This window comes from Anopheles maculipalpis, chromosome 2RL, assembly GCF_943734695.1.
Source record: "Anopheles maculipalpis chromosome 2RL, idAnoMacuDA_375_x, whole genome shotgun sequence".
Lineage (NCBI taxonomy): Eukaryota > Metazoa > Arthropoda > Insecta > Diptera > Culicidae > Anopheles > Anopheles maculipalpis.
In genome coordinates this window covers 92,003,909-92,146,871 of record NC_064871.1, presented here as the reverse complement: position 1 = coordinate 92,146,871, position 142,963 = coordinate 92,003,909, and the positions used below count along the sequence as shown (strand labels likewise).

The window sequence follows — 142,963 nt, the reverse complement described above, 5'->3', positions numbered from 1 at the left end:
AACCCACCGCCAAAGATGGTACGTACGAATCAGTGTACGATAAGAGTGTTACATTTCCTCGAAGCCTTCTGGACCGCAGAAGACGGTGAAGGCTGTAGTATGAAAGATTGTCCTGCACAATGCGTGAACGGACGGAACCAAAGATAGTAGAACTACTCTACCACCTCGATGTTGTCGTAGCATCCCAAACGGCCCTTAGCAAGAACTGAGCCTTCAGAAAACCGGTAAGTCTTTTTCGTCTTTATTGTGAGTGATTGTGAATAAAAATTCTGTTGTTTATTTAAAAACCATTCCGTAAACTTTGTGTGGTTCTACCATACGAGCAATTCTGTATTTCGTATGGATAAAAGACATAGAACCAAATTTAAAATACAAAACTTCATCAAGTAGTCGATTTCATAATTAAGTTGAATTCTTGTCTTTTACGCGGAATTAATATCAAAACTATTTGGTTTTGATTTATTACAACATCATTCATCAACTTAAAGCAATATCACGATACATTTTTCTTATTGTTCAAAGTACTTTGATTGAATTGCTCATCCATAAAACAATCATTTTAATCTGCTAAACAGTCACTAAACAATTGTTGCTAAATATTCTCTACACTTGACCAACCTAATTGCTGTTATAAAAATCCCTTTCCCCAATTGATTCCTTCTTATTATATCTTTTAACAACAATTGAACAATTAGAAAGCAAAACCACACAAACCGGCCGAAATGATACAGTTTTACGATCCGAGGGCCGAGTTCTTAAGTGTATTGTACTTACCCTTTACGATTTAATAAAAACCCCTTTGAACATTAAAAATTTCCAACCTATTGTCTCGTCCCACAAATTCGAAGCAAATCAAACGCACCGCCCTAGCCGATATTGTCAAACCATATGCTACCACCGTACCCGGGGTTGACATTTTCATACTACCATGCCATTGATGTCGAGTACAATTATTCCGAGTACAACATTGCGTCGCCCTCTCTGGCAAGTGGAGCTGCTATCGACTAAAATAAAACACCCGAAGCATCCAGCAGCAGCAGCAGCAGCAAGTCAAATGGCTCTGCATATACGGCTTCCGTGTAGTAAATGGAACCGAAACGATTTACCAAAGCATCACGCACAATGACATTCGAGCCATGATGGATAAGACGATAAAACCAGCCGTACACACACACATACACACCTCCAGCGCCCTATACACACCGTCTAGCGCCCAGAGGCTATCGACAAATGGATCGGCCCTTATGCCTACTTTACTCCAACCGTCAATCCACCCACCACAGTGGTAGAGATTATTTTCTGCCCGAAGCCTCGTTCTCCGAGCTTTGTTCCCGTGCCGTGCTGGAGCTTTTTGTTCGTACAATTCGCTTCACCCCGGAAAAACCTCACACTCCAAACTACTGCTGCTGCTGCTGCTCATCTCGATTTGCAAAACGAAAAGTAAACAAGGGCGATATCAACGGCTGCGTTGCTGATGGGGATGGGCCCGGCGGGGTCGAAGGCGCAATGGGTAATCAAAATAAAAAGGGCTCTGTTTTTATGTGAATTACAAATAAAATCAGTAATTTAGTACAATAGAAGTGGCAGCAGTCGTAGCTCGTAGCAGCAGCAGCAGCAGCAGCAGCAGGAACAGCAATAGAAGAAAACTTTTCCCTAGTTACGTGCTCGGTGCGGGTTACGGGATACGATGACCTTTGTGGAGTTTTGTACGGCACGGTACTAAGGACCGGATGGTCTCATTCCGTCAAGTGGTTCCCATACATTTCCCTAACACATTTCCTTCTCCCTATCACACCTCCCCATTCCCTGCTCCTACCTTCTTCATCCGGTTAGGAGGTTAAGTAGCGGTCTTGGTCCATCCTTGTCCCTTGTTCCCCGTACTACCTAAAGGATTTTATGCTCTGATCTTGCACGATTTGGTCCTTTCGACGCGGAGTATTCTTACCGGGGGAAAATTTTCACATCAACCCCACGAAACGGTACCCGAAAAACAAAAGCTACCCCACCGCACCCTTTTCCACACCGGCCGCAACCTTGCCTTCGCGTGCACCCATAATGAGACTACGGGATGTTAGATCGCGTCTGTGGAATTGCGTCATTTCGTGGTAAATCTTCAACAACAATCCACCTTCACCACCGCCCGCCCGGAGAAGTTTTTTGGCGAGTGAAAAACGTGCAAGACCAGCTCGAAAGCTGTGCGCAAACATCGCCATCCCACCGCACGAATCGTCTTCTGCGCTGTGAAGTTTCACAGCGTAGCGCGTGAAAGCCTCTCGACTTGCCGCCAGGCGCAACATCTTAGCGCTCGGTGCCACCGATTCCTTTTGGCTTGCGATTTTTGAACCAACGTTGCATAAAGCCCAGCAGCACACAGGTGAGCCAGAGGAAAGCCAAACGGCACGTACCCACCCCACCTTCTTGGGAGGAGATGGTTTGAGGTGTGAAGAACAGGAGAGAGAGCTTAATTGAGAGGCGAACATAATGAACATAATTGAAAGAGAAGGCAGCAGTAAAGCGCGGGAAGCATAAAACGTAATTGCTATTTCACCTAGACCTGCGAGCTCGTCTGTCTTTACCCTTGTGACCGCAACCAATGCCACCGTACCCATCCACCATTCCCGCCGCACCGCATTCGATCCGATATCCGGGGCCGACACCCGGACGAATCAAGGCAAACGTCGGGCAACGACAGCAAAGCCGTACGAGACGCTACGTTGGCCCGAAGAAACCAAAGAACGTCCGGGGCATGTGCACACACACACACACACAAACACAGAGGGACGAGATCACATGTGCCAGGAAGCTTTCAAACGCAACCTTCCGTTCTGTTCAGCAATGAAAAAAAAGGGCTTCAGGTAAACGAGCTCGTTTTGCATGTAACGCTATTAGCACAAGCTAGCGCTTTACATTCACCACCCATACTTTTAGGGACATTTATAAACAGAGTGTACAATTAGTTTATTAGGCAAGCAATAGAAAATGGAGAAGAATAGAAGAAAAAACACACCGGCAGCCGCACGCGTCCTAGAAGGATGTTGTAGAAAAAGGACATTCAGGCATTTTATTTCAATTAAAAATTACTCCCACCTTAACCACTTCCTAACAGCAGCACGTGTCGGTTTTTGTGATGATTTCTTTGATAGTTAACGGGACTGGAAGGTACATTTTAAGCTTTTATGATTTTTCAATAGAAAATCAAAACCAAATATCCCGTTCATTAGTATGACAAATTATTCATTGTGACATGGAAGATGATTAAATTAATCAAGCAACGTAAAATTGGGATAAACTACCAGGCGTCTCCATTAGAAAATTCACATACACTGTCAGCTTTGAATAAATCTTGTCATAACGCACCCAAATGAAGCCCATGTTTGTGATTTTTTACTAACAATACAAACTTTTAGGTACAAGCTGTCAAATATATAATACAAAGTTTTATCAGTCTGAGATTTTTCCACAACAAGCAATAATAACTTAGTCTAGTACTAATTTTACAAACAACTTGACGTCTCCATTACACGATACACCTGTGATTCGAAAAACGCTCTGATTCTTTACTTGATTCTTGAATTTTTAAGCAACAATAAAACAACAAACTGTGGCGATTTTCAAACAGCTACAAACAAACAACCATCTAAGCTACTACCTACCGTACGAATTGTCCCATTTGTCACACGAACAAGTTATCGCACAGCACACACGTAATCCCTTTTATCCGATGAATCATGTTTCTGCTCTACAGGGGATACCGCTTAGTCTTTTTTTTTTTTTTTGTAAAGCTCCACACAAATATTTCTAGAAACTTTCTCCCTTGAAATTCTCTGCGACTCGTCTAAGCGATAAACAATTACACCGAAATTTCTGCGCCTAATTGAAATACAGCCAAAATCCGCACCGTGCAGGCAGACTGTAGTGATGACAACATTTATTGTACCGCGTACCGAGCCGGAGACCTTCAAAAGCAGCAGCAAAATAGCATCCGGTGGCCGAAAATCTGAGTTTTCTGCAGTTTCATACACAAATTTACGGCACCATTCGGCGTGCCGGGTTTTTGTAGTATTTTTTTTGCGTTTTGTTCCACTTTTCACAAATGGGAGAAAAACTGTCCCGGAAATTCTCTGCACTGCTTTGGCTACACGGGGATACACTAATCCTGCTCGGTCCGAAATTGATCGGTATTGTGCACATTTATAGCTGTGTTTTTTTGCTTTTGCTTTCTTTATCGTTTTTATATCATTTCAAAACTTAACCATTGCCCAGTGCTGCACCGTGCTGTTCGTTGCAGTGGGGTAAAGTAGTGTACATCGGATCGGATCGAATCGGAAACCGAATGACCACTACAAGCGTCCAATTGAACAACGAATTTCGGAACCTGTAAGTCCGACCAAAGCCACCCTTAGGCCGTTTGGTATTCGAATTTCGTTAGACAAACCTGTTCGTTTAGACAATCCGTTCACTAGCCTTACACACACACACACCATTCATCTGCTGGAAAACAAATAGTTTTTGAATTGCTTTTCACGTTGAAATGATCCAACGGGATGGTGAATGAATGATAAAATCCTTGGTTTTGCTCTATTACATTCCATACGGTATTTTTCAATCTTCGTTCCGTATCAGTTTTGCGATTCATCAGCAACAAACCAGTACAGTTCTATGTATTCGGATGGTTTATTTATATCCATCACCAGAATCAGTTTTATACAACCCATTCAAAGATGAGTACAATGTGGTGTACAAATATTTTTATATTGAAAAAAAACGCTACAAAACATGTTTGCACAAAGACCGGTTTCGGTTAAGTGTTTGTAAAAAAAAAATCCTTGCTTTCTATGCCGCTGAATTGTATTTGCTCACCGTTCTGGATCAACTCCCCGGGGCAACGGAATAGTTGAGTTTTAATCGATAACATTTCATTCATTAAAAATTTGTACAAAATTCATATTTGTAAAAAGCCCGTTCCGCATCGTTGGAGTGCATTCAAATGCAAGCGTTATCATCACCAAAGAAACATTAACAACGTGTCGATTTACATGCAAACCCGCTCGATCGGAAACCATATTCGTACTTACTGTTTTAAGTAAAATTTTAATTCCACCTAGCCCTAGCCCTATTTGCCACTCACTATTCTCGTTGAAACTGTAGTTGCAACCGGGAAATGTAATCGCTTTTTTCGTCTTCTCACTGCGCCACTGTTTGACTCCATAAGCTCGTCCAAAGAATCACGACATTTTCCACTCCAAAGCACTTGCAAGCGGCCGAACGAAACACAAAAACACACCAACCGATTTTGAATGCTGCAGTTCGCACGACAGCAAGATGAACGGCGTGTGCAAGGTTTCCAGCCCACTGGAAGGATTTAAACGTTCGATGCCGGTACGGAGTAATGGTTATAAATAAACAGTTGAATGAAAAAAAAAACACTCACACACGATCCACACGCAAATCCATACGAAAGTGGCGTGAAAAAAATAAAAATCTTCTACCCCAAACTGAACATACGTGGGTGTGTGTGTGTGCGGGCTTAGCCGGCTCGGGGAGTTCCAAAGCACACATAAAAATATGTCACAATAGCAGCAGTTGGAGCAGCACTAACTCGACGAACATGAGAGACCGACGAAAATAAAAAAGAACGAAACACGACATAAGTCGGTAAATTTCCGGCACGTGCCACCGAAAGTGGGGACGCATCGGGCAGAAGAAAGCGCTGGGGTATGCAGCTACATTGCACTGCTACAGTGTGGTTCAAAATTATGCATAAAATCACATAGAATGGTTCATCGAGCTGGATGCCAAGAAAGCAAAACATAAAACATTTCAATACTTTCCAACAACTGGTCGAGAACCGATAGCAGACCTCATTTTTCTACAAAAATATTTGGGCTACCCGCACGAGATATCTGTAAAGAAGTAAAGCCGTCATAAATTATTGGAGTCCTTTGTCAATTACCTGATTTGTTCCTAAAAATATGTCTGTTTCCCGAACCAAACATAAGGACGAGATCGAGGACAATTTTTTCTTCTCTTGGTTATTAAAACATTTATTTTTAAACATAGATCAAAACAAGAGAATCAAATTAAAAAATAGAATCCTTTAACTTCTCAATATGGGACGGCCCGGTGGTGTAGGCGACAGCGGCGGTGGTCTTCAAATGGCAGAACCGGGATTCAAAACCCTCCCGGACCGTCTCCCCGTAGTGAGGATTGACTAACCAACTACGTAGTATCGGCAGTCTAGAAAGCCATTTTCGACGGGCGGCATGACCTTAGAGGTCGTTAAGCCAAGAAGAAGAAAAACTTCTCAATATACAGCACAAATCCTCTTCTTCTTCGTGGCTTAACGACCTCTCCAGGGTTACGCCGATCATCGAATGGCTTAATAGACTTGCCGATACCACGTAGTTGGATAGTCAGTCCTCATTACCCCCTTATGACGGTCTTGATGGGATTTGAACCCCGATCCTGCCATTTGAAGACCAGCACCGCTGTCGCCTTATCAACATGCCGACCCACACAACAAAAATTTAAAATATAAATTATGAAAAACTACTCATCAATGAACTTCATAACTAATTTTATAAATAGCCATGCGTCTCTACCCATCTGTGACGCTTAAAAAGAAAAAACCAAAATGAATATATAACATTTTCATTTTGAATACACCACGTAGGAATCATGTGATTCATTAAACGCAAATGTTTCGCAAATTTCAAAAATACAGGCCTCTATTTTGGGACACACTATACTAATCTTACGTTACTTACCAAATTTGTTAACGACGAATAAATATCATGTAGCAGCGATTCACTGCAACTGGGTGTATATTTAGATCGTTCATCTCATATCATCATCATCATCATCATCATCAACAGTGGAATGAGTATAATCATCGTCATCAACGAGCAAATGGATGGAGCACGTTAAAAATCTCCACCATCGCACCAAAAACAACCTGCTCTGTTCAATTCACTCGGTGTGATTTTATGTGCCTTTTGAGGCACTTCCCTATGCTCCACACAACCTCTCTATCGCCATAAAAATGGGTGGGTTGAAAAAATCTGAACGAACACACACACACACACACTTCACATACAAGCTCCAATCACATAAATCTGCAACTGAAACTGCATAGTTCCACAGTTATTCAAGCTTATTTGACTGTCATATTTTATACTCGCATCCCTTTCTACTCCTTTCTCTCTCCCGCGCTCTCACTCACCCTATTTGCCTCACTCCTTTGCTCCATCGAAAAACTTCGAAGGGTAGATAGAGCAACTCTAACGGTCAGTTAAAAATCCCTACAATATAACACTTTACTCCCCCCATCTCTCATCAATGAAAACCATCCCATTCAACTGCAACCGACCGGAACCGAGTGACCCCTCGGCTGAGGTTCGCCCTGAAAAGCGGAAACGCCCGGGAACCTTCTGGGTTTCTGGGACAGAGTTTAAAACAAAATTTATAATCAACCAGATTTAGACCTCCATCCCATACTTCCACTTCCACACCACCGTTCGTATCTTCATCAACGAACACTCTTGACCGACCAGTACCAGTGTACCGGTTTGCCATCTCCTTAGCCGGTGATGAATTGGTTCGGTACCGACCCCGAACGGTGATCTTCGGAATTTATTCGTCCAGGAACATTCTTCCCTTTCCGCCCGTTCCTTTGGTTCCCCTCCAAACATCTCCGCCCCAAACCGACTGTGGGTTTGGGTGACAAATTTCCTTATGGCAATGAAGGGTGAGGAAGAAAAAAACGACCCTTCACTCTGATTCTGATTTTATTTCCTTTATTAGTTTTTCTCCTACCCGTTGAAAGGGGTACCGATGGTTGGCAAAACTTTACCTCCAACGCTTGTATTTGTGTGCCGAGTAAATTAGAGGCGAAAGTGGTCATTAGTAGGTGAGTCTTTAGGCAGGTTTGTACCTGCCCATTCTGATCGATTGCTTCGAACGCCCCGGGCCATGGGCTAGTAAATGAAGAGCTTTTCAAAAGCAAATAATAGCCACCCGTCGTCAACCGGAGCAAGCACAGCATTTCAATTGGAAAAAGGCATCTTGTGTCGAATGCGGATATGGACACGGGGTAGCATTGGCGAGGTTAGCCGGAATGGTTAGTACCCAAACTCCAAAAAGTTTCTACCACCACACTATTCCCGTGCTTGTCATTTATCATTTATTGATACTCCCCACCACCACCACCATGCACACTTACACTTACACGTCCACAAACACACACACACACACACACAGAAACACGCTTTTCCGCAAACCGCAACCAAACAAAGTCCTGGGTCCTGGGATTGCTAAGCGTTCCGGCGTGAAATTATTTAGAAAATGAATAATGATTATCCGATCCATTGGAAAATTACCAATAATTATGATTTATTGATGCACGGTTTTACACACAAACAGCACGGGTTACGCAAGGTATGTGGTACACGGAACTGTGTGAATGCATTAATTTGTTATTATAAATTGGTGTTTAGCCTTAGCCGTTCTTTTTCGCGTTTTGCAAATTGCTCAAAATTGGAAGCAATTTAACAGAATTTTCCAACTGGTTTCGCACGAAATTTCAATTTTTTACGCAACAGCATGATGCAACAACATGGTATTGTATGACTTTTGATACCGTTTTGTTTGCAACGTTTGATTTGCAACGCAATCAAACAATTGGTATGGAGGTTCAATGAAAGCTTGTTGTTTGTTATAAAATAAAACCAGCTCGAATAACAGGCACAACGCTGCCGCTTACATCAAAACATTATCCAGAATTGGATGGCTTTGAAAACTGTTTATGTTTCAATGATATAAAATTCTTTTTTTCTGGAAAACTGTCCGAAACTGTTGTCATCAAATTACTGGCTCTTTCAAATTAAACCTGATGATCTATTTCCTCAGCTTAAACCTACCGAGCTTGACTAAACGTTCGCCTCTTACGGGGCAATAAATATGAACTCATTTCGAATCAGTTTTACCCTCAACCATGTATCTTGTCCCACTGTATATTTGCCATGCACAATGTTACGATTATTTCTTTTATCCCATTTTCTAATGGCCAACTAGGTAGCCATACTATACATGTGTCCGATATCAGACGGCATCTGGGTTGAAATAAAACATTCCCTGCCCTAAAAGGATAGCCCAAAACAGCCCATCCTACCATCCGGCCTGGCAAGCGGAGGAATGGGACAAGGGAAGGCGCATTTAATTTAAGCACAATCCCGATGCCACACTGTTACACCTATAAATTCTACAACGGCCCAAAGCTACTGGGAGCCGTTCGTTAAGCAATCACATGTCCCCGATTTTCCTACCCCGAAATTGTCCCCACTAGAATGACTCACTGTTTCTCCGGCAGGGCGTGGGTGCGTGCGGGGGTAGCTGGACAAGGTTTACGGTGTGGAATTTATTTATCATGCAGCTCGACTGCCACCCCTTCAAGCTGACAGCTCCCAACTGGCCTCCGCGATTGAGCCAATTCCGGCACATTCGGTCAGCTGTGGTGCTGTGTGTACGGCCGATCAGGACGCATCTAATACCGCGATTGGCTAGTTTACTTACGCCTAGACACCCGCCCAAAACTGTCACCTAGCAGAAACCATTTTCACTGTGGGACGGAACCGGTGGACAAAACACAGATTGCGTCACTTTAGCATACGGTTTATAAAACTGTTTTAGTTTTGTTTCTACTCTCAAACAAATATCATTGAATATTGGTGCTCCAAAATAAGATTTATATCTGCAAATTTTCTTTACAATCTTACTGAATAATCGAATATTCAATTTACAATCAATTTATAATTTCTCCTTCACATTTTTTAACCACACTTTGAGCCTTTTAGGCTACATTAACCTCCTCAAACATTTTTAAATGAATTTTAGAGTCGTTCGTTTGAAGAAAGTTTATCTAAAAATAATGTTTCCCTTTCTTTTCCGATGACTGTTTCATATTGTGGTCCAACAAATATAATATTTTAGAGACTTTTTACAGTGACGTATTTTACGCTTATTTTAGCAAATTTATGTAAAAAAATATCTCATGTTGATTTTTAAAATTCTATCATATTCTTTCCCCATTGTGCTTTCCGATGTCATCTATAGGGGGGGGAGGGGTTCATGTCCATGATTATAGCACTGCCTTCCCATGCTCAACCAACGCAGAACTATCCACCGATGGAATGATACATTATATGCACTATATGTTTTCCATACCCGAACATTTTATCACCTACATGGAAGGGACACGGTGTCCAGGGTGCGGGTTTGAGGTCCACTGTCCACCCGCAAGTAAAAGAGATATTTCGTGTTCGTTTGAATACTATTTGACATGTATGATTTGCTTACGGTTTTGCACATTAAATTTACATCCCAAAACATTGCGAGGTGTGCGCGCTACTGCGGTTGATTGAATGTGGTTGAAGAACCTTTCGAAATATAATTCTATACGGTGGATGTGGGAATGAGTGTAAGCGAGAAAGCGACAGACCATGGAAGTTGAGGTTAAAAAGTGCATAAATTACTAAACAAATTAGTACACAAGGGTGCCACCGAATTTCCGACTGGGAGTTTGTCGGTCGGTTCCCTACGGTCGGTCTTTTAATTGAGATTCCAATCCATCGACACACACACACACATACTCAGCTGACGGGAAAGTTAAACTGACGATGACGAATTTGCTGGTGACGTTTTGTACAATTGTGGTTAAAGGTTGCACCAACCAGGAACCGGGAACAAGGCGAGCTACGAGATAGAGAGAGAGAGAGAGAGAGGGAAAAGAGTGCGAGGTGAACCCAATTGCCAACTGATTTATGCCACCCAATTGCCCATGTACGTGGAAAACCCACGGTGGCAAAAACGCATCCACCCCCCCCCCCCCCCCCCCTTGCCCCTAGGGAGGCTCTTGGTGCGAGAATCATCCTTTCGGTTCACTCTCCGCACCCTTCCGAGCAGCCGGCTGACTTTTGGTACTAAAAACAGCCAACTATTGATACAACGTTTTTAGCGAGCGTGAAATTAATGTGCGTAAATGCCATTAATTACTTCGTCGAGATTCGCTTATAATGCTTATTAAATTTGCATACACTAGTTTTATTAAAACTATTGATACGAATTCCGAGCCGAGCGTGTGGCAGCAATGGTCGGTCGGTGGCTAATGCTGGGTCTCCGGCTCCGTGGTGGTGGTTAGGCATGATCGTTAGTTTCATTTGAGGTTGTTTCCCACCCAGCTTCCCAGCCAGACCAGGAGCGAGCGAAATTATGGGCGATGTGATTCATATTCATAGCGCTGCACTGCAACCGGCAGCGCAATTATCGGACGGTTTTTGCAATCAAAACGCTAATCAATAGAGAGTTTTGTTCAATTTGATTATGCATCGATGGTACTTGATATTGTTGTGCTCTGCAAATGAGATATTGAACGCGTTACGGAAACGGTACGGAAGCGACAGTTTGTTCATTTTTTCTCTGTTGTTTTATTGCCACGGTTTTTTTTTTGTTGCCGTTTCTGCCGGGAATCGTTAATTGCTTCGAGGCGAAATGGACATTGTTTGATTGGTGATAATAGCTTTTGATGGTGGTGGACGCCAATAAGGGAGAAAACAAAAAATCAAATCAATTCAGATTTTAGATTTAGAGTTTTTGACGCTGCCTTAAATAATGGAAATGATACAATATGTAGTAAATAAATTATTTTTATTTATTTTATGTATTATCAAGTATGACGGAATGTTACCATTTTGTCTAAAACTAAATCATCTTAAAAACTGAACTGTAAAAAGCAGCGTTCTGCGTAGCCACTTCTACTTTTTACCTTCGCACGATCCATCTCGATCCAGGGGTTTATTCCTCCTTCATTCGATCTCCGCCAGATTCTAGTTTACCTGATCCAGCCAATGAGCTGGCTTTACTCCTCTAGACTCACCAACCCATGCGTAGTCCAGAGTACACGCAGATCGATTATGGCAGTTGTGTTGACCTTCTCCGTTGTCAAGACTTCAGGACTTCTCCACTTAAAGGAACACCGGACGTATCTGTTTACGATACATTTGCATTTATGTGGTGCATGGGACGGCTCGGTGGTGTAGGCGACAGCAGCGCCGATCTTTAATTTGGCAAGATCGATGTTCAAATTGATAATGTAATGACAGAAAAATACAGATTTTATTCCATCAATCGTAACGCTTTCTGCGGCTATTTCGGTTAAAATTGTTGATTAGTGCAATCTGGAATAGTTTTTTTTTTTAAATAAAGGTTGATTTCCTTGAATAAAAAATTAGCTTTTGATCTCAGCTTTTCAATATTACTTAACAAATAGTAAATGTACTATTAAATTTTCCCTCAAATAAATACAAACATAAGATAATTTTCGCCTTTCTTACGAGTTGCCCGAAGATAAGCAGAAAGCTGAAAAAGCGTTACAGTGGTTTTAAGAAGAATGTATCTTTAAATCCCCTGTTTTCTCAGGATCTTACAAGGCTTTAAAAGTTATTAATTAATTTGCTTTATATTAGTATACATTTATTGGTTTTATATTACACAAGAAATAAAGAAAAAATATTATAATAACATCCCTTTACTCATTAAGAAGAAACATTTTTAAATATTAACAAAGATCATGCTTCCATCTATCACACATTTGCACACCGTCCCAGCCCAACAATATGGACTATGGACTTTCGTTTGCTTCACACCCAGCTTCCGAAAATTCGCCCCACGGCACGAAAAACAATACGCTTCGCACAGTACACTAATACACACCGAAACAGGCACCATGTTGTTTAAGTTTTGTGCTTCGTTGAACAAACACTAAACGTTAAGTACGCATTAATCATGCTCCAGTTCGGTTTGCCTTTTCTCAGATTTTCTCCCGAAAAACTACGAAATGGCAGCAGAGCATCCGGTCCACCCACCTCCCATTCCCTACCCCGTCCGAAACCAGGATTGGATGCAACATACGTCCAACAACGGTACGGTACACACCGTAACACACCATTATCACCATGCTCTGCGTGTGCGCTTGCAGTTGTATGCATGCATGATGTGCAATGGTGGTGTGACGATGTTTTAAAAGCAAACAACCAAACATCAACGGCACGGTGGAAGAAGATGGAAAGTAGCAAAAGCAGCAGCAACAACAACAAAAAAGCGCACACACAATAAAAATTCACCGCCATATAAACTCATCGTCCGTTCCGACCGTTACCCGTCGTGACTTACTTCACCAGAAAAGTTTTTTTTTTCCCTCTTCCCGATCCGCTACTTTATTCCCTGCCGGGAGTGGCAAAAAAACGGAGCCATGCTTTCATCGTTCCAAGAAAAGATAATACTCTTCTCACCTCTGAAGCATGTGCGAAAACTAGGACCTATTTTTATGCGCAATGAGAATGCACAAGAAACAAACAAAAAAGTCAGATGAATACGAACTTTAACTCATTTCTAGCATTTTTTTTTACGGGCCAGAGCAAAACTAATTATTAGTATGAGAACGTTGTGTTGTCTTTGTTTACAGAATTCAGCATACCGAAATGGTATGGAAAAGTAATTGTTTGAAAATAATTTAAAATCAACAGTAACTTGAGCGTCATGATTGAGGTTTAACAAACACAACTTTCAATCCATTCCATTTTCCACTTAAACAACTCCATGCACAAGCTAACAGTTTATCGGTGGTGTATATCAAACCATCAAGTTCATAAAACATACATAAGAAACAGCTCGTAACACAGCTAAAAGATTGCTGAAAAGAACAAATGTACCGACCGCTGGCTGTAGCACCCGAATGTCGTGTGAATGGTACCGTTAGCTTAACACAATAGAGGTGTAATATTCATCGATCACGGCCATATGCACGAAAAGCCAAAAGCCACTCACGGAGAGCGCCCGGAAAGGCGTCCCATGCACCATGCATACAGGGGTGGTCATAGGGTTGAAGAGAAGCATTTTTGGAACGTATGAGAGTAAGCTAGTCAACATGTAGAATGTCTACTATAGAATAAGAATATAGAATGTCGCTGAAGTTTAATTTTTTTATAAAACAGCTCAAGTACTGGGCGTCTCCATCAACGATATCCATATTTTATTCAAGAAAATAAGATGTGAAAAAAATGCAAATCGTTTTCAGAAAAAAATACATTTAAGTGCTAGTTTAAATGCAATTTTTGGCATATTTTTTGAGCAAAGTTTTTATTCATTCAACTCATATTTGTAGTCCATCGATCTGCACAAAACCACTATGCAAAAGACGTTCCAAACCGACAATGCCGAAGAAAAGTCGCAAACTAAAGTTCTCCATTTCGATGCAACGAGCTGCTCCTCGACCTGACCGGCTAACCCTTCCGTGTGGCAAGCAAGTGGCCTATTTGTTCTAGTACATTTATATTTGTCCTATTTAAAGTCTTCACTTTGGGAGCGCGCGCGCGTTAGCAAATCTACATGTACGCCACCAAAGTCTCGAATGCGTACCCATGTGTGCCGTATGTTTTTCCCCCAAAATGCACCGGAACATGCATGCATCGTTTGCAGTCTAGCTGTAGTACTTGATCACACTACTCGAATCTTGAAATGGGTGGCCGTTGAAGCACAACCGACGAACAGCGAAAACCTCTCGGTAGGAGAAGAAAGTCCCGTGTGCTGTTCTTTGTGCTGCTTCACCGGGTTTCTTTTTTTTCTTACAATACCTTCTACCGGCACTTTATATTCACAGGCACTTCATAAGTTGGTCTTCAATTGTAAAAACAATAGCGCATTTCGTACGAATTCTGTTTCTGCCGGTTTGTGAAAGGTTCGGTTTCGTCTTGTTCCTTGTGTCTTGGTTTATTATGTGCGAGTGGTGCGGAAGACTAGTCTTCCAATTCACACACACACACACACACACTCACACATGTGCCCTTTTTGGAAGTGCGCCAACGAATAAGACTTGCTCTCGGTTGTACCTCGGGCAAGTACCACAACCGACCGATCTGGTTGGTAGTAAGTCTTGGGCACTGGTGTACACGGCATCCGGTGGCTGTACCGAACTTTGCGCTTCCCAGCAGCTTCCCCGAAAACCACATACGTAGGGCTGTATGGCGAGTGAAATAAAGACACCACACATTTTTCTACCGGAACCTTCCACCCGGTGGCCAAGCTAATAGTTACGGTAACGGTGGGTGGTTGCTGTACGCTTGTATGCGTACTTTAGTCCATGGTTTACGGTGGTGCCCCATTGTTTCCCTTTATCCCTTTGTGTTGCGAGCAACTACAAAATGTTTATTGGAATAGAATAAACATTTTCTTGCCCAGCCCTGACTTTGCCACAATACACAACAAAATCCGGTCCGGTGTACACGCACGCGGTCACGAGTTTTATTTTTTTTTTTCTTCTTGCAAATGGCGCGATACTTTCTCACACACACACCCACACACGTACACAAATTTATACTGAGTTCCAAAAGTCACGCGCCATCCGTCCGCCTGTTCTACCTGGCGGTAAGCAAGACAATGATTCTGATGACAAGGGAAAGGCGTTCCGAAGGTGGTCCTGGTGGTCATCCGGACAAAATAAATGGTCACTGGGATGTGAGAATGTAACCGAAACTGCCACTGAGACATGGCCTCGGGTGGGCACCTAAGCAGGGGACGGTATTCTTTGCAAACTTTGCCCAACTTGAGACCAGTACCCTGGAGGAGGATGCTTTTTCATTGCATGGCAAGGGTGCCATTGCGGTGCGGTAAAGGGACATGCAGTAGACGTGAGATAAAACCACGACCAAGGACTCGGTGGGTGTATGGGAGGGTGTGCAGTATGTCTATTAAAGTTACGTTCAGAGAAAATCGATACACTCCCTGGCAGCAAGCATGAGCCGACGCTTAGCTAGCAGTCCGGTGCCAATATTGCCTTCATGATGATACGGTAAAACTTTCTTAACTGCGCACATTCATATATTGTGCACCATGGACAGGTAGTGGTAGTAGTTTCGATTTAGTTTTGGGATTTTATTTCCATACCCTTGGTGCAGTTAATAGTAACTTCCAGGTAGTCCAGTGTGGGCAGTGAAAGTTTTTCATCTTCAATTTAAATTTTCAATTGACTCGGTAACAGATTTGCTACTTGCTTAGCTGATTTGTTTTGAAAGAAGGTTTAATAATTTGCTAAATAAGTTACTTTGCTTGAAGTTGGTCAAACTCATGGATAATATGAAGCTTAAAACAATTTGAGCTTGGGTTCCTCCAAATAATTTGTATAGAGCTGATAGTATAGAGTATAGTATAGAGCTCGGCTTTGACTGCCGTCAGGAAATCAGCACCGCCAAACTGCTCAGCTACCTCGCATGACACCCTCCAGAGCGATTTTGAACAACAAACAGGAGAGTCCGTCCTCTTGACATCTGTTGCGTAGGACTGCAACAGTTTCGCACTGAAACTACAAGAAAAATCTTATTTTAAGATTTTTACATACTTCAGAATCATTGAGCTTTGGGTGAAAGAATCGTTGAACTAAAATTGGACAACAAATATAAAATCTGGAACGTAAGCTTTTACAATGAGAATCAGAGTTTCGATTTTTATTGGCCAGTTTTGTAATTATCAACTCATGAAATTGTGAAGAATAACTCTTCTCAGGTCTCTTGAACGTCAGACAGCTAAATTAATCAATTTGAGGCATCTTGAAAGGATCTTCTAAAAAAAATATGCTTTTTCAAGATCGAATGAAATCTACAAGAAAATGGTCAGCCCTTTGCTAGAATTGCTATTACGCCATCAAACATCACATTTCCCTACACACCAGCAGCTTGTTTTTCGGCATATATTGTTAATTATTTTGCTGTAAAATAGCTTCAACATAGTGCAATTTATCTGAGTCAACAGGCACCGGGTCGGGTAATACTCACGAGGATGGCCCTTTACGTTAAAAGCCAGCTCGAGAAGTGCTTGATACTTTGTTAAAGGTCTTACTAAATGGTTGAATTAAATTGAGACCAATTTTTAATGACGATCACGATTGACGCAAAACAAAATTCCACGAACTATTAATCCGCCAAATGGGCTCGCAAGCTTACGATAGCAATCGATAAAATTTAAGCTGCCCAATAAAAACCGACGCTCTAGGAATTATCTAAAACAGTCAATTATGATTAGTCGGTAGGACATAATGATTTGGGAAATTGCTTAAAAGGATGTGCTGAAATTTATGGAAGGCAGCACATTAAAGGTGCTTCACAGCTTTTCGAAGAATGGATTAAATATTATTTTAGGTTAATATTCTTGGCAAATTGAAAATATTTCAATTTTTAACATTTCTGATTTAATACGCAGTGTACTTCAGTAAAGCAGTTTTCAAAGCATAAATCCTTCCTAAACCAACCAACTATCAGAACTCGTGAGCAGCACATAGCACATACACACAAAGCTTATGTCCGTTGCAAAATGTTACAGAGTTTATTCAAACAATTTTCTTCGCCCCCAAACTGTATGATTGCACAGTTATCTACATTTTCGACCGAAACAGTTTGTCCTTCTCCTTTAATCGCTCTTTTTACTTCACTGTGTCGGTGGTGGTGTCGATATTTATAGAGCTTATGTAGCCATTGTGCCCAAATGATTTGCTGACCTGTGATTTATTTTTAGAATTTCTACATCAAATCATATCACAATCTAAAGCATGATAAAGTATGACAATAAAGATAAGGCTCTGACGTTCATCTCGTTTAGTGTAGGACACTTTAAATTTTCATATAAAATAGAATAACTATGAAAAACCGTCAGAAGCTCGAGGACTGCCGGGATTCAAACTAGAATAAGCGTCCCTCTTCACCGCGAGAAGATGCTATCCTAAAAAGAATAAAGTAATTGGAAAAGACCCAGATCTCGCACAGCTGGAATTTACACTCCAACACCTTCCCCCGATACACCATTTCTACGGCGAATGATTTCTTCCGGTAATTGAAATCCCGTTCGCACGGACATCGTTACTACCTGTCACAAGAATATCAGACACACAGAGCGAGCAACGAACACGGAACGAAAAAAAAAAAAACAACTATAAAGACTGTGTATGAATGAAATGCCGGGTCTGCGGACGACGAACGACAAAGCATGACAAGGGCCCGGGACTAGCGCCGGTAACACCGTAAAATATCCCCAGCGGGAGTTTCGTAATACAAGTATCAATCACAAAACGGTTAGCGAAACGTTGGCGAAACCGGTCCCGGGTACAAGCGTAACCGTTGCCGGGGATTGATCGAAATCAAACTCATTGTTGCACGCCTCGGTGTCCACTGTATCGGGCTGCGATAGCTTTGGTCCTTCGGTCACCGGACGTGCACACACACACACACGCGCACACCGGACCCAATAGAGAAGGGGCGTGATTGTGAACGATACGTGGTTGCCATTCCGAAACGGTGGTGTCTCGCGAAACGACCAAATTACAGAATGTAAATGAAGTCCCCGAATGGTCTGCCCTTGGGTTTCCCCCTTTCCAGACGGATGATGACCTATTTCGTTACGCTTTTCGCGCGCTCGTTGCTCGTTCGTGGATGGACCGGTGGACGAATCGAAGGGACCGGAAGGTTGTGGCTGAACACCGTTAATGGATGTTGAGATGGAATAGAAAACTAACACGTGTTTGAAGTGAGAGCGTAAGAGCAAAAAAAAGTTCTACAAATAGTTGCAACAAAGGATGAATAGTGACACATTTCAGGTTTATGAGAAAAGTTTACTATTTGAAAAGAAGTTTACTTGCTTTGAATATTTTTGGTTTTTTTCAGCTTAGTTTTTTTGTTAAAGCAATGCAATTAAATAAATGAAGCGAGCTTACAGCGAAAAATTGAAAAAAAGTTCTTAAAACCTTCAAGCTAGAACTAGAATAACTTTAAACATACATAAAAATCGTATCATTATGAAACACAAAATATCATTAACTGGGAAAAAATTGAGTAAATACAATTTGACTAAACATAGCAAAACATCAATTATCATACAACTTACTCGTAAAAAAACTAATTATGGACAGAGATTGTGATAAACAAATACCGAAACAATAAATATTAGTAGTATGACAATAAAATGTAAATAAAACATAAAACCTTGAATAATTCTTCTTCAAAAAATCTTTAAAGACACATAAAAAGAGTTGGAAAGATAACGAAATTAATGCAAAAATCCTTGAAACTTACGTTGACTTTAACATCTAAGGCGATAAAAAAAGAAAATGAAAAAAACTAAAACAGGTATTGAATGAAATACAATAAAACAATGTTGATAATTCGTTGAGAAAAATATTAAAACTGAAGCCTCATAACGAATTCAATACTAACAAAGTGTGCAAGATAATGGCAAATGACAAGTTCATAATGAAAAAGTGCTTCATATAAATAAAATATAAAAAAAAATAAAACTAAATGAAGGATTACACAAAATATATGTTAAAAATAAATAATTCAAGCAAATAACCTAAACGACACGAGCAGTACAGCCCACAAGCAGCACCAAACGAGCTAGTTAATTAACGGCAGAAAATGGCAATAATCCAATCACTTTTATGCCAAAACCGCGCATGTTTCGGTACCCATTGTGCCGCATCGGTAGTGAGGACGATGGAAGACCGCCCCCCCGATGTCCCCATCCAGCTCTTCACCGAGCAGCCAATATTGCAATGCATCCATGATCGATTTTGACGACCGCTGTAACGATGACGTGAAACGAGACATCGATTACAGCACCAGCAGCAGCATCATCTACTGCCAATGAGCGGCTACAACAAAGTGCTGTCTCGGCAAAACTTTGACCGGGCCAAACGATAAGGTGTGCTAAGGGAGTCTGCGGCGGGTCAGCATGATATCCCGAGTTTGCCGCTGCCAATATCTATCGCCGGCACTGCACGATATCCTTCCATTCGCTCGGATCATCGATGGCGTTGTCATGGCCCAATATAATACAAAGCATCCCTGAGAGCTTCTTAGGCATACGAATACACACACACATCGGCACGTGTACACGCTGGAACACCTTTGCGTTGTTTGGATTAGATAAAAGGATAAACGCATCTATCAATATTGAGGAATAGGAGGAAACTATCGCCTTCGCCAGTCTTGACGCTCTCCCTTCGTTCAAACACCGGAAGTGTGGTGTTCCCCGGTGGCATCCGGTTGGTCACCTTGGACACTACTACTACCGCAAAAGAATTCTCCAGGCCGTGCTGCAAAACGGTGCGGTAATTAATGTTGTTTATTGCTTCCCCTATTGAATATTCATGCCTTGGGACCTCTTGCTTCGGAGGTGACAGGGGTGTCGAAACTCCCACGAGTAAACCCACTCACACACACACACGTACACGCATGCAAATAACCACATCAACAAGCTACACGGTGTACACGGACCTTCGTTGGTTTAGGCCAGGCAATGCGACTGGAGCGCAATTAAAGAGCACATTCCTTACATTCCTCAACACCTTTAAGTGAAACAATTTTACAACCCGGGTGTAAGGTGCTGCTGGTTTCGATAGGGAAAAGGACCCTGTGGAGAAGGAAATCCGCTTCCAGCTACCAACCGCCAATCGAACATCCAAAAAACGGACGCTAGGAATCTTTTCTTCCAACAGCGCTGTTTGATTGAAGGCACGAAATGGAATGTGTTCGTCTAATGTTGTTCCCGGAAAACTGTTTCATTCACAGCCACAATGTGGGAGCTAAAATGAAGCTGACTTCTTTCGTGCTTGTCAGGGACAGAAGAATGAAATAAGGCGGCGTCAGCAAGTAATACATTTACTGAATGAAGAGCCAAGGACCGACGTCAAGCAAACACACCGGTAAAGCTTGCCTTCAAAATCATCAAACACAGGGAAATTGGCCACAAAGGTAAACACGGAGCCGGTCACACATTGGAAAAACGAATCATATCCGGCCGGGCACGATCGAGGCGCGACACTGTAAACCATCCAAACAAACGCTTCCGTCAGCCACGTCAATCGTCTCTAAGGTTTTGCTTACTTCTCGCACTTTTCATTAAAATCCAATCTACTTCAGCTTCACCGAAGCAAAAGGTGAAGGAAGTCCGATGCGCCGAAGCGCTCTCGATAGCAAACCGACCGACCATCCCAGATGATAAACCATCTGGCAGTGCAATGCTGCTGATCTCACCAGCACTTACTCGGTAGTTGCTGTTTTTGTTTGGTTAGTTCTTTTGAAGATAAATGAAGGCAAAAAGTACGTTCGTATTGGAAGAACTTAGACAAGCGCGTGTACTGAAACTGTCACCATGATCGAATTCGTTCCTCATTTTCTCGGAAAAACAGCCGAAAAAAAAGGGCCGAAGGTTGGTAAAACTTCAAAAGGCACAAACGCGGAAAAAACGAGTTGCTCTTCGAGCTTTCGGCAGATATATGCTGGTTATTTCTTCTTACGCTGTGGCTTTGGAATAGTTTTGCCGAGCGGCGGAGTAGTTTGGGCGTTGATGTTACTAGCCATGGTGAGGTGAATGCGGGATCCCGCTCCATCAAACACATCAAACGGTGCTTTTGAATTTCTGTTTGACAGTTTTGACAGTGAGTTTCGGGCTTCCGGAGATCCAGTAATCAAAGATTAATTTTTTACGATGTGTATCTGTTCCTTGAAGTTGGATTATCTTGTTGTGTATTTATTTAATGTAATTAATTCGAGAGTAAGGTTACCTTTAGCGTGTAAGCATGTTTTACGGCACAAATGGGTCTTTCAAATATAACTGATCTAAGAAATGCGCGACAAGACATAATGCCACTAAAGGAAATCGCCCATGCTAGCTCAAGACAGAAGAGGACTGACGAGAAATTCATATCCATGAAACATATGGTTGGAACATATGGAACTATGGTTGTCCGGTTGTCCAGGTCAAACAGCCTCTGAGCCTTACATTTTCTCTGGTTTAGCGATTCGAGGCCTAACAGCGCACAGCGTCCGAAGTCGTAGACTTCCAGAATCCAGAAGCTAAGAGAGAACCAGGTGAGTTTGCTCTGAATCTATGCCAACCGACAAGCACCGGACAAGCAGCAGAAGGCTACCATGAGGCGTATTGACTCACCAGCAGGTGTGAGCTAGAGTTCGTGAGCTATCTGAGCTCAACCATGTGAGATATCAACGCTTTTCTCGCATCCTATTGTCCTTTGCTTTGCTTGGAGCCTTTGGAGGGCTCCAAAGCCTCTTCTAGGGCTTTGGAGCCCTAGAAGATATTGGAGCCCCAGTTCACTATCCTTCCTACCATGTTAAGTTTATCTGATTATCTAAGCATAGTACAGCACCTGTTACAGCACTATCATGAAAGGATCTCTGTGGCCATTGTCTTCTACCTACCCGGCACGGATCTCGTGAGAATTTATCTGTTGAATCGAGGCTTTATTGAATTGTAGGTAATAAACATAAACATACTATTGTTTACCTCATAATTACAATCGAAACCCGCTTCAATGAAGCTCAACAACTCTCTAAATTTCGCAACAAAATTTTAAAATAGCAAACGCGCTAAGCTCGCTAAACAATGATTGAATGTTTACAGACACATTCGTCAATTCCGCAATAAAAAGCCCGTTCACTGAAACTCCTATTAAAGGCTAATTAAGTGACTTCTACGTGTACCCTACCTAAACAAACATTAGCATTTTCGACCATCGGAGCTGTTTGCTCGTATTATTTCGTCTTTTTTTGTTGTGTTCCTTTCGACATTATTATCATGCTCTCAAAAGTTAAATAATCACTTCCGTTCTCCACCATAATGCCATACTTAACTTATCCACAAACCACCAACCAGTGCATTTATCTGTAACACAGGTATGCTAAGCATCGGTGTTGACCCATCCCAGCACAGAATGTACACGCCAAACACACCAAATCCATCATAAATACACCCGAGCATTTCCGTCCGAGTGGGATGGACATTTTTCCGAAACTTTTCCTTCCCTCGCCCACCTTTCACAACTCCCCACACACACACACACACTCAAAGCAAACTATCTCTCGGTCACAAATTGATCGATTGCCTACTTTCAACGCATGAATGACTTCCGGGGCATTCGGCACAAGCACACGTCCACCGATCCCGCGGACCTGTAACACATTCCGAAATTCGCCCTCACGCAGCACCGTGCACAGAATTATTGCCGCGTGTGCATGGACAATTTGCACTCGCTTATTAACGCGCCGCACAGCCTATTTGCATGCAACCCGGCCATTTACACATATACATATCCGCACGGTTCACGGAATCAGGAGCGGAATCGTGAAAAGTTTATTTACAGCGCACATTATCATTCGCCGTTACGCCCGTGATTCATTGTACCGGTGGTTTGGGAAATTTCGCTCGATATAGTGTAGAGGGTCGGTAGGAAGCTTTAAAGCAGACCAGCACACCAGCAGCAGTTCCATTAATCAACGAAGACGAGCCAAATCTTAAATCATTACCTCAACTGTCAACCAGTGCGCACGTATTGCGCCCTATTGTTTACCGTCCCAATGAAAATTAAATCCCGCTCGCGGATCGATGTTATTTGCTAAGCTGCACACTACTAACAAGCAACAAGAACGAGTGCTGGGTACTAACAAAGAAGGACGTGCAACAGAAGAGAAAGAGCACAGGAAAAAAAACGGTACAAAATAAAGCACTAGCAAGATAATCTGCAGTGTCCGTCGAACGTCGTCGTTCGTTGTAACGCGCCCGATTCCGGTAAACGGTACCGGCAACGGTGAAGGATCGTCCTGCACGATCTCCTCACCGTGTCTCGGCGTGGCAGCTTTCCTTCCAGAATTCGTATTGAATTAAACTAAATTGAATTCCTTTTGATTGAGATTTATCGATTCGTCGATTTGTACCGTTTTCCTTCTGGCCGTTTTCACGCGTTGCTCCCTCCCGCAAGGCCTTCTTTAGCATTTTTCATTCTCCAGTGCGCTGCCTGACATGGACAACGCGACGATAGACGTGGCTCGAACGAACCGGCATGGCGGTGTTTTGTAGCGCTAGAGTATATAGCATAGTGACAGCGGACATGGAAAATTAAATTTTCGTTACATCGGTTTGAAAAATTTGTAACAGCTGTTTTAGACGTGCTTAGACAGAGAGACAGCGGATGAGATAGAATGTGCGGTAGGGCACCTCATCGCGAACGCGAAATTTCGACACCTTTTTGCCTTGGTCGTCGTCCAGTTAACTACGAGTTTGAGCACCTACTAATGATTTTACAGGGTTTACCTGATAAAAGGACACTTGTTCACTTGTTGGAAATGATTCTGATCATCATTGTATCGAAACTGTTCACATAACAATAAACCCTTATATTTATTTAACATTCACCATGTTAAAACAAAATGATTATCCTTACTTCTTCCAGTAACATACGTACCAAAAGAAACTGCTAACGATAACTGCCTTGATTGGCCGTTTGCAGCAGGTAAGGCGCATAAAAGATCCTGGATTTTTTTTTACGCAGTCTTCTAACGACTTCAAACGACAAGCTGTATATCTGACACAAATTGTCGCACCCAAAACCGACGTCTAGCCATGCATAATTTTTTACACAGTTTGTGGGACAACTTGTTTGTTCTACAAGTTGATGAATTCGAGTAAAATTTGAGCAAGGTATAAGCATTGAATTGAATTCTGGTGATAGTTTCTTAGAGAATTTATTTGATGGTTCGATTCGATTGAGTAGCTATAGAATTATTTAGCCATAAAGCTCTATCAATTCCTGTGGGCTTCTTAACAGCCTACGTAGAATCCTCCCCCTGAAACGCTCGTTCTGAGACAATCCTCTCAGTTCCTTCCAATTTCATGGAAGGAACTGTTAATGTTAAATAGCTTCAAAGCTGTATTTTAATCAGTTGTTTTGTTAAAAAGCGGCTAACTTCATCTATAGCTCGAACTTTTTTTTTTTGAGCTACTACTAGACATCTTCAGATCTATTTAAATTCAAATACGAAACGGTTTATCTTCATGTTTAACCTGTGTACCCCTGTTTGTCACGGCTGACTGCGAAATGTAGCGTGAAACCCCCAAACACAACGCTCTGTCTCGCTCTATTTTACCGGACACTTGTAAGCTGCTTAAGAGCTGTCACGTCCTTCTGCTACAATGATAGCAAAGGGGACCGGTTGATGGTGTGATAGTAAAAACAGCCTCGGGACACACATACAGATACTGATCCCTTCGGATCCACACCTGGCAAGCGCCCGAGCATGACGAGCTAATTACCCCACCGGTACCGAAATCGAAACATCTACAACGTTCACACTACGGTGGACAATTAGCGCGAGCAATGGCGACTCGGAATGGTGAGGTGTGCCGAGAAGCGCTAGACACGAAAGTAATTCATTTCGGATCGGTTCAAGCAGATGAAATTCAATTTCTACTCGCGCACCGGTTGTCAAAAGCGTGCCAAAAACCCCTTGGATGGTTGGTTGGTCCCCGTTTTTCTCGGTGCCAAATGTAGGTGGCTCACCTGCTGGAATGGGATTAGATTTGTGGCAGTAAAATAGCAACCAATAGTCATCCGTCCTCCGTCCAATTCTCCCAATCTCCCTCTAAAGGGATTGTTGTGGATGGGTTTGTCCAAATACTGCCAGTTGTTTAATTCCAGTCTTTCCTTGGCACAATGCATGACACCGTGTACAGTTGTCTCGAAAAAATTGAACCCGTAATACAGAAAGAGTTCTTGCCGCCACTCATCCGTATCAGACACAGACAGCTGGATCGGAGTGACCGCGGTTAATCCGGAAATAGAAGTTGCTGCTTTCCCAGCGGAACAACTAACCCAAATAGGGGTGACCCATGATACCCCGCAGGTATCATGGGTGGACAGTGCGAAAAGTGAGGTTAAGTGCAAATAACACCTCGGGAATAGTTTTTGGGGGTGTTTGAGTGTGTTTTTTCCCTTCTCTTTCAGTGTAGATTGGTGACATGACCCCGGTATCCGATATGTTGAATGGTTCCCCGTGCGTTAGTTTGACCATCTTAAGCATCGGCACACTCACACACAGCTCGAAGAGGTCACCAACATCGCGTATACACACCTTTTGACACTTGGAAACAAACTAATAAGAGAGAGAGCGTGCACGGGTCATTCCGGTTAGTGCTCAGCATTCCAAAGCCCGCCACAGCCTCACACCGTTCCGGGCACTATTTACGAGGAATGTTTCCTACGCCCAATTCCTCGGTCTTCCGACAACCCTCAGCGAGTCAATATTTATTCGTAAAACCTCCGCCTGCGCCTTTGCCGGTGTGTTGTATATTTCGTGGACATCCACCGGACGTTCATTTTCCCGGGCCCGGGTCCGCTGAGAACCATTACGAATGGGGAAAAGGCAGATAAATTAAACCGTCCGCTTGTCTCCGCTGCCTTCGCTCCTTCCCCTTCTTCCCCTCTCGCTCACACACACACACACACACATGGTTCGCCTGTAAATTGTTGGCAAGAAGCAGCATCTCCGGTACTGCCCTCCGGGTCTCCGGAGGCTTTCCTTTAATAAGCGGACGAAACTTTGCTTTATTTGAGCAACTTCGTGTATCTGTGCCATGTTTTCCGCGTTCGAGAGGTTCGAATATCGCACATGTAACGTTTCATTTTCCCAAGGACACACACACACGCACAAATGTGGAGGTGGATTCCGCTGGAGGGGGAACTATTTACCACCCTGGATGAGACGCGGGTCGCGTAAGAAACATGTGTTTCCGTGCTTTTGCGTTTTGGGGCTGTTTGTAAGTTTTTTAAGTTTTCCGGATCGTGCCAAACACATATGAAGCGGTTTTGTCCCCCTTTTTGGCCATACCGCAACGTTCGTACCGTGTGAGTCTTTCATCACGCTTGGCGATTTTGTGGAAAACCGACTAAATGTGTGTGTGCTTATCGGGTGGTGTAAACAGACAATTTTGGGTGATAAATTTAGAACCGACCCTGCCCTGCTCTGTACATCCACCACCACCGCTTTTGTTCTTCATTCGTCATGTCAGCATATTAAATTGGAATTGGAAACGAACGGGGGTTACGAGCGTGGACAGTTGTTGGATGCGCACGATTGGATATCGTCGCCGACTCGGCCCGACGATACGTTATTTAACTTATCTCTAATCCGTGACTGTTGATCCACTGGCCCTTCGGATACGATGCTTCCCCTAGCTCGCACTCAAACGGAACGGATATTTGATCACTTTGGCAGCAACCGTACCGTGTGCCATGTCCGCGTGGTGGAAAAATATTATCAACACAATGTTTACATTTCGAATGCGGTGTATTTGAGATCGAAATGCGATCGTTCCATACGATTTATTAGGCGTATCTTGACGATGGCGATAAATGTGATGAATGGGCTTAAATTAAAAATCAAACTTTAGATAAAATTCGCTATTTGTTCGTGGGTACAATCCGAATGGTCTGAGTGGTATAGAACAAGCCGTTATCTAGAATGTTTAGGCAGAGAGTTTTGCAATGACTTTTATGTAAAATAAACATCTGTTTGGTTATATTAATTTGCCGTAACGTATAGAGTATCTACCCTCATTCGATCAGTAGAAAAACAGTAATAAAACACCTCAACTTATGTCAGTCTTTTAAAAACAGTTCGATAAAATATTGAATCAGGCGTAATTATTCAAGAGCATTATTTTGATGTCCATTATACTTCTAACACTTCAAAGGTAATAGAAATTCTATTCAGAAATAAATATTGTACCACCTCCCCTGAGCCCTGTGAGTGCTCCTAAAAACGAAACTTCTTGAAAGCCGAGGTTATGGTGTTGGAAGTACTCTAGACGACGGGACACGAGAGTCGTATGGGAGTCAAAGATGTACTTTCTTCGATGCTTCGAGGTGCTACAGGACATCCTTCCACACCGGACACCCACAAAAAACAAGGTCACATCCTATAATTTGACTTTTATGATTGTCAAGGTCTTTTTTGACGCCTTGAACATTGAGTCTTTAGTAAAACTTCAGCAGGATCCTCAAGGAACAAGGATCCTTTGATGCTCAGGTATACTTTGCAGGTAATTCAGTCAGGGAAGGCCAAGGGGTTGTAAAGCCAAACAAGAGGGTTTTCTTGAACGACGGAACTCCTAGAACGCTGAGAAACGTTGGAAGATGGAACACTTTGGATGCCGAAAGGTTACCCGAACAGCTGGGTTTTTCTTAAATACCATGGTCTTATCGGATGGCATTGTTGTTTGAGATCTTTATAGACTTGGAGCCATCCAGACCTCAATCATGAGCTCTGCCCAAGAAAAAGACTTTCTAAAACTATTCACAAGATCAGCCAAACTTAGTCCTCTAATTCTGAAATCAATTTGGATATTAAACACATTCATTATCAGCGCGCATAGCCCATTTATATTGCGCACTTGTAAATTGGGCTTTTGAATGAAAATTTATTGCTAAAGACACAACACAATTTGTACAGCAAAAACCAACAATGCTTTCAACACCTACCAGCATTTCACCCTCCAATAAACCATTGTGATGAATTGGCCCCGTCCTTCCGTGGCCGTGCGGTCTCTGCAGCACGTCCAGGATGACTCTGGCCTGATTGCAAATGCTGTGTTTTCTTCTAACCACTTTCTTTTTTTTTTTTTCATTTTAATACCCTGCCTCGCCGATCATCATCACAAAACCTCAATAAAGCAAAAACTCCATCATAAACTTCCGCCAATCCTTTACATCCTTCCCGTTATTTTTTTAAACGTGATTCAAGGGTTGGCTGGCTGTGCAGTGGCCACATTGACAAACACTCAGTTAGATCACTTTGCGAGCGCCGAGAATAAACAGATAGGAATCATAAAGCGTTCATTGAATTGCTTCCTTACTGGTCGTAAACATTCGACGCCCACTCAGGGGGGGCATCACCTCCCGGGCGCCTACCCCTTAACGCGGGCCGGTGTATTTGTGGTTTCAATGCCTGGTTTCTTTTGTTCCTTTTTGCTTATCGACCAATAACGCGTAAACATAGGGCAAGTCATCCTCTTCAGACCTCGCGTGATGGCTCGCGTGATCTAGGATGGAGGTTGGGGCCACGAAAAAAAAAAAATCCACCCCACAAACCCAGTCCCGAAACGAATCAGCAAAACCGTGGCGAACACAAATGAACGAGTGGAATGTGTTTTTGCTTTTTTTTTGTTTTTGTGCTTTGTTTTTGCTTTACTTCTGCCCCGACCAAGCTCAAATTCCGCAAACGGTGGCTTCCAGTTCGTTTGCTGAGATTTGAAAACTGACAAGCCCGGGCTTAACGGGTAAACTGATGCGAAAGATAAATAATTAATTTTAAACCAGTAAAAAGTAAGTCAACCGAAACGGAAGCACATACACACTCACACATACAGACAATGCCACAGAAGATGGGATGAACGAGAGGATGAAAATTAAGTTGGAAAATGCAAAACGAGCATTTCGCGGCAGTAAGAATAAAGTGTAATTGGACGTGTAAAAATGAGAATTTGCTAATCCCAATCTTGTGCGAATGTGTGGTTTTTTAGTGGCAGTGGCTTCAAGCCAAATTGACTGTGACTGTGGAAGCACAGAGCGTGTGGTAGGAAACAATATGTCGGAACTCATTTCGATTCGGTTCTGTCCCATTTATCGATGCTCTTTTACTGTTTCGGTTGTCTAGATAATCTAATCGCTAAACTAACATATAGAGTAATGAGATATTCTATGAGTGTGTGAAAGGGAAGAATTTTTAGAGTCGTACTTACTTACTTACTTACATAATTACTGCAGAAGTCCTCATCAGAAGATTGTCATTTGTCAGCCCATTATCCCAGTTGTTTGGGAGAACGTAACATTTCCAACATCTCTAGAGGCAGTCTTTCACGAGATAGTCATCGGGACTCCATTCGCCAGTATTTACAACAACCAATTCGTTTTGGGCTTCAGCACGGGGCGCTTTACGAGCCGGCAGCCCCATGCGGCCGCTTAGTCCGCTTATAGAAAGAAACCTTCTTGTTCTTGAAAACACCTTTTGTTTAATTCCTCGAATGCCTTTAGGAGGGTTCCGTTGATTTTAAAAGTTTCCTCTGGTATGATCAATTGTCAGACGGCCAATCGCAGGTTTCTCAAAATTTATCTTGTTGTCGGTGATCCCGGATAGGTGTAGACTTTAAACGTGCGATCACCTCAGATCAGATCAGTTTGAGTCATCTATTAGAGAGCTTCAAAGCAATGATGGCTATGTCTGGGCGGAATGGTAGTATTGGGCCCTTATCACATTGAATTTGCTGACTGGACGGAGGCAGGTTGTTTGTGGATTTGGGACCCTAACCAGACCCTTTTTTCCTTTTTTTTTTTAATTTGCTATTACAAGGATTAAAAAGCTTTATTGTTCGCTCCTTAGGAAGGAAAGCTTTCATTAAAAAGCTAACAGGTAACCTTCGCACAGTGGTCGCGAAGCGTCACAGAAAAATAGATTTCCTGCGCAAATTTCCAAGGTTGCTGGACACGAATAGAGTTATTCTGGCTTTCGGGACAAATTTTGAGACTTTTTCAGTTATTTTCAGACGAAAAGCGACAAATTTAATCATTTAGTTGATTTGCTCTCAAGCTCTTTCGTTATTAAAAAGCTTCTTTTGCAACGTCTCTATGCATCATAAAAAGACCCTTTAAACCATTCTTTCTTAAAGACCCTTTTACCTTTAAACAACAACACGATGAATACACTGCTCGTAAAGGAATTCAAAACCTATTTATTGCAATTTCAAGATCACTTTCCACACGTCAATTCCTGAAAACAATCCCTCAACAGTAATAAAACGATAAAACAAAACTACCAAATCAAACCCGCCATGCTCGAAAATGTGCACGCTCGCCGGTCATGTTCGAAAAAGTCCGCACTTCGGCTGTGTTCGGCCGATGCGTTTACATCCCCGCGTCCAAGTTGATTTCTTTGCCGTAATCGTCTTCCAGCCTCATTTCATAAGCAATTTGCAGACAAAGCGGATCGTAATATTTTTTCTGTTCTGTAGTTCGGAATTTTGTTGAAACAAATGCAGTCGTTAAACAGAGTCGTTTTAATATACAGAGAATAGAGCTTCATTTCGCTAGCATAATCGATACTTTTCCTTCCAAAAAAAAGAATGACCGATGAAACGTCTAGAGAAAAAGCCAGCAGCGCAATACCTAGCATGTTGCAAATGAAATAAGGTCAAAGAAGCGAAACGACGTCAATAGCGCGCATCAGCCAAGCAAAGCGGAGACCATCGAGAGACCTATTCGACAGCGCGCGCGTGGGGTCACAATTTGGAGCGAAACCCCATAACTCGCGCCCCACAAAAAACTTTAGTGTGCAAAAAACCATCAGTCAAACGAACACGGTATATAACCTTTCTGGATAACTTTCCTTTTTACATTGCAAACAGCGAGGTATTTTTTCGTAATCATTGTACATCCTCCGGACTGTGCCCTTTGTTTCGGACAGAGAAGCAATGGTTGCCCTTAGCGTGGCGTGCGCCACGCTAAGGGCATCGTTTGGGGTGCGGTCGTATGTGAAAAATCTTGTTGAAAGGAAAACTAGCTCGAAACGATAACGCACGCACACACTCACACGCCGCGGGATGTGCAAATTTTGGTTTTTAATTTCGTTTTTCGTTGGCTTATCTCGATTGGCCTTGTGTGGGGAAAAATCCGGAATCACGCCCACGGGTGTGAGCGTGCGTGTGTTTGTGTGTGGTTATCGATTTCACCCCCATCCATCCCACACAAAACGATTGATTTCACCTGCTCGGGTGTTCCTCACGGCGCATTATAGAGAGGGATGCCATAGTCACGGATTTTTTACCGTTTTATGACCTCCACATTTGAGGCGTCCGGGTACATCCGGAGACAGGTATAGTTTTTGAGGAAAAGTATGTGGCTTCCAGGGCAGTGAGCATTAATTAGTCGCGATAAAGTAATTCGGGTATTCCAGAATAATGCGTAATTTAATAGTTTCCAACGGGATGATTGTTAACAGTAGCAAAAAACGGCCCACGATTCCCGTTTCTCAACCTCAGTGTGCTGGAGCGAGCGAGAGATACGATTCATAAGTTCAATTGGAAAGAGAGAGACAGCTGTGTCAGCATATAAAAAGTATGAAAATTGTACGATCATAGTGAGCGGGTCCCGCGGTAGCCGCCATCTTTTATTTCGAGAAGAAGGTAGTCAGAAAAGAAAACAAGACAGTCAGGAGGGGGAGGTAAAGAAAGAAGCAGGCCGGACCCAAAAGGGGCAAGAATGAATCGCACACACATACCATCTTGCGACGGTAATGAACGGTTGACCGTGTGCGTGTGTGTGCATTGAGTGATTGGAAATAACGGGGCGCGCTAACCTGAAAAGTAGCTCTCCGTACCTGCGGTAGTGTTGTTCGAATGATGATGTGTGTCGATGTTGTGTGCACGGGTAAAATGAAGCATTAAAAAAAGCATATGCGTGTTTGAATAGCAAAGTCGAAACGCTCTCGCAATCCGCAGTAGTAGTAGGCACAGAGAAGACGGCACGTCGTCGTCTGTTGTGTGTTGGCTCTGAATTAGATTGTTCTATTTTGGCCTTCTAATTGTCGCAGACAAAAAAACCGCAGTGATTCAGTATATTTATAATGTAATTACACTTGCATATTTTTCCACTCGATCCCTCTCCCTAGGTTAGGTCCACGTGCGCAGATCAATATCTCAGTGTAACAATTTTAGCTCGAAAACTATCAGACGCTATAGAAAAAGCTCCACTATATTGAGCAATTTAATAGCATTTTATCATTATTTTCGTACGCTACCATGCGAAGCTTCCAATTATTTCCATTGGTTGGAAGGGGAAGGGAGAAAAGGAAATTGGTGTGTGAAGGAGGAGGAAGGGTTTCGCTAATAACCCTACTTGGATGCTATTTTTAGAAATGAACGCTCTAGCATGAATTCACTTTCCCCTCTCTCTCTCTCGTTAACGGCATGTGTCACGCACACACACGCGCACCCGTAGGTAAACACGTCAGAATATCAAAGAACAAGAAGCCGTACAGCAATCGACAATCATAAACTCTCAACAGGCCGGTGAGTGTTTGGCCATTATTTAGGTTTCGGGTCGTGTGTTCAAAGATACCGCACCTGCACCAAAAAAGGCCAAAAGACTCTCAGTTTTCGGTAATATTGTTGCAACCCATTTATTACTACAATTTCTTGTAACTTTTAACCATTTTGTTCGACCAATTTATTTTCAGCTCATGTTTACTGTACATGTTCCCTAGAGAGGTGGGTGGGTGGGTGATGTTATTCACACATCTCTTCTCACCCGTTCTGAATGTTGTTGATGTTCCAAGGGAAACATCCGTTTCCTATGTATGACCTTGCCCCTTCCCCCTTAGTGCCCTGTGCGTACTTCTTGGGAGAAAAGAATGAAAACATGCTGCAGCAGCTGGAATGCACTGACCCTGAATGATGATAATGATGATGATATGCTAAATGTTTTTTTTTTTTTATGAAAATGTTGTTACTTATGCAGAGGTGGATCTTCCTATAAACGGACTGAGCTGAAAACCCAGAATGAATCGGTTGTTGTAAATATTGGTGGATCTGATTGCTACCTCTAGATACCTCCCTCCTACCCTCCCGGTCGGCACATTGAAACAAAATTTCAGTGCCGGCAACATGCCTTCACAGGGCATCAAAGACTCCCTCCACATTTCCCCGTTGAACGCTTGAAATTTCGATGGTGATGGGTCCGGATATACATTCCGTCAAAGGCACTTCGTTCGCCTTTGCCACCTGGTCACAGGGTTTGAATTTCAGGGTCCTTCATGAAAAGGCCCCAATCCCATTTCCGATTAGGGCCTCAGAAGAGTTAAATCCGCCTCTTGTTAAATGGCGCTGTATTTTTGTGCACACAATATGACTTTTAATATGCATCCTTTTCGTATAATTCTCGTTGTCCGCCATACACTTCTGAAGCATCTACTTCCAAAGACGATTTGTTCGATTTTTTGTTTTAACATGTTGCATTTTTACCGTTTTTTGTACCCCCATTTTCTCTAGCAGATTAGAATAGGTCACGTTAAGAAAGCGTACAGAAAACCAAAATGAGCGATCCGGAAGATCTCGAGGATGGAGAGATTGAAGATGACGAGGATGATGTGCTGCCAGCCGATCCGCCCCTGATACAACCCAAGCCGGAAGATTATCAAGAGTATGATCCACCGCTACCGCCTGGCGATCATCATCCCGGCAGCGATGGCGAAAGCAAGCCATCATCAGCTCCACCCGGCCGTGAAAACTCGAACAACTCAAAATCCCAACGATCTTCCAAAAAACCAGCCCCCGTTGTGGATGATTGGGCCACGAAGGTTGAGAATGCGATTGCAAACGCACTGAAACGGGATGGCGTACAGCCCCCGATGCCATCGTCCGTGCCACACACGAACGATCCGGATGGTGACACACCACCGGCCACTTCGAGTCGGAAATCGAAAAAGCGTAAGAAAGCGAACCGTAATACCGAGGGAGGAGGAGGAGGACACAACAACAAACAGCCACGGCTCGGCGATCAGGAGCAGAACGATGGGATGGAGATGGATTTGGAGTACGAGATGTTGAATGTACGGGGCAGTAGCCCACAGCACGCGATCGGACGCGATTCCGGACGGTCAGATTCGGAAGCGGACGATACACACTACTCGTCGGATGATTCGTCGATGCGCGACCGGGATGGACACTATCGGGGTAATGGACGGCGAGATCGGGAACAGCGCGAGCGGGATCGCGAACGTGATCGTGATCGCGAGCGGGACTATAATCGCAAGAAGCGGAAACAGTCGCGCCAGCGCAGCAATAACAACAAACCGAACCGGGACGGTGGTCGGAAGCGGAAGCGGGACGATTCGGATGTAAGTGTACACAAATCTTTCTAATGAATTATTTTGAAATACTCCTCACAAAGGGTTCGGCATTCGAATCCCAAAGAATTTAATACCTATAAGGAGTGAATAAGTTTTTTTTACTGAGACTTTTCCTTTCTTTTACTTGCGTTTTCTCTTCAGGATGAGAAGCATCGTCCGACGGGACCACGGAAGATGGAGCTGTGTAAATTCTACCTAATGGACTGCTGCGCCAAGCGGGAAAAGTGTCTGTACATGCACAAAGACTTCCCCTGCAAGTACTACTACCTTGGCATGAAGTGTAAGGAAAAGGACAAGTGTCTGTTTAGCCACGGTGAACCGTTGTCTGACGATCTACGAGCCATACTGTTGAAGCATCTAGAAACGGCTCCGCAAGAGATTCTTGGCAGTTTCCAGCGCATCAGTCGCGATAATGCGATCAACATGCTGAACGCAACGCACCGCAAACTACAGGAACGATACGGTATAAAGCACGATTCTTCATCCGGTGCGAAAATCCCATCACTGTTGGATGTGGTCACGGGACATCATCCACCAGGAAACAGCGGCATACTCAGTCCAAAGCATTCTCGCCGATCGCGATGGTGTGAGCAGCGACAGGGAGAGGGAAGCGATGGAGAACCATCCGATGGTGGGGATATAACCATGCAACTGGCCGGCGTTATTACACCCGCCCAGATAAGTGATCTGGAACAGATGGGCATTAGAACGTTGGATGAAATCAGTCAGCTTACGGTGGCGCAACTGAACGAACTTGGACTTAGCATTACGCAAATTCACGACCTGCAAGTGCGGGCCTTGAATGCGCTACGGACGACCGATGAACGAAAGCGTACCACCACCAAGGATCTCGATTTGCGCTCGCTTCCGGGAGGAACCGGTGCAGTGGAATCGATCAGCAATGCCAACGATCAGGATGGTAGCAGCAAAAAGGACGTTGATATGCGAGTGCTTCCAATGGGAGGTGGCGATGGTGGTGAACCATCGGATAAGATCGGGACCAGCATCAACACAAACCACGATGAGGTATTACCTCCGCCTAGCGGTGTCCTTCTGAAGCCACCCACTGTGGATTACTCACAGTACATTAAGGATTCGAATTTAGACGAGGAGGATCTAGATGCGGTTGCTGCAAACACAAGCTGTCTGCTGAACGCGCCGGAAGAGGACGATGATGTTGATGATGATGATGAGGAGAATAATCTTAAGATTACGTTCGACGAGGAAGAAGAGGAGGTAAAGAAAGAATCGGACGAAAACGATCCATCCGAGGCGGTGAAACCGAACGCGGCGGAGGAAAATCAGGAAGCGAACCAACTGCTTCCTCCACTCATACCGCCCAAGATCGATTATGCGCAGGGTCTTGGGGATATACTTAAATTTGGCAGTTCGATCGATAAGTCACTTCATCAGCCAACGAGCAATGAATCGCCGCGTTCGCATCGATCACCATCGCCGAAAGAAGAGGAACCGTCGGACGTTTGGACACCTTCCATGGCAGACACGCAGCCAAATAGCAACAGTAGTGGTGGTGGTGGTGGCCAGCACCAACAGCTGTATGGTGGTCCTCCACCGATACCGAAGCAACCAGTATCCAAATCAAGCGCAACCAAACGATCTTCAGGTACGAGTGGATCAATTTATGACTGGTACGATTCGGACAATGGGTCAGAAGATGGTGGACGAGGAGGAGGCTCTCCGACGACGACGATGACAACCGCACCATTCCGATATGGGTCGGATAAACCACTTCCGCTAAATATTGCGGAAGATGATCCATACTCGATCGGAAGTTCGGTTGGACGTGAGCCGGCGAGTGAGCTAAGCTTTCCATTTAAATCGATGATGGCGAATTATGTGCCGGCTACGGAAATCGATGGATCGATTGGATCGCATGCGCCAATTCTTTACAAGGTAAGATATTTGATTTGATTTGATGGAAAAACCAACCAAGACAGACAGGAATGGCAGGCCACCACAAATTGGCGTAACAGGATATAATCTTATATCCTGTTATTGTTAGAGAATTCCTTAAAAATAACATCTTGACCATCGTTTTAAATCTTAATTTAGTCCAACAATATCTCTTCTTTCTATATCTTTGTGGACCAACTAGAATGAGTTGACGTACTGTTGTTTTGCTACGCAGTAAAACATAGCCAATTGTACATCTTTCTCGATATCAGTATCAGTTGGTGTACCGTATCATTTCATGGGGCCTTGCCTTGGCCTTGCGCTCATCAATATGATTGTTTAATTATTCAACAAACCTGTATGTATTGTTTACCTTTTACTTATCGCAGAATATTTTTTCCTTTTTCTTTCACGTGACTAATTTAAAGAACCTAAACATGCGATAAAATGGTTTGGCGTGTGCCAATCGCTTGGTTGCGAGAACTTCATTAACTACTTCTCTGATTATGATAACCTCACAGAATTTACTCCTGACGGCTTTTTCGTAGACCTATTCTGATCAGTTCCAGTTTTATGAGATACTATTATAAGAAAACTTGATCCTCAGACTAGAACTTCATACTTACAATTTTGTGTCTACGGGAAACACCTTATGTCTAGTAGACTAGATCTTTTTAAATCGATAACCAAAACATGATGAAGTACATGATCTTCATCACCTTTTTGATGGCTACTTAGGCCACAGGGAATCCAAATTATCAAGTCAACTTATCGATAATCCACACGATTTCCAATTTCTTCCTCCAAAAATGTCCATAAAGTTAATGGTGATAGTGTGCAACTTTCATTCACGAATTTACCCTCGCCCATTCCAGGTATACGTGGTTGACGTACCGAAACCCAACTACGGCGCACTCCGACGCTCGATGACCCGCCCGATCGGTACCAAAGATCCACGGCTACGGAGATTGTTCGGGTTGCAAAGCGATGACGACGAGGATCGGGACGATACCAGCGATGGTATTAAATCTCCCGATCCGAATCCAAACACATCACCCCTGCACGTTATCGGTTCTCCAACGCCGAATCCTCTACACCCACCGATCGTTAATAAACCGCCATCAGCCGTCCTCAGTAGCGGTCCCCGGGTAGATCCACGCAAACGACACGCAGAAAAGCTTCAGCAAGAAGCAGCAGCAGCGGCAGCGGCAACATCCCACCAACAACAACAGGGTGGTCCGTTTAAGAACAATTCCACCATGCCGCAGATCGATGTACAAGCGATCTTGCAAAAGTCCGCGTGGTACAAGGATCTTGGCTCACAGCACAAGATCATGGTCAATCAGCAGCTTGCCATCCTTTCGACTGAGATGAAAAAGTTCCACAATTCCGACCGATCGCCGGAACAGTTAAGCGATTTCATGAAGTTTCTCAGCTCGAGTAACATGCTGCAGCAGATCCTAACGTATCTGAACGTGTACGTGGACGATTCCGTAACGTTCTGTGAGGTTCAAGCTGTGCCGAATCTGCCACCACCTGCCCTTCCACTGTCGACGAACATTCCACCACCGACGATAGGTGGACCGCTCGCAACGATGCAGATACCGATCCCGTTGAATGTACCGCCACCGATCGGTGTACTGCCCGGTTCGATGAACGTGCCACCTCCACATCAACCTCCAATGTTTCTCGGCGGTCCCAAGGGTCCTTTTGGACAGCAGGATCTACCACCAGGGCCACCACCGACCGGTATGATGAGGCAGGGTTTGCTGGGCGTTTCACCAAATATGCCGTTCGAACAGTTCCTTGCGATGGGTAACGTGAACAAGAACGATACCGGAGGAGGTGGACCCGGAAACAATGGTGGTCCCCTGCCACCGTGGATCCAGGGCAATGGGAATAATATGCGAAACATGCGCAACAATAACCGGATCGGTCACAACTTCCGCAACAATAATGATCGATGGGGCAACAATAACAACAATGGCGGCGGTGGTGGCGGCCAGCAGATGATGATCGGAAACAATGGAAATAATCCGGGTGGACCAGGTAATAATAACAACAACAATCGGCGAAACAATGGCAACAACAATCGACGGATGGACCGGAAAAAGTAGGTGTTGGAGAATGGACTTCCAGAAGAGAGATTAACAGAGCAATAAGATAAAATTACATTATAAATACTACCTACATACTACTATCACTACTACTATTAATTAGTGCGCTTTGCCACGCATCCCCCCCCCCCCAGTAAGTTGAAGTGAGAAGTAGGCCAAAAAGGGGCCATTTTTTGTATATAACAGTCATCGTCTTTTGTTGGATTATATTGTACCCAACAACTCTCAAACGATAGTGAAAAAAAACTAAGCTTCCGGGTTTGCTTTGCCGTGAAATCAAATGGCAAACAGCTTTTACACACACATGCAAAAAAGAGATTCAATGTAGAGAGGAGTTGTGTAAATGTAAAGGAACATATACTATTTATAAGCCGGAAGGAAGCCTCCAGCACCACATTCACAGTTCCTCGTGGTGGTGCGGCCCTCCCTCTTCCCTCGTCGTGAAGATCTTAGAATTTTTTTTTGTTTGATTGTTTTTTTTTAACAAAGAAATAAATAAATTATATAATTATATTAAAATATTCTTTCTCTCATTAGAAGCGCGCACAACAAGTGGTTTTTTTATATAAAAGCTTTAGCTTCTTTTGGGAGATGAGAAGATTGTAGCAATTTTTTGTCGTACTTCAGTTAGATGCCTTTAACTCCAATAATTGAAACTATTTTTGGAGAGAGACCTCGACTTCTTTCTTGGGGAAAATGTGTGAGGCTCAAAGAGCAAGATTTATTATATAGATATACAGCGTTACGAAGTCCATGTAATGAAAAATTTGAATCATTCATTGAAGTATTACAACATTCTTTGTACAACTTTTCTATCATATTACATGAAATATGGGAGAAATTGCAAAAACATAGTGGAGTTTCTACTGAGCGCTTCATTATCTTCTGTCGATCCACAGCAAAATAAAAAACATTTTTTTTGTTTTTGCTAATTTAATTTAATATTTTAGCTAACAAAAAATACATTCCAATGTGGAAAACTTAACTGAACTGAAATTCACCATACTTCCATCATCCGTGATCAACTGCGTGAAACCCGCCATACGTTCAGTTTTGCAGGAAAGATCACGTTACAATTGTGTAATGCGAGTGACGGGCATGACGACAACCGACCAAAAAAGATTAAGGGTGACCCCGCCGTGGCGACCCACGTGCGCGTTCAAAGAAGTTAGTGCTGATTAGAAGAAAATGCTTCAATATGCTTCTTTTTTATTAACTACATAAGCAGAAAAAAGCAATCGCTTCAAGTTGAACCTTACAAACAGACGTTAGTTTTGTGTAAAATTCTAGTCAAAAAAGGAGACTTTTGTTAATTATTTTATAGGCAACACTTTTAGATGTAATTAGATGTTAGAATTAGAGATAAGATTTTTTTTTAATAAAAATCTTCACGTTTTTTGTATAAAAAGCTTCTGGCCACGGTATAACATTTATTTGAAACAAGAAAGAAATTGATTGCAGATCTGAATCATCCATTTAAAATAACACAAAAGGGAAACATTAAATTGTACTCGTAAACAACATTATTTACCCTGTTTTGGGGGAGTGGAGGGTTCTACAGGCAGGTCTACGGGTTGAGTGCTTTTGCCGCAAACCTTGGCAGCGTGAAGGCAGCCCGATGCACATCGGTTGTGTAGTATCGCAGTCCCATCTGATCGATCTCTGTGTCGTCAAACTTGCGTGCCGGTTCCCTAAAATCGGTTTCCTGCGGATTTCCGTCAACTACCAGTTAATAAATTGCTTCAAAAACTGATACCATTTAGCTACAAACTTACCGGATTAAGGCTAGCGATGAAGAATCCAATCTGTCCGGTAGGATACGACGGAACGGCCGCCACTCCGTACGTTACGCGCGGGAAATGTTTCCGACAGTAGTCGAGCGTTTCCCGCACATGTCCAGCATCCAGCCAAAAGCTACCACCCTGCGAACAGATGATACCGTTCGGTTTGAGCGCTCGCTTTACCAGTTCAAAGTAAGACTCCCGGAACAGTGATTCGGCCGGTCCGATCGGATCGCTGCTGTCCGTAATGATAACATCGAACGCTCCTTCGTGCTGTTTCATGTACTCAAACCCATCGCCAATCGTAAGCCGCAGTTTGGGCGATTCAAACCCGCACGCCATAAACGGGAGATACTTCTTGGACAGTTCCACCACCCGGTCATCGATCTCGACCTGGTGCACCTCCAGCACGGCCGGATGCTTGACAACTTCGCGCGCCACACCACCATCACCACCGCCAACGATCAGCACCCGCTGAGGGTTCGGATGGCAGCAGAGCGGTAGGAAGGAAATCATTTCCTGATAAGCGAACTCATCCCGCTCCGTACACTGGATGATGCCGTCCAGAATCAGCACCACACCGTGCGATTCACTGCAAAGGGAGAGCGAGACAGGAGAAAACGCTTGTTCAAAATTGAATCTAGAAACCATTGGCGCACACACATACCTTTGGATGACCTTAATATCCTGGAACTTGGATCGTTCCTCGTGCAGCACCTGCTTTACCTTCACCGAGAAGCATTGACCCGGCCAAAGTTCGTTAGAAATTTCGCTAAACCATTCTGATGGATTCATGCTGGTTTTCTGGAGCGAGAGATCACACAAGAGACAAAAACACCGACACGACGCACTTGTTGCGTTCGACGAGACAAATTAAAACGTTCTATTAAACTGTCGCGCTGAAGCAGACAGAGTTCTCTCCAGGCAATCGATCTCTGATGACGTTTCGAACCTTCCATGTGGTTCTGTGTTTGACGTTTATTTGAACGTGTTTGAGAGTGTTCGTTGGTGTTGGGTTCAGGGATCTCCAACAAACTTCAGGTTTTTTTTTCCTGGAGGAAATCCTGGAATATTTATTTTCTCAACGTATTTATAAAGTTGCAAATCTTGAGGCACAATATTGATGCTTTGGATGCTAAAATATCTTAAGTACTTGGCAGAGAGACTGACAAATCAGAGGCAAAAATCGCACACAGGAGGACGAGGAAATCAAAATGTTGTGCAATTTGGGTCCCAAGGATCAGAGACATCTTTTTCTTGGCCTTGGCTTGGCCTGCTCAGGGTAGACATGGCCAGATCGCCAATCCGTTTCCCGGAAACTCGGTCTAGGGCTGCAGATCTCCATCCACGGCTCCTATCCGATCCCCGACAGGTTTTGATCCAGTTTGATCCAGAAAAAGGGCTCGCTGATAGAATTAAGCACCCGCCGTTCGAAAATGGCGAATGCATTGGCGTCCTCCGACAGCATAGTCCAGGACAAGTCTCCGTAGAGGACTAACAGTGAAATATCCTCGGATGTCGGATGTAACAGTGTGCAATATCCTGAAACCTCAAAATCTCATCCTATTGGCCTCGCGATTCGTTCGAATGTGTCTTGGAAATATCCTGGCCATAGCCTCACCAAACTCACCGTCCATTTACTCCATGTCTCTCAAAGTCTCAAAGTCAAAGTCTTCCATGTGGTAATTTCTCAGAATAAGCCATCATTCTATCGGATGATCATCATCTTCACTTTGTAGCCGAACACGGAGTCTAGAAACAGTTGAACATTTATTTGTGTAATTGCAAACTGGATGGCTTTAAGATCCTCGAGCCTGTTGTTGAAGAGTCCGTTTTTTCATATCATTTGACTTCTTTCATAGCGGCCCAGTACGCTTTCAGCTCGACTCCTTCCCAGTGTGTGTTGTTAATTTTTGTAATTATCCTTTAATGTAAAATAAAGAACAGCAAAGTGAGTAAATTGATTCGAATTTCATAAAGCATCTACCCATCTTTACCGTTCTTTTAGATACGCCAACACTTCGGCCTCCTTCTCCGACAGTCCATTTAAGAACGCATCCAGATTTATGTCAACCAGTGCGGTAGTCTGCATACCGGCCAAAAACGTTGCCGGACCGGCCATTTGAATGCAGTGATACATCGCCAGCTTACCAAGTTCAACTCCTGCCCCCTTACAATACTCTGCCGCTTCTTTGCAAACCGTTTTCATTTGTTGATCCGTCGGATGCCACGGTTGTGGACCACCGTTCGTAAGCAGTCCCATACCATGACCGGATGCGCAAATAATTGCTAAATTATTGTCTTCAAAAAATGGGATGTAATCCTTCAGTGCATCATCAAACAGAGTGTTTCGGCAGTAGGACAACACGGTATCGAAACGGCCAGGTGCTTTAGAGATGATTTCCTTCAACACTGCTAGCGGATAAGCGGAAACGCCGATAAAGCGTAGCTTTCCTTCGCTGCGTAAAGCTTCCAGGGTGGGAAGTGTCTCCTGGATAACAATGTCCAGATTAGGGGCGAACTCTACATCGTGAATCTGGACCACATCGATGTAATCTACGCCGAGCAGCTGTAGACTTTTCTCCACACTTTCACGCGTTTTGACCGCACTGTAGTCAAACATTCGCTCAAAATCTCGCTCATAGCGTCCGACCTTGGTTGCGACATAGTATGCTTGGCGTGGTATTTGCCGCAAGGCTTTTCCTAGGACCTCCTCCGAACGTCCCTGACCGTAGAAAGGGGCCGTATCGAAGTAGTTTATCCCGCGTTTCGCTGCTACCTTTACCGATTCCAGTGCTTCCGCTTCATCGAGGTCACTAAAAGGGAGAATATATGTTCTTATTCAGCTCAATCATATCAGACACAATCACCTTACCCGTAAAGTTGACTAAAAGTCCCCGTACCAAAGGAAACCCTAGACACCTTCAATCCCGTCCGTCCGAACGGTTCGTACTGCATTCGTTCCACATCCTGCTTGCTGTGAAAATCTTCCACAAAAGTGTCCATTTTGCGCTGAGGTCTTGCCTTCCGAGGTAGATGAGACTTATCACTACTTTCTTCAATAAACGTAAAAAGAACGTCCACAAAAAAAGCTCAAGTGACTGCCTTTTTCCTATATTCAGATAAGAAACAATCGTATTCATTCTGTCAGTATTGTGTCAATAATATGATAAGAGACCAATCGGTCAATTATCGCTAGAAAGACCGGTCTGAAATTCGCACACAATTACTTACCTTAATTTGATTCACACAACAATGTTTTGCTGCAAGAACCGGATTGTCAGCTCATTTTTTAACTGCCGTACTATCCTCTATTCAACTAATGTCTTATTTATACCGGCGCACTTTCTACTATTGTTTATTTGATGTAATGTTTTGTTGTGTACGTTTGCGATCTTTTCGTAAAACGTAAACAATCGATGCTACACAATTTGTTTTCCTTTTTTGTGTGACAATTTACTACAAACCTTGGATTTATACCATTTCATGCATGTAGACCAGTTTGATTCAAACGTATTCGTTGTTTGCCGTTTTAACTTAAATTTAAAATAAAGTAAGTAGAATATTTCGTGCTTCGAAGGGTTATCCCAAAGAACCATTCTTGAGTGACTAGCCTTATCAAAGAGATCGTCCAGAACGTCTCGCCAAAGGGTCCTTATCGGAAAGGCATCGTCTAATTTGCTAGATCCAAAGTACTAGGTCCATGGGGCGTAACTGAGCCTCGCCTATTGGAGGCCGTGTTCGAGAGTTCCTGTAAGAAAGATCTCATTTACGGAGGTTTGCGGAGGACTGACTAGCTAACTACGTTATAATTGTTTCGTGTTCTCTTAAGCTAGTCGCTGGATTGTATAACCTGTATGAATTCAGGAAAGCTAGTCCAAGGATCGTCGTGTAGAGTCTCATTTCAGGGAGCATATCCACAGGTTGATTTTGTGAGCCTTTTTATTTAGAATGTATCATCTAATTTTTATATTGTTTGTGAATATTGAAGGTTATCTTAAGCAATCATAGCAAGTACACGAACGTTGAATTTCTCATTGATCAATGCTCATCTTGCAACTCTATGTATTAATGTAGAATTTCATCTCTATTATTATAAAATGCCTGCCTTTAGGTACAGTGTACAGGATTCCTTTTAAATACAATGAAAGCTCCCACAAAAGGGTATCGAAAAATGAATAGGAATATGTTTGTCGTTTAGAATAAAATGTATACCTGACACCACCACCTCACTTACACGACGCTGCGAGCACTTTGTTAAACTCGGATATCTTAGCCTGAATGTACTTCTCGTGCATGGTTATCTCCTCCAAAAAGGCGGTTCGCAACTTTTGCAGGTTTGGCAAATGATCACAATCGCGTATGTTCAGCAGTGTGGTAAAATAGTTTTCCCAGACGACCTTCTTGAAGTATCGGGGCATCGGCGTCTTTATGCCCCAGTTGGCAATATTTTTCTGCACCTGCATGTACTTGCCGAACAGCATGACGTGGCTGGTAGCGGCAACACCGTACAGATCCGGCTGATACGTCCAGTGTCTGTTTTCCAGCATTTCGATGCACGTGAAGCCTTGCGTTGTGATTACCTGGGGACGTCAAAAAGAAAAAAAAAACAATCCAACACATTAAGGAAAGGAAGCTCCAGCTTTAGAGGGATGTAATAGGGTACCTTTTTAAATTTAACATCCTCCGGGAAGAGCTTCATATCGATACTAACTCCAAAATCGATCAGCTGTACGCAGGGCAGACTTGAGCCCAGTTGAATGCTGTACAAGTGTAAGTGAATATAATTATTTAATGTGTGGTTTACAAACTTCAATCATGAACTTACGGTCCCATTAGCAGAAAATTATCTGGTTTTATATCGGCGTGAATAATCTGGCAGCTGTGCAGATGATCCACTATCGACAGGATCTGTGCGGTCAGTATCATGGCGATAAATTCGTCCACGTTTCTACCAGTCGTACCATTGATCAGATTGCAAACATCCAGTATGTTGCCGTACCGTGAATAAGGCGATACAAAAATGCTCGCATTATTGCCAATTATTGCGTAATCTATCGGCATAAAGCCGGGCAGCTGTGAAATAATACAAAATATCCGAAGTTAAGTATAAAAATTACGAAAAACGAAAGCAAATGGATCACGTACAATATCAGGATTTTCAATGCGGCTTCGTAGTTCGAGACAGATATAATACTCCCACAGATTTGCTGGACGTTCCTGCTTCATAGCAACCTTCTTGCCAGTTAATTCATTCATAGCACTGAAAGGAAAGCGAGAGAAACAAGAATCATTAGATGAAAGTAATTTTAAATGTGAAATTCTTATTCCAATACACACCAAAAAATCGTTCCGTAAGTTCCTTTGCCGATTTTCTGTAGCACCCGGAATGTTACTCCGGCTTCCTGCATCTCTATTAGAGCATCCTTTTTGAGCGGTTGCAATTTGTTCACCATCAAACATGTCGGCTGCTCTGAAATGTACGTTAGAAAGTCGACCCGATCCAGGAACGCTTCCAGTAGCTGCTTTTCAAACGGATCAATGTCCTCCACCATAATGTGTGCATTAATCTGCTGCATTGTACAGTCCATATCGACCAGCTTGTGCTGATAAACGTTGTTTTGCTGGCCGTTGGTGTCGTACGGCTCATCATCTTCATCCCACCGTTCAGCGTCCTGAGAAATTGCGGGACGTGGATGATAAATTGAGAGATCTCCATCATCCACATTGTGATTTTCAATTTCATCCGCAACAAAAGCATGTTGTTGCTTTTTTACTGCAGCAACTGGCGCTGCTGGTTTAAGAAATCCATCCGATTGCGATACACCTCCCTTCACATCGACAATTTGAAACTTGGAGTGTTCTGAAACAGGAGGACGATTTTTCGACGGAGTTATTAATCCATCCTGAATGATGGTTGAGTTGACCGCATGGTTAATGTTGAGCGAAAAAGCCATCGTGTTAATATCGTCCAGGGAAACCCGCTCAGCCGTGCCCGGCGGTGCTAATGGTGAAGGAAAGTCGTCCAAATCGATGCGTTCCATCTTGCTGCTGGAGGGTTGAGGGGCCGGTTTGGTAAGGCGAAAACTGGGCAAAGCAAGACTTGCATCGATGTTGAGTGATTTTTCTACCTTTATCTGATCCATTGGAAGAAGCGACAGATCGTTACAATCTGCCAGTGGAGCAGCAGCAGCCACCGTTGGTGGTGGTAGTTCGGAAATAGTTTTCTTTTGAGGTGACTTGATAAAATCACCCAAATCGAACGAACATTCTTGGCGAGCTTGTTCGTCTTTTGGTGCAATTTCCGCTTTACCAGATTTCGGGGTCACTTTCGGTGAGAACGTTGTATCGAGCAGATCGAGAAGTGAGTTATTGTTCTGCTTTCTTGATGCTTCTGGTTGAGGTGCCTCGACAATAGTTGTTGGTGACGAGGTACTGACAAGTGTACTAGCATTACTACTTGTTGAAGCATTTTTTACCGACGAACCCGACGGAACGATCGATTCCATTTCGGGAATTATGTGTTGAGGTTTTACCAGCTGTATCGGAACAGTATTCGTACGCTCAGTACCCATTCTGAATGAGACAATCGAATTTGCTTCCAATTCGCGTTGAACCATTTGAGACACGTTTTTGGCTGCTCCGGTTCCTATAAAGCCGAATCCACTGAACGTTGGTTCGTCGGACAGTTGGAAGATTCCACCCGTATGAGCAGGCCCGGATGTGGTTGTAGCACGTGCGACAAGTACATTTTCCTTATCATCCGATTGAACCGGTAGTGATTCCATGGGAACACGTTTCAGTGGAATGTTAGCCATCGTTTCCGTGCTGTCGACGTGTATACAGAATCCTTTTCCATCCTCACCGGGTAAGGTAAAAACTGGCTTTCGGACAGGCTCAGCAGGTTCGCGGAAGGTGGATTTTGTTGCCGATTCCATTTCTTCAGGTGAGTGTGCCTAAAACGAAGAGTAAAAAGTTATGTTTTTTAACGTGGTACAGGGCTTAGATCCATTTAATGGAACTTTTGAATCAATCAATGGAATTTTCCAAATGGGTAGTGCTTCTTAAGAACTTTGTCAAGAACCATCTTCCAAAAAACTTTGTCATCATATAGTGGAACTCCAGCATACAAAGAACCTTGCATAACCATGAACAAGATAATATAAAAGAGCATTCAACAAGAACTACATTTACCTGTGCATCAGTCGGAGATTTGGACACACCTCTAGCGGTCGACGATGAAGCGGTGCTCGTTTCCGTACGCTCCATTATCGTCGACAGTTGCTTGTGACTCTGCGTGCTATTACACCCGGACGAGGTAGACGGTGGTGTTATATTGTCCACCAAGGGAACTGCATTTTCATCATTTATAACCGCGCCAGGAATCGGTACGGGAGCAGCAAAGACTTCTTGATTGGATGTTGTCCCATTTGATTGTGGACCTGGTTCCTGATCATTTCCTTCCGTGCCATTTTCTTCATCATCGGTAAAAACTACGATCCGCTTGGACACACTCGCCGTTGACGAGATGGCACCTTCGGGAGACAGCTTACGAACGGGTGCAACCGGTGTGCTTATGTTTTTAACGAACAAATTAAATATTTGCGTCGAGCAGGTATCATTTGGATAGTATGATTGTTGCTGCTGCAATTGAGGCGCATCATTCAAATTCTGGTTGGGTTGCTTAAAATTTGGAGACCTCTCTTCACGTTCATCATTCTCATCACTATCGTCGACGAAAATTTCTACCTTCTTCGAAACCGTAACGGGTTCCGGCTCTTCACTCGGTTCCTTCGTTTGAGCATCGTTTGCAATTGCCTGTTTTAATGGAGTTGGTGTTGAATCCTCTTTTTTGGACGTCTCTTGCTCAAGGACTTCGTTCGACGGACGTTTCCTGGATGCCAATGTCAATCCTCCCAACGAATTTTCCAACGTGCTCTGCTGCTCGTTAGCGGCGGCACTTCGATTGCGTAGCTCTTCTTCCGTTTCTTCCTGAATGCAGGCTGTCACGAGACCGGATGGTTGCGTGGGGAAAATTGATCTACGCTGACGCATCTGGGATTGAGTGGTGGGATCGTTTGAGAATGCAGTTGGTGCCATACTGAAGCGTGCTGGGCCCATAGATATACGCTTCGATTCGACGTGCGTTTCGTCCATATCAACCGGATCGATATCATCCTGGTAGCGCCTATCGAAACACTCTTAACAAAGAGAAAGAAAAAATACAATTATTTCGATTAGCAATTATGATATTTTACTATTTTAATTCCATTCTACGTACTATTAATTTTCCCTTTCAACCATCGTTCGACCAACAGCTCTTCGATCGATTGCTCTTCCTTCGGGTTTGAGTAAATGTCCCGGATCTTCGTTTGAATATTCTTATCGCAGTTATCGAGGGTTGGATTTTGAAATGCGACTTTATCTGACTCGTTTGCTTTGCTCGCTGCAACATGTAGCGGATGTAGCCGAATACCAACTTCACATCCCCGACCCCAAACTTGAGCTAATTCCTGGGTAAATCCATTCTCGATTCCACGTCTCACAAAGTACCCATAGGCGCGCAACTCTTCAGGAGAATATTCAGTTCTGCCTGTCCCGCTACTGGCATTTTTTTGTTCCTTTGCCCGACAGTATAGCCGAATCTTGTCGTACATTGGAATCGCTCGTTCCTTCGGATCTCCCACACAGATGCCCACTTCGAAGGGTGTTTGTGGTTTGTTTCGATGACAAAACGAACCCGACAGTGTGATGCCCTTTGACGCATTGTCCACTAGTACTGGGATGGGTTTAAACACTTCCTTATCGACCGGTATGTCGAACAATGGCGCCTGATGGGTAACAAAGAGTGCTGACTTTTTCTGCGACGAAGCTTTAATTTTGGACAATCGTGCTGCTTCGATAATGTTTTCCGGTTCCTTGTGAACGAGCGAGAAAGGTCGAACGATTGAGCTGCCCGTCTCCGAGCTTCCCTGCTCGTCGGTGTAAATGATCGCACCTGTTGCGATATTGTTTTTTGTTAAATTTTCCTGATTAACGAGCCCCGGTTGAGAGCTTTTTACCGCCAACCCGGTGCGAATGCTACCGACATGCCTCTTCCGGGTGGTACGCAAAGAAGTAAGCGCGGTACGGCGCTCGACGAGAGATGACTGAAACTTGAGCTTGCTGCACTCGTCCTTGTACAACAGACGCTGGGACATGGAAAAGCCAAACATCCGATGTGCCTGCTCGAGATCGGCTTTCGGTTCTGCACCGGCTCTCATGCCTTTTTGAAAAACATCTTCCGTTTTGGCGAAATTGTCGACCGCATCGTAATAGTACGCCCAGGCAATGTACAGCTCGGCACACAGCGTGCCAACGCCACGGTTGTACAGCTCGTTGTACAGTTCCACCGGTGATGGTTGTGCATCAATCTTGTTGCGCGTGAGATAGAAAGTAATTAGGGAAATTTTGTTTTTTGAGGAGAAAACTGTTAAAACTTACATATTTTATGCACAACTTTATGAACCGACGATCCTGCATGTACCGGGGATCGTTTTCGTACAGCTGCACACACCGAAGCAGCGCTTGCTCCTGTATCATTGGCTTGAAGTTGCTTACGTTCGTTTGCTCCATCCAGAAAAAGTATTCGTACCAAGGCAGCAGCGGATCGTCACCTTCATAGCTATCGATTTCCTTTTCGTGGGCCCTGTACCGAAAGGAAGACCTCGACGATTATCTTTCTCCATTTTGAGCTTCATGTAAAGATGCTACAGCACCGAAACAAACCAACTTACATTCGTTCCTCTTCCCATTGTTCCGGCGACACGAATGCGTACTCAAGCTGCTCAACGTGTCTTCCCCTACGCAGTGGTTGAATATTTTCCTTCTTATCGCATAAATCCATGCTTTTTTCCTGCAAATTTACGACTCACTCACTATTCACAGCACTCGCGCTATTTTCAACAAACACAAATACGCTACTCGCGATACGACGGTTGCTTTTGAACGTGCTGTCACATTGGTGCGTCTCTTTTTTGTCTCTGTTCGTTTGACAGCTGTTGCTTTTTATTCACCTTGATCGTGGCGGGTGGGGTGGGGAAGGGATCGTGTAGCTGTCAGCTGTCGCGTGACGTCTCCGAAACCGTCGGTAAAGTGTCAAAAGACCGTTCGACAAAAAAAGGCGAAGAAAAGTGTTCAAGATGGGTTTGGTGGTGCTGTGGAGTGAAAAATAGACAATCCCCTATCGTCGATAAGCTTTCTGTGGCAAAAAAGGCCAACAACAAGCGCAAGAACCATCCAGCGACCGATGACCGGCACCGTTACCGACCCATAACCCGCTAGAAGAGAACGTGTACGGGCGTGTACCGTTTGTGGTGGTAGTAGCAGCAGCAGCAGTAGCAGTAGCAGTACGGCCAGCAAAATGACTGCCAGGGAAAGGGAAAACCAACTGTCCAAGATAAAGCAGTTCTTCCGGATGTACAAGCCCGGTAGCGGTAAGATTCGCTAGTACTGATAGCAACACAGTAAGGGTTCCTCTCAATTGATTGTCTTTCTTTCGCCATGTACAGTGTCCAGCTCTCGGCATGATTTACCGATCTCGCCGGAACTGGAGCGCGAGCTGCGTCCCGAAACACCCGTCACGCAGCGATGCAAAGCATTGCGAGACTTTGGCGAACAGGTGATGACGTCCCGGCTCGAACCGGACGCGGTACAATCGCTGTGGGAGCTAACGAAAGATCTGCTCGTCGGGAACAAGCTGATGGAACAGAGGCAATGTGCTCTGGCATTCTACTGCCGACTCATCCAAGGGCAGTACGATAGCCTCGGAATGATGCGAGCGCAGTTCTATCGTGTGATCGAAAGCCACAGCGAACCGGAAGATATTTCCTATCGGTTGGAGATGTTGAAGCTGCTGACCGAGACGGGCAAAAACATTCAACATTTTGAAAAGGAAATTGGCCCCTTTCTGCTCGATTGGATCAAATCGATCCACGAGGCCGGACTGATCGATTCGCTGCTGGAGTTGATCGTGAACCTGATCAAGTACAATGCCGCCAGCCTAGAGCCGAAGTTTCTCGTCGGTGTTGTGTCGTACATCTTCGATATGACGTGCAACAGACAGGAAACGAGCACGATACTGCTGTGTCTGTCGGTGTTGGACTGTTTCATCTGTTACGCGATCATACCGAACGAGTCGCTCACGCTGTTCATCATCATCCTGTGCCGGATGGTTAACCAGGAAGCGTACTGTCAGCACTCCTGGAAGATTATGAAGAATCTCTTCGGGACGACGCTCGGACATGCGACGCTACTTACGATGTGCAACATACTGAATAATCCGGCCTTCCATCAGGACGATGCGTTGCTGCGTGGGGCCATCTTTCATACGAACGTTGGTCTGTGGGGTATAAGCGTGGTGCCGAAATTGGACTGTGCGCCTTCGCTCGTGTTGACCAGCTTTTGGAATGTAAGTAGTTTACAGGGTTTTCCGTTGATATAGCAAACAGGTGCGGTACGTTTGCCCCAAATATTGATGGTCCTTTTGCCCCTAAAGTTATTATACTTTTAAATTTGAATTGTTTTTTTGAGCTGCCTTAATGGTCAATCATAATTCCTGATTTTTTTTCTTGCTTTGTCTTGTAGGCCCTCAAAAGCAGACACGTCATCGTAACGTACGAAGTGATACTGAGCATGAACCGTTTGATACAAAAATCTGGCAACGAGCTAAACGAACCCACCTGGGACATTATATGCGACATCATGACGGAGATTTCGCACAACCTCGCCATACATCGCTTACCGCCGGAACACACCGTTGTGACGCACTTTCACGAAACGCTCAACATGGTCGAAACGCTTCTACAGCAAGGCACCATGAACACCGATCCGGAAAAGGTGTACGCACTGATCGAGCACGTGTCCGCCGAACGGCCGGAAGCATCCGTGAAGCAACTGATCGACTATAGGGCAAGCAGAATATCGGCTACACGGTCAGAATGGTTGAAGCAACTGTGCCAGTTTATGGATCGGTTCTATCGCATGAAGAATAGCAATGTGCGTATTTACGCCGTACAAGCACTCGAACGCATAATGGCCGCCAACCGGGCTGCGTATGAGGATGAAATTTTGGAGCGCATAGTCATCGTACATCTGGGCACGGTTCCGCTGGAAAAGGATGCGGAGGTGCGGAAGGCGGTTGCGAGAACTCTGATCGAGTTTACGATCCATTGTGAAACGAAGCGTTGCATTGAGCTGTTGGAAATAGTGGAGAAACTGTTGCATCGTCCGTACGACGAAAATCAGGTCGTTCGTTCGGAGCAGGAAGCGGAAGACATAATTCTGCTGGTGGATGGATTGATTCGGCTGTTTATTGTGAAGCTGTACCGGTTGCCTTCGTTGCACGCGATCCGTGTGTACAGTATGCTGATTGGATTGCTCGAGCTGCACTATCAGCGACCGCACGTACTCGCGAACGTAACAAGCGTACGGTATCGAATTTTCGCCTGGATGATGAAAGCACGTGCTAATGGGTCGTTTCACATAGGCTATCCCGATCCGGAGGATGGGCATCGGGTACGCTTTTCGCACTATCTCGGCATTGAGGGACCGTTCCAGCATCAGAGTCTACAGCCGCAACCGTATCTGTCGAGTCAATCCACCAGCCAGCTTAATCTGACCGGCACTGGTGGGGCAGGATCGGAGGCAGGCTCGAAAGCGATGGACCGAATTCCGGCAACGAATCTTACTACGATCTCGATCAAGCGCGGCTGTCAGGTGATCGTACTGTGCCTGAAGGAGGAAAAAGACTGGGAAGTGATACAGCTGGTGCTGACCGAGCTGCCCAGTGTGATGCAAAATAAGGCCCTGATACAGGGCAATGATGTGGATTCGCTTGCCCGCACACTTTACCGGATGTATACGGACAAGATGCAGCTGGAGAAGTTACAGCTACCTGCGAACATGGTACCGAAGATGTCGGACTACATGGAGCTGATACTACCGGCCCTTTCCAGTCTAGCGATGTACCATCAGCATCTGGATACGAACACGCAGAAAAACATAATTGACGCCTTAAAGCAAGGATTGATATCGCGTCGCCCACATGAATGTATCCGCATGCTAACGATCCTGCTGCTCGAAATGCCTGAACAGTTGATGCCGAAGATGGCCGACTTGCTGCTCGAGTTGAGCAAAATGACTGGCACAAAGATGGTGGCGCTGCCGGTGCTCGAGTTCCTGTCGACGCTGATCCTGGTGCCGAGCTTCCGGTTTGGTAACTTTACCATGCGAACGTACATGTGTGTGATGGCGATGTCGTTGCCGTTTACGAATCCGTTCCGGTACGATCATTATACCGTTTCGTTGGCACATTACGTCGTGGCGGCATGGTTCATCAAGTGCAAGTTGCCGATGCGCCATCAGCTAGTGAAGTTTATCGTGCAGGGACTCGAATCGTACGTCCACGTTCCGTTCCAGGATGGATCGCGTGCTTTTTCGCAGGTTAACGAGGATTCGTCCGAGCGGAAGCGTAGCTCAAGCTTAACGGAGCAAAGTTCGAGGCGTCGCGATCGCATCCAGCAGCAAGCCCAGCAACAAAAGCAATCCCAGCAACAGCAACAGCAGCAACAGTCATCATCGAGCTCCGGGCAAAGATCATCTGGTACTAGTGTAGCATCTTCAACCGCATCTGGATCAACCGCTTCCATCGCGCAGTCCTCAGCCCAACTACCTTCCCAGAAGGTTTACTCGATTTCTCCCCTAAATGACGATATGTATCGCTTTCACTGCGAGCTAGCGGACACGTGCGTCGATTTTATGGTACGTCACACATTTTCCCCCTGCTCCGGCATCTCGAAACGCTTGCCGTCTGCGGAGTTTTTACTATCCGGTGGTCAATCGATGACTTGGCTCGTTGGGCACGATCTTATTACCATCACGACGAGCGGTTGTTCGGGTGTTACCTTCCGGAATGGGCTGTGTGATCGGTGCCATCAGTATTGCCAGCAGTCGGCGGCAAATGGTAGCGGTGGAGTCGGTGTTGGTAGCATGGATGCTGGAAGTGCGAAACTGATTCCATATCAGCAGCAGCAGCAATATCATCACCAACCGCACAACACCCATGCACTTCTGTCGAAGTCGAATAGTAGCGCAAGTACAGCAACCACTACAACAACCATCGGTGGCGGTGGACAACCACTCTCGCCCGAACCACCGTACAGCAGCGCATCGTCCGGGAAAGATTCCGGCCTGTCCGGTATTGGGCTGGGAGCGGCTGACAGTGGCACCGGCAAAACGTTGTACTCGGCGGACAATGGTGCTCCGATGACACCGGCCTCGGCTACGACGTCGAATAAAAGGTATACCAAAGCCAGTTTGCAACACAGTAGGTAAGATCGATAGTTTGTTGTGATTGTTGTTGTTGAGCGCGTGGGCAAACACTTTCCCACGTGTTCCGTAACTCTCTGTTCCCATCGATTCGGATTACCATCATCATCATCTTCCCGCTGCATGCAAGTATGAAAACCCTTTTAGTTTGTGACCAAAAAGATACTAGCTGGATTAGTACTTCAATTTCTGATGAGTAGTGTACAAGCATTTGTTGACGGCATACGTTACAGTCGTTGCCGATAAATGTTTCTTCCTCATTTAGGACCAACATTTGACGGCAATGACTGTAAATTGGCAAAATTATGTTTTGTTGGAACCTGGATTCTTTTTGGAGGGCCTAAAATAGATTGTAGGACTCTGTGCTACGACCGTTGAGGCTGTTTCATGACGTTGAAGATCATTCCAACGGGTAAAACAACTCATGAAGGTCAGTAATGTCGGGCTAATTATCCCAAGAGGTCTAGAAAATCTAGATAGGATAGGGGAGTCCTGTTGGAAATTGGGAATTTGGCCTTAGCTCGATTTTCTTGAATTGCTACAGATATTTGGCAGTTGATAATACGAAAAAGTTTTTTTTTTGTGTTTTTAGACAAATTTGTTTCTACTCAGTTGGTACAAAACAACTGATAACGCTGTCAAATGGCGTTTTGTTGAAGCATCACATAAAAAACCAGTCCAATTTATAATTAATTCTCACATTCCCACGTCCATTTCAAACAAAACAATACCCATTGAAGTCTTCTTTTCCAAAACAAAAACACTATTAAACACCCTTTTTACACACCTACCCGTCCCGTACCATTTTAAACCATCCATTTTTAGTGCAAACGAATCCGACAGCACCGATCTGACGACTTCGAGCTCGACCTCATCCTCGACTGCGGCAACACCATTTCCAACGGCAACACCACACTCTGCCCACGGTCCGGTATCTGGTGGATTGTCCGCTACCGGCACTGCAGCCACCGGCAATCGATTCTTCCGCCAGGGTTCACAAGAAGGCTACTCGTCCGGTTCATTGGAAGCGCTATCGCGTCGCGGAAGTAATCCGGATTCGGTCGATCCTACGATGGGACCCCCTGGAATGGGTTCGGCTGGTGGGGATCTACAGCTGCAACGCACTAGCTCCCTCGTTGCACCGAGAGCACCACCGGGATTGATGGCCACGATTGGAAATCGGCTTATTTTACCACAACAGCTGAGTAGCTCACTGACTGGTGGTTCATCTTCTTCGTCGGGTATTGGATTTGATAGACCTCTTCAACCGTGTGCCTGTGTGTGTACGGGATGGGCAGAGGTGTGTGTCCGACGTCCGACCGGATTTACTTCCTGGATCACACGCATCCAAAGTCAAGTGTCGCACGATATACTCGGCGGTGATGTTGCGCTGCAGGATCTTACCTCACTGTTTTCGCCCAGTGTTGGTGGCGGTGTGATTGGGTCGGATTATCTTGCGCTCGTCAGTGGTGGACAGCAGCCATCCTATAGCATCGATGGGATGACACCGTTTGGAAGTAGTGCTGATATCCCATCGGCTGCAATGGCCGATCGATTAGCGTCTGAGGGAGATCTGCAACCAACCAATCTCGGTAGTGCGGAACAGGTTAATTCGGCACTCGAAAAGCCCTTAACGCAACAGCCGCCAGCAGGCGTAGTGACGCGCGCTAAAGTGTCCATCTCGGATGAAGTGTTTGAAATGGCGAAGAAGGGGAGCGACACGAAGAAGAAACCATCGGTAGAGGAAGAGCACGAGCAGAGTGAGGATGAGGAGCTTAAAAATGTCTTGGGTGTGGAGGGCGTAGCTGCATCTCTCAGTGGTGGTGGATCGGGTCCGATCAACATTCCCGGCAAGCAGTCGAGCGCTGCACTCGCGTCCGACGATGAGGACGATGACGATGACGACGAGGATGATGATGAGGACGATGATAGTGGCGACGAGAATGGGCGTCGGACTCGGTACGATGGAAATGAGGGAGTCATGTTTGATGATACGGAGGGACGTACGCGGAAGCCAGTTAGAAGGGTAAATTCTAGCCCCGAGATGCGCACCAAATGGAATAGTCAGTTTTTGAGCAAAGCTAAAGAGAACGTTGGACAGGATGGAGGTTCGGGAGCGATGATAGCGACTGTTGTTCCGGGTGAATCCGGGACAGCGGTAGTTACAACGGCCGGTATGGTCCAGAACACCGAGGGTGCGGTTGTTGAGAAGAAAAAATCCACCTACGGGAAGGGTGTAAGTTGCGAGGCCATTCCGGAGGAGATTGCCGGTTCTACGCCTCCCCCACCAACGGCACTAAGGATGCAAAGCAACTTGCCCGAACCGCAGTCAGCAGTAGTACCACCGACAGTGCGCGGTACGGTCACGGCCAAGCATCAGGGTGAGTTTGGTGCGACGAAAGCAACTCCGATCACCACATCGCTTCCGGAGTCGAACACACTCGAGCCGATGCCTGCACCACGCAAACAACATTCAGCGGACGATGCAACCTTAGCCACGCGTTCCCTCACCGACGGAGGCACAGTATCGAGCGAGGCAATTAGCAACAGCAGCTTTCAACCCGGTACGATCGTGCCCAACGCCGGTACGCAGATGATTGCCCCGATTGCGATGCATCCGATCACGCAAACTTCGTCCTCATCAGCTCTCAGCCTAAAACTCCCGATGGAGAAGGTAACGAGCAAACCGCCCCAATCTCCGGTACCGCTCTCGCCACGGCTAATTGCCCGGAACACGACCAACCTTAAGCAGTCCAGTTCCGGCACGGCTTCACCTTCCTTCCCCGCGATGGGTGGTGGTATGGGTGGGTCAGGCATCGGAGGTGGCCTGCTCGGAATGGGCAGCAGCAACGATAACGATCTGCCCCGTGGACGCTCCAAAACCATCTCCACCGTACGGGAACACTATTCGCGCGATAGCTCCAAATGGAGTGCGGCCAATGTGTCGCGGATGCGCAACGAACACATCAACCGTACCGTGGTGAGCCCGAGCTTTGTCTTCCTGCAGCTGTACCACCACGGCCAGTTCGGTAACGAATGTCCACTGCTGATGGATAAAGATCCGGAGAAAGCGATCGCACTGCTCGATCTGATTCCACCGTTCGAGATGCACAAGATCGGTGTACTGTACGTGGGGCCCGGCCAGGCAGGCAACGAGACGGAGATCCTGAAGAATCGGTACGGTAGCTTGCGGTATGCGGAGTTTCTGAGCAGCCTCGGCACGTTGGTCGCGATCAAGGATGCCAAAGAGAAGAACATCTTCATCGATCTCGAAAGCAACGGAAAGGACGGTGCGTTCACGTACATCTACCAGGATGATATCGTGCAGCTTACGTTCCACGTTGCGACCCTGATGCCGAACAAGCGGCAGGATCCGCACTGTAACGAGAAGAAGAAGCACATCGGTAACGATTTCGTCACGATCGTGTACAACGAGAGTGGCGAGGAATACGATCTGAAAACGATTCGAGTGAGTAGACACGGGGACACGGGTACACGGGGGGTGTTTTATTAAAACACCCCCCGTGAAAAAAAAGTGTAGAATAGGGATGAGAAAACTCACTCTTTTTAATGATGGGTTTTAAGAAGAGGGATCGGCTAATGACTCACTCTTTTCGCTTTATACTCACTCACACGCTCACTCACTGACTCACTCTATGTGCCATAATACCATAAGGTGAAAAACTCTTCTTGGAGTGAGTGAGTCAATAGTCGGCCCAAGTTAGAATAATCAGAAAAGAGTGAGTCATAATAATTGATTAGTGAATAACAAAAAAAGTGACAAAAACTCTTAGGCCTGGTTTGAATCCAAAGATTCACATCCATGTGTAGACTAATTGAGACTTTCCATTACTTCTGGTGTGCCACTACCCCTCAGGGTCAATATAATTACGCCTGCGTAATTGTGGAGCCAATCGAGCTGAACAGCAATCGCGTTTTTATCCGCTCGAAGGACGACATCGCGCAGCACGTGACGCGAGATACGAAGATCGTGTCCGATCATACCGCACCGTTACTTGCCCGCCAGATGGCGCTGCATGCGAATGTGAGTTGAAAAATGCAATCTTTCGGAGGCAACAGCTAACTCTTCTTTACATTTTCTCGCTCGCTTTCAGCTAGCCTCACTGGTTGCCCAATCGCTGAAGACGAAAAACTCTAGCCCGTACGCGTCCAATTGGCTCGAACGGTTGCGCAAGATCAAGAACATACGCTCCCGGTACGGGCAGCAGCAGGACGATCAACAGCAGCGCCAGCAACAGCAGCAGCAGCAACTGCAGCAGGGTGGATCGGCCAACGATCTCAGCTCGGCCGCCAGCAGTGCTAGCAACAGCGGTGGCATCAGCTATCGTGTGGACGATTTTTCCAAGTACACTGTCTGAGAGCAAGGATCTGCGGTTCCATCTGAGAACGAGAATTGTTATATATATTCCTATTGTTTTTTATATTGGAAATCCTTATCTGTCTCTCTCTCTCTCCCGCACTCTCTTTTTAATCCTTTGTGCCCCATACTTGGTATGGACCTGCAGCTTCTGCTTGGCGCAAAAATCATTTCCTACGGTCCTCTGTTGGCGTGGTAGTACATCATTACGAGCAGTGCAGTGGGAATTGGTTGGCGCCATTTTTTGCAATTGTTTATTATGTTGCTTGAAAAAAAAGAAAACCTCTTTTACACCAGTGCTTTTGGGGAGAGGTGGGCATTACGAGAAATGTGTTGTGTCCCTGGTTAGTAGCACCAGCCTGGAAAAGCTTATAAAGGCGTACTGAGTGGCAGGATTTATCTCTCCACAGCTTATGATAATATAAATAATCCGCATAACTGTTTCTCGCCCATGGTAAACGAGACACTGCGGCCGACTGCAGCTGGATGACACAATATCAATAATGTTTGCATACTTGTTATCGTACAAATAATAAAGAAGATATAAGAAGCTATCTCTTTAAGATCACCACTAGGATCGGTGGACCGGGACGGACAGATCCCGGAGGGAGGTGAATATAATGAGAAAGTAATGTTTTTTGTTAAGTAATAATACAATGTAATTTATTATACACAGGTTTTGTGCACGATTTTAATTAAAGTTTGTAGAAATGCTTTTATGTTAAATACTAGTAGTTTGTTTTATTTTATTTCTGTCTGACTTGGTTCGGGAAAGGAGTTGAAAAAAATCTGAGAGGATTTCGAAACGGAAAGTCAACCATGGATCAGATCTGTTGAATGAACCTGGTGACAGTGGGAGGTTTTTTTTTTGGGATTCGGAGCCCCTCACCTGTTCGGACATCATTGATTTGCTAATGTTGTTGTTGGAGCCGGACGCAGCCAAAATTACGCACCCGATTTTATGTCCAAATGAACATGCATGATCGCGTTGGCTTCGGCTCCCGATCAGCTCTCTCTCTACTTAGGATGTTTGAAAGACGGGGATTGGGGCTGGACCGCCTAGGTGGATGGACGCCCTTGCTGTAATAATCCGTCAGAGTATCGTGTCAATAAATCCAGTGTGATTGTGTAAAGTAATTACGTCCGTGTTTTATTCCGGCCACCGAGTGGACGTAATAGTTGTGATACGTGCAAGTGCGTTGACTGTCAACATGTCATACTACAACCTGAAAAAACCTTGCCACTCAGCATTCAAAAGTCCAAAAATGATAAATTTATGGCTCCCCAGGTGTGGATGCAAGATCATATACACTTTAAAGAAGTTACGTTAAGTCGACCTTTACTCGAACTCTGGTGTGATACGTTTATGGATAGCCTTAGGCGAAATTGCCTTTACCGTACTGCAGAAGGTATGGCCCAACTAAATCAATTAATCACCCTCAGCGAACTCTGTCCTGTCTCTGATATCCAGTAGGACAACGTTTTTCAATTTGCCACCAACCGTCACTGATCGTCGAGAGTTTTACTGAAGGCGTTGGTTGGGTCACATAAACCACATACACTTTCCTACAATTTTCCTTGTTTTTGTTCAGATAGCGATAGATTGCTAGAGCAATCTAGGTTCGGTCAGCAAATCGAAGAATGAATGTGCACACGTTCCCAGTTTAGTTTGAAATTGAAATGTTTTTGCCCAACGTCTCCTAAATCATACGCAGCGCTGTCACCCGCCGTAGTAGGGCAACTAGCAATTAAATGTGCTAGATTTGCTTTCCAACCGACGGCTAATACCCTCGGGGCAGCAATTTGGAATATGTAATCGGTACGGTACACCGGTCCGGGGCACACGCCCTGCCTTATCTGGCATCTGTGCAGATCTAATTACAACGGCCAGTATATTAAATCGATTTAATTTTAGTTTCGATTGCATCCTTGGCCCCTTTTGGCCATTGCATTCGAGCGTCTCCGATTGACAGGATGTTGCAGGTAGCTGTAACCGTTTTGCTGCTAGTTTGCGCCGTCTGCGTAAAAGGAATCATGGTGTATGGACGCTGTCCGTTCCTAAAAACCATACCCTTCGAACCGTACCTGATACGATTCTTTGAGGGGAAAAATGGAGAAATTCTCTACTTCTCCAACGTACGGTTCGAAGCACTATTCGATGGAAAGCTAGCAATTGAGGAACACTACGTCTCCAAGTACGTGATTGTACTCGAGCAGAAAGAAGATTGCTTTCAACCATTTCAGCTACATCTTCGCAGTGCCTACGCCAGCACGTTAGAAGGGAGCAATCGATTTGAACGTACAACGACGATCCTCAACACAACGATCCTCGGTTTGTACGAGAAAGATTATTTGTTCGCATTTTCCTGTGCTCAAATCGGTCACAACAAGCTAGAGTACGTGTGGATCTTTGGACGTGCAGGGCGATTCAGCATTGGACCAGAAAGGGTAAGGAATCTGTTTGGCGAGCTGATTGCCAACATCAGCACGGAGGTAAAGGATCTGCGAAGATCGCATCATGATTTACCGTTCTGCAAGAGCATGTTTTGGCCGGCGGTATTTTACGGTGTAGGAGGATTTTTGATGCTGCTCGTTATGACGGCTGGTATTGTGTGCTGGAAGAAGCACAAGCAAATTCTGCACCTTCGCCGTCAGTCGTGTGCCGAGTGTGAATATCCTGCTGCGGAGGAGCTGGAGTTGGAACGGGTCGAGCGGAATGTAACTTCCGCTAAAACGATTGCCATTATGCATGGTGCGATCATTTAGATCGACCGGTTTAGCGATCGGTTTTCGAGTGATTTTGAGTTTATATTGGATTTGATTTGATGGTTGTTTGTACCAAGAATTATTTAAAAAAAAATAAATGATTAATGTAGTACATCTATCAAGACATTGAACACAAAATGGCGTTAAGGACTTCCTTCAATAATATTTTGAAAATTCCAACAGTTGTAAACAAATTACATCTCACGCCCCACACATTGAAACACTGCGCATCCGCCTTCATTTTTCTTTCACTTTTAATGTAAACGCAAGTATCTCTCTACCTATCCATGCCCGCGATGCCGCGTACTCGCGCAACATGTTTATCCTCTACACGAGGAGTTTTTTTTTTAAATTTTGCTGAGAAGATTGCAGCCGTCACGTCGAACACCACCACCGCAGTGTGAACAGCAATATATCGTGTCCACCCTACCTCGCACCGCTTCCAATCATGCCGTTTAGTAGTTGGTAAGACCCGGCCGCGGCGGTGAGCGTGTTTTGTTGTTGGTGTGTAGTTGTGGCGAAGGTGCCGCGACGGCTCCGACAAGAGATCGCGGAGCGAAACGTAGAAAAAAGGAAGAATCCCAACGGTTGGACTTCAGTCTGTTTCCACCTTCGACCGTCGGACGTTCCAGGTCTCGTTTTTCGCGTGCGCGAGTTTGTTTCGAGCGTTGTTCTTTTTTTTTTTTGGCATCGCGTTCGCTTGTTCTGTCCAGGTAAAAGAGAAAGAGTTAACAAAAAAATCATAAGAGAGGACACATATCTAGAAGAACTAGTTTATCGACAGTGATCTTCACTATTTGGGCCACTAGTTGTGTGGCGTGTGTGTGATCGTGTGCGGATCTTCTTTACTGTGCTCTGTGATAAGTAGATGCAACATCTTCCATCCAGTTTTTGCGAGTAAATCTGGTGATTGTGTTTAGTGTAGGATTAACGGCATATAATAATAATTACAACAAGTCGCCAAAATCAACAAAATCGCCCGCAGGTGCTGTTGTTCTATTTATTACTAACAAATCTATAAGGAAATATCGAGCTTCCGGTGGTTCTTGAATTGTGCAAGCAACAAACACAAAATTGGCCATTTCCCGCCAACCGTTGGCGAGCAGTGTTGCGTGGAAGAAGCCAGGCTGGCGATTGGCGCTATCCAACGTGCTTCCGTGTTTCAGTTTCTGGGTTGAGTTAGTTCACTTCCAACCTCGGCGATACTAGGGCGATCGGTTTAGTTGATCAGTTTTGCGGATTGTAGCGTCAAAGTAGGCTGTGAGAAGTTTGTGTGCTCGGTGGTGTTTGTATTGATTCAAGAAGATCAAAAAGTGTGATCGTGTAATTTGAAGGCGTAAAGTATCAAAATGCGAGAGGAAGATCTTATTCTTGCCCGAGCCATCGTTGCCCAGCAGCAACAGCACCAGGATGTCTCGCCGGGCGCATCGCCGGCTCCGTTGCGCCGTACGCTGGTTACCAACTTGCAGGATAAAACAAAGCAGTTCCGGTAAGTAGGTTTGGAAGTTTTGAATTAATTCCGGTAAAAATGAAAGTTTCTTATGCTAAGAGCCTATGATCGGTGTCTTTTATTAGCACTAGCGTGTTAATCGGGCACGATGTTACAAATGTAGGACGATCCAGCATTTGATACATCAAACAAAGTTTACTTTAATGCGGTTTCAGTGATCTTGATGGATTAGTATAGCAATGGCGATCCCACATGGCGATTTACGGGTGATCAAATTCTATGAAAATATGTTTTCCCATAATTTAGCCGAGCGGAAAGTATCGCGGGAAAAAAGAGCATTAATTAAGGTGAACCCGAGTGATCCGGATTGAATGCCTGCTTAACCTGGCCAGCCGATTAGACGATCGAGCTAATGCTCGCAGTGTGGGGAAATGTTTAGAGCTGTTTCGTTAAAGTTTTCCCATCGTTATTGTGTTATTGTTGTTTGATGATCAAATGATTCAACAAGAAAAAAAAATCTTTTCCAACAACCGGACTCGATGTTTCGCCGTGAGAATTAGACGACAACCGTTTCGCGACGCCCATCATTTGCGGGTGTTAAATTTCTTTATGACACACAAACATCCGGTACATCATAATTAATATATGAGCGTTCACCTTCAGCCCACTAGCGGTAGCACAGACAGCGGCGGAATGTTTTGCGGAATTCGGTTATGATATTAGTGCCAAGAAGACTGCGAGCTTCAGCAATATCTGCGTTTGTGGAGTTGCTTTTAAGCTCTTTTTTGTTGTCGCTTCATTTTGCTCGTAATATCATGCTAGAGACTCGCTCGTCCAATCGTGTTCGGTCGTTGGAACCCCACTAGAATGTCAAGGATTCGTTCGTCGTGAGAATAATTGCAATTATTCCGCCATTGGTTAGTTCCCATCGAAAGAGATTTTTCCGCTTGAGTGATCACTTTGTACTTACACGGAGATGGGAATCCTTCTCAGTTTAATGGATGTAAGCAGGAACTAAAGTTGGGATCAAATAGTAAACAGCGTGACAGATTTAAACCTCTTCTTCCTATCTTTAAGACACGGGTTGTACGAAGCGATCGTGATTATGCATATCATTTATTATGAATGGCTTCTCCAAAAAATTCAAAAACCTCCAAGATATCTCTTGATCACAATTCTCTCGCAGCTAAGCACATAAGTATAATTGTATTCAAATTAATTCTCGCTCTTTCTATACCAAACCCCTGTAGCAAGGTACTCGATCAACGATCGTTTGCTTTTCCATAATGACTTCTTACAGGAACCAAGTTTAGTGTCGATCACGTTTTTATCATTGATCGCCAATACTTTGTACCTCCTAGGGTTGACCTTTGCCATATATCATACCACCATTCTGATAATTATTTCGATAACATTACATTACGATCATAATTGACAGCACATAGAGCTGATATAGAAAACTGCCAATCTCGAGGCATAACGCAACAAAGACACAGAATTTATGAGCTAACCAATCTGTCTCGTTACGATCCATTTTCGGTCCCTGTGCCCGTCAATGATCAATGATTTATGAGTGTATTTTTTTTTCTCTGCATCTATTCCTCTACAACAATTGACATTGATCCATTCGGTACTTGCTTCGGTAGGCTAGTACCTGAAGCTTGGCTTACCCGTCATCGTCGTGAATGGAGTTGAGTAGATTCATTCATAATGCTGGGTGAAAAAAGTGACCTCCTCTGGGGGATGGAATGCGAACCAGAGGGTAGAGGGGAACAACTCCAAAAGACGACATGCTGAGGTGTGCCGGTTGAGTCGATTTTTTCTCCAACCGCGTGTTTTAACTAGCCTGGTGAATTCCGAACTAGCATCGGGGTAGGCATGAGTGTTGGAACTATTTATACACTTATTGTTATTCAAAGCTTTATGTAGAAGAATTCTTTGCATGGTGGGGAATTCCTTCCTTTAGCTTATTCTAGACTTTCTTGATCTAGTGGTGGAGAATTTTTGCTTCTTTTTGGGGGGGGGGGGGTTTTGTCCACCATATGATAACATTGCTTAACGTGTGTTATATTAGGTTGATTTTTGGTTGACTGCTCCACACACAAGCACGGCGCTGTGACCTTTGAGCGGCTCTGCAGATGGATTAAGAGCAGACAAAAGCTCTTGTGAGTGGGGATAGAGTGGGGAACTATATTTATCTTTGCGTACACCAGACCGCATCGATCGCACATGATCACATCACACCTGGGAGAGGTTCAGTTCGGTCAGGTCTAGTGTTGAAACTACCTTGAAAATGTGGTAGTCAGCCAGTCACATGTTGTTCAATATGTGGTTAGGGATGTTTTTTCTTCGTTGTCGTCGATTCACTTACTCAGACAGCCGTGGTTGGTTGGTTGTGTTGGAACATCACAAAAAACCACTTCCCTGGAAGGACCGAATCGAAGGTGTGTACATTCTTTCGAAGCGTGTATTTTTGGCTGTTGATCTCCAAAGACCAAACTATGCTTCAGGATGGAATTGCACAGAATATTGTCGCATTTTTTTGGTGCTGCTGTGTCTCGCCAGATACCTTCAGTTCAGTTGGTAAGGTTAATGTTTTATTTTTTGTTTCATACAAAATGAGTATTAACGCTAAATATGGTGTGCGCCGACCGTATGGCGGGACGTAATGACGGGTGTAATGGACCCACCATTCATTACTGGGTGCGTTAAAATGTGGTTGAAATTGTTGACCAAGTAGGGCTGTAATTTCTGGTAATAAGTCATTAATGAGGACAAAATTTTTTAAACTTTAATTGGCTCTATTATTGGCTGCACTGTGTTGGGGTCGAAACGGACGAATATTGATTTTCTTCAGAGGGGTGTTTTTTTATATAGAAGATGTTTTAATATGCTTTAAATTTAATGATTAAACCAACGATTACTTATCATCGTTGCTCGAGTCTCAATTCCGAACAAATTACTTTGTATAAGAGGCAATCTGGTAGTAGAGGCGACATCAGCACCGGTCTTAAGACCGGACAACAGAACGCATCTAGAAATTGAAATTTACATCCGGAGTAGCGATCGTGTCACCCCACATGTCATAGCAGTTTTGTTGTACCACCTCGAGATCTTCGTCTTCAACTCTGTTCTAAAGCTAGGCGCCTCCATCAAGTAGCGTATCGTATTATTACTCCTTGAAGACTTCATGAGCCGCAGATGCTTATGATTCCCACAGTACTCCAGTTTCCTCAAAACAATGAGGCTCAGAATTTTGCGTCCTAAACAGGCATAAGTTACGAACGTGTCTAAAGTGTCAGGAGTAAAAAAGCATTTAAAAAAAATCACCTGCGATCTTCATCACCAATTGATAGTTTACTATCTGTCCAGGCGCCTCCATCATACAGAAACTGTCTCCTTGCCACGTTTTTCTTGTTGCTTAAGAAATTTGAGAGATATTATTTTTGTAAGAAGATGGGTAAAAACTGCTGCTGGGAGGAAGGCAAATTGTTAAACAGCACACACGAGACTTCGTCGCTGGCTGTTCAGATTCGAAAGGTCATTGTGGCCCTCGATTGCTGTAAGAGTCGGGACATTTCTGTGTGTGTGTGTCTACCTGTGTATGTATTTGTACTTGTGTGTATTTATTTTAGTTTAAATATACTCGTTGTCCAATTGTTTTATCTCTACAACGGTTATTGAACACGTGGTTGTCGTGTTGTAACGGTAGAGAAGGTCGTGTTGAAAATATCTTTCAAACAGTCCCTCACTGTTATTGGCATTTAACGATAGAATATGCAGTCTTTTTGTTGTATCAATCTGCTCATTACAAACAGCCACATTTAATAAAAAAGCGCAAACAAATAATTCAACATGTCGACGATAAAAAAAATACGAAATGTAAATCCTGCACACCTTGCCTCTAGCAACTTTGGTCAATATTTCGGCTCTCTCGCAATCTTCTTCTCTCTCTCTCACGAACTGTCAAAATGCGGAGGGTTGCAAAGAAAAGGAAAACATTGCGTAGATATGTGTGTTTTGGCAAACGCAAATAACGGATCTTGCTGTAGAGTTGTTGCGAAGGGAGGATTTTCACCATTGACGACGAAAACGTGGCGTTGTCAGTATGCAACTGCACATCGTCAATATTCCCAGGTAGGGCAAACGATTGTGTGCAACGGATTTGGCGGAATAGAATTGTGCCAAAAACGCTCATAAAGTGCACGTGTGTACCATATTCCGGAAAGGGTCGTCAGCTAGTGTCGTGCACCATCTGATCGCTTCCCATTCGCTCACTCGTTGGTGGTGTGTTGGTGTGATACACGCATTCGAAAACTTTCACCGCATCCGCATTCTATCTTTGTAGGTGCGTGTTTTTGTGTGATTGTGTGTTTTAAGGTGCTTGCGTCTTGACGTGTGTGTTTGTGAAGATTCATTTGCATCCAAGTGCATGCTGTGTGCATCGGGGAGGTTGTTCGAGGGGGCAACCCGATCTTGTACGAGATATCTATTCACGTAGCCTGTAGCAGGGACTGCATCACCCGGCAACGGCACAGTGTGCCGCACACAGGCAGACGAAGAAAAACGCGTATCGTTCGTTCAAGTGCAAGTGCAACACATGTGGTGATTTTGTGACACGGTGTTAGATAATATGAGGATAGTACGACGATATTAGGGTGAAGTGTGCTGCTGCTTGTGTTCCGGGGAAGGTCGGAAACTTAGGAAGTTCGTCGGATGTTTCGTGTGCTCATAGTCCACGCACTGCATGCCATCCGGTGCAGCTAAAACTATCATCTACCTTCCTGGCTCATCGAATTCTTATCCCCATTTTGCCTGCTCTCACACACAATCGCAGCAAGCGGGAGAAAGTTGCACCAGGCACCACAGCAATCGTATGCGCACAGCTGACAGTATACGCTGACAGCGACGTCATGGTTGGCTAACAGCCGCAAAAACAAAACAAAAACAAACTTTCTGCTCTGCTGCACCCACAGCAGCAGCGGGCCTGCTGCTGCCTGCCGAGACACACTTTCGGATGGTAGTAAACAAGATGCAACAACGGCTGTGATTGTGTATGTGCGTTTGTTGATCGTTTCGTCAAGCTCCGATACTGTGTCCACCCTGTGTAGGGTGCCGTGGCGTTACATACCGCATTGGTTTTTGCTTGGAATCGCTTTTCCCTGCACGGCGTGCCACATCGACGGTGGAAATTGGCGGAAAAATGAACGGTAACGGAGCGTGTACGACTCCGGAGGAGACGGCAGAAACGCGGGAAGCACTGCATGAATGGTGAGCTATATTTAAGTAAATTAGGCTTGTAGGCGGAATTAATGAAGAAACAAATAGTTGGATATTTCCAACCAGATTATCATGCTAGTATCCTTTTTATAAACCATTTTCTTCAAAATTTTGTTGATATTTGATTTGATCAGAACTGATAATCTATCTGACTATCCAACTAGAAGTAAAATCAAGTAAAATGAAACCCCAATAATGGCAGACCAAGAACTCTCGGGATTTTGACCGCTAAAATCGAAGAAAAAGTAACCTTGAAGTGTCAGGACAGCGTAGTGGACTGCGTGAGGGAATCGATAGTCTATCCTAGTGGAGGATCAAGCCGCTTGGTGGTCCCGAGCAGAATGGAAGAGGCTCCTCCTCCATCCAGAATTGCAGACGCATCAATCTTTGCATCGAAACTTCATAGGGTGCAAATGCTTTTGTAAGAAGTCTCTCCAAATGTCGGTTTCTCTAAATGTTTGTTGCTTCCAAGACCCCATAGCCCACTTATAGAAAGAACTAGGTCTGTTGGTGTGTACTGGGCTCCTTCAAATATCAAAGCTCGAAGCAATTGCCTAGTTTGATAGTCATATGTTCTGCCCCTGGCCTAGCCAGTGAGTAATACTAAGGGCTTGGTATTAAATTCCAATTATACCGTTTACCCTGCATACTGGACTGACTATCCAGCTGTAATGAAAATTAAATTATTTCTTGTATGTTGTTCAACTGAATGTTAAAGAAAAACTCTCAGGACTCTTTTCTATATCGAATAACCTGTTTGTCCATCAGGGAAAGGGACTGGTATGGTTGTCCTTCGACCTAGCGCTAGAAAGAATTTCAAGAGCATTCTTCTATAAGTCAATTCAGATTGAAGCCGTTTGAAGATACCACAGACGACGCAATTGACCCCTTAGCTTGAAATTTAACCACCAAGAAACCTTCTCAAGCTGACCAGAGCTTCAAAAGTCCATAGTCTTGCAAAGGGTAGATCAAAAGAAGATACAATCACCGGTATGATTCAAAATAATTGGAATGAGCTTTACTCTTTAAATAGCAAACACTTCCGATTCGATCTGCATCCGCATTCGGATGAATTTCGGTTCCGGGAGTTGGATTTTCTATAGACCTGCCCAAGCTGTTCGGTAACCAGTTCGCCCAGAGCGTTAGGCCTTTGTTCATCTGCTCTCTAGCCACTCTTCATCCGGTGGTGGTGACTGCACCACTATTTGGATGCAGTTCCGGTTGATGCACCGATCGCGCTTCCAGTTCGAAAATTCCCCTTCATTAGCGATGGGAATTAGAGATAGTTTGCCGGCATCATACCCTGTAGCGCTTGCAGTGTGATGCAACACCAGTAAAAAGATGGATTAAAAATCAGTCAAATGTAGCGAAACACACACAAAAACGGGGCAGACGAAATAAATGGAGAGCAAAGAGAAACAAACTATCAACAATAAACTTCAAACCGGTGCTTCACATTAGCCTGGTTCGCTGGTTGTTCGCTGTCCATGTTTTGAGTGTTTTCATCGTTTTTAAATCGTTCGTATCGCAAAAATAAATTGGACACACTGGGTGTAATGTTGCCTAACGCCGCCACAGCTCGTACGTAACTGATATGATGTAGCGGAATGTTAAAAATAAGTCATATTTTTGTGCTACTCGGTGTGATTGATTAATGATACGGGCAGGTATCGTAAATTGGTAAATTATAGCGAATTTTCAATTTCATTTAATAATGGAAACCAATCATTGCTAGCGGTTGTGGGAAGGATTTGCTTGCTGGTCCAAGTATCATCTACGCATAACACCACTTGTCCTTCGAAGTCGATGGCCACTCGACTCCCATGACGTAGCCGCAACGCCGTGTGCAGCGATGATGTGCGGGTTGTGTGTATAAATAATGAATTATGCGAACTCATCCAACTACTCAGAAGAAGTCTCTATTGGGTGGAATAATTAGGTCAATCGATAGTTGATAGTTGGACGTCGGTCTAGAGAGCCAGTTATTCCATGTACTGCTAGCTTTCATAGTTCTGTCACGTTGAATAATGATTTGGACATGCAATTGTGTGATCTGGTAAAGCTGAAGATGTATTTTTTATCACTTCGAGCACGGCCTAAAAACTATGACATGATTTCGTCGAATAACGGTCAAAATTAGTGCGCCTAATGCAGGGCATCTTCGTGTTGTTTGTTATTAATTTTGAATAATTCTACACGGATTAACTGCAGCGCAAACAACATTATTGGTGTTTACCCAATTGGGCGACTGTTTTGCATTTTGGCCATCTGTTCGTATAGACCGTGTCGGCAAATCTGAGAGCTTATGAGCGTTTCGCAAACTTAAGAGCATTAGGGCTTGCGTTTGCATAGAGAGGGGATTGGTGGTTGCAATGGATGGATGATGATGATTCAACCGTGCTTAACCATGCTCAGTCGGCTTCAGGGGGAGGCCAGATTGACCGGTATAACCACTACCTTCAAGTGGTTGAGCTTTTTTTGCACTAAACCATACGTGTTCGGTTTGCCCAGTGCACTATGGTTCTGCGGCATGTTAAATCGTAGTGTCTGTTCTCGAGCACCTTTATTTATTTATTCGCTTATTTTAGTATGATGGCTCTACGCCGTATTGTCCTCGAGTACTTTAACCCAAGAAACAATATTCTAAAGATGTAATTTTCTTGCGTCCACTGGTCTCAAATACTGTTTTTTTATACGAACTTGAGGCTTAATTAGTCATTTTAAGTATATCAGGCAATTAAATTGTGGATCGTTTGCTTATCTTTTATTCAATTTTGAAACATGTTAGTATTAATTGATTAATCGTAAATACATTTCACAAGAAAGTTACATCCAATCGAAGTAGAACTTTTGTCGAATAACCCATTTCATTTATATTGTTTATATTTTTATTCGAGTTTCTGATCCTTCATAGAGCCATAGTGCTTTGTCGTTGTATCGTAGTTGAACAATAGTACGTGTAACGCACGATTACGGTCGCCAAGACGCAAAGAATAAGGGTGAGTAAATGGGTAAGAGCTTGGAGGGTGGTGTGAAGTGACTGCGTGATTGATACCATTAATTGTGGAAACGGGGGGGGGGGGGGGGGGCGGGGGGGGGGGCTGAAAATCACGGGGTGCGCCTGCCGACAGAAGGGGGTAGCAGATTGAACCGTCGGAGCCACCAGCAGCAAATGGGTTGAACTCACACTATTCGCATGTGCTCCCACTCGCGCCGCTCGCTCACGGATGCCGGACGGTTTTTGGAGCCCGTGCGAAACAGAGAGGCTCGATAGCGTAGCGTGTGTACATTATGCGCGGCTTTATGGGGTGTGAGTGTCTGTTTTTCGCGCGCGTTGTTTCTTTCATTTCTGGCCGATTTCAGTGCGGACGGCCGAGTCAGGCGAACGCAGTCAGCCGATCATCGCAGTCATCGCGAGATCGTACCACGGAAAGGGTGCGCTGCCGAGAAGAACCGTTTCGCCCTGGCAAGGGTGGGTTTTGTTGCGGTTTTAGTACACGGGGGCAGATACGGGCGTATTGTTGTTGTGCTGTTGTGTCGTCCTCCCTTTAGATCGGGTGAGATATCGCGTGTGAAGTGCGTCTGAATTTATGAACAGTTCAAAGGAAGTATGTGAGCATTACGATCAGTGACAGTTTCGTGCCCAAGTTCCACGAGAGCAGTGTTTAGTACATGACAATTCTATTGACATTTGTGCAGGACCATAGTGGAGTCGTTGTTTTGGTCCAAAGACTCTAAATTTGAAGATCATTTGAAGTGCCAGTGATATAAATTCCAATGTGTGTTCTGTAACTCGTCTAGCACTATTTTTATCTAATTGTCAGCTCTCCCAGCACCATCTCTACCAGCCTTGCTGATAAGATTTGCAACTTTCAACACTTCAAAGCTAAACGTTTGCCAAAAAAAAACCTGACCCAGTCAGCAAAACAAGCAAAACAACTTCGACTCCATTTATGTAAGCCGATATGGCGTTATACACACCGTTGGCCTAGATCCTAAAAATTCCAACCAAAACAAACCTTGCCGTTTAGGCCGTCACTAGCAGCAAGTGCATGGTGTGGGAAGTAGGTAGTTGGGCACCTACTAGCTGCTAGTGCTCTCTTGCACCGATTTTTGGCCTGCCGAGTTCGTTGACACATTGAAGAGGCGAGGGGGCCGTTTGTTTTTAAAGTTCCATGTTTTGGCCACATCACGTCTGCAGGCCCGTGGCGTGACGTTGATGACGACACGAAACAACGTTGTTTTTTAGTACATCGATCGATAAAAAATGTGGGTTAGGACGGAGCTGTCTTTGCTTTGGCGGACATTTATCAGCTAGACACTTTGAGGTCTCTATTTTTAGATCTTGCAGACGTTAGAATACGATTTTTTTTTCATTTCATTAATTGAGATGATTGTCATTCGAATATTTCGTGAATTGGTGATGTCATGGATCGGAGGCGTCAAACGCTCTGCAGAGACTCCTACCTTTACCTGCCCAGCCTTTTGGAATGTGTCCCTTTTCGTGTTTCAGGTGACGGCAGACGGTGGCAAGGTAACGCAAAACACATTCCACATTCCTGCACGCTTTCCAGACGATGACGTCGTAGCCGGTTTTTTGTTTGTTTGGACTACATGATCCGGGGGATATGGCGCACCGCCGGGTCACAAATGGTGGTCGTTCATCATCGTTGGTTTCGGGCGTTGTTGCTGCATACCGTCATCGTCTCCGTTGCTGCGGCGGCATTATTAAGATATTTTAATGGGGTCGGTCTGGACAGTTTGACTTTTTCTTTCGATAGAAAGGCCACTTGCACATGTGGCCAGGGTGATGTTGTTGGGAAAGGGTATTATTGCACGCGTCGTGTGCGGGAAGGGGGATGGCTTATTATTGCAAGTGGTTACGCAAAAATACACACCACAAGATGAGAGTGAGAGCGTGCGGCTTTGTGTGGCCCCATTGCTGCGGTCTGTTTGGTGGTCTCGCCCCAGCACGCTAGCGCCATTCGTAGCTTGGTGTGTTTTGGTTGTGTGAGATGAAAAACTGAAGCGTTTTTTTTTCCTGCCGCTGCTGTTGCTTGTTCTTGCAATTAATCTTTGGAGGGATTGGTTTGTTGACCAGCGTCATCAAAAGGGAAAGAAAGGAAGGTGTCATTGTTGTCTTTAAACGGGCCTGCCCCGTAGCCCCAACGCCACAGTTTTGTGCCATAGCGTCTTTGAGCGTCGCGTATTTACAAACATGAACGAATGTAGCAGAATCCATTCGGTGGATTGAAGTGATGCTTTGTAGAGCATTTTTCATTGGTTAAATGACATGAATTCTTGCTCAAACAGTTGATGATCTTATTTATGGATTGTGATTCCTTTAAATTGCACCTAAAATTGGTAAAAAAAATTATGGGAGATAGACAAAAACGAGGACACACAGTGGCTGATGAAATCTCTTCATTTGTCCTTGGTAGATGTATTCAGCTTTTAGAGCAGTTCTTGTAGCAGTTGAAGACCAATTAAAAGACAAAATTCCTTTTGCATTCAGGCCTGGTGTTTTGTCATTACTTTTCCTATACTAAACTATCGCTGTTCATTACATCATGGAACAGTGGTAAAAGATTTTCCATCCAGATTTTTCTAAACTATAATTGTGTGCCGACTAATTGCTGGAGGATTGTTGAGCTGTTGAGCTAAAGCAATTACTACCCCTAGCAGTTGGACTGTAGCTGTAGCTTCGTAGGGGTACTTAAATCCCCTATATTATCACAAATTGTCCTGCATTATGTGCCACAGTTGAGCGGTTGAATGGTTCGAGATGGAATTGTACTTTAAGTACAGCTCCTGACAGGTTTAATTTGAAGTTACGTGGAGCTACATACTTTTGCCAGTGGTAGATTAGAGTGCATTAGATAATTAAATGAGAAATGTTTGATTCTCTTAATATCTCTATGTCATGCAAGCTGGATAAGAATCAGCTGAATGAAAGCATTGAATTATTATAAAATATTCAGTGAACTTTACCTTCACCAGACAATCGTTTTTAAACAACAAGTACAACCTTCAGCACATTAATTTCTTGAACGGACAAATAATAATGAGCACATCCAGTCCAATTCTTCCGCACTGCTCGGAACGCCGGAACCTTTGGTGTCAAATGTTGGCACTCGATGTCACGGTTAAGCGACTCTCATGCGCTCATGCTCAAGGCCAGACATCGTGGAACTTTGGATTGTGCAGCGCGTGTTGATTGATCGTCATCCAACATCATCCGATCGCTATCCGTGTGCGCATCAGCCTTCCTCCCGCTTTGCAGTATCCATCCGCCCGTGTCCATCCTTGAGGTGAGACTGAGCTTGACTGAGTGGCTAATAGAATCTTGCGGTCGTTCCGTTGATCGGTTTCGGCAAGGTTGGTCCGCTAGGGTGTGCCTGAGAGAGGGGTAAGGTAGCAGAAGCAGAAGACGCAGAAGAAGGCACGGTTTGTTTCTATTGGTTTGTGGTTGACGGAACCACGAATGCTGGAAGCGACCGACAGTGGTATTTGTGTGAAGACTCACACCCAATTCCACCTTGTGTGTGTTTGAGCTTTACGTAATCGATGGTCTGCCCTTGGTAAAGGCTCGTTTGTGTCCACGAATGTACCAGTGGCAAAGAAACTGCGCCCTGAAACATCTTTGTTGCTGTAGAAAGTTGCTTTCAAAAGCCTCTCTTGAGTCCGCGACCTTTGATCGCGCACGATCGAGCGCTGTTTGATCGCACGATGGCAGCTTGTAATGTGGATTGAAGCTGTAAACTTGATTACAGTTTACATAATATTACCGGGCTCTAAATACTTCAAATTGGTGATAAAACGTTTGCACAAGAAGTTAGAAGTTAATGGTGGGATTTGTTTTGTTGTTGGCCACAAGCTGCCAAACCTAGAATTTCCGACCTTTGGACAGCTGACACGGCCGAAAAAGCGTCGTGCAAATTCCTACTGTTTGCCTACCAAATAGTCATTAGTTTAGGAATTAGGAACACGACAGTAAAGATCAAATTTGACTTATCATTCTAACAAATCATCAGACCAGTCAGACAGGCTGGACATAATGGTGAAGTAAATGAATGACACAAGGAAGAATTGGGTAGGTTGTACTATTTTTTGCGTGACAAATGGTGTAGTTTTCGACGAAATCTTTTCAGTGGTTGATTGGAGGAACTCGTCGAAGAGCAATGTTCTCAGGAAGGTTTTGGTACTTAAAAATAATCGTCCATAAACGTCAAACGGACTGGCCTGACTGGATTGAATTTGGAAAGTGTTTAAACCCGACCGTGTTAATGAATTCTAAATGGTCAAAGCTGCAAGACCTTGAGTTCATTTGGAATGGTTAGTGGCTAGTTTGCACTGCCTTATTGCATTGCATCAGCAGAGGTCATTGTGCCTTGCCAGGAGGTGCTAACGATGCCGAAATCGGTTGACCTTCTTCGCGTGGGCCGCCGTGACTGAGCCGTGCAAACCGTGAATAAAAGCCGGCAGTGACTGTAACTTCTGGGTCTAACGTCTGCTTCCACTGGCGTAGTAGGAAGGGATTTGATGGCCAAAAGGGGAGTATCGTGTTTGTATTCGCTGTTTGTGAAGCGTTTGCAAATTGGATGAAGATTTGGGAACAACCCCTGGTCAATGTCTTTGGGATGATGGCGCAGTAGATGATCGCAACACTATACTCACGTTATACTCCGCCTAGAGTCGACAATCCGATCATCCGATCACGATTTAACGATTTGTAATCTTTTGCAAATCTACGGCAAATCTCGACGATTGCGCTGATGTAACGTTGTTGAGTTTCTTTTGTTTCGCTCTCACCTCCCCACGGGAGATAGTGATGGAGTCACGTCAAGGTGTATGCCAGGGCCACACGACACTACCCGTTCGTTCCGTTGCTGCATGCTAGACGATCGTGTGCAGTGCCGCAAACATAACACTGCGCGGAATGTCACGCAAGGTTAGCCGTTGCATGGGTTGAAGGATCCTGGATCGTAGTACAGCGCCCGCCGCTCATATGCGCGTGATTTGATTACACACGCCGAGCTGTGGGTGCACACTGCTGCTGAAAGTCATCGTGACGAGATGCGCTGGATGTCTGAATTGGAAGCCTAAAAATCAGAAAGCCTAAAAATGGTTGACAGCTCGTCATCATGAATCAAGTGGCTTCTGTTGTGTGCTCTAGCCGAAACGTCACTCTTATCAGTGGTGCTCTTTGTGCCGTGCTGACTCGGGATATTTTGCCGACCACTATTGCGCTGTGCATGGTGGGCGCAGAGGTGATAACAAATCCATGTCTAGTGACGTAACGGTGATATGCGGCGCGCGGGTACGATTGATTTAATTAGCGAGTGTTCTGTTCAGTCGAAAGTCAGCTCATCAGTGAAGAAGATGTACTAGAAATCTCTCGTGGAACTAACTGTACGTTTATGTCTGGAAAGCAAATAGAAAACTATTCTTAAAACTCATCTAAAGCGCGTGTTCTAGTGGTGGTGTTAGAGAGCCGTTTTTTCCGCGTCTGTTTCTGTGTGTTTCCCTGTTCCTAACTCAAGGTGTATCTCATTCCGTTTCAGTGAGCGTACAGTACCTACGCCTACCGGTGTTGCGGTGTTCCTCCCAGTGGCAAGAAAACACTCAAAGAATTAATAAGGCATTTGGCTGCCATTTGTAAACCGTAAGGGCCTTTTCGGTGTCCCTTTGTGTCTGTGTCAGTGCGCGCGCGCGTGTTTATGTTGTGGGACTCTGAGGTGTTCTTTTGTTTGCGTTTTTCGCCATTTTCAAACTGTGCACATTGGGGGCTGTTTAATCCATCGCACTATTATGCTCCAAAACCAAAGACTACCAACATATGTGCATGATTGTGTGCGTACGGCGATATGAATGGTGTGTGAGTGGCTGTAAGCGCGGATCAAGGTGCCCAGTGATCGGTTAGAATCGGCAGAGCATTATCCGTCAGCTTTGTGGTGGTGCATAAGTGTTGCGAACCTCCCAAAAAAAAAAAAAAAAAAAAACAACAATAAAAGTCGAGAGTCGCCTTCCAACACGCAGGTATGGCTTACCTTTCCGATGTGGATCTCGCAACACTACACCAGTCACGCCTCGAAGAGCGCGTACAATATCGGCTGTCTGCGCTGTGGACGCATGCTACGGAACAGCGTCGGGAACCACAATCACTGGCACCAGTGTCGTCATCAACAGCGGCAGCAATGTTTGGTGATCGTGCATCGGCAAAGCTCAGGGACGCTGGCAGCACCACAGCAGCGCCCGAAACGCGCTCAAGCGCTAGTGATATAGTGGCGGGCAGGTGTCCACAAGAAACGACTGTTAAGCGAAGTTCTCAGCAAGAGCAAAAGCTCACCACAATGGAAGGACCGGTCCATCAGCAGCAGCAGTACAACTTCAACGGTCATGTGATACGCCCTAGGATACGAAGTAGCAACAGCATGTCCAGCAGCAGCTCGACAGCATCCAACTATCATCATCACCATCCGCATCATGGAAGTAGCGGTAGCAACGGTGGCGGCAAACACGTCGAGTGGAGTGATGATGACCATCTGCATGACGATGGTTACTTCTCGTCCGACACACGCCGAAGAAGGTCCGGTACATGGCCGTAAGTGGTTGCTACTCGACTACTCGACCTTAACTTTAAACAATCACGATTAGTTTACGTTGATTACATCTCATCTGTTAGTAAGATCGATGTACTGTGGCCCTAAAACCCGATCTTATTCGGTCGGTATTAACTTGGAACTTCAAACAACTTAAGATTCACTCAACTAGCGCCCTACCTTATCAACTGGATAGTTCCAATCGATTGGCCCCCTCTAACCTGTACGCACATAGATTAATTCCAGTTCCGTGCAAAAGGGTAAACATTAAAGGGTTTGTCATTATTTACGCCGCGAAGGCACTTCCAGCTTGTTTCAAGCAAATTCTGGAACCTACCGATCGAAACAGAGGTAGAAATGATAATGACCGAATGGATCGGTACCGAGCCATGCTACACTCCGTTTGTGTCGGTTGCTTCTTTTCCAAAACTCAATTCCAAGTCGGCTATCGGTTAGTAGCGTACGGTTTATCGTATCGATAAGGTTGCGAGCACTCTGTACGTGCATGTGAGGCCTGTTTTTTCATTCAAGCACCAACTCGGAAGTGAGTGTTTTTTTTTTTGTGTGTGAATGTAAAAGTTGGGAAGAAATTGTTGAGTTTGTAGGGTTTTAACTGGGTTTTGGGTTTGTTAAATTTGCGAGGAATTTTGTATTTTCCCTGCGGCTGTGGCTTCCCTGTTTGTTAACAAAACTACGCTAATTGTGAACTCAAATTTCTAAACAATGAGCAGCTAGTTCTCATCTCGATTTATCGGTGCGAAATCTTATCTTACAATGACAATTTGACGGGTGGAGTTTTAGAGTGCGGTTAGGATTTCCCTGCTTTGTTAATAAGTATTCAACTTTTTTTTTTGTCTGGAGATCTCTTTGACATGTTTGGAGGTACAAATAGTCCACCCTAGATGTTGGATTTTAATAGTTCTAGCAGGTCCTCTGCAGGTGTTGCAAGTGTGTTTAGCTATTCGCCAGTAACTAGAAACTGAAGATCATCCGAGCTGTTTTAGGTACTATTAAAAGGCTCGACTGAGTAGCGTGAAGCGCTCTGCTTACTCGCTCGTGTAAAAAGTCACATTACCTATTCCACGAACCCTAATTTTATGCCGCGGGCAATCCGCACTAACTAGAGAGCATGACTTGACACAATCAACGAGTTTTGTGGCGATGTGAAGTGTTGTTTTTATCGTTGTTTTTAAATCGAAATCGAATGATGAAAAAAATGGTGTGTGTTTGCTCGTGTACTTACGTGAATGGACTGTGGATTATTGCTTGTAATGATTGTGAATAATTATTAATTTACTAGCATAACTTCAACGCGATTCATGGGGTTGATATATTAAATGTGAAGTTGTAGAAATTGTACCGAAAGACGATCGTATCCCAATCAATGTGGATAGAAACGCTGCTTGTTCTCAGCCAGTCAGTCAGTCGTTCAAGATGGTGAACTTCTTGTGCGAATGTGCAGCAGAAGCAAAAAAAGGGAAAGTCTGTCCCTCGGCGGTGTGTGTCTGTAGAGGTTGCGAGTTTTTGTAACTCGTTCGTTCGTCATACTACCACGACAAGTGTAATGATTCGCACACCATAAAGGTGTGTGTACAGGGGTTTTCAGATGATGTGACAAGGATAACAGCATTTTAGACAATGGCAGGACAAGAGCAACTGTTGATATTAGCTTAAGGGATTCAACTCATCGTGAAGTCATCCAATCACTTACTGGCGTTGCCTTAGATGTAATGTCGCGTGAAATTATCACAAAAATCCTATTAAACACGTAGAGTTTGGTACAGACTGGTATTATTTATTATATATTGATTCATCCTTTATAAACAACCCTGTAACGTGCGACGCAACATCTTTTTCGTGTCCAGCATCCCGCTTAAACGATCGCCATGCAGCGGTATAAGCGCGACGTACACATGGAACCGATTAAATTATGTACGATCGCTCGTTGTCGTTCACGATACGAATACAGACGCGTACACGTCTACAATTAAATTAACCTGTCTGAGATCTGTGCTCCCAGACGGCACGTCGCGGATGGCAGAATGGGTTTTTTTATGTATCTTAATATTTATCACACCTACGAATACTACCGAAAAATAGTACACATTTTACAAAACACTCTCTAGCGAGCGAATGGCACGTGAAATGATAGCGAATCGATTTTGTATCGATAAAAATAAATTTTACGTTCAAGATGACACACTTCCAAAGTGGATGACTTGGCAGAAAAATGACAACAATATTTTTTTTTTTGTATGCTGATATGCTTAGTGTCAACGTCACACTCACCTGCTGGAAAATCGAGGAATCGAGTGAAACACCCCAACCAGCATCTTCTCGGCGACTCAAACACCACAAAACTGTGTGCGTGCGCGATCGTGCCCGTGTTTGTGATGGGGTGAGGGCCGTGTGCTGATTACTTGTGTATCAGCTTTTTTATCCTTCAGCGCCGACGGTTTTCGACCGAGCGCATGTGCGATCGTGTGTCAGTAGTCGCGCGAGGAGACACGCGAATTGAGGTTGCCAGAAGAGTCTAGTGGCCCAATGGTCCAACCCGCGTAGTGTGTTGTCTGTTTCCAGTGTGTGGTTCCAGTTTGTCTCGAACGCTTGTGTGCGAATTCGAGTTGAAGTGTTTATTATTTTAGAGATAGTGGCTCTATCATCCACCTGATGGGTGAATCGTAAGAACCACTGCCGCAGTTCTGTGAAATAGTGAACCGATCGTTGATCGATCGTCTGCTTAATTTAATTCAGCTTTTCGTAGAGCTAGTGCGGAATAAAGTGCGTAGAATAGAAGAACATCCCCACACCATGACAGAAACACACGAAAACGACGATTTTATGGCCGATTTGGTGCGGTTCAATCATCCGCTGGCAGCTCTTCATCAGCACCATCATCACCAGAATCATTACAATCATCATCACAGTGGCCAACCAAATAGTCATCGTCAGCAGAATGGTTCTTCAGCAAAGGATGGTGCGGCCGGTGCTGCTACTGATCACAGTAATGGCACTGGCCATTCTCCATCCGCCGAGGACGATATCCAGGCGGATGAAGATCAGCTGCTCCTTTGGCGTCCGAAGAGGTCAGTTTGGGCAAGCATTTCAAGCTAGCACTTCAAAATCCCTTAGTGGAATCAGTTTGCCCCTACCAGTGTTCAAGGATGCCACTCATCGTGAGATGATGCCCTTTTTTGGATCCGTCGTGATTAAAAATCAGGAAGGGGTCTCGCTATTACGTCAGGTACCCAACGTTCTAAGAGCTCGTGTATCGGTCAGAGAAGCGAAGTACAACTCGTGGCAGGGACAGGGAGGTAGTTGTGATACAAGGCTATGACGCAAAACTGTGGAGACACCTCACGCTGTGTGTGTGTGTATTGTTGGAGAGAAACAGCAAAAAAAACGAACCCCTTAACGTCGTTCGTTGACGCCAAGAGGCGCTTAAAGGCGATTGAAGGTTTTGATTTTTTTTTCTGGCCATATTTTCCATCCCTGTATCGTGTGACGATCGGTGGTGTCGACCGTAATTGGGAAACGATAAGAAAAAAAGAGGATGTTGGGGGGTGGGGGTGCTTTATTCGTTGATTCGTGTTCTTTCACCCCCCTACCACTCCACGGATGCTGGGTTCAAATGAATGGGTTCAGAAAGAAGCTGTGCGAAGACGATCGGGCGAGATGATCGTGTACCTTTAGGCGAAGGATCTAAAGGGGAAAACAAGCGAAGCTTGCAAGACTTGGAGTTGGAGTGACCGTGATCGTGTGGCCTGTGTGTGAGCGAGAGGGCCACACACGACAAAACTTGTCCGCCCTGACAATTTCACTAATCGGTTTCGATGAGGTAAAATAATGACCCGGTCTGAAGGTGGCTCAGTTGCTGGTTTGTGTCTCATGTGGGTGCGCATAAAGCATGGATACGGTTGGCATGCGTGAGTGTTGCGATCGGGGAAGTAGGAAGCGTGCACCGTAGAGAGAAGAAGAAGAGAATGAGAGGGGGGAGGGAGAGAGGTACTGAACGGTGTATGTTTGCGGTTGGTCAGGGTTGTTTGGAACGATAAGAAGGGGCACAACAATAATAATTAACTTCAATTAAAGTTTCTTTGATTTAATGTTCTTCTGTCTTTCGTTGGCTGTGATCAACTGTGTTATGGTGTGTACTAATTGAATTTTCTGGTGTATGTTTACTATGAAAATTATCATTCTTAGTGTATTATACTTCATTATAGTAATTATAGCATGCTCCATTTAAATTGTTATTGATTTAAGGACATAATTATTATGATCTTTAAGTCAAAAGAAAAGCTCAAGCTCATTGATATTTGTTATTTTAAGCGTATTATCGTAATAATTGCTTACATAACTTCCTGTATAGATTACCAGAACGAAGACAAAGGTATCTCTCTAAAACTAATTTTGACTCTAAGGCTCTAAGGCTAATTTTGAAATATTCAACGCTGAATGATGTGCTAGCTAAAATGTCTGCATAATTCATACAACTGTCCCGCTTTTGACATCTGACCCATCTGACGGTCTAGCTGGGCACAGCTCACATCCGACAGCAGGAAGCCTACCGGAAGCCTAGCTTTCTTTTAAAGAAATAGACCTGTGTTCAAATCAAAGTGACATTTGTTCTGTAGATCCACAAGTTGTAGATCGGTGCCAAAGCCTGCAACTTACATGACCGTTTCTCCAATCAATATTTTGTGTTTAAGGATTATGGTCTTGCAGACACGATTTGATTTAAAAAATGCCAAAAAATCATCATTCAATTTTTGGAAATTATTTTTTAAAATAAATGGTATTACATTGTAGTTTACATGAGGGCTTTTTAACTAGACCTTCGTTTGTTCTTGAACAATATTGCACGAATAGATAGCCTTCCTTAAAGCCCAATGTTTAGCTTCCGTACCGTACAATGTAACAATGCAAAATAATTCTCATTTGCTGAATAGCAGCAAGCATGCACGTTTGGTAAAGAAACACGCAATTAATCGAGCTGCTGCTGTGATGTGGGTTAGCTTCGATGGTGTAGTTGTGCGATAAGAAGGGTGGCCCCTCCATAGGATGGTGAACCGTTGTCTAGTACAATGAACATCTGTTAAAACAACAATCTTTTAATCATTTTTTCTGATCGATCCTACAAGTGTTTTTTTGTTAAAGAAAGGCATGTTAGGTTAACATTAAAGTAAGACTATTCATACGAAGAATTTACTTACTTTCATTTTCATTATCAAACTGGATCGTTTTCCCACACAGTTTTCAATTTTATCTTTCTAATATTCTCTATCGTTTGTTTTCCCTTTTTTTCAGGCGAACACGAAGTTTGAATGCACCGTCACCGTTTCAACAATTTGGACCATGCGGTCGGATTATGAAAAACTCGGCAATGGTGATGTAAGTAAACACCTTTCAACACCTTTCAACGCCCTTCAACATCTTACTCACTCTGTTTCTCCCCTGTTGCTTTCCTGCAGGCAAATCCAGGATCCTGCCAGCCAACGGTTAACGTGGTACAAACCACCGCTCGCCGTGCTGGTCATTAAGAAGGTTCGTGACTCGAAGGTGCTACAACCGTTCGTCCAGCTGGTGGAGTGGTTAATCCACGAGAAGCATATGGTCGTCTGGGTGGAGGCAGCGATACTGGACGATGCACTCCTTACCGGAGACAAACGCTTTACCAAGCTGCAGGACAAGCTGATCACGTTTAAGGATGGGCGTGATGATTTGACCGATAAGATTGATTTCATCATCTGTCTCGGGGGTGATGGAACGTTGCTGTATGCGTCGCTCCTGTTCCAGAAGTCTGTCCCACCCGTTATGGCATTCCATCTGGGGTCGCTCGGATTCCTTACACCGTTCCAGTTCGACAACTTCCAGGAGCAGGTGACGAACGTGCTGGAGGGACATGCGGCCCTGACGTTACGCAGCCGGCTGCGGTGTATCATCGTGCGCAAGGACAAAACGGAGCAGGAGATCTCCACGTTCAAATCGTCTCAGGATCCATCGACAAACATACTGGTAAGGATGGACGATTCTGCTTTTCGGCAATTGTCGGTGAGCTAATGGTTTTTGTTTCTTGTTTTAGGTGCTCAATGAAGTTGTAATAGATCGGGGACTGTCGTCCTACCTGAGCAACATCGATCTGTTTCTGGACGGCAAGCACATCACATCGGTACAGGGCGACGGGCTGATCGTGTCAACGCCGACTGGCAGTACGGCCTATTCGGCTGCCGCCGGTGCCTCGATGATTCATCCATCCGTGCCCGCTATACTCGTGACGCCCATCTGTCCCCATTCGCTCAGCTTCCGACCCATCGTACTGCCAGCGGGTGTGGAGTTGAAGGTACGTGTTTCGATTGTTGGAACCGTTTTACCTTAGCAATTCTTTTGCTTATAATTCTTGTTCTATTCGTTTAAGATTGCAATATCTCCCGACAGTCGAAACAGTTCTTGGGTATCGTTTGATGGTCGAAATCGTCAAGAGCTACTACACGGTGACAGGTGAGACTAATATTTGCTAACGTTCAATCCGGTTCATCAATTCTAAACGTAATTTTCTTATCTTTTCCTTTTGTCAGCCTTCACGTCACAACCTCTATCTACCCGGTGCCAAGTATATGCGCCCAGGATCAGATCGCCGACTGGTTTGATTCGTTGGCCGAATGTCTACATTGGAATGTGCGCAAGCGACAGAAGTGTCTGGATGAGCTGTCCGACCTAACCGGTTCCGGTACGGAGGATAGCGCCATCGATGACATCGTGCGCGGTATGGAAAACCTCGAGAATTGATCGAGTCTGTACGTATGCGCACTGCAAGAAAGGAGCTACAAAGATCAAATCTGAAGCCTGTCGTACTCTGCAACAAACGAAAAACAAAAAATCAAAGGTAGAGAAGAAGAAGGAGTACAAAAAGTGATCAAGAACGTAAAAGCAATCGTTAGCAGGAGCAGAAGGAGTGTTGTAACTTTCAGTGTATTCGTGCGTGTGTGTGTTTGTGTGCGTGTGTGTATGTATGAGGATCCTTCATGTATTTAGGAAGGAGAAGTAGCGAATCAGAGACACGGAGGAATTAGTTGCGGATCTCAGGCCGAGTTGAAGATGAAGAATATCGCGTTCAAAAGGTATTTTCGGTTGGAATTTTATTTTTCCTTTTTTTGTATTTCCATTCAAGCGAGAACAGCTTTTGAGGACTTCAAGGCTGACCCTGACTGTAGTAACTCTGTGTTTTTCCTCGGATATGGATGTCGTTCGGTTGTGTTTGATTTTAAAGTTTCCTTTTGTCACCATAGCGTGTTCACACCACGGAAAGGAAGGGTAGAAAATAATTGTTTGGTCGTAAACAATCGCAAAAGCTCGAGCTTGTTTATATTTGTGCATAGTGTTTGTTAAGTTTTTGGGTGTGATGTTCTCACAACAAACAGTTTTTACTGCAATCAGAGGTTGTTTTTCCCTCCCGATTTTTATTCATAGAACCAGCTCAAATCTAATTGTCAGTTTGGGCGGATAGGTGCACAAATAGGACGTTAATTCACTAGCGGGACTAAAATGGGTAAAAAATAAAGTTACCGACAGCCAATGGATGGTGAGCGGAAGGAAATGGGCAGAGGAGATACGATAAATGTTGGCTTAGTATGTTTCGTAGTGATAAAACCAAATTTTATAAAGCTCTGTAGCTGCTTCAAAAGTGGTGTTTTTGTTATGGTGCGAATTCCTCTTTTTCCTTTTGCTAATAATACCTTTGACGTGGTTAAACGTTGTAAAGGAAGGAATAGTAATAGGTGAAAGAGATCTAGAATAGCAGTACGTGGAAAGTTGTGAACAAACCGTGGTACACGACTTTGATGAAGGTGATGTGGGTTGTGTCAGGCAAAGTAAGCAAATGTAAGATCGATCAAGTGCGATCGGATAGCGAGTAAAAAACCGGTGGAGAATGTGGAATGAAATTCGTGTTGATCCTGATAGAAAATTTATAAAAAAAAACACTCAGTTGGGCGAAAAAAGACAAAAAAAATCAAAGTGAGAGAATGAACGAAACAAATATATAAGTATACTATTTAATAAATGCGAGCATAATGTGTACAATCGCAAATTCGTTTAGGCTTTTCCACAAAGTCCAGCGTAAGGCAATCCGAATATGGGGTGTATTATAATTTATTTTGAATTTTAGGCATGTGTAATGAGTGCCTATTTTAGTTACTTTGATATGCAAATTAAATGTTCAGCAAAGAAAGCTACGCTTACGGGTTTGTTTTATGGCTACATTTAATTTTAAAATTGGTATTTTGATGAGCTGTACCCGTTGAGCGGCTTCCAATCAAAGGTGTTTAGTTTCGTAAGGGTACGTTTCGGTAAGATATCAGCTTATGCCAGGCACGTTTCACCTTTCGAGGTCAGTAATTGAATAAACAATTGCTTGAATTATATACCTTCCGGTGCTGATGTGCTATTTTGTACGTGCAGCAGGCGAAACCTGTGAATTTACACTGCGTCATCGTTTCCGATTGGATTTTCTTTGGATGCTAAAACAAAAGAGTGTTGAGAATAAAATTGAAGCGTATTGGATTTCCGCACAAACAAGCGGATACGCATTGCTACCTCTGGAAAGCAGAATGCGGATGCCGATTTGTGAAGGCTTTGTCGAATGACGTCACATCCTTGGGCACGTCCGAGAGCACATAGAATCTGCTTGGCTCTGTGTCGAACCGGTCGCTTTTGCTCTTACTCGGTACGTTTGTGGTGGTGACATTCAGAAGAAGGGCAACCGTTAAGGAAAAAGAGGCTTGCCATTGTTCTCCAGCATCCAAGTGCGATTTGCAGAGAGCGTGCGAGTGTGAAGGAGAATACATTTGATACGGGTGCACACCCGCATCCCAAAAACGATGCGTAAAACCCAACACCACATACAGACGCGCGTGGAAAAGCGGAAGCTGCAGAGAAAGCTTTTCCACTCACCACACCGATTCGTGCGTTGTGTAGCTGGATGGTGGAGCCGGCAACCGGTTGCTGCACCCCGGTGTTGGGGGATGAAAATCGATGAAGGGAAGCTCCCACTTACTGCTAAATTTTTCCCACGGCTCGTCTGGCTGGATGCTGCCGGGCAATTGTTTAGGAAAGCGTTGGTGGCCGCCTGTCTTACAGCTTCGACCTCAACGACCCCGAACCTGTGTGTGTGTGTGTGTGTGTGGACCTGTGTGAGGGATGGGCTTTACATGCATACGTTCAGCTGCAGAGGATAATGCGGACATTTAATTTTGGGTGGCACATACCGATGGGAACAACAGTTTTCTAAAGCTAAAGGGATTAAATTATTATATACTAAAAGAAATTCTTTCATGTATAGATTTTATTGTAGAAAGAGGAAAAGTTTCATAATATTTTAATTGAAATAACTTGATTAGACTCATTGGTGTGCCGTTACATCTGACGGTTTTCTCTAGAACGACAACGATATCTTCCATCCACCAATATGCAGACGAAAGACGGTTCATTTCGGAAGTTGTAAAGCTTTAATTAGATTTTCGTTTTTATGTCCTCCTCTCCACTGCTGACAATGGTAGCACAAATTGTGTCGTTGATTGCATGAATGAGCATTTCTTTTCCTTTTCGTGTTTAGACGAGGAAAAGTGACTAAATTTGATTGGTTCCCTAGTGTAAGTGAGGAAAACGACCAAATGCAGCTATTTCGAGCAGTTAATCGAGCACCTAGCAAAATGTTTCGCCTAAATGTATGCAATATAGTGTTGCGAAATGTTTCTCCCATTGAATCTCTCACACGCATGCTGCATTTATTGTGCGATGAACGTAAACTAATTGACCTTAATTGTAAAGCGTTGAGATAAAGCCCAAAGGAATAATTGAAGCATGGACAATTGGAGAAAGTTAAATAATTAATTAATCTGTCCCTACCCACTTTCTAATACCATGTTAAAAAACGACAGTGCAAAACCAAGAAATCAGAGGGATTTTAATTTCATCCGATGCTTTCCAGAGCGAAAAACTGTCCCATTTTTCTATTTTGGAGTATGAACCCGAAACTCCTGAAAAGCTAATGAAAAGCTTGAAATAACCGTAGCCGCATACTGCTAATGGAATGTTTTTTTTTTGTGTGTATGTATATGTGTGCATTGCTAAAATTTTCAGGCCGAATCTTTGTGCGCCGTTGATTGCCATGTGGAAAGGTACGAAAAACGAAAATTCAAAGAGAAACTGCCGTAGGATTTTTTGTTTGTCGAGATTGAACTGACGTCACAGTGGTCACATCTTGCCAGCAGCGTGCGGAGAAATTGCTTTTATGCCGGTGGCTTATATGAACTGCAGAACTTCATGTTTTTGTGGATAAGGTTGTGTGATTTCATACATGTAGGATGGATATTGTGTGTGGAAATATTTTGTAGAAGCTTTTAAAAGGATTATAGTAAGTCTTATTTACTGCGAAATTTACTAATAATTTACAGTTAGGAAACTGCATGAACTTAGCACCAGGGTGGATAAAGATACAGCCAAACTGCAACGCCAGCAGCCGTTAGGGAGCAGGTGCGAATGGTGATGCAGATAATATTTCATGGCAAATCGACATCTGCAGATGAAGCGCAACATACGTCGAAATGTGGAGCATCCTCCACTGGAAAGCTTTTTGCTATCGGTGTACTGGTGAGGTTGTCGTCCGGCTTTGCAGATTGTTCGCTTTTGGTGCAGAAGAATAAAAAAAAAAAAAACGTAATTTATGTATTTCGTACGAAATAAGTCAAAACTATAATTAAGCGTTAAAATTATTCGACAAGCCATATTTTGTGCAGAAACGATTTTAACTTGTCCCGGTTTCTTCTGCTTTGTTGGGTCCGTTTTTATCATTAATTTACGCACAAGTCTTTAATTCGCACTAATTAAATGCGATGCAAAAAGAGTCGACGACTTATTTTGTGGAAAAGTGAATGGCTTTCCAGCCGTATTAACAGTGCTGAAGCGTTAAAATAATTCTATGGAGGGATTTCTTTTTATAAGACAAAGCAAAACATCAAAAGAGAGTAAGCAATTGCTTCCCTGATGGGTTGTTAGTTTTAAGGCACAAGAACAAAATATTAAAACATACTATGTAAAATTTGAGTTTTACTTAGAGTATTCAATAAAAATAAAATTTAAAAAAATTGAACCAAAATGAAGCACTAGGCGCCTCCATCGCTAAAATTTGTTATGAAAAATTTATTTATTTCGTCATTTATCACAAAAATATAGCATAAAAATGGAAAGAAATTGAATTGTGCCAATAAAAAATTGTTTCAATCTTTCAAAATGTATCGCAACACAGTAATGAAGCATTTTTGTGTTTTCGAGAGCGAGAAAATACAATATGCAGTCCATTGATTGAGATCTAAACCACCAAAAAAAGCCGTGACAAGGTGGCCGTACAGGTTCATCATTGCAGTATTAAATTATGTAGCAAATGAATCGGAAGAACTACTGGCTTCAGCGTTCCAGTAGGAAAACTAGTTACATAAAGAAAGGCTTAACGAGCAAGAAGCGCAAGCATTTTACCGGGTAGATGAGGAGCTTGTTTTCGCTATCAGCCAACCTTTTTCTGCTCTTCTCGCGAACGAAACATGCTTGCTGTTGTTGGTAGTAGAAATAGGGAAAAATAGCATCTGAAAGTACCGAATAACATTCACTATTTTTAGACACTCGTTACTGGCTAGTAGAGTGAAGCTATTCTTGTGCTGCCTACGGGTACGGCAGCTGAAAGTTGGACATCATCAACTCGTTGTGAAATTTAGACATTCACATCCATCTTCCCTCTGCTATGAATCCTTTTTGTCGGATGGATTTTGGAAATGCTAGAAGGGAGAGTTCATTTCACGAGACAAGCTCTTCGGACATCTTCATTTCCCAGCGAGCTTTGTGTTGCTTCCAATCAGCATGCTTAGAGGGATTTGAAGGGGGAGAATTCCATTTCCCGGAGAAATAAAGGAAACCAGGTAAAGGTGATGAAAATCATGTTCGCTCATTATGCTATTTAGTATTATAGCACACGAAAACGTATTAATTTAGGCATCATTATGCGCCGTAGATGATGTTTGAACAGCATTATCACCCAAAAGCAACATGCAAAAGCTCATTAGTATGCAGCGTTGTAGGTTATGATAAGCTTTTGTTTTTGTTTGTTGTGGTTTTATTTGTTTTCGGTATGCAATTAAAAATTATTCAGCACTATTTTGTTGCTCCACAAATCATGCTGCAACACACACACATACACAGCGGCAGACATAATGTACTGCAAACTTAATGATTCAACAGTGTACAAGGAGGGCGTACGAAGGGAAAGCTTCATAATAAGCGTTCCACCGTGTTTGCTGACGTCACAGTTCGTTTCTGCACAATGTTTCTCACGAACTTTGGCTCTCTCTCTCTCTCTTTTACTCCTGTTTTTTTGTTGGATTGTTGGAGCATAATTTTATTCCGTGACGTGCCCTATCATAACAGAGAGTACGTAGTATAGAGTTCTTGGAACGGAGAACGCCGCGCAATGTGAGCTGAAATTTTTCGTAATTGCCGTACAAAGGAATTCTTTTGTTGATGAATATGCTTAATTCAATAAATAATGGAGCTTTTTTTCTATTTAAAACAAACTAATTTTTAAAAATGGATTATTTTTTCTGTTTCAATTAATATTTTGTTAAGTTATGCTTTCGAAAAACCGTATTCAACATCACAATACATCCGGTGCAAAATTCTACGTAAAACTCTACCTCTACAACATACACCGGAACGCACACAAGGACCTGCACTGCTACTACTACAACGACTACGCTATGGTGCGGGCTGTCGTCATAGTTATCGTGTGAGGCCGCACCGAAGAACAAAAAAGCATTTCCCAACGATTGCTTCCGTTTTCTCCCCACCGTAACTCGATCCTACTCAATCACGTGGAGCGCGTTTGTATTATTTTTGCCACCGTGTGTTTTCGCATTGTTTGTGCATGTGTTGTGTGTGTGTGTGCTCATTTTCTACGACATGTTTTGCGTCGGTGTTGGTGCATGTTATTGAAGGGATTAGCAGTGTATGGGGTGTTGGTTTTTTTTTTCTATTTCGCGATCTACTACTAACCGGAGAGTGTGTGAGAGAGAGAGAGTGAGACCCTTCGAACAGGAAATTCTAGTACTGCAAATACTCATCCAGCGGTTGCTCTTTTCGGCGTGAGTTACTAAGCGACGAAATGATGGTGTGTGTGTGAGAAAGAGAGAGAGAAAGAAAGTTGTTGCCTTTACGCCGTTTCTTGCTTGCGAAGGGAATGCAGTTTCATTATAGTTCCCAGTTCCCCGGTGCGGATATCTAGGGATTATCCCTTTTTCCCTGTAAAGCAAAAGCACTCCTCTTTCCCCTCACTTCGTCTGAGCGCTGAGTTCCCATCGTACAAGCGAAAAGCTCTCACACAACCGTGTTTCCAAAGAGAAGTTGAAGCTTTTCCTTCGCCTTTTAGTCACGCAAGTCAGCACCGGAGAGTCGAATGGAAAACACTACTGTCTCTAAAAAGGTGAACAGGGAAAACCCTCCAAGCGCGTTGTGTGTGAGTTGCTCCTGAGGAAGTAGAAAAAAAAACATACTAGTGCGCTCGCCCCCGTTGAAGGTGTTTTGGCCGTGTTCAGTTTACGCAGTGTGTTCCCTCGGTGAGGATCATCGCCGTCGTCGTCGTCGTTGTCATCATCGGTGTCAATTTTGCTTCCGTTTGTGTCCATGTTTTGTGCACATAATATACCCTGCAGACCAACGGTGCTCGTCGTAAAGTTCGTTTGCAATCCTCCCTCCGTAAGAATGTAGTTCCAGTTTGTGTAAAGAGCGCAATTTTTGAATCACCAAAAAAAAAAACGATACTTGTAATAATCCAACCGGGCCTTGAATTTTGAGGCCCGGGGATTCGCAAAAAAGGGCAGACTTGTGTGCAAAAGTTCCTCGAGCGTGTGTGTATTTGTATGTGTGTGTGTGTGTGTGTGTGTGTGTGTGTGCTTGTACATGTGCGAAAGAACAAGCTGGCTGTTGTGTGGCTCGATGAAGCGTCGAAGGCTGTGCTAATGGTTTGCCCTCGACTGCAGTGAACTTGGGCAAAGGGCCAGCTCGAGTGCCGCGATACAGCCCAACCCCGAAGGCGTGGGAAAATCGTGAAAATCCTACGAAAGCCCCGAGAGTTGTGCACCGCCTGCTTGTACGTGTGTGTGGTACACTCATCGAGTATTAATGTATCGCAGCAGCAGCAGCAGCAGCAGCAGTGCTAATAATGAAAACCGGAGGATGCTGCGGAATTGCTTCGCTTTGCTGCAGCACAGCACGATAAAGCGCCTAAATGTAGGCAACCGTGTTACACGTTGTGTAGTGCGAAGCGTGCTGAGTAAACACAAGCGCGCACGAACTGAAACTTCCAATTTCCTCCCCATCGTTTGATGTTCAGGTTTTTGACGGATGAACGGAAATAAATCCCCGTTTTTGTTTTTTCGTTGCTGCAAATGTACGTGCACGTCTCTATCAAAAGCACTCGGTGTATAGCGCCGTTGTCCGCCCCGAAGGTCGTTCAAGGAAACGACACTACTGCGACGGATGCTGGATGTTCGTGCAGTGCTGCTTCACGCGTTGCTGAGCACCGAAATTGAACCATTTCAGTGTTCTCGGGCAAAATGGGGCAAAAGATTTGTCCCTCGCAGGGAGGGTGAATTGCGTGTGCTTCCAGGAATCTTGAAGTGAGCGAGCAACTCGTACGAAAGTGAGGTCGCACTTTACTTTAGCAAAAGTATTGTTAGATAGTAAGCAAAATTCGTTAGGCAAAAAGAAATCAAAATTGTTGAACGAACCGGGTTTGCATTATTGTGTAGAAGAAAATCTGTGGAAAAATAATTATTCTCTCCCTCCCCACACATACACACACATACTCCAATGCGTGGCAGCCCGGAAGCTGTCTCGGGATGTTTTTGTTCTGCCACAATGGTTGGGTAGAGACAATCATCGTTCTGCGTATCCTTGAGGGCTGTGGTGCTTCTTAGTTTTTGTTTGCTATTTTCCGTCCCGATACGCTCTCTTAAATACAAAAAAAAAAAAACAGTCTTTGTAAGCTTCTTCACGCGCTCGCCCAAGACTTGTCCTTGTACTTGAGCTAGATTTCTGCCTTTTCACAAATCATAAACACATCCTTCCGTGGAAAGACGCGCTAGCAATGGGTGTTCGGCGGATAGTTTCGGTTTGTTTCCATGCCTTTTTTTTCTCACACACTTTTTTCCCCCTTTTCGATTCCACTCGGTTCGGCTTACGGGAAAGCATAATATCCTTTTCCCATCCACTAGAGATGTAGATTGCTGCTAGAACGCTTTTTTCTTCCATTCCTTTCGTTTCGTTCGGCCACCACTTGTTATGCATCGTGCTTTTTATTTGCCTTGCTGCGCACTGTGACAACCCGAAAGACAAAAGAAGTGAGAACCTGTTGTTCGACACTTCTTCAGCCGCATCCTAGGGAACGTTGTTTTTTTTTCCAACGCAACTGTTAGTTTTTTGCTCCTTGTTTAATTCTACACACTATTTATAATCATTTCAGGCCCTGAAGGATAAAGTTAAATGTTGGATAAAATGTTTCATCAGTCTTCTGGGCGGGTGGAAAGGCGTGACATGATTTATGAAGTGTCTTAAATCATCAACAGGCGTGAGAAATAGTTTTGAGTCCGTCATCTGAACTGAACCATTTATATTCGCGCATAGCTGACAACCTGTGTATTAGTGTGCCTGTAGGGTAAATGTTCATTTTATGAGCGATAAAATTCTAGTTTCAATATAGGAAGCGTAATTGGAAGCCTTAACGATGACTATTTCATCATCAAACGTACCAAAAAATGAATCATATTACAGTCCAGAAGCCATCCACTGCTCACCTTCGTCAATTCATTTAGCACAAACTGGTGCTTGATAAAGCTGGGGAGTCGAGTTTGTTCCTTTTTTGTTTCGGAACACCATTCTATACCCATGGCTAATTCAAAACGGCTCATCGCACTAATTTGCAAACGGTTTGCTGTTTAGTATGGGCACGTATTGAAGCCCTTCAGCAGACTGCGGTGATCTTACCGCTTAGGAGTTGAGCAGTATTAGACTACCAAATGAGTGTCGCATACGGATTGGCTGGGCTGGGCTGGCTTGGTTGACTTCGTTACAGGGATTTGGCAGCGGTATGTGTCAACATCGAAAGTCACCTTGTCGGCTAGAGGATGTAAGAGCAGAAGTCAATTAAACAATGCTTATTGTACGTGTGTCTGCAATATTTGTTATGACGTAGAGGCAGAGAGTTTAAGATTTTTACAAGCTCTATGGAAAATATGCTACAAATTTTCTTCACACATTTATTTTTCTCTTTATTTATTATTGAGTCTGACGGGACATCGCCGTTTTGTTGAACAATGAACATTAATAATAATAGCGCAGTTCCTCCTGATTCTTTGCATTGTCCCGGGAATGGTCGATTACATTTTTCGTTCTTATTTATTTATAATTAATAATGATGGTCCAGTGCCGTATTGTCCCATTTTTAGTTCTTTTTCATTTATTTTTAGTTAATTTACATGAATAATTTATGAAATTATTTTGCTTCCCTTTTACTTTTTGCTCATGCTTTTTATGCATTATCTTTTAATTTTAGCTTTATTATCAGTTTGTTCATTTGTTCTTTTCATTTGTTTATTTACTTATTTCCAGATTCTTTGATAGATTAAATTAATTATTTGTTTTAAGCCGTGCTTCTATTACTTTTTTATTATCATATCGACATTTTTGCTCACAGTTGATTTGATATCTTTTTTACATGAACTACAATGTAATAAGAGCAGCCAAGAAGTAAAACTCACTTCCAAAAAGCAATATTGACACGAAACAGATCCAGTACCAGCCGAGAGATCAATTGGATCGGGCAAAAATCTGACAGTAAAACTAACTCACTGCTAGACTACAATCAAGCCACAGCAAAAAAAAAAGTTATCGGATATCGGTGTTTTATCAATACGAAATATGAAACGGGAATCCTTCTAAACGAAGCTTGCGCGCACCCTCCGGCCGGGTATGAACGGTTACGGCACACGAATGTAGAGACCAGTCACTTAACATAATGAAATTCGAACATTTTCGATTTTTTCCCAACCTCTTCAAAGCCCTTGCCCGGTGGTGGTGGTGCAGCACTTGTGTGGCTACTGGTGGCTAGGTGCGATGTGCGAGGGCCAGCGTGTGCTGTAGCTTCATCCTTCCACTCGTGACGAGCACTAGAATTCCGTTGGGAATGTCGCCTGGGGGCCAATGTTTTATTGGAACGTTTGTGAATCTGATTTGCATCGTGCTGGTTCACGACGGTGAAACGTGCTACTTACTACGGAGCTGCGTGTGGATAAAAGGGACGGAGCAGGCGAATAGACAGACGCGTTAGACCATGTTATGAAATAGTGCTTCGAAAAGCAGAATTTTTAGACAATAGTCGAACCAAAAATTTTATTTTCCGCCTTCATAGCAGTTTAGTGAAATTTTATTCCAAAAGATTCAGTCAAAAGCGTTGGTAGGGCGAACCTTTTGTAGTCCAGTCTCTGCGTTAGGTCATACGATTTGCAAATATGTATGCTTCTGGTGTTGTACCCAAAACACACCTTCCTGCTCCACATCTGTGATATTCATATTCATGACATATTGAACACAGTACATGGTCACCACTTGAAGCTTGTGGCGTTCCCAACCGTCCCAACGTTTCCTTGAACTGTGCTAAGGAACTGATTTTCCACGGCAGTGGTGGAAGGTGTTGAAGAATGGCAGTAAAAAGAAATAACTATTAATCCAACATACGGCGATGGCATTTGCAACGGAAGCACATCGAACTCAAGGATATCACACCATATCGTCGCAGGTGTCAAGTCCGCTTTCCTGTCTGCTTTTGCTGTGGAAAGCGGCCCATACATCGTGGGCCAATTTCTCTCCCGTGCCGCATACAGATGGAGACGCCTGGTACGGTGTGCCAAGCCCCGTACGTATCGGTCGGAAAAAGTCAAATAGTGCATGATTTTATGTGCTGTGTCACGTGTGGGATTAGAGATAGGAGGAGGGATGGAGTAGAGGATGGCAAGAGGAACGGGGTATAAAACATTGAGATTACCTTGGGTTGTGAAGGGTGGGTATGTGAGCGCCCCCAAACCAAGCCATGGCAATGACTTACGATCGTGTGGTGTGGCACTCAGTGAGTTAACAAATGATTTTATCGATATCGTTTCCCGCTTTGAATACGAACGTGTGAGTTTAAGTAGCTTCAAAGGTTGTTCCTAAATGCATTTAAATAAAAATAAAACTAACTGCAAATTAACACAAAAAAGAGTACATTATGTAAGGGTTTCCTTCCTTCAAAAAGGCATTGGCGAACCGTTTTATTTTATTGCTTAGGTAAATGTCAGCTAGATAATTCCATTAACACAACCATACATTGCGAAGGATAAAAGGGCTTTGCTTTGTACTTGAATGACATTAAACAATGGGAGCGAGAAGAAATAAAACCTGCAAGGAATTCAAGCAAAATCACATCGAACATTAGTCACGAGGGGGGATTAAACTTTTTTTTGTGCCGTAATTTGTGTGTATGTTTTTGAGCCTCAACAGCTCGCAGTCCCGGTTCCAGTAGCAAGCGCTGGGACCAACTTTATGGCCGCCAGTGTATTTAATTTGTGCTGCGTAATGTAAGTGCACGCCACCGGTTTTGTGTAAGCCGATTGATACATTATCCAAATGTGCCAACCGGCACATCACCCGGACAAAAGGTCAATACGAACGGCGAACGGCTCAACCACTCCACACTGGTCGGGTTTGTCGATTGGTCAGCATAATACATTCCCAGCGCAATAAGCAGAACCGCAGACGGGGACACAGGACAAAGTTAGCGTTTATGTTGCCCATAAATGGTCGCTCGTTGCGTACACGATACATTCTGGTGGTGCCCTTCGGTGATTGAGATCGATTGTAAGATAAGATGGCCGGGATGAGGGTGAACGACATGATAGGCGAGGAGGGGGAGGGGAGAGAGAGAGGTGGCGGCGAAAAGCAAAAGGACGTTGGAAAAGGGACAGCGAGATGGAAGTTTTGTTTTTGGTCAAATGAACAAACCTCCAGGGAGTTCTGCGTTCCCTCGGCTGATGTTCGAAACTGTGTCGACCGAAATTGTTGTGCTCGGGTGGATCCTACCTACTTTGTGTGCCCGTTTTAATGTGACCCTCGGTGATTGTGTGATTTTTTTACGATTTATGCCAGAGGACTTTGCAAATGTCCTTCCATAATGTTGGTGCGTGTGGAAAAAAAAGTCTGGAAGCTTTAGCAATCGATGTCTGGTGCTAAAAGCTTTTACATGTTTTCGGTTTAAAAGTTTCATTGTATGTATAATGTGTATATTATATTGTCATATTATTTGGAAATTTTTTGTATTTTAGAATTTAAATTCTAAATCATTTCATTCTGACTTTAAAATTTTAGCATTACAAGCCGAATATGTGGTAAGCTTAAAAAAAGCTCTGCCCTTAAGCAAAAATCAAACAAGCTCAAGCAAAATAATTGCAGTGTCAATTCTGTGTGCGTTGGCAAGTGTTTATCGTTGTTATACTTAAACCCTGGTGTTCATGACAACTAAGAAGCAATTCCTCATGATAGTTGCTTCGATTTATCCGAAGTGAAATAATGACTATTTGAAAAAATGGTAGTGTGTTGTTGAGTTTAAAGCTCCCTTCCATGTGCCGTGTGTGTTACGGTGTTACAGTGTGAAAATTCAATAAAAAATTTCAGTTTAAAGTGTTAAGGCAGTGTAAATCGACGCATCTTCCGTTCACGTTTTAGTAAGGCTTGTGCAACAGTGAGATGAACTCCATGGCCGGTGAATATGAGCCCACACGGCCAAGGTAGTGCAAGCTGATTCCGCAAACAGGCTACCGTCGAAATCCAGTGCTTCCGGGAAGGCGGGGCAGGTTAAATTAAATTAGTCTAAGCACGAGAAAACCCTCCCAAAGCCCTGCGTCCCTGCTGACGAGCGTCCCCTCCTGTGTGTGTGAGTGTTTTCGTGTATGTTAATTCCTCTGTGTAGCCAAATTTCCGCCCTGAGTAAGCTTTGTGTTAAGTGAATTCGGGGCCTGGGAATTTCCCGTCGTGTGAGGGAGCTTAAATTGCACAGGAAAAAAAAAACCACAACAAACACAACGAAAAAGAAAAACACACCTGCGGGAGCTCGCTGGAGCAAACAAGGCTGTGTAGAAGTAGGGTATCACATCTACATCTAATCAAACATGCCCTTCGGCCGGAAGTCACCGCTGGAGGCACTGGCCATGCCGGGTGCCATTATTGCGTACAAATATAGCCAGTTCCGGCAGCGCCGACGGGAGGCAGCTAATCGGCGCGTGACGGAACGGGAGCTTTCCGCACTGCACACGAAAATCGTAAGTACTCAAAGTCTTACCAAGGGAGCAGGATGCTTTAAGGGAATTTCCAGATTTTAGCAGGAATGTTTGCGTTACTGTAGCCTTGCATCATTTAGAAATGGGGAAAATTACTCAATTATTCCTTTCGTTATTTTTTTCTAATGATGTAACAATGACAACAAAAGTAAGGCAGCTGAAACTGTATAAATCTTTATCTTTGTCTCAGCTAAATGGGCTCTGTCCGACTCTCGTATCCAGGATGAAGAGAATAATGCTCAGAAGGGCTTTAGTTTTCGGATGTGTGGAAGGATCAATGGCAACAATCAGTCTTATAGCGTTGTTCAAAATGCCCCAGAGCATTTGCATCCTCCCCTCGGATGGTTCAAGTCACGTGGCCATAGAGGACCACCGGGCGAATCAGTGCTCGATATATCGCGCATTTCGTCTCCAAATTTTATTGCTGAGGGCTGAGTCCCCGGAAACAGGTATTTCGTCTTCGTTGCATTGATCTTCTATCAAACTCTTGCTTCTTCTCGGCCATATAGAGGATTACTAGACTTGCTGATAACACGTAATGAGATAGTCAATTGTCACTACGCGAGAACGATCCGGATGGAATTTGAACCCCAGTCCTGCCGTGATCCCGGATGACCAACGCCACTGGCTAGGGCAGATGCTTTAGGAAATTTTACATAAAGGCCAATTCCATCAAATCTATTAGTTCATTTATAAAACATTTCATTGGCACTTGTCAAAGAAATAGACATGATGATGGATTCTGGCCATTTTTCTGTAGTGCCAGGCTTGTCGTAGAGGGTTGTTTACTTCCTTGAGAATTCGTGTATTAAATTTTTCGCCAAATCTGAGTTATTGGAATCGGCATTTGATTGCCTGATTTATACCTAACAGTTACACAAAATCACTATCGAAAGCTTACTTAACTAAACTAAAAGCTTTATTTGTTATTGCTCGCACAAAACAGGATTTTTTCAAATGTAAATAAAACAAATTTATTTTTCCCTTGATACCGATTTCCTTAATGCGACTCAAACACACACTCACTTCATTCATCGTTTCTTGATTGAAGCGTAATTTATCCACCTTGGTACCTTGGACAGCAAATTCCCCATCTCGTATGACACAAGAAACCTTCCCTGACTGGCTGGCTGGCTGACGTTCATTCGTTGGTTGGTTGGATCTTATGCCTCGGCCTTCGGATAAGATTGACGATGGTTGTTGATAAATCAATTTCTCACTCACGTCAGCCACCGTCGTCGCTGTCGCCGTAGCAACATCCAACCGGGAAAAGCCTTAGAAAAGCGTTAACCGTTCAGCATCCCAGCTAGGTGGCGGCCGTATCCCTGGAAACTACCGCACACGATCGCACTGTTAAAAATAGTTCCCGTCTTCAGTGTAACACGAGACGCATGGGAAAAATGGTGGAAAATGGCCATGGAATGGTGAACTTCCCACGCCGTCCGTGTCGTGGGTTTTTGTGTTGCGAACGGTCCACTTTTCCAACGGGATCAAACCACCCACACAGGGTGGGAGCTGGTTATGAAGGGCTGTGTGTGGGTTGGTTGAGAACATATCGACGACAGGCTTCGTTCGCTGCTTGCTACCAACACGCGCCAGCGCGGAATCGAGGGAAAAATCACGTTTGGTAAATATTTGCCATTTGTATACATCGGTCGGTTAGCTGGCTGGAAGGAGTGCTGCGCTGTTGCTTGCCTGTCCCATCGTCTACATTCTTCGGTGATTATCGGGAGCCGGGAATATGGATCGAGTGCGTCTATCCATGAACAAGGAATAGTTTGCGACCGAACTAGACGTTGTGTCGCAGGAAAGTGGCTTGACTGGCCAACCCCCGACTTTGGAGTGGGAGTTGAGTTTTGCATTTGTAATTTTATTGTTCGCTACTGTTTGGTTGGTGGGTGGATGAGTGGATGGGTGAAATTGGTGAGGTGTGATGAATGTGAATTGGTGGATTTTGGAGCTTTTGTACAAGTTTGAACTATCGGTTTTGTGAAGCGACAGCGAGTGTTTGAGTTAATTGCAGCTTAGTGAATGATTATTTATATTAGTTGCGACATTTCCTTAAATACTTATACTTGTAAAAATTCCTTAAATACTTATACTTGTATTCCATTCCCATGTGTTCTTCATTCTGGCTCCATCAAGTCTGCTCTTTTCATTCAACGTTATCGACGATATGTGTTTTCCAGATTGACATACATTCATACATACACGGCACAATGGTTGTTTGCCCACGAGAGGTCGAATATCAGGACGAATCATATCACGGGAGGCAAAGCGCATCAATAGCTTTCCCTCGCTTCTACAAACCGGAAGCTACTCGTGCAGAAGTTGCGACGATTTCTGGCTATAAATAATTTCTTTCTTTGCTGCTATCGTTGTACCACGTAGGTGGTACAAAAGAAGGAACAAATTGAATGATCTAACATTACGCTTTCTTACGAATGGAGAACCTAGCAGAAGAATGAACTGGTTGCGTCGTGGTAAGATTTATAAAGATGCAGTGTTGCGTAACAGTGGAATTGGTCACAGGGACTCGTCGTAGTAAATTGACTGCGTCGTCGACCGAGCGAGAAGAGAAACCATTCATTTTTCCTAATGAAGCAGTTTGTCTTCTTTGTTAGCACAATCAGTCTTATATCGGGTGTTTTGCTGTAAAAGAAAAGACAAAGCTAAGTGCAAACTTCAATCTATTTACTTAGAATCGTCCGCTTCCTAGTGTTGGTTGTATTCGGACAATGTTTTGTCAGTTTACTGTCGTATAGGGTTTTTAATTTCCATATTACTTAGTTCCGTTTCTGGAACGCTTTCCTGCATATTCTCGCTGGGAAACAACATTTCAAACGAAAAGCGGACAGATTTTCCTTTATCCTTTTCTCACTCGGACAAATACGCCTTCCGGATTCCGTGGAATTAGAAGTAAAAACTCTTCCTGCTGCAGTTTGTCTGCTATTTCCATTGGCAAATGTGGCCAGCGTGTGGATTCGTCGTCAGCAATAAAAGCAAAACGGTGTCACTGTTGGCAGGCTGTTTGTCTGTGTTTTTCCTTCCGTTTGTTCACGTGCTCCCGAAGGACGAGAGATATAAATTTGTGTTGTGTTGCAATACATCGAGCGGGTTTTGCAGAGTGGTGAGGTTTTTGTTTTGCTTGCTTGAACTTGTTTTGAATTTAGTTTTTAACGCTTCTTTGAACGGATGTTTGCTGTCTTAATTTGTGTGTTTTGCAACTAATTTAGTGGGTTATTGAAGTGTGAAAAAGAATTTGCATACAGGATCGGTATTTAAAGAATTATTTGACATATAGGTCAGATTTTATTTACACGGAAATTGGTATTTTTCTATGACTTCTCCTTCTTGGCCTGCTCAGGGTTGAGCACGTCTAGATGACATGGCGAGGTGTCCAATCCGTTTCGTAGAAGGGCTTCAATCGTTGGCATGAGTCCGGCATCCTCATCATCTACCCCAACTATCGTATCTTTCTGCTTTTGACTACCGTCAGCATATTTGCACCGCCAAACAGCTCTGCTAGCTCATGGATCATTTTGCTTCGCCGTTCAAGAATGGCCAGTGCATTTGTGTCCTTCGTTGGGGCCGATGATCGTACGCGTTTCAAACGGGTGTACGAATTACATACTAAAGAACGATGTTCATCAGGAGAGTCCGAGTCCTTGCCACTAAAAATTATTCAGGTCTCCTCTATTTTTCTTTCAATAGTTCCCATGATAAATATGATTCATCGCTCGAAAGATAAAGAGATAAAATTGTATTCACTTCTCCAATTTAACTCCAAGTTGACTGTTTCCCGCTTCTTGCAACCAGACGTCCCGGATTGAGTGAAATTTTTCCAATAAATATTCTATTAGACTACCAGCTATCAACACCTCATTTCCGTGTGTCAGTAAAATACAAATACAATCTTCCGTGCCCGGGTATCACATGTGCCCTGATCACACACATTCAGGCTGATTGGTTGGCAATAAATTATGAAACAAAAACCAGGTTAACACGGACGGCTGTAACGAGGACATTTTGCGATGCAAACGAACGCGGCGCAAAACCATTCGCAATGGAATCATGGTACGTGAGGGTACTGAGCAAAGATCGTTCAAGGGAAACTCAGAACTGCACACACACACACACTTGCTGAGAATTTAATGATCACGACAAGCAGCAGCGAGAAGGTACAGAACGATGGCAAACAGTCGAGCACCTTGTTAATGTTCGCGAAAGGCAAAATGGGCATCAGTGCCCGCATTACATTATGATGTGGTTATGGTGGTGATGCTTTTCGGGAACCCTTTTTTGCGCTTTTCCGAACCACAAGATTCGAGCGAATGTCTGCAGAGCGCGATACATTTTTAATAGATTTGCCACACACAAAAAAAAGGGAGAAATCAGATTGTAGATTCTTTTTGTGGGGACTTGTTTTACCTTACCTGATTTGTGGTTCATACTTACCGAGCGATTAATAGACAGGTAGCAGATGGATGGTTGCAAGCCGTGGACTCGTTTAAAAACATTACATTTATTATTAATTTGCATAAAACCTACCTACACACTATCGTGCGCACCGGCTTCCACCACAAAACAGGGAAGCTGGGCGCAGGGGTTTTGGCATTTTAGGATTTTCGCTGCTGCAACTGTCGCTTCTGTAGTTGCTGTGCCTCCTTCGGCATAAGGTTCTTGCCGAACGGGGGCTGTGGATTCGTGCTGAGGTAGAAGCTACCGCGCAGCGTACGGTCTGTGTACATGCCCATGAAAACGTCCTTGGTCATGGTGCAGTTGCCAGTGTCTCGGGCTGATCGTGACGATCCGCCAGCCGTTTCGTTCGATTCACATCGCTCGCACAAGAACCCTTGCGGTCGGGTAAGTGATTCGGCAAAATATTGCCAAGCTCGGGCATGACTACACCCGATGAAGACGCCCAACCAACGGTTCTTGGCCAGCTCCTGCTGAGCACAGCCGGGCTGCAACGGGACACCCCCGTTCGGATAGAAATCCACGTGCCCTAGTGGCCACGGATAGCCCAGCAGGCCACCGTCCGTATGTATGACGTCCACAAACTCGGCATCCTTGGGGCTAAGACGCTGGGAGGCTTTCTCGAATACGTACAGTGGGAACGCTGGATCCAGACCTGGGAAGAGAGAGAGAGGGAGAGCGAACAAAAAAATGAGAACTGGAAGTTATAACAGGAACTTATTCCAGAAAGCTAACTGGGAGGGTCTCAAGGACATTTGTTGAGATTTTGGTTTTGTTTTCTTCCCTCTCTACCAAGGACAATCGGTCGTAATGCAATTAATCAAACTCTTACCAGGCTGTCACAAGTTCGCGGGCAGCACCACGTGTGATGGGTGGCCTCACGTTATTGTTTTTATCCGGGTAAGATTATTGCTATTAGTTTTTCCGGGCCTACAGCCCCTAGCGACACATGTTCCGTGGGATCGAATTTCGCGTATTGCATACTTTGCATTGATTTATAGCACCGGCAAAACTTTGGATGGTTTAGGAGCCGTTGACTCGTAGAGCTCAAATGTCCCATTCGACGATGATGAAGAAGCTCGTTTTTATTGGGGCTGCATGCTTGAGAGCTTCGGAGTTTTGGAGGTATTTTTATTACCATCGCAGCAGAAGTAAAGCGCGTACGAGAACCGATATCAAGTGCTAGCGGACCGGTCACATGATGCCATGGGTTCGGAAAGGTGCACAAGAACACAACGAAAGAAAAACACCGACCAAACCACATCGCAAGAAACTATCACCGAGTATCGTACCAACGTGAATCCACTTCGACGAGAGACGAACCGATCGAGTCTCGACGGCGTTGATGGTGATGGACGGTGATGTAGTTTGGCGACTAGTTTGGCTTGCGGACGGGGTACAAGAATAGCTAAACGTCGCGCTCTTGAGTCACTGCTGCTGGCCAACTTCTCGAACCTGAGCGGTAGCAGAAAAGCACTGGCAATAAATAAATAGCGTATAAATTTTTATCGTCATTTCCTTTCGGGAGGAAATGAATGTTCATTCCTGCGTTCGGCGAACGATTGTCGGTGGATGGCGGTTGTCGCTGGATGCAGGACACAACGAAAGCAATGATGTAGTATGGTTCGGTCTGGTTTTGACTGGTCCTTGACTGGGACGTGGTTAGAGTCGTCTATGTGTTTTGTTTTTTTGTTTCTTTGTCTGCCAAACCAAGAGCAACTATTTTGGTTGTGATGAACGGTCTAGGCAGGAGCCGAAATGGGCATAGTTAGCATATACTAATGATTGATCGATTTTATGTAATATTGATAGGAATGGGAATAGACTTTCGGGTTGTTCCGAACGTTTCGGGCTGTTCACGCAAAAACTATCAATTTATTCGCTTCGTTTTGATTTGAGGTTTTAGCGGTTCGCTTGTTCTTTTGTGATTTATGTAAATTGAATTGTTAAATTATGTTTAGCAAAATTTTATGAAATAAATTTTGGCACGTAAATATTATAAAAAAAACCTATTTTTAAATCAAGTATTGTATAGAAATTAAATTTATCATAAAGTAAATCGAAAGGATAATTTCTATTTAAATTGAAGGAAAACGGAAAGATCGTCACCAACACAAAGAAGATCAAGCAGTACAAATATCGCTTGAAAGGACTTTGAGATTAAGGTCATGAATTATAGCAAATAAATTCAATGAATGTGTTGGTCTATAACAGACAGTGGAAAATAAATATAAAAGATTTGATGTAAATATCATTACATAAATTAGTCATTGAAACTAAAGCTGGTGGTAAAACATTTAGTAGACATTGTATGATAAACCACAGCAAGAAAATGGATCATAGCAAAAGAATTATAATAATAAAAGGTAATTCCTTCAAAATTCATGATAGAAGATTGTAAAGAACACTTAAAATGCATGCAAATTTATAAATAATTCTAGTGCTTTTTAAAAAAAACTTGCTAAACATATTTTTTTCATCAGCCTTATTGGCGATTTGGAAGCTTTTTTTAAAAAAATGCTACGCATTTATGCCTCATAAAGTAGGGTGTACTTATGTACAACAAGTTTTGTAACGCTTGTACGCCCCAAAAAAAAAGGACACACCGAACCTTCGTGTTAGGGCTGGTGTCCTGCATATCCGAACAGGATGAACTTTGTTACAAGCTACCATCATATAACACTGTAGCAAGATTTAAAGTTTTCCTCTTTAGTTTTTGTTCTTGTTGCTACTGGCTAAAGTTTGCCCATTGTCGGAACTTTTGCATAATGAACCTCCCGGTCGGTTGGAAATCTTGGTTGGCTTTATATTTTCGCTTCCCTTTATTCCCATTTAAGGCATTTGTTTAAAGAGCAACAGAGGCACGGACGAAGTTTCCCTTTATTTGACCAGTGCGCCAGGTCTACTTACCGGTAATGCGAGGCAGCTTTAGACCCCATTCGTTGAGCGTTTTGCCAGCAAATCCGGCCACCTCCGCACCGAGACTGAACCCGATCAGATGGATCTTCTCGAGCGGAAACTCGGACAGCACCAGAAACCTTACGAAGCGTGCAATGTACCGTCCAACACGGGGACCATTTTGGACCGAGTTCACGTACCACGGTAGCGCGGTTAGCGGACTCCAGTCCACCAGCACCACATTGTAGTCGTCCGCCTCGAGAAGCGCATCTTTCATCTGTCTGCTGCTTTCGCCGGTACCGCCCGGTGCACGTTCGGAAAATCCGTGCAAATAGATGACCAGCGGATTGGTACGGTTTAGGTGGGACGCCCGGAGATGCTTCTTGTCCGACACGAACAATGTGTCACCGGTGTCCGGATTTTGTCTGCGAAGGTGTACGAACGAAACGGTTTACTGGTTAATGTCTGTCGGATTTAAACGCTGCTCTGGGCATGCTTTGGGGAAGGTAGGGATTTGGCATTACCTTGTGAAAAGGAAAAACTGTATATCCTTTGGTTCTCTTATGGGACAGCAATTATCACAGTCCCCGCGGGGAGCTGGTGAGTACATTAAAGGAAGACCGCCTGAAAATGGAGTTGAAAGATGGATAATTTATACGTTTTTTAGTTTAGAAAAAAAAAACTATCAAAAATTAATCTGTTTTTAATGATACTTAATAGCTTTAACGGGTCAATTTCCTAACCACAAACTTGCTCGGTCTGCCATTTAGAAACCAGACATGCGTGAAATCGTTTTCATAAAATCATTACAAAATCACTTGTCCGTTGTTTGCGGTTTGTGATTGGAGGTAATTTCTCAGCTACAGTTACAGCTTTTTGTTTTTCGCCGTTTTTTCTCACCGTTTCGGCGCCCAAGTACCTTTCTGTTTGCGCCGATTTTTATGGTCCTCATTCCCACACCCAGCTCGTTCATGATGGTCAAAGGCAAAATGTCATTCCGTTCCATTAGCTAATGAGGAACGCAAGAACGTCCGAAAACGCAAACACGATGAGTAATGTGGTGGTGTTTTCGTTCGATTTTGGCTTCTGGTGGGTACAATTTGGATCGAGGCGAAAGATTGTGCTGTCGTAGTACGTTACGGGCGAAAGAAGAATTTAAAGAAAAAGCTTTTCTTATTATACACTAAACACAAGCGATAGAGCAATCATGTGACCGTAAATAGAAAAATGTTTTTTTTAAAGAAAAAAATCACTTATGAAGAATTGATTTTCCTTTGATAGTTAATAAATAGATACTAAAAGTTGAATAAATTTGAATAACAAACAAGAAAAGCAAAATTATAAAAAATCCCAATAATCAAAAGTAAAATTCTTTGGTGAAACTTCTAAAAAATGAAGAATGTGAACCATTAGAAAAATAAGACAAAAGTTATAATAGAAGCAGGAAAAGATTTATTTATATTTAAATTTATAATCAATCATTCTAAGATTTGTTTAAAGACAATCATCCAATCAAAAGGGAAGCATTAGTGTATGCTTCCCGACGGCTGATGATTGAAAAACCATTTTCCGAACACACTTTTGCTTTCAATTTTCCATCACGCCACCCGCCCGGATCGTGTAACATAATTAATTGATCGATTAAAGGAACCTTTCATATTCCATCGCTAAATGCATTGCTTCTCCTAGTCAACTCCTTGCTCCCCGTGTATTTTTTTTTGACGGCAATTGTCGGAACGTCACAATCTATCGAAAACATGTCGCCAACATGACACCAACCCCGGTGCCGGTACGGTCCCTCGCTCGTTCGCTCACTTTTGCCAGGTGACATCGTTTTGTCTGTCATACGGAATTTGCTCCCCGGAAGTGGGCCACCAGGAAGGAAGGAAACCTGGTTGGTTCAAAAAAAAAAACATGTCTACTGACAGGACTCTGACATTGGTTTTTGTGTGTGTGTGTGTGTGTGTGTTTTCTTGTGTATACGCTGATGGAAAATGCATTACGGAAATATGTGGACAGCCAAATGTCTCCCGAGGGCAATCCCATTTTCCCGTTTGACGTTGTACGAAAGCGAATGTAAAAGCAAGAAATATGCTTAATAAAGAAAGGCGTACAAAAACCAGCCCGAACACGAAATGGCTGTCAAAGTCTTGTCACTATAACAATAGGGACACCAGTATTTCGTGAGGTGAAGTGTGGGGGGGGGGGGGGGAGAGGGCAGACAAAGGGGTGAGAATTCTCGGTGTACAGAATGTGCAGTTCGGGAAGCTTGTGTGCAAAGTCGGGCAGGCGATGACGTTCGCCCTAGAACGTGTGGCTTGTTGCCAGCGGGAAGCCGTGGTTTTTGCTCCTCTTATCCGCGCGATTCATCCTCAAAGATGAATTCTTAACCTAGATTTTGCTGTGAGCTTTTTGACTACCAAAGTACCTTCTAGAGATAGAAGAAGCCAAACAAATAGAGCATAACCGAAGTGGTTGCGAATAAGACAAAAAATCCTTCCCGGAAAGAGTTTGTCGCTTGCCATCGGTGCATTTCATTAGTTACGGAGGTAGAACTAAAAAAAAAAAGAGGTTAAGTACAGAGTGCCACAGAGGCTGTGGAAAAAAGAGATGTTGCGGATGTGTTCTGTTTGCTTATTCTGGTTTGTATGTGGTTTTTTTTTCAAGATAGGTTTTAGTGCATTAGTGCATTCATGCGAACGAGCATTCATTTGTCTCATGATTTGATGCTTTGGAAATTGTGTTTTTTACTGTTTTGCCATTTGGTTTTAGCTCCTTTTTGTGTGTTTCAATGACTAATTCAGGTCACATCATATAATATTATCCAAATCCTGCATTGAATAGCTTTTTTTTGCCTGATGAGATACAAATTTCTAATTTATTATTATACATTTGAGCATTCATGTTGATATTTTACTTTTGTTGAGTTAAGTTTTGTCACATCCATTAGCATATTTTGGTTGTCTTCTCTTTTCATTTTTGTATCATAAGATCCAATTTGTTGATTGATGTTCGTTTTTTTAAGCTTTTTATTTATTTAAAAGTCGGTGTTGTGTTGTCAAGTCCGCCAAGGGCGCGTTTTTCCGACACCTTTCCAACGTTCCAACCTGAAAATTTTTCGCTATAAAGTTTCTATTCTGTTCTCTAGGTATAAGTGCATCAAACGACCTTGAACTGTATTCTAGAATGGGCCTGACTAAACTGCAGTAAAATGCTTTTATGCACATGGGATCGTCAAAGTCTTTTGTCATTTTAAATATTAATTCTAAAGTTCTTGTTCTTCTATTTCTTTGGTGTGAAAAATATGTTCTTTATTGCAATTTTCTTATTCAATTTATTTGAAATCCAAATACTCATCCTAAATATTATATCCAATAAAATAACATCTCTAAATATAGTTCTAGTAGTTGACGTTAAATAAAGCAAGACATCAGCATGGTATTTTTAGCACCAAACGGTCCTAATGGAGTGTGAAAAACGATCCTACACAGGTCAATATACTCTTTTGTCACTAAAGTGCACACTGGTCGTGAAAAACTACTAGCGCATTTTCCCGGAAGGAGGCGCATTTCCTTGAAACTCTTCGCCGCTGCTCCCTCTGTTCCCATCGTCAGCCTACCGTAACACCAAAAACACGCCCCCCGCCCCCCGGGGGGGTAACGTTTTTGGCGTGAAGCTTAACGATTTCCGATATGCAAATTAATTTTACACCGTTGTACATCCCCGGGTGCCTTCCCGTGGCGTGGTAAAGCGCCAGCCAGCCAGCCAGCTAGCCAGCGTCAAGGTGAATCCGTCCGTACTCGTCGTTTTGTTGTTCGAGTGAAATTAGTCATTTTGTAACTCGCTTCTTCGGGCCGACCCCGACCAACCCCTGGGTCGGTGCGGGTGCGCTGGGTCAAAATTTCTCGCCCGTTTAGGCAAAACGTTTACTCGGCTGTGTGGAACCCCGCTCGATTCGATGGACAACAGCACGAACCGGTAAACCGGTTACGGACATCCTCAATCACGAGTTGGCACACGAACTGCACAACCGGAAATCACGTGTCTCCCGTGTATACTTTTTGTGCCAGAGACTGTGTGTTTGCTTTTTCTTCTTCTGTTTTGGAATGTTCTGTCTGGCGCGGTCTTTTCATTGCAGGACTGCTCGACGCCAATCAGGTACCGAGCGGGTTCAGGCAACAAAGCGCCAGAATTGAATTGCAGGCGGCCATTTTCCAGTAACGTAATGCGACGGAAATCGTCCTTCGTCGATAAAATCGCAACCGTTTGCAGTACCGGGCTGAAACTGTGCATAATCAAGCTGTTATGATGATTCAAAGTCAAAGCAGTGTAGCCAAATTGAGCTTCAAAATTGGAGCTTTTCCAGTGTTGCACAGACTCCAAACTGATTTGCTCACATTAGCTCAGAGTAGACCATTATAAATATTATAAGTAATTTGGTATTTCAAATACTAGAATTCGAGCAGCAAAACAAAACATTGAATGCTCTATTACAAGCTTATTTTTGCTGGAAAAATTTGGGTCATTGTAGTTAGGATAATTTGTGAAACGAACACACATACACAGACTCAATCAGGCCCGATACCCAACCACTTAACTACCACCATTTTGACCGGTTTTCGGGCCCATTTCAAAAGCAAACAACAAGTTGCACACTGCTGTTTGGCAAATATTTGTTCACCCGCCGGTGCTTTCCTTCGGACATACGTTTTGGCACATTTCGTTTGTGTAGGACGCAATTTAGAGTAATCGTCTTCAATTTCAACCTTCTCGCAACGGCCCGCAACTACTTCCCACGTGGACCGAAACGGGGTTTGGTAGCCATGGAAGTTCTAGCGATGCGCCAAGCGCGTCATCATTCCTCCATTACCGAGGGGTTGAGGATTTACCGCTAATTATGACATTATGACGTGTCCACAGTCTTATCCAACTCCGGTGTAACACGTTCGATGGACACACTACTCGAATGGTCCATTATCGCCATATCTAAAGCATTAGAAACGTGGCAGCCGGTGGAATTGGGTGTCACGGTGAACAGTTAACCCGATTCTTCTTCTCGGCCCTTTCGGTCCAGACACAAGCGCACACCTATCAGGAAATGGACACTTTCACGCTCCATTTCCAAATTACTTCCGCACGTGCGTGTGTGCTTGGAACGGATCTCCTTCCGGAACTAGCTCTCTTCTGCGGAACTTGAAAGTTCGAAAGTTTTTACCCATTATTTTGTCCAGTTTGAGTGAGGAAAAGTGTTCCACATTTCGGCATCAGTTAAATCAAACTCTCCCAACGTACGCTATCGCTCGGACAATCGTATCGAAAAAATGTTTTGGGTGTCTATGAGTGGTGAGCTGCTTTTTTTTTCCTGTTCCGCTACATTCCTCACTGTGTCGCCAGTGCGAGTCTAAATGTTTATCAAACACGCCATGTCGCAATCACGAGCCCGACCAGTGCTAACTTCTTTCGATTCTGCTGGCGTTCTTAAGAGGAGAGCAAGAGTTTTTCGGGGGAGCAATTTCTCCCATTGCCAGCTGCCCGAGCAGCTAATAAGCCCCCTTTTGCTAATCCCGAAGTGAAGGATACGTATGGGCCGGTAAGGTGGACGGCCATTTTACCAAAGGTCAACTTTGGCGAAGATTTACGATAAGAGAAATGACGACCGTACCAGTAGTACCAGGCGTCCAATCGATCGCAGCTGAAGAAATGGAAGAGAAACATTCCCACGGGATGGGATGGTCTGCCGAAGGAGAAAAAGGGCTCCCAAATCTATGTCCCGTCCTTGAAGCGAGGACGTCACAACGTCACAAAACACGCAAATAAGGGTGTGAAATGTGTTCGGATTCGGAAGATAAATTAACTTTGGCTATTTGGATCGTAAGACGGTGGACGAGGCTCGCGACATAAGCTCATTTGTCACGGAGGTGTCTAGGTGTCTCTAGGAAAAACGGTTTTGGGAAGGATCGTGCATTGTGTCTTCTGGTGGCGTCCAACAGACACGCCAAACGCTGCACCTTAGAGTCGAACATGACGAAATGATGAAGCTGTTTTTGTTGTTCGGGACCGTCGGCCAGTTCCGTCTGGCCGCTATTAGGCGCCGTGCCTGTAGACAAATGGGATTTCTTTAATCAATCAATTCCTTGCGCCTTGCGCTACGCCGAGTCTTGGAGTCCTGGAGGGCAGTAATGATGATAAAAAAGCAGGACGGACGGGATATCAGTTTCCTTTCCAGCTGTTGTGCCAAGGTTGCCTCAAAAGGCGAAGGTAAGCGAAGCTGACGAATTTTTTGGCGCTTTTCCTTCCCGGATTGGTTGGTTGGTTGGATGGTGGTGCTGTTGTTATATAAAGGATTAGGTAACCAAGAATGGGGCCAATCGATTTCTTTAGCATTACAATGAGAAATTTTTGGTTGAATATATTGCCATACACACGCCGGTTCATACGCGCCTAATGGTGGCGTAGTTTGTTGACCAGTAAGCCAGGCCTTCCAAGTCGATAAGTAATGAAGCAGAAGTTGAGTCGCCGACCGTCGTGATAGGAGAAAAAGGGTTCACTAATCAAGATAACAACTACAGTAAAATGGAGATTACGTCTACTGATTGAACAGTGTACTAAAACAAATGTCAAAGCTACAATATTTCAACATTTAGAAAAAGAATTTAACGATATAGCCAAGTTCTTCACGGCGCACTCGGCTTATTTCTCGCGATACAATAATTGTCCTTGAAAACAGTTACTCGAATCTGACACTAATTCCGCACTAACGAACGAATCATCGACAGTGCTTGCTGACCCAACAACCATCAGTTTGGCGTTCAATTAATGTAATCAATCAAGTTATTTAACCACCAGTCCACCAGCTAGCAGTCACGCGTATGCTCACGTGCTGGCGCTAATAAATGGTGACGAGTAGTAACAGTTTGACTACAATTTCAACGAGAACGATAAGGGGGAAGGTAATGAGTGGAAAAGTGGGTTTGGCATGCGGACACTGACCCACGTTCCAATCGCAGTTGACACGAGATAGACTTCAGACTGTGGCGTTCTGGTTTTGTGACACTGGTAATGACTTTTCCGGGCGAGCTATGAACTCGTTTACTGGCCGCAATGTTCTAATCGCAGTGATATGGACAAAAGAAAAATGGTCTATTTTTAGAAGCAAGTGTCTGTGACTGTTTAAAAATTGCATTCCGTACCGCTGATTGTTAAGTAACTCTCAGAAAGTATGTCAGATCGGATTGACATTGTGATGTGCTGTCATTAATAGTTTAATAATGCGCCAGAGACGTAATTATGCGGAATCAATTGATCGCGTTCTACTGACCTGAAGGTTTAATCTGTACGATACGATGTGCGAATGATTATTGCTAATCATAATGAACTGCCTGTCTGTACGGCCTCTACACATCTGAAGCATGATGTGTCATCAAGCCTGCAAAAGGCATTCTCTATTTTTCTACGCGTCAGCTTGTTTTGCTACTTAGCATAAGAATGCACGACTTTTTTGCTGCTTAAATTGCTTCGGTTCTTACAATCAATTAATGGATGGAAATCATTCCAACATGCTTGTTAGCACTTATTTTAAATCCTCCAACACGTGTGTTTACATTTGGTTGGCTTCGGTGTTCTGCTGCCGGTGAGCCGGTTGTTCGGAACAGCGGGAAGGAAGGGCAATGTATACAACGACCTAGTAAAGTGTGAATGAGCTTGAAGCGTGCAACATAAGCATACCCGGTAAGCCGCGAAGGCCGGTGAGCATGCATTCGGCGGTGCGCAGTTGCGGCATACTCGCGCGATCGGTCTTTTGTCTCGCTGCTTTGCTAGGGTTGTTTTAACTCGATCAGGGACTCCGACGACCGGGTGTTTGACATTGAACTTCGGTGCGCTAACCGGTAGGTACGGCATTCCACCATGACATCATGGAGAGGTTAGGCTCGAGGGATGGATATAACTTCAGCAAGCCATCGTGCTTAGTTTGGGCTTTTATTTATAAAATATTTAACAATTACTTAAGCAATTAGTACACTGTGTACTAATAAGGTAACAGGTTCGTCGCTAGCCGCTTGCTAAATCTCTCACACAAAATTGCATTTTACACGAGAATAGATCACAATGGTTGCACAGTGTAAGGGAAGCTTTGCCAAACAAGTTTCATGCCATTCGCTAAAAACACTGACAGGTGACATGCGAACATCGTCACTGGTGTCGTCACCTGTATAACGCTACCGTTACGGTTAACGTTAGCCATCTTTACGCTAACCGCTAACCGGACGGACGGGAATGAAATCGAAAAACGATAACGTATTTAACCTACACAACACACCCTACCGTAAGTAATTACAGCCACCACCACCACCACCACCACCGCCTGTCACCGCTGTCTACCACCGTAACACTTACGGTGGCCACCTCCGTCACATCGGTATGTCGCGTGCCGACGAAACATTTTACCTACACGAGCGGAGATTCCTCGTTCGTTTGGTAAAAATGGTAACCATAAATAAAGCCTCAGCTATAGGGGAGAATCGGTATGGCGCTTTCTCCCGTGTGGCGTGTGCGTGTACGAGCGTGAATGGCGTGATTTTAGCAAAAGCAGTTGTCCTTTTCAACTCGCGCTCCCGCTCGCTTGCTAGCGTTTGTCTCTTGGCTAATAGAAGTAGAAGTTTACCACGTGTTTGCTAATCAGTTAAACCAGTGCACGGGGGTGGCTTTTTTTTGGGGGGCAGTCAAGTCGAATGATCAAGTAAGAGGACATAGTACTGACAACATGTTGCCATTATCGCCGTGAAAACAGTGGCGTGGGTGAGAATTGTTTGGATGCTTTTTGGTTGTTGTTAATTAGCCCATTTAAGTCACACTTGAGAAAGCGTTACAGGTAGCCGCTTTCGTAAGGGTGTTCGATAGGGAGGGCTTTAAACGTTGACGAGTATCCTGGTTGATACTGGAGCTTTTGACAGAAAGTTTTTACGTGACGTTTTTACAAGTTAATTGACCATTCTACGCTGGAACACTCATGGAAATTAACGAGCGACTTTCAAGGATGTCAGACTTAGTTCTGTAAATTGATTTATCCCATTGATGTTCTGACAAAATATTGTTCTTATTGCCTTAAATTCTTAAACTTTCTTTCACCAAACACTCTCGAAACGATCGCACCCAAACATAGTATTAAAACGAGCTACCGGCCTTGCCATCAAGCTTGGGCCAGCCAAGCACAGCTGTCAGTAATTGTTTTTTTTTATTATAGCACCTTCTCCCTCCAGCATTATTATCATTATTAAATCAATTTACCACACTGGGTAAGTTTAAAGAATAGACGATTAAACAGTCATTAAATGCGATAGATTTAATAACATACTATCACCAACATTTCATGGTTGAATGATTTTGCACAAAACAGACAACCTTTGAGATGGTTTTGTAAATTATTGTATTTCTCCCAGGGTTATCAAATGCCCTTACCAAGAGTAGATAGACTTGTCAAGAGCAGGCTGCTACCATCAACAAGCATCGTTTGACCTCCAACCCTTGCTTCCAGCTGCTCTATGCGCAGTATGCTTACCACACAGCCGCATAGATATCGCCCAGCATCGTACGGCCAGCACCGAGCCGCACCGTACTACTTATTGAATTAGTAATTTGATAATCACCAATTAGAGTGTCTTCCGCCGGCCGGCATAAGATGTGAGTCGAGGGAATTTGGTCGTCTGCCCCGAGATATGTGCATGTGTATCGTTGCGAGCGGTTTCGAGAGAAGGCGCTAACATAATAAATGCCAGCATGGTTGGTGCTTTTGCCGCAACTTTTCACCGCATTTTCGCATCTCGTTTCTCGTTGACACGATTGACTCTTTACAGACGGCGTTAACGTTACGTTTACGGACAATAGCCGCGTCACAAACGTGGGCATTAAAAAGGGGTCAGGGTTGTGTTTGTTTATAGGTTTCGCTATGGCAAAACATTACCAACGCGCCTAGTGCATGATGCGGACAGTAATTGTTCACATTGCTTTCCCTCGCTCTACACGGCCACGCTTACATCAACTGCAGGAAGTGCCGATGCACCAACCGATCGCACCGGATCGTTAGATGAGTGCGGTCCGTGCGATCGCTCAGGGTCGGTGGTTGGATTGGTTGGGAAGGCTTTCGTAAATTCGTGACTGGGCAATTGTCGATGGTCAAGATCGAATCTAAAGCGGGCATTTTGCGGTGCGAATAAAGTAGGAACTAGTGGCCGGAAAAGAGGCACAGTAGTATCAAGGCTGTGGTTTTTGTGGATGGATCAAGTAGAGAAAACGAAACTGACCTGTGTGTTGATTAATTATGCTTCAGTACATTATTAATCTTGTTTTCGGTGTAGCAGATTTACACGGGTTTTACTTCCTTACAATCGAAACAAAAAACAGGATACCACAATTTTTTCATTTGATGTCATCGCAATAGTTCAATGCTGGAATTCAAAGCTTATGAATCCTGTGGTTTTGTTTTTCAGTTGCCTTGGCTTGCGGTTCAGTAACAATTTAGACATGTTTTTCTTGATTTCCCTGAGCATAGGATTGAAGCTTGGTCCATAGTAACAATGATCGGCAGAACTGACCATACAACTACGCGTAAATTAAATAAAAAAATCAAATATATAACCAAAAATCTTACAAGACAGCATTTGACTTATTTAGACTTATTTTACCTCCCATTACATTCCTCCCATAGCTAGAATTATTAAAATGTAATGGCAACAGCTCGTTGATAGCTAAGCTGCAATTAATCCTCTTAATTTTTATATTCGATTTTCTATCTACCTAAGGGTATCTTGATCTAAAATATCTAACTTGGTCTAAAATGTGGTACTACATTAATCGAGAATTCTTAATCTTTGTCGGCTCTACAGCTTCTAGAGGTCTTAATCTGTCATATTTGTCTATCTTGATTTGGGAAAGCGTTTTGAAACTGATTTAACTATGAAAATAAAAGATTTAATGCATTCTCACCTGATAATTTTTAATTCAAATAAAAACAAACACCAAATAAATCCTTACATTTTCTCATAAATTATAGGTTTTTCTAGAATGTATAAAGAAGCCGTTAATAAGCTTACAGCATAGCCTGTAAGATTAAGATAGACTTTCGCCAATATTGCCTAAGATGTAAGATATAACCTAGCCTGCCCATCCTAAAGCAAACACTACTAAGGTACCACGAATGCCACCTCTGAAACCCACCTTCCCAACACACAAGTGCCCACAAGTTTGTAGTTAAAAGCAAACACACAAACATGTACGGTACCGATTTTTCATTCGCGAAAACACCCACCTTGGCAGGACACACTGGCACACCGGTTGACATATCGGTGGTTGACACAGTTTAGCCCCGCGAGCTGTTGTAACGATAGCAGCCCTCGTGGGGTGTGTTTGCCTAGCTTAAGGCCACCGTGTACTACCGAACGCCCCAACACGAGCGTCAGCACAGTTGGGTCAATGATCGTATGACGTCCTCTTGAGCGTGGTAGAGTGGTGTTCGAATTTGTTAGCGAATAAACAGTATTGTTGGGGGGAAAAAGCCTTAAAGTGTCCTTTTTTCTCGTGAGTTCAATAACCTCATGTTTGAGTTATAGGTTTTTAAAAGAATCGATTTTCTTTGTAATACAGGTAGATGCCAGGTGGAAAGCATTGAACGAACGAACGAACGCTAAATCCATTTGTAGTTCCAATCACGATCGACTTTTTCGATTCGATTGGTTGAAACGCTTACCACATTTTTGGGTAAAAAACCCATCACAGGAACGAAAACAAACATAAATTTTGATTACAAACAAAAAATAGTTCGACATAAGAGAACGGAAAACGTAACTTACCCAACCATAGGGTGAACACGGTGCACAGTGCCAGCTGTCCTTCGCTTAGCACCATCGTAGCAGCTATTTGTTAGGTCCCGTTCTTTTTCAGGGACCCGCTGGCTCTTTCTGTGGGGTTGGGGGTGGCAAAATTGACGCCAACGATAAAACGGAAACGCACTTGAAGGACGGCTTTCCGTCCGTTTCGATGGATTGGGGTTGCTGGGGAAAAACCTAATTCAGGACACTTCACTTCACAGGATGCACTTGCTGATGACGCTTGCACACACATATAAAAAAAAGAACACTCAGAGGTTGAGGTTGGGTCAAGTTTTCCTGTGTATGTATGTCTGTGTGTGCTTTTTCACTGCACACCTCCTGCTGCGGGATTCAGGAACGAGAGAAACAAAATTAAAACACACAAATGGAGCTTCCAAAATCAATAAACCCCCTGTTCGGCTGTTCGGCGGCGTTGCGTCTTGACAGTGTCGGTGTCCAATAAATTTCTTTCGTTCGAGCTCTGCTTCTGCTGCAGCAAATGTACATATGTCTGTGTGTGCCACACTGCAATCAAAGACGGTGGTCGTCAGTCAGTCAAACCATGACGTGGATAGACACTGCACCCTATTGAAACAGCTGATCACGCGAACGTACTGCACACACTGCAGTTGGCATTGCTTTGCAGTTGGTCCTTTGCTTTGTGTGTCGGTAAACATTTCACATATAATATTTTCCGCAATAAATCCAGCTGCCCTTATACGTTTATTGTTTGCTTTAGTGAAGCATTCTTGTTTGCTTTAGTGAAGCATTCTGACAGTGAGATTATTTTGGAGCACACAAAATATGAATGGGAAGAGCGAATTCTTAAACCAGATTTATTGCTTTTAGAATGTTGGAAATGTTTGCTTATCAACCCAAAAACAAAACACACCGGAAGAGGCTCACTTACAGCGACCTGTTTTATTTTCCTTACTGCAAGCAATGTTTTATAAGCTACTGGAGCGTATGATCACTGCCGAAAATGATCCACCAATTTGGTGTTTTATTCTCATGGCAGATAAGCAATGATTGCACTCGCAAGGGTCCATTAAACAGCATGAAAAAAAAAAAAACAGCAAACCACACCAAGCAAACGATTTGGACGCGCTTTTTGTGCAAATTTTGATTTCCATATCGAAAACAAAAAAGCTTAAACCATACGTCACGCATGCTGACCCTGCTGCTGATGATGACCGCGACGCGCTAGGCACGATGAGAACTTTAATTGGCGCCTGAACACTAAATGTTTTGCTATAAAAATTGCTATCCATTTCCATTGGTTTAGCTGTTTGTGCTTTGAGATTTCCTCACAAAAACACTGGGGAATAAGTAACGTACTTCCTGTTCGTCTGTTGCTTGCTTAAGATAACTAGCTTCGACCGATTGCAATCTTAATCACTTGCTCTTTTAAACACCATTTACTGCAACGGTACTTATAACGTTTCATCTCAACTCACAACCAACGCCATTAACAGTCCGTTACGAGCTGTTATAGTAACGGTGCAAAACAAAAAAGAAATCAAAACAATACCCGCTACCACTCGCGTGACACTGAAAAGCATATCTCTGGTTCGGAGTCACCGTGAAGGCAAGCACCGAAACCAACCAATCGTTCACGAGCGCTGTAAGCCGTCAAAAGAGATCAAAACAAAAAAGCGATCCCCAAACAGTTTGCCCAGTCAGTGTCACGAACGAACGCACACATACATTGTAGTGAGTTTGTCGTCATGCCGCAGCCGCAGCAAACACCAAACAGCGGAAGATTCAATGTCAGCTGTCCCAATCGTGTGACATCGATTAGCAAACGGGACGAACTCTGCTTAAGAAAGGTGCCACAACCAGCGTGGCTGTGCTGTCGTAACGCACAAAAGCTTGGTGACCGAGACGCGAAACCCGCTCCCAAGTCCTCGACCTCTTAAATGCAGCTTGACATCGAACTTGCATCTTCGGTTGCATTTGACTATTTTCTCCACACTCAACGCTAGTTGATGCCCTTTAAAATACTAGACATGATCATCAGTGGCTGCGTTGGTGTTTTACGGTAACCATTTTGATGTTTGTGCGTATTTGAAAAGTTTTCAAACGAAACATTTTACCACCACGATCGTGTGCGTCTGCTTGTTGCTGCGTGGTAACTATTGACTAAAACTAACGATCATCAAAAGCGTGTGGCTGGTGGCATTTTTTAACGTTTTCATCAGTCAACCACCAACAGCAACCGGGTGTTGATGAAATTAGTTCAATAACGCCGGAACCTACCAGCACGGCGAACCAAACAGCCGAGAAGCTTCTCCGTACGATCGGTTTGATTATGTTTTTTTTTTAGCATTCGAAATACGGTTCCATTTTCGGCTTAGAGCTGAGGTTTCGCCAACACACCTGACGTAAGTCGGTAGTAGACAGTCGTATTTGGAGCTGATTTAGTATCAAAGATTTGTTTTTAAGATTTTAAAATCATTTTTAATCCATTAAAAAACGAAAGACTTCAACGAGAGGCGCGATTTTGTAAGCGACGAACCCCAACTGATAAATTGCAATTTTATTTTATTATTATTTTTTCAGTCCTTGGGTTCGGGTAACAACAGCAAAACATCACTAACCAAAAAATATTTCCAATCCGTGCATCACATCACACAAACCACTCACTTTTATTCCACCACACGATCACGCACTTTATCGACAATTTTATCCACCGACGGACGATTTCATGCCAACCGTACCACACACCGTACCACCGTACACTCAACCGGCCCAAGCGCCCGATGTAAACGATCACTAGCGTGCGACGATCGACGCGAAACTGAGCGAACGATCGGTCTAACGGCGTGCCAGGCACGGTTGCAAACACTTGCCGCGGCTCATCGAACGGTTTGGTGGTGGGCAGCATCGCTTCGATCGAACCCGCCAGCGCTAGATGCTAGATGTTTTCACGGTCATCGATGATAAAACTTTGAGTCGAGGAAGCGATCGTATCGTAAGCTCCCGAAAGAGAGACACTAAAGGGTGTTTTCTGGTGCACGGCGTATTTTATGGGGTGGATTTAGGGAAGGTGTTGAAGCGCTCGTTGTGTAAAGCTCGCATAATGTGACCGATGACCGCAGTGCCACTGGCATAACCTTCACACGGTAGCGGCGAGCAGATGCTTGTTTTTTGGGACGTTTGATTACGAAAAGAAACGAGTGTGTCAATGGTTGTAAGACGATTATTTACATCGGCTTATCGGAGGCGTTTTTATTCGGACGGTCAGTTGCAAGAAGCTTGCAAAGGTCTTTTAGACGACTTTTCGTTAATCAGCTTGTGATCATCGGTTTTCAGGGAAATTAATTTAAACTTGCATCAGTGTTTGTTGATGTGCAATAATGATTGGAATTCCTTTTTCTCTGCCCAAAACGAATCGATCATTTAATATTTCTCGCTAGTTTTCATCTCCACAAAATGGAACAATAGAACACGCGAAAGCACATCCTATCGCTGTCGACGAACGAAGTTATCCCGTCTAATTTAGCACGTACATTGTGCGAAAGCTTATCACCGAAAGTATCATCCTATCTCTGTGCCATGCAGCTCGTTATTAAGCCCGTTCCCTGTGTCAGCCAATTTGTGGCATAGTCCTTAGCGAACAAACATCGCTCTCTGTCTCGCTCACATCACACCCTCAATCTGATGCTCAGTGAATCACTTCCGGTCGGGTGGCGTTTTATGCATACTCCGACAGGCTCGCGAAAATCCATATTCATCTCCAGCAGCACTCTCCTTCCAGAGAAACCATCCTTGTAATGCTAGCCCACCACTACCACCAAACGAACGAACAATAAAGCGCATCATATTTTTAAAAAAGCAGGACGATTCACACGCAATGACTGGTGGAAAATAGTTATCCGTGGTTCAGCAAATCGGGGAGATGAACATGACCATGCCACCGTTTATGGGTTGCGGGTGAGTGAGTAATGATAGGTGATCGACTAGCTGGAACTAATATCAATTAGCATAATTTAAAGCATTACTTTCGCGCAGGCTGACTTTATGATTGAACGGACGGACAATCATGACACCGCAGTCTAGACGATGATGATACATGTTTCATTCGGTTGGTATGCATAAGGGGGACGATGCTTTCGAGCGAGTGGAATAAATGAGCATTTCAACACAATTAGTGATTAAATTTTAGGACTGATTGAAGACTGATTGTTTTGTTTTAAATTCTCGAGGGAAATGGAATGAAGAGAAAAGAGGACATTTTTAGAGGTTAGGGTTTTCGAGCGTTTTTAAAATATTTTTTAAAGCAAATTTCATGCTTCCGTGGGATAGAACATTTACTTGCTTACTGCCGAAAACATATTTATTTCGTTCCTTTCTCCTGTTGTAAGACATTAATCTTAATGGGTCTAAATTATAGATTGTGCTACAGAAAGTCTCAGTTTTATGAATCGCATACATTTATGGACGAATAATTTCATCGCCTGAGACTTACAAGTGGTGCTGAAAGAAAACTTGTCAGTCATGTGATATAAGACGTCTTTGAGGAAGTGAGCTTAACGAAAAACCCTTTACTGTTGCTCAAAAAATCAAGCACAGTTACCAATAGATTTGGCATTTTACACCAGCTAAGTTCGTTAATAGAGCTTTACCGTTAAAAACTTTTACTAATCTTCTAATAATATTTATGATTTCTGTGTTTAATACAGATATTTATAAATTTGAAGCACCGTTTGCCCAGACCTTCATAAAGCTGTGTACCCTATAAGAATACATTTCCGATACTTTTCCTAAATAAACAATTGATTGGAGTCCCGTTTCAGGCTACTCTTTCTTATGCTTTCATCCTACTGCCCATTTTCTACTGAGTCATCAGCTGAGTCTCCCTTCGTGTCCCTTAAATAATTCTTGGAATGAAGCTTTTTTGGAAAGGTAGAAGAGGTGCTATTTTTGGCAATGAAGAAGCTTCTACCAATCCCGAACGAGCTGCTGACGAAACAAAACCCTGCTCCCCAAAAACCCAGTGGGGTGTCCCAGTGTTTGGTGCACCAACATGTCTTCATTGCCATTATCAACAGCAGCAGCACGTGCCGTTCGTGTACATTGGTAAACGCGCAAGACGTAATCGATCGACACGCTTGAGCGCACGCTACACGCATCAGAACGTAGACGTTGACGTTTGGGAAGATTGAGGCGTGGGTCGCATACAAGTATCGCACGTACCGAGTCTGCAGAACGCATGCAAATGAGCTAATTAAGGCCTTCCGTCCGGCGAAACCCCGACGCCATGGAGCAACCAAGTGCAAGGAACTTCCCGCTGTACGCATAGCCCCGAAACGGATTATGATGGGAGTAGGTCGTAGATTTGTGGAGAACAAAAGGGAGCCGATTACTACCAATTAACCGGATTTGCAGCCGGGTTTTATGTCTCTGTTTGTAATTGTAGAATGAGCCTTTTCTCTGCGCATGGTAAAGTGCGATGATTTATGGTTTAATTTTCTTTTCAAGCTCTCTATCAAACTGTAAAACAGCTGGCAGATGTAACAGGACCCGAACCGGACTGATAATTTTGCTTTTTGCTTGGAGGATTGGCATTCGACCTTCAATCAAACCGAGTCGAAAACCATACGTTATATCAATATGTTCAGCGCGCTTCCTTGCTTCAGTTTTAAGCAAACTGGTTCCATGGTTCGGAAACGGAAAAAAAACCAAAACGTTGTTTAAAAATCCTTGAAATAACTACTTTGTCACATTCTGCAGAAAACGATTTCTCCTGCAAGACGACGAGCCTCTTGACCGTTCGGGAAGCTTCTATTCGTCAGGTGCACGCATTAGGTATGCAAATGTGTTTGAACATTGGTTGTTTTGCTTCTTTTTTTAACCATTCCGAAGAAGAAACATTAATGCATATTTATATTCATTTGCAGAACAAGTTGTGTGGTTGTCTTTTATTTGTGTTGGGGATCTCTGCAAGAATATTTTATTGTTAGTTGTGTGCAGAAGGGTAAAGGAAAACAATAGAACCATAACGGTTCGTGTTTAGTTTATAAATATTTGGAGCTTGTCATTACATGTGAAATATTTGTAAAGTATTTCGAACAAAAAAATATTATTCGTGTTTTAAAGGAAAATCATCTTGAAAAAACATCTTGCAGCTTCATCTTTTTCTTAGGATTAATCTACCTTGAATAGTAGCACAAGTAGCTCCATTTGTCCTACTTTATCCTCCAAATGTTTATGTTAACATTCAGTTCCGATTGGAAACTGTTCAATGTCTCCCTCTCTCTCTCTCTCCTTCCCTCGTCCATAGCACACAATGACGGTAGCTGTGCATAACCCTCCCGGCCACCGGCATTTGTTATGCGGCATGAGTATGCTCGTCTGTTCGTCGAATGTCTTGGCGTCTTTTGCCTATCGATTACTCAAAACACCGAGCGCACTTTGCTTGCACAGCAGCAACACCACACTCGTGGATGGATCGAGACCATCGGCATGTTTACTTCTCTGTCTTCCGAAAGGCTGACGTTGTTGTTGTTGTTTTGTGCGATTGCTTGGTGAGCGAGCAGACATACGATACCAACACCATTTTCAATTACTGTGGCTGTGCGCTCGAACTTGACCTTAGCCAAGGATTGGATTAGATCGATCGCCGCGGCCGTACAGTGGTGAAGATCGATGAAGGTTATCTATCGGTTCACATGGCCAGAAATGGACTGAATGTGGTGCTATTGACGGAAGTTTTGACACCAGTTCGGTTGGAAGAAAAGTGAGAGTCAGCCAGCGAGAGCTGGATGCTCAAGGGGACGGAGAAACGGTGTGACAGCTGTGTGATCGATGGATTAGAAGATAAACGGGGTAATTTGGTGTACTTGATGGGAAATTTTCTTTCTTTTTGTTGGCTTTTATTAAACATTCCTTCTTTCAAGGTGGTATTATTGTATTTTGTATTCTTTTCAAAAGGAAACCTACTTAACTAACATGTTGGTTTGAGTGATATTCGAATAAACTTTCTTAACTTGACTATTTTGCTTTTCTTTACGGGTTTTTAAAATACTTTTTCTACGGCAATCATAGCCTGTTTTTGTATGTTTTTTTTTAATTTTGAATTGAAATTTAATTCCTAACACACAGCCAGAAATGGACAAAACAGTAAGACCACCTAAATATCTGTTTTTGAACGTCTTGGGGCGACGTTCTTGGGAACTAACGTTCCCAAGATCTTCAAAAATTTGTTTGTATTTCTTGCAGTAATACACAACACATATTTATAGCTATATAAACCTCATAAGGAATTTGCAGAAATTAATGCAAATTGCAGCGGTACTAAAGCACTACAAATGCGATAAAATCTCAAATAAAGAACGTAAAATTCGAAAGCAAGCTCCAATTAGATAGAAATGAACGTTCATTTACAATTAACCATCAGTAAAATTCTTTCGGTTTCACTCATGTATAAATTGTATGTTGACAAACAATCCTCTCATCCATCAACATTAATCCATCATTTGCTTGGCTTTAATGGCTCGAATAAGCTATTTCAAATAATAGCTTCTCGCAAGATCATTTTACTAGAGGGCTCTGCTATTCCTATGATGGTGCACAAAAGCACCCTTTTTCACACTCGTTGTCACGCTACAAATTACCGTGCATCACCGATGATTCTGCTCTCGCTTGCCATTAGCTTCAAATTGATGCCCTGCATGCATGCCAGGGCCATTCAAGGCTACCCAATGCCCTACACACAGCCCAATAGCCCTCCTAAATCACATTAAAATCCAGCCCTCTTCACAACAAAAAACCGGTTAAGACCCTTCGGCGACGAAAATCGGTGCTGTGATCACTTTCAACACACCGATATTCCCATTCGAACCGGCTCGAGGAACCTGCTCACAGCGTGAGTAAAGAATTAATAATTCACGGTCAATTGGGAGCAGCGAGTGTGAAGAAAACTGTACCAGCCACGCAGCAGTAACAGCTTAATTAGACAAAACACAACATTTTGGATCGGCTTAGGTAAACACATGCCCACAATTGCGGGCGAAGAGCATCGTGACATATTGACCATGACAGGGTACTTAAAGCATTGCCGCTAAAGGGCTTTTAATTAGTTCCTGATGTGTCGCGGCGCGACTTCTCTGAAAGTCGATCATTAAATTTAACTACAAATCAAACTCTTGGCAAATGGCTTTCGTAGCGAAGAAGTCCTATTAGTCCAAAATGATCAAACTCTTGCATACATACGAAGCTTCCGCATTCACTTGAACTGGTACCGATCGTTTCATGCTGCACGTGCCTCGTGCCACTCGTGACATTTGCCTGTCTGCCGTCTAATCTCTGGCCGGCATTTATCCACTTAAAAACCGCTACACAACGGATCTCCGTCACCTGTCAGGCACAACCCTCGCTAATGTCATCATACGCCCCTGGTTTGCTCTACCTTGAACCTGGTGCGAACTGTTGCGAAAACCCCAAGTGGAACCATGGCGCCGCCGTTCGTACATTGTTCGAGATGTTTGCTTTTTTTTTTTTCGGAAACACTTGAAAGCCTAAACCGAAACTTAGGTTTCGCCGCACAGGAACAGAAATTAATTTGCTTACCGTTCGGCGTTCGGAGTCAGCAGCATTAGCTCATGCAGGTCAACGAATGTGTGGGCTACGTCAGGCAGGTTAAAGACTAAAATGAACCGCAGGAAAAAGGCGGCAAATGCACTCATAATTGTTTCCGTCTGGGTTTGACGTATTATGGGACCGCTTGCCTAACCTCTCCCTCTGTCTCCCTAGCAGCGGTCGTAACTTTGCGGTCGGTAACGCGGTACGCAAACGTTGTCCGTTCTAAGGCGGTTAGTGCACTCAAAGGAACGAAGAAGAACGCTAGTTTACGACAGACGATCCCATGTGCATGTGTGGCTAAATTGTGCTAAGCATTAGCTTGGTGTGCCAATGCACCTCGCGGCCGGCTTGGTGAAGTGTGGGCTTGGGCCAACAATCGGAAGTAGTTTCCGCCTCCGTGGCGAAGTGGTGGCCATAATTAGTCGTTCGGGTGAAATAGAAGAATCAATTCACTTGGTTGTTAAACTTGAAAGGCTGACTTCTCGAGTGGCTTCTTACCAGTTTGCTTATCGTGTGCAAGGAAGTGATTTATTTCCTACGATAAAAGTACAGGCCTTTTTTTTGTTGGGTGGATGCATCGCACGAGGCGTTTGTGTGTAGGAGCAGATAATCCTTTATCACTTAACGAGCTAGAACGGTTGGAGTTGAGGTGAATTTAATTGAATTATTAAATTGTAGTTGATGAATATCAGTTCATTCCCTTTAAATTGACTCTCATCTGTAGAACTGGGGATTCATGTTGGTTTCTCTTGAGCTAGTTTGTATAGGTATTCACCGATTTTTCCTTATCAAATTGGAGGGATATAGACTGATGAGGGTAGTTGAAATAGTCTAGTTTATTATTTTTTTTTACGTTGGTCAAGAGCCATGTGTTTCTGTAATCTTATTCAATTTTTCATCAAGCAGTACAATCGTTTCTATCAATCCAATATTCTACCCGTCATATCAGCGCCATCAATCCTTCTATAACTGAGCGTACAACTCGTAGAGCTCATCATTGTAGCCAGTCGTTCATGGTCCTTCCACACACATAGGATCAAAAATCCTGTCGATCGCGACTAAGAGGGATTCTGTCAATATAGGGTAAAGTTCATGTCGCGGAGGCATATGTGAGTAGTGGGACTTGAAAGGTTCTACAGGTTTTCTTGAGCTATATCTTGATTTTACAAGCTTCTGTTTCTGTTTAGGAATTAAGTTTTACACCGTAATTTAAGACTCAAGTAAGGCTAACAGGATTCATGGGCAAAGACGAACAGTGTCGTGGAAGACAAAATCTGTGGTAAACGTAGCATTTAAGTAAGACAATATTTCTAGCATCGACCTTAAAGGTAATTGCCAAACATTCCTTTAGAACCAAACATTGTCACTTTCTTTGCAAAACTTTTCCATCATCTGCCGATAAGAATAGCTGAAGAATCGAAATCCAGAGATTAAACACCGTCTGCTCGTTTCATTGCAGGAAAAACTGCTCAGCAAGCTGGAGGAAAGCGAACTCGAACCTCCAACCTCGCAGGAGGATGAGTGCGTCATCTGCATCAATGCACGTGCAACGATGCAAACGTCACCGTGCGGTCATCGGGTCGTGTGCCGCCGATGTTTCGTCAAAACGATCCAAAGTGCTGTGGCGCAACGGTTGCTACCGTTGCGGTGTGTCATCTGCAGGTGAGTAGCATTAACTATCCGCGGGTGTTTTCCGCCTACACTTAACCGTCATCACATACTTTCCCTCCCCACAACAGGGCAAGAATAAATCGTCTTACGTCCGGTTCGACTTCCTGGCGCTTGCAAGGTTCGGCCAGCACGTACTCGATGGGTAGCAAAAGTTGGAGTGTGCCCGGATCGGCCAGTTCGTACAGCGTCGATGCGAGGGTCACCCAGTCCGCCAGTCTGTACTCGATGAGTTCGGGTTCGTCGTGCGTGTCCGGTATCTCGAACATGTCCAGCTGCTCCGGCACGTCCGGTACGTCCGGTATGTCTTCCACATCGTCGACCAGCGGTATCACGGATGGGTCGCTGCATGGCCACAGCCATCGGCACGGTTCGGGTGGATGTACGGCGAGTTGCAGTACGAGCGGTTGTCTTGGGGCGATTCCACGCAATCCAGCCTACCAGCATTACCACAAAAAGGGACAATACTACATAAAGGTATGGTAGCCGATGCCCACCGCGCGAGTGCCAAATAAACTATTCAAACTGGGGAGGGGTTTTACTTTCTCTTCTTCAATTTCTTACTTCAGAACCGTCTTCCGGAGATGCCAAATCGGTTGCCACCGATCATTGAGTTCAAAAGCCCAACACGCCACAGAACACCTTCACCCGCCAATCCGGGCGCACGGTTTAAGTAAGTATCAAGCAAGCAAGCAAGCAAGCAAGTGAACAAAAGCCGAACAACACGGCCGACAAAGTTTTTCTGTTTCGGCAACAAATTATGCAACGTAGCATTATCACGCGATGTGCACTTGGCAATGGGCCAACACACCAGGAAAGAGTTACAAAGTGCCTTCTCGAGCCAAAAGTATCTCACTGTCTCGCTTTCCAATTTCCTTAGCTTTACTTCCCCACTGTCCTACAGCTTAAAGCCCATTTTCTCGACTGTGTGATACGAGAACTTTACAAATGCACAAGAACATCACGCCCGGCACCGGTTGTCGCCATTTGTTTGTGCACCAAATTTTTGGCCGTACCGGTAGAGCCCGTTAGCCGGGGATGAAAATGTGGTTGTCCGTTTGCGCTGGCATGTGGCCAACAAAGTTTGCCATAATTCTGTGTGATCACCGAAACTCTCGGTTGGTTTTTGTGCTGAAAGAAAACACTTTGGCACTGCTATGGGTGGGTAAAGTTTTGCTTTTTCATCACTGGAAAGCCCGGTTTGATGGTGTGTTTGCTGTTTTGCATTTCAAGAAGAACGAAAGGCACATTTTTAAATCTTATTAGAGCGAACGGGTGCTGATGGCGCAATTCCTTGGCGATGGTGCTTGTAGGAAGGGACATTGTTTTCTATAAAATTTAGTTCAAATAAATTTTAATAGTGTACTCTTCTTGTGGCATTTGTTAAAAAAAATACGAGTTAATTATTTAATAAAACGAGTTAATTTTGAACCATTTTAAGATCACTGTGCGATAGGACGGTATTTACGCCTGAATGTATGCAATAAAAACAGTTTTCGAATAGCAAACGATTTAGACCGGTTTCAAACAAGCAATCTGATCTAATTTGATTGCACTCCTGCGAAGAGCGTGTAAACTCCGTTTGAAATACTTCTTGGTATTCTAATACTACTTTATGTTTGTATATTAATATATTTCCTCGTTTTACTTCCTAGATACTACACCCAGCCAGGCAAACCGGCGAACCCAGTTGAGTCCATCCCCCTCATGACGGTGGAAAAAATTGGCCCCGGTAAATCGGGTCCCTCCAAGCTCGGCCTAAATGCCAAAATCGCTCCCGTTGCATCGAAATCACCCATCAACAAAACCAACATGGCCACCGGAAAACCGGTCACAACGTCACTCATCACCGCCGTTAACAACTCCACACCAAAGGCACGCGTTCTGTCCGCTTCCTCCTCATCGGCTGGCCCATCGGGACTGAGCGGTGGTGGAGGCACAGGAGGCGCGGGTGGAGGCAACAGTAGAGGAGGAAGTGGTGGTGACGGTGGTGGAGGGATGGGTTGCAGCAGTACCCATTCGCTCGTCAGCAAGCAGGACGAAAAGTACGACAATAAAAAGAACGAAACGATCGAGAAGAAAAAGAAGGAAGAAAAGGCCAAGCAGAAGGCGGAAAAGGAGGCCAGAAAGGTACGAAAAATTGTCTTTAAAAACAAATGCAACAATAGAATGACGGTTTTCTTACTTTGCAGGAAGAAAAACGCATTGCCAAAGAGGAGGAAAAGCTCGCGAAAATGCTCGCCAAGGAGGAGAAAAAGCGTGGCAAGCGAGAAGCGAAAGAAGCACTGCTCGCGCACGAAGGTGGAAATGGATTAAAGTAAAGTTAAATAATAAGTAAGAAAAATGGAAAAGTGAAAGAGAAAATCACAATAAACACAGTTAGCTTCCAAAGCAAAGTAATCAAGAGTAGAAAGAGAGCAAAAGAGATTAAGAAAAGAAGTGAAACGTGGTTTCAATGGAAGCTTTTCTCTAAAATAAAGCATAAAGAGAAGCGCCACTTAGAGAAGAATCCCGAACGCAATGGTTTTGTTCCATCAACTGCCTTGTATTCTCCGTTTGTCTGTTGCTTCCTCGAATCGAACCGGTTTTTGGATCATATTGATTCGTTAAGTGTATTGTTTTTTGGTAACTTTTAGCTCGTTTTTATGTTATTATGAATACTCCGTTGGAATTTTGAAATTAATCAAGAAAAGAGATAAATAATTTTATTTTTATTTTATATAAATACAAGCTGTAACTAAGCTGTAAAAACTGAAAGTTCTGTTAAAAAAGAACGTCATAACTTATAAAGTATAAAACACACGCATAAAAAAGGGGCAAAAAATAGTAGAACAAAAAACACATATCACATTCATCCCACGTAGCCGAAACGACTAAATAGAAGAGGAAAACATATAAGAAATAAGTTCTCTGTTTCACTGTCACTGCAGCAGGTTAGATAAAGTGGTGTGGTAGAGTTGCTCATGGCAATTAGGTATAAAATCTATGTTCCTAAACCGATTTGAGTGTTGTGAGAGAGTAAGAAACAGCACAAGTAACGGTACCGAATTTTATTTCCTTTTTTATTATATTTTTTAGAAAACTATCCCCCCATTAGAAGTAGAACGATTCCCACCATTCCTGAGGCAGTTTAGCAGCCCTGTCCACCAAATTCAAGCAGGCTTCCTCCCCGTTAAAACATTCTAAATCATGCATCGCTCCTATCCTTCAGTACATAATCAGTAACTTTTAAAAGAAAAAGAAAGCACCGTGTTGTATCCATTTTTTTAAAGAAAACAACCCAAAAAACGGATTCCTTACCGCTGTCATACGATCACTTTCGCGAAAAAACACACAAAAGCTCACTGTGATAGGTTGAAGTAAATCCGCGTGTGGAAAACGAATTCGAAAGGAAGCAAGAGCAAAAAAAATCGAATAAACTTCTTCCTTTAGTAGCGAATAAATAAAGAGAGAAAAATTATAAAAAAAGAATTGTAATTAACTAAAAATAGGTGGAGTAAACCATTAAAAAAAAATAACTCGAATCATAGATGTTACTGGCTGGTTGGTGTCTGTTATGTAGCCAAAAAAACTAATAAAAAAAGATAGTAGAAAACCCATAAAAAAGTAGTTGAAAGTGAAACATTAGAGCTACAACCATTCAAAAAGGATAGGAAAGGAAGGAATTGTTGTTATAGAATTTTAAAACAAATTTAATGAACAAACCTAACCAGCCCCCGCAATCTAAAAACCGAAACCGGAACATTCCGCATGTGCAATGCATTTTAGATTTTGCTACCAAAACGTGTCACGTCACACTATGAGTGAGTGTGACCTGAAAACGTCTTCAGTGCACGTACGTGTGTAGTAAGCGATTCCGGTAGGCAAGCGGACCTAAAATAAACTAAACGTCCCTCAACAATGACAGCAATAATGTTTTCCGATCCTGACGTTAGAGTGTGTGTATGTGTGTTATGTGTGTGTAATGTGTGTCTGTATGCGAGCAGGAGAAGAGTCCTCCATGTGGTAGAGAGCCCCTGAACACTTATAGTTTGTGCATTAAAGCTGTGTAGCGCCCGGATTGATGCAGCAACTTATCCAGCGGTCCACCATTACTCACTAAACTATCCCGTTGCCAAACAGAATACAAAGCAAGGAAAGTGGTTGGTTGTTCGTTTTAATATCACTTTATACTTTAAAAGAAAAAGCAGAGGAAGGATAAGAATAAGCGATCGATTACATGTCAATTGAGTGCAAGAAAAACGATGTTGACAGTTGCCGGACTACACTGAAAATATACGACACGACATATCGAACAAAAGTGCGTGGAATTCATGTAGGAAAAAGGAGATCGTTATCTTGTTTGGCTAACGTGTCTGGAGCACTTTTATCGACAACACTTAAGATTGCAATTCTTCTTTATAAACGTTCACGAAACGTTTTTCAACACGAACATTCTCCTCTAGGAATAAAACAATTGACAGAGAAAAAACTTCACAAAATTCAGAAAAACAGAAAAAATAGTAACACTAATAGTAAAGTAGAAGGAGGAAGAAGGAGAAGACACAGAAAAGCTACCTCCTAAATAAAAAAGACGATAAATCAGAACAAGCTAATAAATACAACAACAAAAAAAGATTGCATCAATGCAGGAAGCAGGAAGCGTGCAACAATGTGAAAAAATGTGTTTTTTATTTGAAAACAAATTGGCTTTGTTCAAAATTTACAGTATTACTTCCTCGTTTAGAAAAGTTAGGAAAAAAAACCATAGTAATTTTGCAACTTTCAGTGCACTTCTTCGAACGGCTGTTTGTTTTATGTTTCTGATTTAAAAGCCCGCCCAAAAGTATGCAATATAATGCTCTACGTTGAAGCTTTCAATTTCACGAGCATACATATTGCATACCTTTGGGGGCAGATAAAAATCAACCACAAGATCATGAGTTTGAACACCTCAAAATGAGGAAAAACACATTTTAATCACAAAAAGTCTTTCCTTTTTATAGTAACAAACCAAACAATCGATGCCATGAACACTTGTGATGAATTATAAGCTGAACGAGCAGACATTGCAAATTGAATACATTTTCCATTTGACTCCTTTCTTTCCTTTAGCGATCGCTTTATTCACTACAAAGAAGGACAAAGTTTGCTCATTATTAGGTGATTGTTGTTTAGCTGAAGCAAGGTAAACCGATGTGTGTGAGTTTAAGCGACGACTGAAGCGATGAGAAAGGGAATTATTCGAACAATTGTACCGTAGGGAAAAACTTTCGATCAACGAAACCGGGGGATCCTCGTTGGAGGCAATATGTTGTTTGTGTTGTTTTGAAAGATCATGTAAGATTAAGTTCTTTTTTTAACAGCCGCAATGGTAGAAAAAAATACCTATATCTAACAAACCTTCCTGGCATGACTATTACAAAGAAAAAATATGAGCCGAAAACCGAACAGAGCCACAATAGCTTTTGACAAATAAAGATACGTTAAAGTCATAAAATGTCGTTTTTTGTGGATTTATTTTTTAGAATTCTTCACAGAAAAGGGTATTAAATCGACATGCGAAAGAGAGATGGGAAACGACCGATCGAATTTAAATATAATAATATAAATAAATGGCAGAACGTGCCTACTGACGGACGGCACCATACTCGACCGCCTTTCGCTGGATGCACTCATCGATCTTTGACTGGTAGACGATCGGTACCTGGTTCTTGCAGTTGTAGCCTCCCAGTTTGTGGATGATTGCGTGATCGAAGCAATCAATCGTACCGTCACCATTGCAGTCCTATTTCGGGAAGGAGTTTTGTCACTACTAAACCTCAACTAATAGTAATATTTCTATCTTACCTGTCCAAACTTCCTCATGTAACCCTGCACGGTTCTGGCGGCACAGTACGGTTCGTTGGCACAGTTTGAATAAGCTGCAAGAATTATCATAAAATGTTAATACAAAACAGCTTTTTCATCATCATTTGCCGCATTGTTACGCACCATTCTGAGAATCGGGAGAATCACCCTGCTGGACAGGCTTACCGGCATCGGCCCAATACGCCCAGGTAATGCGGAACATGCCACAAACATCTCCATTGCACTTTAGCGACGCATCACATCCAGACGACGCCTCACAGATACAGGACAGACAAACGTCGGTGACAGGATCCTCTAGCGGTGCGGGAGCTGTAGAGGAATGAAAATGAGAAAAAAAACCCATTTATTAATCACTCGTCTAAAGGTAGACAAAATATCAGTAACCCAACCCGGAAGTAAAGCCCTGCACCATTATGCATGATGTGTGTATGTGTCCGTTCTATTATGTCCTCAAATAGCGCGAAAGGCGACCTTCAACCGGTACGATTTATGACGCTACAATGTACATAAAGGTGTCCAGATGATTACATACAATTGCCATCATCTTATTCACAACGGCTAAGATGGCTTATCTTCATCACACAAGTAGTGATTGAGTGTGTGTATAAAGAGCTGATTATAAGTAAGAAACGGTAGGAGCATTTAAATCAATCATATCGGAATAAACGTCGGACATAATAATAGCAGGATTTGTCCGATGGATGCGATGGATGAGTAATGTACAGCTCTCTCCTTATGGTTATTATGCAACATTCATGTGGTTCTTCCTACAGAGCACTTGGTCAGGGTAAAGCTGTAAACATGCGCTGAATGGCGCATGAAATGGCCGATCAATCTTTTATTGAAATGGTATGATTATTGTTGGATAAGACCTTTGCACGTAGTAAGCTTAATATTTTTTGCATTCTAATGTCTTGATTGACTGGTTCTCTGAATTAAGATACTGATCATCTGTTCATTATTGACTGTTACAGTAATATTTCCTTCACTTTTATCCTTCGTAATGATTTGTTGAAGTTCACGTTGAATGGTGAATTAAGAGTTTGTGAGGATCTTTGGGTGAGGGCGAGTGGGTGCTAGAGAAATGATATAATAATTTTGACAGTTACATTTTTGTTTATAACTCGTGATCGATTTGCAAACAACATTCTCAGCGGCGGGATTGCGTGCGGACCGACGCTTTCCTGGCTGACCTCCAGGCGCGCGTGATGGAAAATCCGGGGATCGGAATTTGGCCGTTGGCACGTGAGATGGGGGTGGCACCATCCACGATGAAAATGGCCCTGAATGACGAGAAGGCCTCCGGTACTTCTCTTACAAGCGCCTCTAAAACCTCCAAAACGATAAAGTGGTTGGCGGCCAATTTCAACGACTTCACCGCGCCGAATGTGTGGCCACCCAGCTCCCCGGATCTTAATCCAATGGATTATGTTGTGTGGAGCGCGGTGGAACGGGGCATCAAAAGAACCTCTAGCAACACCAAGGCGGAGCTGATGGCGAAAATCAGGTCCGTTTTCGCGGCCCTACCCCGCGAAACTGTCGCCAGGGCTTGTTCCCGGTTCCGGAGACGGGTGGAAACCGTAATAGAAGCCGAGGGGGGATATTTTGAATAAAATGAATAAAATACATGATAAGCTTCTATTTCTAAAACAAAAAAATTCCCCGATGATTAATTTTGCAAAAAAAAAATTTTTCTTTCTCCGTAGGTGACGGGTCAAAATATCCCGAACGCCCTGTAGCTATAACTCTATAAGATCTCCTTATAGACGAGACGTCTTGGATAGCAACGAGATCTCTCTCTTAACCTATCGTTAAACTCACTGCTCTATTAATGGAATAAGCAACATTTAACAAGAGGAAAAGGTTCGCCAGCTATAAATTAAATCAGTAACCAAAAGTTAACCTAAAATATAACGAGAAGTCCTCCTAAAGTAAGCAAGTGCCTTGATTTATTGACATCATTTTTGTCTTGTGTGGGATTTATGTAAAAATTAAATCTAAATTGACTGATTTTTTCAAGCGAAAATCTCCTTGTTTATGTTTAATAACAGACCAACAAAGAGAACAGATATTTCTAACCAAGAAATACGACGGACCAAAAACGATGAAACAAGAAGATAATTATGACAAAGAAAATAAGGCGAAGGATAAATGGTCTAAAGTGACAAAACAATTCACACATGATAATAACAGTACACCCTTCAAGAGCAAATGCCTTCAGGACATTTCCTTGACTTCTTGCTGTCCGACCCGCGGAATAAAACGCAATTAATCATCGTACGCGCATGCCACGAAAACCCACCGTCCCGTTATTAAACGGAATCGTCCCCCCTCCGAGATGATAAGTTTGGCGGCAGACAACAGCGAAAAAAAAAGAAACCAAGAGTCATCTGTGCCGAAATAGGCGAAATGCTTTGATCCCGTCTTGATGCTTCGCCTCCACCAACTTTGCAGTTCCTTTCTCCCGCATCTGCGCCAGTAGTGAGACCGGAACCGGTTCCAAAACGGGCCGCAGCAGCTGGATTTGGGCAGGGATAGGTTGTGCGAAGCAAAAACAACCTCACCAAGGCCAAGTGACAACCGTCAAGAGCGAGCGTCGCGTAAACAAATGGGCCGATTAAAGAGTCACACATAAGAGTCATAGTACAGCGGTGGCCGAAGAAGTAAAGGCAAGCCGACCAGCCGCTGTTTAAGAATCTATCGAAATTGTGCGGTCTAAAAGAAGAACTTAATTATTCTCAAAGCTTAGCGGTTTGTGATATGTAAAGGGCAACAATTTAGATTACGTTTGGTACGCTTGGCGAGGACTACATAAGAGACACCAAGGTTTATGAGGTTGTGATCAATAAAGCTCAGAGCAACAACCATCATTGAGGCACTTGACTTGATCTTTTGTACATTTAAATTGAAGACACTCATAAATTTTATTGAAAATGTGAATAAACATTTTAGAATATTTTTTTTTTTAAATAAACCAATACCATAGCACACCGTAAAACATAACAGATGGTTCCATTTTTATGACCATTACTGTACATTCGCAAGAAGCGAAGGATCAAAAACCCTATTGCAGATTGACGGGCAAAGTAATCGCGAAAGAACTGTGCGGAACGGAACAAAACGAAACCGGTTGCTTCTGGACACTTTGGGCCCGTCTTTGTTTTACTTATCTCGCTATGATTATGTTACTAAAGTTCTTGGTCTTGTCTTGGCCGCTTGTTTTTGATGACAAGTCTAGACGAACTGGTTGGAAAAGCCGTTCAAAGATTAAAGCTTGTCTGGAGCCACGGTACATGATGTCATATCGAAGCGGACATTTCCGGATTACAACTGCTTGTGAAACAATTATCGAGAGAACCGTGATGGAGATTAAGTTGTCACAAAGGCTAGACCTAAAGGGTTTTTTTTTTTACACAGGCACACACACACAATGCAAATAAATCATTATCAAGAGTGCATGTGACACTGCTGGATGCAAAACTTCTCACAGCCCGGGTTTTAGCACTTAGAACTCGTCACTCGTGGGGTGAGGTCACACGGCAATCGTGTGTTTGCGATCAAAAAGATGCAATTGTATTCCTGTGGCACTTACCGATGTGAGAAACATCAGCCCAAACACTGCTCAAGCTTCCGACAGCCAACAAGCACAGGCAGACGATCACGAACGCTTTCGGCACCATTTTGGGAAAGAATCACTCTGCACTCTAACAACCTACGCGACAACAGGACCGGATGTAGCACCGAAGTCACACACAGTTCCACGCAGCAAAAGGATAAGGCGTCCGCTTCGCTCGCGTTGATCTTGACGACTGATCTCGAAGTGAGCGCTCCGGTTGGCAGGCGTCTGTGCCTTTTAAGAAGAAGGGAGCAGCAAGCCTTAATAAAAGCTTGTTTTTCGTCCGCTCTCGGATCTTGTTGTGTTTTGCATCTCTTCTGATGCTTTATTGTGTTGTGTGTGCGTGTGTGGTGTATCGTGAGGCGACACTAGCCGTACCGAGGAGAGAGCTATTTCCCTTTGAATATCCGATAGAGGTTTATTTTCTTATGTTGAAATGTGATATCATTTCAATCTTTATAGAATATCGCCAACGGACCGGTTAGTGCACGAACACCGAAGTAATCGTTGATGATCGCAGCACCACACATGACGTCAACCTTATGCGCTGAGGTAAGCCCACCCCACCTTGCCCGAGTCGTTGTCACCGTTTCAGTGTGTGCTCTTTTGAACTTGCTTGAGATGCTTCTCGCGTGATCCATTCCCATCCTTACTGCATTCTTGCCAGCGAGCACGGATGGGACTAGTCAAGATTTATGATCATTTTATTGGGGAGCGAGAAAAAAAGAAGCAGCAAAAGTTTCTGATTGCCTTCTAGCGATTTGTGGATGGAATGCGTGATTTAAATAGCAGAGCTGCTCTAAACTGTACGTTTGTGTCGAGAAAGCTCATCTATTATTCGATATGTTCTTTAGAGGGTTTCCAATTTCGTTAAGATCAGGTCAAAAGGGAACTAGTTTTCTTTGAGAACACAACACAACAACAAATTCTTCATTTATATGCACCCATGGACACACTGCACGAAGAACTCGAATAATTCTTCCTGAAAGAAACGGAGACTTTAAGCTGGGCTCTCCACGTAGGCGTATTGAGTTATTGCCAGTAAAACCCAACCAATACGCAGGATGCAATGCGTAATGTTTACAGCCAGTGGTGGATTAACCTATGGGAGGAGTTGATGACCCTCAATGGCCTCGCTGGACAGGGGAACCATGACCTACCTAGGGCATCGTTAGTTGCATCGTATAAGGCGTCCCGGTAATACGTAGAAGATCGACAGGGGTTCAATTTGTCTATCGATTACATTTAAAATAAAGGACAAAGATTGCCTGAATTTTCATAGGTTTACCTTCATCCACACCGACAAAATAACAGCAGCATTGGACCATGAATGGCCGAGTTATCGCTGATTTTCCACGGGAATGTTTTAGTTTTTCCTCAATAACTGGGTGAGGGGTGGAGGGATCGGGTTAAGGTGTTCTACAAAAAGGTGGGCGGCTTAAAGATCCATCAATCGGTATGCTGGACGCCAGCATCGGACCAGGAATGGCCGAGTTATCGTCGATTTTCCACGGGAATGTTTTGGTTTTTCCGATATAACTGGGTGATGGGGTGGAGGGATCGGGTTGAGGTGTTCTACAAAAAGGTCGACGGCTTAAAGATCCATTCAACGGTATGCCAGACGCCAGGATCGGACCAGGAATGGCCGAGTTATCGTCGATTTTCCACGGGAATGTTTTGGTTTTTCCTCAATAACTAGGTGAGGGGGTGGAGGGATCGGGTGGAGATGTTCTACAAAAACGTGGATGGCTTAAAGACCCATCCATCGGTATGCCGGACGCCAGGATCGGACCAGGAATGGCCGAGTTATCGTCGATTTTCCACGGGAATGTTTTGGTTTTTCCTCAATAACTAGGTGAAGGGATGGAGGTATTGGGTGAAGATGTTTTACAAAAAGGTGGACAGCTTAAAGACCCATCCAACGGTATGCCGGACGCCAGGATCGGACCAGGAATGGCCGAGTTATCGTCGATTTTCCACGGGAATGTTTTGGTTTTTCCTCAATAACTAGGTGAGGGGGTGGAGGGATCGGGTTGAGGTGTTCTACAAAAAGGTGGACAGCTCAATGACGCATCCAACGGTATGCCGGACGCCAGGATCGGACCAGGAATGGCCGAGTTATCGTCGATTTTCCACGGGAATGTTTTGGTTTTTCCTCAATAACTAGGTGAGGGGGTGGAGGGATCGGGTTGAGGTGTTCTACAAAAAGGTGGACGGCTTAAAGATCCATCCAATGGTATGCCGGATGCCAGCATCGGACCAGGAATGGCCAAGTTATCGTCGATTTTCCACGGGAATGTTTTGGTTTTTCCTCAATTACTAGGTGAGGGGGTTGAAGGATCGGGTTGAGGTGTTCTACAAAAAGGTGGCCAGTTCAATGACGCATCCATCAATATGCCGGACGACAGCATCGGACCAGGAATGGCCGAGTTATCGTCGATTTTCCACGGGAATGTTTTGGTTTTTCCTCAATAACTAGGTGAGGGGGTGGAGGGATCGGGTTGAGATGTTCTACAAAAAGGTGGACGGCTTAAAGATCCATCCAACGGTATGCCGGATGCCAGCATCGGACCAGGAATGGCCAAGTTATCGTCGATTTTCCACGGGAATGTTTTGGTTTTTCCTCAATTACTAGGTGAAGGGATGGAGGTATTGGGTGGAGATGTTCTACAAAAAGGTGGACAGCTTAAAGACCCATCCAACGGTATGCCGGACGCCAGGATCGGACCAGGAATGGCCGAGCTATCGTCGATTTTCCACGGGAATGTTTTGGTTTTTCCTCAATAACTAGGTGAGGGGGTGGAGGGATCGGGTTGAGGTGTTCTACAAAAAGGTGGACGGCTTAAAGACCCATGCAACGGTATGCCGGACGCCAGGATCGGACCAGGAATGGCCGAGTTATCGTCGATTTTCCACGGGAATGTTTTGGTTTTTCCTCAATAACTAGGTGAGGGGGTGGAGGGATCGGGTTGAGGTGTTCTACAAAAAGGTGGACGGCTTAAAGATCCATCCAACGGTATGCCGGATGCCAGCATCGGACCAGGAATGGCCGAGTTATCGTCGATTTTCCACGGGAATGTTTTGGTTTTTCCTCAATTACTAGGTGAGGGGGTTGAAGGATCGGGTTGAGGTGTTCTACAAAAAGGTGGCCAGTTCAATGACGCATCTATCGGTATGCCGGACGACAGCATCGAACCAGGAATGGCCGAGTTATCGTCGATTTTCCACGGGAATGTTTTGGTTTTTCCTCAATAACTAGGTGAAGGGATGGAGGTATTGGGTGGAGATGTTCTACAAAAAGGTGGACAGCTTAAAGACCCATCCAACGGTATGCCGGACGCCAGGATCGGACCAGGAATGGCCGAGCTATCGTCGATTTTCCACGGGAATGTTTTGGTTTTTCCTCAATAACTAGGTGAGGGGGTGGAGGGATCGGGTTGAGGTGTTCTACAAAAAGGTGGACGGCTTAAAGACCCATGCAACGGTATGCCGGACGCCAGGATCGGACCAGGAATGGCCGAGTTATCGTCGATTTTCCACGGGAATGTTTTGGTTTTTCCTCAATAACTAGGTGAGGGGGTGGAGGGATCGGGTTGAGGTGTTCTACAAAAAGGTGGACGGCTTAAAGATCCATCCAACGGTATGCCGGATGCCAGCATCGGACCAGGAATGGCCGAGTTATCGTCGATTTTCCACGGGAATGTTTTGGTTTTTCCTCAATTACTAGGTGAGGGGGTTGAAGGATCGGGTTGAGGTGTTCTACAAAAAGGTGGCCAGTTCAATGACGCATCTATCGGTATGCCGGACGACAGCATCGAACCAGGAATGGCCGAGTTATCGTCGATTTTCCACGGGAATGTTTTGGTTTTTCCTCAATAACTAGGTGAAGGGATGGAGGTATTGGGTGGAGATGTTCTACAAAAAGGTGGACAGCTTAAAGACCCATCCAACGGTATGCCGGACGCCAGGATCGGACCAGGAATGGCCGAGCTATCGTCGATTTTCCACGGGAATGTTTTGGTTTTTCCTCAATAACTAGGTGAGGGGGTGGAGGGATCGGGTTGAGGTGTTCTACAAAAAGGTGGACAGCTTAAAGATCCATGCAACGGTATGCCGGACGCCAGGATCGGACCAGGAATGGCCGAGTTATCGTCGATTTTCCACGGGAATGTTTTGGTTTTTCCTCAATTACTAGGTGAGGGGGTTGAAGGATCGGGTTGAGGTGTTCTACAAAAAGGTGGCCAGTTCAATGACGCATCTATCGGTATGCCGGACGACAGCATCGAACCAGGAATGGCCGAGTTATCGTCGATTTTCCACGGGAATGTTTTGGTTTTTCCTCAATAACTGGGCGAAGGGGTGGAGGTATTGGGTGGAGATGTTCTACAAAAAGGTGGACAGCTTAAAGACCCATCCAACGGTATGCCGGACGCCAGGATCGGACCAGGAATGGCCGAGCTATCGTCGATTTTCCACGGGAATGTTTTGGTTTTTCCTCAATAACTAGGTGAGGGGGTGGAGGGATCGGGTTGAGATGTTCTACAAAAAGGTGGACGGCTTAAAGACCCATGCAACGGTATGCCGGACGCCAGGATCGGACCAGGAATGGCCGAGTTATCGTCGATTTTCCACGGGAATGTTTTGGTTTTTCCTCAATAACTAGGTGAGGGGGTGGAGGGATCGGGTTGAGGTGTTCTACAAAAAGGTGGACGGCTTAAAGATCCATCCAACGGTATGCCGGACGACAGCATCGGACCAGGAATGGCCGAGTTATCGTCGATTTTCCACGGGAATGTTTTGGTTTTTCCTCAATTACTAGGTGAGGGGGTTGAAGGATCGGGTTGAGGTGTTCTACAAAAAGGTGGCCAGTTCAATGACGCATCTATCGGTATGCCGGACGACAGCATCGAACCAGGAATGACCGAGTTATCGTCGATTTTCCACGGGAATGTTTTGGTTTTTCCTCAATAACTAGGTGAAGGGATGGAGGTATTGGGTGGAGATGTTCTACAAAAAGGTGGACGGCTTAAAGACCCATGCAACG

General features: G+C 43.8%; 9 protein-coding genes across 13 annotated transcripts; 4 read left to right on the top strand and 5 right to left on the bottom strand.

Moving 5' to 3' along the window:
* Positions 1 to 34,025: 34,025 nt before the first annotated feature.
* LOC126567801 (protein suppressor of sable) lies at positions 34,026 to 38,872 on the top strand. The gene is made up of 3 exons (XM_050224102.1): positions 34,026 to 34,829; positions 34,983 to 36,755; positions 37,631 to 38,872. The coding sequence occupies exons 1-3, from the start codon at positions 34,026 to 34,028 to the stop codon at positions 38,870 to 38,872; spliced, it is 3,819 nt and encodes a 1,272-aa protein (XP_050080059.1).
* A 1,567-nt stretch (positions 38,873 to 40,439) lies between these two features.
* LOC126568406 (spermidine synthase) lies at positions 40,440 to 41,472 on the bottom strand. Its single transcript, XM_050224875.1, has 3 exons — positions 41,321 to 41,472; positions 40,648 to 41,245; positions 40,440 to 40,577 (listed from the first exon to the last, which is right to left on the bottom strand). The coding sequence occupies exons 1-3, from the start codon at positions 41,446 to 41,448 to the stop codon at positions 40,440 to 40,442; spliced, it is 864 nt and encodes a 287-aa protein (XP_050080832.1). The 5' UTR covers positions 41,449 to 41,472.
* Positions 41,473 to 42,495: 1,023 nt separating this feature from the next.
* On the bottom strand, positions 42,496 to 43,659 carry LOC126567638 (uncharacterized). Its single transcript, XM_050223856.1, has 3 exons — positions 43,529 to 43,659; positions 42,651 to 43,469; positions 42,496 to 42,577 (listed from the first exon to the last, which is right to left on the bottom strand). Exons 1-3 carry the CDS (start codon positions 43,657 to 43,659, stop codon positions 42,496 to 42,498), a joined length of 1,032 nt encoding a protein of 343 aa, XP_050079813.1.
* A 1,223-nt stretch (positions 43,660 to 44,882) lies between these two features.
* On the bottom strand, positions 44,883 to 50,539 carry LOC126567754 (uncharacterized). The gene is made up of 9 exons (XM_050224035.1): positions 50,430 to 50,539; positions 50,137 to 50,341; positions 48,935 to 50,066; positions 47,848 to 48,854; positions 45,994 to 47,609; positions 45,802 to 45,916; positions 45,482 to 45,729; positions 45,320 to 45,416; positions 44,883 to 45,236 (listed from the first exon to the last, which is right to left on the bottom strand). Exons 1-9 carry the CDS (start codon positions 50,537 to 50,539, stop codon positions 44,883 to 44,885), a joined length of 4,884 nt encoding a protein of 1,627 aa, XP_050079992.1.
* Positions 50,540 to 51,047: 508 nt separating this feature from the next.
* Positions 51,048 to 59,399, top strand: LOC126567729 (tuberin). The gene is made up of 6 exons (XM_050223996.1): positions 51,048 to 51,128; positions 51,204 to 52,102; positions 52,279 to 55,022; positions 55,846 to 58,489; positions 58,898 to 59,065; positions 59,136 to 59,399. The coding sequence occupies exons 1-6, from the start codon at positions 51,056 to 51,058 to the stop codon at positions 59,397 to 59,399; spliced, it is 6,792 nt and encodes a 2,263-aa protein (XP_050079953.1). The 5' UTR covers positions 51,048 to 51,055.
* Positions 59,400 to 63,630: 4,231 nt separating this feature from the next.
* LOC126568044 (NAD kinase-like) lies at positions 63,631 to 85,283 on the top strand. Of its 5 annotated transcripts, none has more exons than XM_050224450.1 (6): positions 63,631 to 63,653; positions 83,804 to 83,887; positions 83,968 to 84,511; positions 84,579 to 84,836; positions 84,912 to 84,994; positions 85,072 to 85,283. In XM_050224450.1, exons 2-6 carry the CDS (start codon positions 83,865 to 83,867, stop codon positions 85,280 to 85,282), a joined length of 1,119 nt encoding a protein of 372 aa, XP_050080407.1. In that variant the 5' UTR covers positions 63,631 to 63,653; positions 83,804 to 83,864; the 3' UTR covers position 85,283. The 5 variants fall into 5 exon arrangements, with proteins under 5 accessions (XP_050080407.1, XP_050080405.1, XP_050080403.1 ...); XM_050224448.1 differs by lacking the exon at positions 63,631 to 63,653 and adding an exon at positions 68,752 to 68,885; XM_050224446.1 differs by lacking the exon at positions 63,631 to 63,653 and adding an exon at positions 77,882 to 78,498.
* A 13,497-nt stretch (positions 85,284 to 98,780) lies between these two features.
* LOC126568172 (collagen alpha-1(XVII) chain) lies at positions 98,781 to 130,774 on the top strand. Its single transcript, XM_050224607.1, has 6 exons — positions 98,781 to 98,943; positions 128,245 to 128,447; positions 128,525 to 128,930; positions 129,023 to 129,126; positions 130,109 to 130,583; positions 130,646 to 130,774. The coding sequence occupies exons 1-6, from the start codon at positions 98,794 to 98,796 to the stop codon at positions 130,772 to 130,774; spliced, it is 1,467 nt and encodes a 488-aa protein (XP_050080564.1). The 5' UTR covers positions 98,781 to 98,793.
* On the bottom strand, positions 103,575 to 118,236 carry LOC126568305 (pancreatic triacylglycerol lipase). The gene is made up of 4 exons (XM_050224762.1): positions 118,182 to 118,236; positions 106,863 to 106,962; positions 106,351 to 106,763; positions 103,575 to 104,095 (listed from the first exon to the last, which is right to left on the bottom strand). Exons 1-4 carry the CDS (start codon positions 118,234 to 118,236, stop codon positions 103,581 to 103,583), a joined length of 1,083 nt encoding a protein of 360 aa, XP_050080719.1. The 3' UTR covers positions 103,575 to 103,580.
* Positions 130,775 to 134,061: 3,287 nt separating the features above from the next.
* On the bottom strand, positions 134,062 to 134,646 carry LOC126567636 (lysozyme-like). Its single transcript, XM_050223855.1, has 3 exons — positions 134,427 to 134,646; positions 134,283 to 134,356; positions 134,062 to 134,220 (listed from the first exon to the last, which is right to left on the bottom strand). Exons 1-3 carry the CDS (start codon positions 134,644 to 134,646, stop codon positions 134,062 to 134,064), a joined length of 453 nt encoding a protein of 150 aa, XP_050079812.1.
* Positions 134,647 to 142,963: the final 8,317 nt, after the last annotated feature.

Excerpts from the sequence above, each read along its gene's own strand:
- LOC126567801 (XM_050224102.1), top strand. The coding sequence starts at position 34,026 with ATGAGCGATCCGGAAGATCTCGAGGATGGAGAGATTGAAGATGACGAG. Across the intron at positions 34,830-34,982 it reads GGAAGCGGGACGATTCGGAT|GATGAGAAGCATCGTCCGAC; the intron begins GTAAGTGTACAC and ends TTTTCTCTTCAG. Across the intron at positions 36,756-37,630 it reads ATGCGCCAATTCTTTACAAG|GTATACGTGGTTGACGTACC; the intron begins GTAAGATATTTG and ends CGCCCATTCCAG.
- LOC126568406 (XM_050224875.1), bottom strand. The coding sequence starts at position 41,448 with ATGAATCCATCAGAATGGTTTAGCGAAATTTCTAACGAACTTTGGCCG. Across the intron at positions 41,246-41,320 it reads GATATTAAGGTCATCCAAAG|TGAATCGCACGGTGTGGTGC; the intron begins GTATGTGTGTGC and ends CTCCCTTTGCAG. Across the intron at positions 40,578-40,647 it reads TCATCGCTAGCCTTAATCCG|GAAACCGATTTTAGGGAACC; the intron begins GTAAGTTTGTAG and ends GGAAATCCGCAG.
- LOC126567638 (XM_050223856.1), bottom strand. The coding sequence starts at position 43,659 with ATGGACACTTTTGTGGAAGATTTTCACAGCAAGCAGGATGTGGAACGA. Across the intron at positions 43,470-43,528 it reads ACTTTTAGTCAACTTTACGG|TGACCTCGATGAAGCGGAAG; the intron begins GTAAGGTGATTG and ends TCTCCCTTTTAG. Across the intron at positions 42,578-42,650 it reads TTGGCGTATCTAAAAGAACG|GATAATTACAAAAATTAACA; the intron begins GTAAAGATGGGT and ends TTTACATTAAAG.
- LOC126567754 (XM_050224035.1), bottom strand. The coding sequence starts at position 50,539 with ATGGATTTATGCGATAAGAAGGAAAATATTCAACCACTGCGTAGGGGA. Across the intron at positions 47,610-47,847 it reads AATCTCCGACTGATGCACAG|GCACACTCACCTGAAGAAAT; the intron begins GTAAATGTAGTT and ends TCTTCGTTTTAG. Across the intron at positions 45,730-45,801 it reads GCATTGAAAATCCTGATATT|CTGCCCGGCTTTATGCCGAT; the intron begins GTACGTGATCCA and ends ATTATTTCACAG.
- LOC126567729 (XM_050223996.1), top strand. The coding sequence starts at position 51,056 with ATGACTGCCAGGGAAAGGGAAAACCAACTGTCCAAGATAAAGCAGTTC. Across the intron at positions 51,129-51,203 it reads GATGTACAAGCCCGGTAGCG|TGTCCAGCTCTCGGCATGAT; the intron begins GTAAGATTCGCT and ends CGCCATGTACAG. Across the intron at positions 58,490-58,897 it reads ACGATCTGAAAACGATTCGA|GGTCAATATAATTACGCCTG; the intron begins GTGAGTAGACAC and ends ACTACCCCTCAG.
- LOC126568044 (XM_050224446.1), top strand. The coding sequence starts at position 77,936 with ATGGCTTACCTTTCCGATGTGGATCTCGCAACACTACACCAGTCACGC. Across the intron at positions 83,888-83,967 it reads AAAAACTCGGCAATGGTGAT|GCAAATCCAGGATCCTGCCA; the intron begins GTAAGTAAACAC and ends GCTTTCCTGCAG. Across the intron at positions 84,837-84,911 it reads CAGCGGGTGTGGAGTTGAAG|ATTGCAATATCTCCCGACAG; the intron begins GTACGTGTTTCG and ends TATTCGTTTAAG.
- LOC126568172 (XM_050224607.1), top strand. The coding sequence starts at position 98,794 with ATGCCCTTCGGCCGGAAGTCACCGCTGGAGGCACTGGCCATGCCGGGT. Across the intron at positions 98,944-128,244 it reads CCGCACTGCACACGAAAATC|GAAAAACTGCTCAGCAAGCT; the intron begins GTAAGTACTCAA and ends GTTTCATTGCAG. Across the intron at positions 129,127-130,108 it reads AATCCGGGCGCACGGTTTAA|ATACTACACCCAGCCAGGCA; the intron begins GTAAGTATCAAG and ends TTTACTTCCTAG.
- LOC126568305 (XM_050224762.1), bottom strand. The coding sequence starts at position 118,236 with ATGGTGCTAAGCGAAGGACAGCTGGCACTGTGCACCGTGTTCACCCTA. Across the intron at positions 106,764-106,862 it reads CAGTTTTTCCTTTTCACAAG|ACAAAATCCGGACACCGGTG; the intron begins GTAATGCCAAAT and ends ACACCTTCGCAG. Across the intron at positions 104,096-106,350 it reads AAAGCTGCCTCGCATTACCG|GTCTGGATCCAGCGTTCCCA; the intron begins GTAAGTAGACCT and ends CTCTCTTCCCAG.
- LOC126567636 (XM_050223855.1), bottom strand. The coding sequence starts at position 134,646 with ATGGGTTTTTTTTCTCATTTTCATTCCTCTACAGCTCCCGCACCGCTA. Across the intron at positions 134,357-134,426 it reads TTCTCCCGATTCTCAGAATG|CTTATTCAAACTGTGCCAAC; the intron begins GTGCGTAACAAT and ends TAATTCTTGCAG. Across the intron at positions 134,221-134,282 it reads ACATGAGGAAGTTTGGACAG|GACTGCAATGGTGACGGTAC; the intron begins GTAAGATAGAAA and ends TTCCCGAAATAG.